Raw genomic sequence first — 144,179 nt, 5'->3', positions numbered from 1 at the left:
GAGGATGGGAACTATCAGGAAAATTTAAGACTTTAAATAAGCTGCAAAAAATTTGTAGGTAAAAGAAAATAAATGAAAAAAAAGACTAATCTGAAAATATATTATTTAATTTGTGTTATTGAAAACCCAATAACTAATATGTCTCTAGACTAAAAATTTTGAAAAGATCCATATATGGTGAAAGAAAGTGGATTAAGTTTTTTAAGCCTGAAATTTCTTACACATCTCAGCAGATAGGTTTCTAACCATGAGCCCAATTTCTCATAAAGCATTATGGTACTAATTTCCACTTATTACAAAACAGCTTTTTTGCCTGTATGACATTGCCTCTTGGACCCCATACATGACTTTAATTAAGATCTAACTTATTCATGACTATAATTCAGATCTAACAACCAGTCTAGTCAGATCAGGGTAATTAGTCCCAGAGGGTATTTTCGGAGAGCTCATTTTTCTTTTCATCTTTATATTTTGGCAAACAACTTGGGGTACTGGCTCATTTGAGGAATTCTATAATTCAGAGAACTCAAAAATCTGGGGAGGAATTAGCTATATAAATTATTTTAAAGAGATTCTTATATAGGGCTTGCGTACTGGTAAATTTGGTTTGTATGCCTTTACTGTGGCCCAGAATAGAAACAATAAGGATGATTAAACAAGATCAAGCTAATAAACTTTTAACAGCCTGTTAACAAGTTTATTAGAAAATTTAAAGATGAGAATTTAACCCTTACATATCACATATCCACTTGAATTTCAGTGGATTGGAAAGCATTTATATCCTACTTATTTCTATTTCTGTTGCTGTTGTAGTTATTACTGAGGATTCTATTAAGAACCTATATATCCAGTCAACTGGATATATATATATATGGACCAGGGTAAGACAAAGCAAAGTTATTTTCTCATTTAGTATTGCTATTACAGTGTTCTTTTTTATACTGTCATTGCTTGATGCTATGGCACAACTGTACTTGAAACCACTTCAACATTATAAAAGTTTCTTCCTTCCCCTTTTGTACCTCCCCAATGTCCTTATTTTGTAATACATTATCATAGTTCATTCTAAATACAATAGCCAAAAACCAGAGCCTCAAGTGGCTTTTAGAATGCCGCTTATCAAATTCCTAGCCTAACATCTAGCTTAGCCTATGTTTAGTTCAATACATTCTGAAAAGGAAAGCATGCAACCAAGAATAATTTTAAAATCCAGAATTACCAAACAATATGCAATATGTGTTTTTTGGTCTATACATGATAATCAAAATTATTTAACCTTTCCAATAATTGTAGAGAAAAAAATAATAGTGTCATGTACCAAACTAATCAGATCGATGGCCATTCAGTCAATGGTTAATGTTAACGGCCACAAGCAAAATGTATAGGACAAAATGTATCCTCCCATCGAAAACACAGTAATTCACGTGGAATAGGGCTGGAACACCAGACTGTAAATCAAGAGACCAAAACTAGCACCTCAGTAACTTCTTACCTGTAATGAGGTATTATACAGAGCTAGTAGTTGATGAAATGGAAAGAGAGGTAAACTAAATCCTAAAAATTTGATTCAAATTCTAGCTCTGATATATTATTAGCTACAAAACCTCCAAAGTATTATTTATTCTTGAGACTCCGATGCTTCAAAGTAAAATGGAATAGTGATTCCAACCTCAAAGGATTGTGAATCCTTTAGGATAAAATAAAATAAAATCATGTATGCTGATTTAGGAAGAAGAGAGTACCTGAACTAAAGTAGATTCTTTTCTCCTTGCTTCTTTTCCCCACTCCTCTTTCCCTCCCTTGCACCTTCCCTCTCTTCCTTCTTCCCTTCCTTCCTTCCTTCCTTCCTTCCTTCCCTCTTTCCTTCCTTCTGCTCAAGTGGATCTCTGTGAAGGATTATTTCTCCTCTAAATTGGTAGGTATGAAAGTGGATTACAGAAGTTATCTGTAAAGAGAAAGTTGGAGAAATATCCTTTCTCAATCCTCACATGTTTTTTCCTTTCTAAAAATTGTTTTTCCTCCACCAATCACACTTCAAAATTAATAATAGCTGTAATCACTGTACCCAAGTGACAGTAAGGAATTGATGCCAAAATTACATAAATTACATCAAAACATTATTATAACAGCCAAAGGTAAAATCTCTACCTGGGCCAGAGCAAGAAAAGATAATGTTCAGTAGCGGGGAGCAGTAGAGTATCTGGAATGACCAGAGAGTGGGACTGTGTGGTGAGAAGGAGTGGCTAGAGATGAATGAGACCAAATTGGTAGCTCAGATCAGGTAGACTGTGTTCTGTGTTGTACAAGTAACGGTTTCCTCTGTATTCACTAGATCTGTTTTAACCAGTGGCCTCCAGCAATGACATCAATTATACTTTTTTTTTTTTGACATCAATTATACTTAATACACAAATCTCTCTTTCATTCTGATCTCACTCAGAGATGAATTTACTTACAAAAGTTCCAAAAAAAACCTTATCATAATGAGTAGACTTATCTATAAGACAGCCCACATCATAAGGAATATGTAGAAGCTATCATATTATAGGAATAGGGTAGCTTGTTTCTATGTAAATAACCATATATTTAGAAATCATAATTGGATTACTTTATTAAGTCCAAATTGGGTACTTCTATCTTTATTTTTTCTGAAAAAGAGGAAGTAAAAAGTAAAAAGACATGAAATCTGATCAGAATGAAGGGAGTTTTATTTTGTGTTTTACTGTTGGAAACTCCGGCTGAAATGGACTGAAATGAATCTGAAATTTGAATCCATGAAGGGAGAGGCAGCCTTAATACCACACTGAACAAACTCCTCTGCCCAGATCCAGCTTGTATATCCAGCCACTTCTCCCTGTGAGCCTCCTTCTTTACCATCCCCCGCACCTACAATCCCATAAATTCAGACACTGTATTACTCACAGATTACTGAATTTACCTCACCTTTTCTTATTTTCAAGCCTTTGCACATGCTGCTTTCTCTGCCCAGAATATTTTCCTCTACCTGATATACCTAGCCAAGGATCAACTGTCAATTTTGTTTGAGTCATTCCTTTATAAAAGTTTTATTAAGGCACTACATGAACAAGACAAATGTAAAATAGCTGGTTGGATGTCCTGGTCACAAATTGGAGAAAGATATTGATGGAAAATGTAGTGGGATCTGAAGTAACATGGAAATCAGTGACTTTCCATGACTGTGAAATCTAGATGCAGAACCCAAGCATTTATGGGGCATCTGCTATATATGTATATATTCTTCTATGCCAGTACTCAAATGTTTAAGAAAAAGCCTCTCATTACAAAATCTCCCTGGTAATACTTTTGTCCTTTCCACTTAAAACTGGACTTAGTCAGGTTTTTCATAGATGTATCTCTATTTTTGCTTCTTCCAAGTACAAACCTGGTTCTTTTTTTTTTTTAAAGTTATGTTTATTTATTATTGAGACAGAGAGAAACAGCATGAGTGGGGGAGGGGCAGAGAGAGAGGGAGACAGAATCGGAAGCAGCTCCAGGCTCTGAGCTGTCAGCACAGAGCCCGACGTGGGGCTCGAACCCACGGACTGTGAGATCATGACCTGAGCCGAAGTTGGACGCTTAACCAACTGGGCCACCCCGGCGCCTGCAAACCTGGTTCTTAAGTGCAGACATCACTCACCATTTCTTCATCAAGTCCAAGACCACTGTTTTCCTAGATCAAGAAATGTAAGCCCAGAAATCTGCAATGACTTGCTCATAGACACATGATCAAATAAGTACCAAATCAGGACCATATTGTGACCCTGAAGTGTGTATACTTTTCTACCCTAGAATTTCAAAAGTATATTCACTGGCTTCTTGAGGTGTTAATAGACAGTGCTTAATATATTAGTTCTGTGAACAACTACACTTGGGAAATTTGGAGTTAAACAGAATTAAGTGGATTTATTTACTGGGAGGTCCCTAGGACACTAATGGATATTGGTTAACTAAATATAACAATGTGTCTAAATTTTACTTATCTGAAAATAATTTAGTGGAGATTTTAGTGAGTATTTAATAAAAAGAATAAAGCATGTTAGTTAGAGCAAAGTGCTAGAATTCAAATGTCAAATATTATTATCAGGCATGACTTTGCCAAGTAATTTCACATCTTTATACTTCAGTTTATCCAGAAAATCAAAATGTAACATATAGTATATAATATATAACATAATAATAATAGCACCTGCCTCAGAAAGTTCTATAAGGATTCTATGTCTTATAGATGTAGAACCCTTAGAACAATGCCTGGCACACAGGAAAAGTCCAATAATGATTAGCTCTTATTAGAGGAGATAGATAATTACATTAATCTAGGCAGTAAATATCTTAATAAACTTTACTTAAAATTTTATTATCTCCTAAAGGCCTTCTTTGGTTTGTCCCCTACAGCTTTTTCCATGATTCTTTCTACACACAATACTCCGATATAGCCCTTGATCTTTTCCCTGCCTTTTTATGTAGACTTGTTTCTTCATTCCACATAAAACATGGGTGCCAGCCAAGCGACCCTCCTACCCTGGGTTTATTTCTTCACAGCTTCTTTTTAAGAAACCAGGATTCCCCTACCTCAGCACCACACAGTAGAATTATCCTACCATTAGGAAGAGAACTCTTTTCTTGGCATACATAACAAATCTTTGCTTTTTCAACATTCTTAAAGGGTCAGTCTTTGGGAAGTAGTACCTTGAAGACACATTATTCATTCTTAAAATTTGTAATTTGCAGTCATATTTCTAGGGCTTATGACTCTTTGAGACTGTTAAAATTCATGTAATGCAGCTTAGATGGCTGTAACAAAGGACTCAAACTGATGTACGCTTAAGTAAGAAAGGAATTGGCTCCCCCCTCATCTAAGGTCTGCTTAGGATTTCATGGCTGTTAGGAAACACCAGTGAGCTGGGAAACCAGGCTGCTTTTATTTTATTGTTCTGCTCCTCTTTAGAACTTAGCTTCCACTTCTTGGCCCATAACGGCTGCTCTTTTCCCACCATCATATCTACATCTCAGCCAGCAGGAAAGGAGAAAAAGACAAGGGGAGAATGGCACACATGTTCTCCATAAAGGCATGACCCAACCTTGACACACATCATAAGTCCAAAGGACACACTTACTTTAGAAAGCAACTAGGACATATTTAGCCATAGAGTTATGTGCTAGCCAAAGGTTCTATACCTTTAAGGAAAAAAGAAAAAATGGCATTTGAGGGACAAATGGCAGGCTCTGAATTGTCTGGTTGCAGTGAAATTGATAATCATATGACTGACAGCCTCTATGCCAAGGCTCCCTCAATAAAAATACCCTCTCCCCTATTTTCTGCTTGAAACTCTTGATTAATTCCTTCAGCCACAATATTCTAAGCAGTGCTTGAAATAAAACGAAGATGTTATTTTGAGGGCCAAAGCTCTAAAGGAAGGAAGGTTTCTAAGAGGAAGGAAGAAAGTACGCAAGAAAGAATGGAGGTGCATTTTCAAGATTTTTTTAAGCACTTGAATTTAATCAATTTTATAATTATTAAAAATTAATATTTTTTTAAAAATATAATCACTTGACATTTTAAAAATAGTTTGTTTCCTGATCTCAGAATATATGACTCCTCCTCTACATCGATTTGTTTCAGTAAAGCATTTTGATCTATTGTGGGTAGTACAGTGAGATTAGTTTCTATTCTTTGTTTCCACCATTTCTTAATCAATTTCCATTGTAGTGCATTTGTTTTGTATTTTTGTTGTTAATAATAATAGCTAACATTTCTAGCATTCTGCTTAACTCATCTCTCCTAAAATTCCAGTGATGTATATATTATTGTCCCCATCTCACAGATTAAAAAAATTGGGACCAGTAAGGGGTGCATATAGCCACATAATCAACTCCCTGTAGCTAAAACCCTATGTAATATTTTTATTAAGCTAGCAATCTCTTTACTAAAAAACAAAACAAAACAAGAAAACAAAGCAGTTGATCAAGCATTCTGTGAAACAACCACTGCAGAAGAAACAAAGAGATTGTTTAAAATAACAGTAAACTCAAGACATGGATTTAAAAAAAAAAAGTAAAGTTATCAGTTTAGTGTTTCTAATTCCAGGATTTGAATGCTTCCTTACAAACACCAAGTCCAGACTACTTCTTTTACTAGACAGAAATGAAAAGTACAAAATGCAAAGTATTTTCAGTAATGAAAAGCCTAAATTTTTTAGAACAGATAAATGATAGTTTTAACTAATCATTTTCCAAGGGTAGATAACAGAGATGGAGAGAAATTCTTGACACATCTTCCTATCTAAAATGTGTACTGCTTTAGGAGGAACTTAACTGAGGACCATGGGGGAGAAGAAGGGTTGAAATGGTGGGGGATAGGGAGAGAGGCAAACCATGGGAGACTCTTGAATGCTGAGAAACAAACTGAGGACTGATGGGTGTGGGGGGGGGGGGGAGATGGGCATGGAGGAGGGCACTTGTGGGGATGAGCACTGGGTGTTATATGGAAACCAATTTGACAATAAACTATTTGTATAAAAAAAAAAGAATGTCCCTAGATGTATGGTAGCAAAATGAAAGAATAAAAAACACAATATGCTCTAGTGAAAAAAAAAATAAATAAATAAAATAAAATGTGTGCTGCTTACTTCTGCATTTCATAGTCCTAGATGACTAAGAGAATGTGAGCTAGGATTGAGCACTGGGGAAGCTAGTAGAGGTCACTTGCTCGATTTTTGTGTACAGACCCTTGGAGAAAGGTGCCCATGGGAATTGTAACCAGAAGCTTAGAGCTCAGCACCCGGCTGCCGCTGCCCTCGACCGTGCATGCATTTCTACGTTGATTTACTAGGTGGCGTTATAATCTTAGAAATAAGCATTCACATGGTGGTGGTGCAAAAATTGCAGCTCTCTATATTTTCACTGATGCTTTTTTTGATTTCCAATGTTACTTTTCTCTTGCTCTCAGTATTGCTGTCTTTCACTGAAATTTTGTGTCATCTGAAAAACTAATAAACGATATGAACTGGCTTGAGGAAGAACAGTTCAAAATTCTTCTATGGTCTGATCTGAGTACAGGATCTTCAGTGATTTGCTATTACCTGTTCCTGAGGGCTGATTAACATTCATATTTATTCCTTATATATCTGTATATCTGGAATTCTCTTTCTTGTTGAGATATTATAGAAGTAAACTCTCTCCCTCATGTATACATTTCTCAACACTTCAAGAGATAAGTCTCTTTATGGCCAATGAAAAAAAGTTATTCACTATCAAATATTTTTGTAAATCCAAATTCCTCACCCTGCTTCCTCTGCTTATCCTATCTTCATGCATCATACCTCCAGCTCCAAAGTGCATAGTAATACTGGAAAAACTTATAAAATTCTCAATAAGTAAATATCAGTGAAAGTACCTGATAAGCAGCTTAAAAACTATAAAAACATTAGTTCCTATTACTTTCTTGTTTTTTTTTTTTAATTGTTAATGTTTATTTATTTTTGACGGGGGTCAGGGGCACAGAGAAAGATACATAGAATCCAAAGTAGGCTCCAGGCTCCAAGCTGTCAGTGCAGAGCCCACCACAGGGCTTGAACTTATGAACCGTGAGATTATGACCTGAGCCAAAATCAGATGCTTAACTGACTGAGCTACCCAGTCACCCCATAGTTCCTATTATTTTGTAATATCCATTTCTGATATTCAGGGCCAAAGTGGGAAATAACTCATTTGGGAACTGGGGACATTGAGAAGCCTCCTCCTTCCTTTGGTACTTTTAGTTATCCTGAGAAAATATCAGCCTCCTGGCCCATGGGTGATATGCCAGATAATGCTACCACTATAAGTTCATATAATTTACCCACTAACATTAGATTTGATAGGGCAGCAAACAGATGGCATTTCCAGAAGTACCAGAGTACCACTGTCAAAGCGTGGTTTGGGGAAGATCAGCCTGGCAATGAGAGTGGTTGGAATTAGGAAGGGAAACAGATAAACCCAGAAACGAGATAGAAGAAGAAGGCAATAATTTTATGTGTGAGAAGACAAAGGTCTGGGCCAACAAAGTGGTGGAGAGAATCCATGAACAAAAATAAGCACCTTATAAGCTAGTTATCACAATCCCTACCTCCTCGATGAGGACCCTGAGGTCTGGAAAATTTAAGAGATTTCCTAGGGAAATTCTCTCCCCATTCATTAGTGCACAGATGAATTTTAATACAGCACAATAACCACACCTCTCTATATCCTGACAGGGAAACCAAAGACAAGAACTGTTATAATTCCCAAGGACTCAGTTCTCTTTATTATATGGCTGCCATATGCAAAAGGGAAAGGGGAAAATAATGCATAGCATTTGATATGGAATGCCACCTGCCTCATCTATCTAAGAATATGCTAAATATTTAATTGGCTATAAAGCGTTTTCTTCCTAAGTTATTAAACTTTAACTGCTTCTAAGCACTAGTGATGTAGGTGTCTACTGTAAGAGGATGGACATGCCTCGCTAGGCAAATCGAGAACTGGACAAGCAAATTTCTTACCCTCATCTTTTTGGTCCAAGCTCTGGCCACTAACTTCAAAGAACTTAGAACATATTGGAATTAATCTTCTTTTTTTTTTTTTTTTTTTAAATATTTTTTATTTATTTCTAGGAGAGAGAGAGACAGCGTGAGCAGGGGAGGGTCAGAGAGAGAGGGAGTCACAGACTGAAACAGGCTCCAGGCTCCGAGCTGGCAGTCAGCACAGAGCCCGACGCGGGGCTCGAACCCACGAACCGCGAGATCATGACCTAAGCGAAAGTCGGACGCTCAACCGACTAAGCCACCCAGGCGCCCCAATTGGAATTAATCTTCTAAGCTGGCCCATGCAATACCCCAGCCATACAGACAGGCCCCTTGAGGCTCTGCTGGTCCACAGTTCTAGAAGCAGATGTAGAAAGCAGATCTTTCCATTCCTTTCCCAGGATTGCTTCCATGGAGGGTCTCATTTCCTGCTGGTGATCGAAGATGTCAGTGACATGTCGGTAGCAAACTAGCATCTGCTCAACAGGGCAATCCCAAAAGAGTTATGCCCTGATAGCAAACATCTTCAAGTAGCTTCTTACACACTCCTAGGCATCTCCCTGCAAACAACATCATTATTTAGCTCATATACTTGAAATAAAATGCTGGATATAATTTTAGTTGGGACCCTCACAGTAACTTAAGAAAATAGGACCTTAAATAGTCTTATTTCCAGATATTTCCTTCCTAGGACATCTGTCATCTCATAAACCATTTCTCTTCAAGCTTCTCCTTCCTTTAAGATGAACATTTCTGTGGATCATGTTCATTTTTCCCCCCTGTGGCAGGCATAAAATGGGTGCCAGGCATATAATGAGAGTTTAGAAAATTTCAATATTTATACACTGGGGAGAATGAAGTCAGTTCAATATGGAGGTTTTAAATGACATGCTAACAAGCAAAGGACTGTGTAATCCCACATTCTCCTATGACAATCATTTGAAAAAGCTCGAGGTCGGCTCTGTGATTTGGTAAGAAGGGTCAGACCTCCAAGGGCAGTTTTCCTTCATTGGCTGCTTAATTTTGGACTGCCAACAAGGATGCTTGGTGAGAGCAAATACGGCATGACGTTTGGGTTATGGCTGCACTGACTAATTGCAGGAGTTTGCTCCCTGATGACAGAGGCGTCGGTCTGCAAGAGGAGGTGGGCGGGGAGGCGCTGTCGGGCTGCAGAGGTCTCACTGACTTCGGTGCCAGCCTCAAGATTAGTGAGGTCGGGAGGCTCGAGTAAAATATGAAGCTGCCTGACAGGAAAGCTGTTTAAAACTGACCTTGCTCACCTTGGAGAATAACCAAGGAGCTGATTGTTCCACAGTGCTCTACCACTGCCAGCCATGAGGAGACACAACGTCAGGTCGGCTGGAGCAGGCCCCACCATGAGCGCTTGTGCAAAGCCTTGCAGGTGGTATCAGGAGGTGCACCCACCCACAACACAGTGCTTCCTCAGTGATTCCTTCACTGAGCACCACGGCATTTGTATAAACTTGCTGGGTTTTCTTTAATTTAAAAAATATATATATATATATATACATATATATATTTCAGGAATATATATATATTTAAAATATATATATATATATATATACACATATATATATTTCAGGAATAGCATTTAGTGATTCATCACTTACATATAACACCCAGTGCTCATCCCAACCAGTGTCCTCCTTAATGCCCCTCACATCTTCAGCCCTTCCCCCGACCAGACACCCTGCCAGCAACCCTCAGTTTGTTCTTTGTATTTTGGAGTCTCTTATGGTTTCTCTCCCTCTCTGTTTTTATATTATTTTTGCTTCCCTTCCCTTATGGTCATCTGTTTTGTAACTTAAATTCCACATATGAGTGAAATCATATGATATTTTTCTTTTTCTGACTGACTTCGCTTAGCATAATACACTCTAGTTCCATCCACGTTAAACTTGCTGTTTTTTCCAGTAGACCTAACATATTGCTAGCGATTCTATTTGCAAGAAAGCCACTCCTTTAGCAAATCAGTTTAGAGAGAGGGTGATTATAGCCAATCGTGTTTCCTTGACTGATAATGTTGTTCTGTCCATAGGGTGGCCGAGATTAGAACAGAACATCAAGAAGGAGGAGACAGGATTTTTTTAAAAAGCCTCTGACAAATGGGGAGGTGAAAAAAAGAAAATGTATCCTGTTTTCTTCCCAGGGATAATGAGGCAAAAATATCTCTTCTGAGGGAGCCTGGAAATGTCATATAAATTACAAATTAAAGAGATGGTTGGAGGCGTGCCTGGGTAGCTCAGTTAGTTAAGCATCCAACATTGGCTCAAGTCATGATCTCACAGTTCGTGAGTTTGAGCACCGCACCGGCCTCTGTGCTGGTAGCTCAGAGCCTGGAGCCTGCTTCAGATTCTGTGTCTCCCTCTCTCTCTGCCCTGCCCAAATTCATTCTCTCTCTCTCTCTCTCTCTCTCTCCCCCTTTCTCTCTCTCTTTCTCTCAAAAATAAATAAACATTAAAAAAAAAAAAGTGTTGATTGGATCTTAGAGTTACAATGGACCTATGCTGGCCAATTCTCTCACTATGCAAACAAAGAAAATGGGTTCAGAAAGCTGTGTGAATTTGATCACAGTTACAGTGTATTATTCAGGGTTTTCCAAGAAAACAGAACCAACAGGATGTACAGATAGATAGACAAATAAATGATAGATAGATAGAAATATGTATTGTTATAGGGGAGATAGAGCTACAGATAGAGATAGAGAGATTTAATATAGGTAATAGGCACATGCAATTCTGGAGACTGATAAGTCCCAAGATCTGTAGTTAGTAAGCTGGAGACACAAGCAGAGCAAATGGTGTATTTCCAGTGTGAATGCTAATTGGCTCAACCAGGAAGAGCTGATGTTTCTGTTCAAGACTGAAGGCAGGGGAAAAACCCTGTTCTAGTTCCTCCTCAGGAGAGGAAATTCCATCTTACTTGAAGGAGGCCCAGCCTTTTTTCTACTCAGGCATTCAACTGATTAGATGGGGCCCACACATTTAACTCAAGTTATTCTTCCAAATACTAATCTTTTTTTAGAAACACCCTCAAAGGCACACCAAGAACAGTGTTTCACAAAATGCCTGGGTGCTCTGCAGCCCAGTCAAGTTGACACATTAGATTAAACATCACACACAGCTCATTGGAAAAGATTCTAGCCTTGATCAGCATTTCTGATTTCTAGTTCAGTTCTCTTTGCACTATGCAACATTGCCAATTCAGAATGTGCAAGGCATTTATATGAGACTGGATGGTTCCTTTCAATCGAGGTCTCTTCAGATGAATTATGTGGGACATTATTCACTATACTGAATTTTGGATTAGAAAAAGAATAATTATTCAATTGTATTTGAAGCTCTCAGGAACCCAAAAAAATTGTGCTTGAAAGAGTCATTCCTGCACAGTTAATCGGTGATCTATCAACAGTGTCAGGGTTGGGTAAAGTGTGTCTTCTGCCTGAATACCCATAACTTCCTCTGGATTTTATAAAACTAGTACTAAGGAGAATAGTCTCTCCCAAATACTCTCTAGTTCCACCACCACACACTCGTAAGATCTGTAAAATTTCCCAAACAGATCACATCATATCTACTTTTTAAAAATGTGTAATTGTTTATTTTGAGAGAGATTGTGTGCAGATGGGGAAGGGGCAGAGAGAGAGAGAGGCAGAGAGAGAGAATCCCAAGCAGGCCCCATGCCACCAGAGTGGAGCCCAGTGTGAGGCTTGAACTCACAAACTCAGAGATAAAGACCTGAGCTGAAACCAAGAGTCAGATGCTTAACTGACTGAGCCACCCTGGCACCCCCATGTCTACTTTTCTAAAGATTCTATCAGTTGGTTTTCATAATACAGAAATGTTCCTGGAAGATGTACTGACGAACTTCATCTCTGGGTTCTCATAATGTATCCTCTGACCATATAACAGCAAGATGTTGTAGATGAAAGATACAAGTCAAGAGATGAATTCATAGCAGGTGTGTCATTGTGCATTTTCCCCACTGAAAGAGAGGAGATGGGCTTAATAACAAGGAAGCCTCACAAAACAATAGTCACAAAAGAGGGTGTATTCTAATTTTTTCCCCTGGAATGATTCAGTAATGACAAAATAAGTATGTTTATTTTCCTAAATTCATGGGAATCATATCCTTTATGTTGGAAGATTTTTGGAATGAGGGCGGAAAAATAAAGGTGATCCCATCAGTGTTCAGAATTTTATGTTATTTGTGTATTGAATGGGGCTCATCTAGTCTCATTTTCTGTGTGCTATGAGAGCTAAGCCTGCATGAGTATTTCTCCAAATGAGAAAGCAAAAACAATTATATCATTTCTATTTTATTTCAGCTTACTTAATAAAGGAGAAACAAGAGAGTTTAAAATTAATTGCAAGAGCAAGACTAGTATTGGGCAAGTTAATGAGGCACTTTTACGAGCTGTAATTTTTATTTATTTATTTGTTCAATTAATTATTTATTATATGCATTGGATATGGCCAGTGTATAATAGCCTTCTGGGTGCATTTAATGCTGTAATTACCCCAAAATGAGCCCTGCCCTTACAACTTGTAACCTAATCAGACTCAGGAAAGCAGAACATTCACATATGGAGCAAATGGAATTTGCTGAGCTCTCTCTTAAAGTGAGATTTCAAAGAACGTTATTTTCACCCAGCAAGAGGCTGTGGTGATTTCTCTGTATATTATTCAAATAAATTATTAATTCTCTACTATGTATAAGACACGGTGGTAGACAAGATGAGAAAATTAAAAGAGCACATGACATGTGGTATATCCTAAAGCAAAACCAGCCGTGACCACCTACAATATTCCAGGCACACTACACATGGCCTCTTTCATAGCTTTACATTAACTCAACAGCAAAGACACTATCATCCCCATTTTCTCATCTTATAGACCAGAAAACTGATGGTAGCTTGAATGATACATATCAGCAATTTCCCTGTTAGCATAGCACTAGCCAGATATAACATGCGCTTCCCATTCTAGGTGATATCTAGAAAACTAATTAACATGCTTATGTGCTGATAAAACAAAATTAATCTTTTTAAAATCTTGTTTGTATTAGGTGAAATTCACATAACACAAAACTAACCACTTTAAAGTGTAAAAGTCAATTGAATTTAGTACGTACACAATGAAGACAAATTTCTATTTTAAATTGCCTAGCTTGCTGATGGTTTAGAAAGAACTCAATGACCTGAGAGTTCAGAGTTCATGTTTTAGTTCCTGCTTGCCCAAACCAGCTGTGTGACTTTGGCTACGTTGTTGAACATCTCTAGAACTGAGATACCTCTCTGTGGAATGCTCAAGGATTTTTACTGTTTGCATCAAACCAAACTTCAGAAGTATTTAAAAGAATATACTTCAGAAGTATAAAAAAGAATGGCATTGTGCCATTCCCAGAGGCTAATTCAGTAGATTTGACATGTACGATTTTTAATAAGTCCAATTTAAGAACTAACAGACTTGATAATTTCTAAGAGTCTTTCATAACTTTGTATCTTGTGATCTTGAGAAGCATGATTTTGGAGTACAAAGCCAGAGTTACCAAAAAACAAAACAAAACAATGAAGCTTCTTTTTTTTTTTTAAAGATTTTTAATGCTTCATTTATTTCTAGGAGATAGAGAGAGAGACAGCGTGAGCAGGGGAGGGTCAGAGAGAGAGGGAGTCACAGACTGAAACAGGATCCAGGCTCTGAGCTGGCAGTCAGCACGGACCCCGATGCGGGGCTCGAACCCACGAACTGCAAGTTCATGACCTAAGCGAAAGTCGGACGCTTAACCGACTAAGCCACCCAGGCGCCCCCAATGAAGCTTCTTTTTAAAGACAGTTCAAATTGAGTAGAGTGGCATTAGGTTTAAGACTTGTGTGAAGTTATCTGACGTATTTTTTCAATGATTAAAATTATTTGTGAGGTTATATACAAAGTAAATGTCTTCAGTCAACCAAAGAACAAAGGGCTTATATTATTTGTGTTTATCAGATATCAATACTAATTCCTTTCTCAACAACTTCCTTCCTAAGATCCCTTATTGGATAACAATATTTCTTTGTATATTACTTTCTCCCAAAGCTCATTTCTGGTCTATGTGATAATGGTTTTTCTGTGCTCCTTCAATGCACTTTCCAGTCTATTTCATAACAGATGTCATAACATTTATATTTCCCCTTAGTCCATCTTCCCCATCAGGAATCACCCAGTGAAGATTGTTGTTCTCAGCTGCTCTTTTAAATACAATGCAATCGTTTTTATTTTTTTTTAATGCTGCACAATGGACCTAAGTATTCTTTGCTGATCATCAGATAATGACCTTTTCTGAGCTTATTAGAAGATGTCAATTCACAATATTTCAATGACAGGTATATTGTTTTATGATGAGTTGCAAAAGAATTAGGACCTTCCTCTCCCACCCTTAACTCACTCCCCCACCGCACACATAAAGCCCTAAAACCTTAACTGTCTTCTTCCTCCTTTGATGAGCTTATGATTGCTTTTAATATTTCATTGGGACAAAGGAGAGACAGAGGGGTGAGAGTTGTACTGAGGGGCTGTGGATCCTAAGATGCTTTGACTCATTCAACTCTGTATTCTCACCCAGCCTGCTCTATAGGATTTTCTGTTTCTGTTTGGTCACCCGGCTCAGCTAATCTCTTCTTACCATCACTGAGACCCTGAGATCAGCGCTGACAAATCCTGATCTCTCACAGAAGTCACCAAGTAATCACTCACTTTGCCCGTCAGATTTATCCCTCTCTATTAAAATCACCTGTTATGTTAACCATCCCCCTTCTATCCCAAACTCCATCTCAAGATGTGCTTTTGCTAAATAAAAGCAAATGTTTGTTTGTTTGTTTGTTTGTTTGTTTTAGAAGGAGTAGAAAAAATGTACACAACACATAGGAAATAGTCACAACTAAACCAAGTTCTTCTGGACAGCTTAAGAGTTTCCAATAGTAAAATAATCTCCAAAATTCAGGCCATCCATGGAAACAGACAGGTGGTAGCCCTATATTAATTTCTGTTACAGTAAATGTGATTAACTCATTGTTTATTTGATAACAGCTAATAATCACATAAAATATGGCAACAGTAACCAGAGATCAGAAATTCAAAGTCCATAATCAGTTACACATACAACATTCATGACATGAGTCAGGAAACGTTCAGGTCTAAGTATCAAAGATAAGCTAAAGACCGAAACTGATATCCACAACCAAAGCAAACCCACTCCCTAGGTAAACTCAACCCTCTCACTTGCCAATGTTTCTGAGGAAAAAAAATAGCTCTCAATTTAATAAAAAGCCTTTAGGAAATGAAATTGCTTACCAAACTAGGTTATCAGATAAGAATTTCTTGTCCTTGGTGAACAGAGATTGTTTGAACTGCCTCCAATCCTGTAATCAGCCGGATGCACAAGCTCTAATCCAAGACTGCATCCACCTTCTGAGGGAGGGTCGGGGAGGACATGCCATACAGAGTGCATGTGAAAAGTCTTCCAGGCTGAAAACCACCTGGTATTTTTAACAACCCAGAAGGTCAAGGTGGCTGGAGTGAAATGAGTAAATGAAGAGTAGCCAGTGCTAAATTTGGAAGGGTAGGTCAGATCTACATTCTTGTCCACCACTGATGAGATTTAAGGGTCCAACCCAATGGGAAATCACTCTAGTGGGTTTGTACTCTAGATGTGATGTATGGAATGAAGACAGAAGACAGAAATAGGAAAAACTAGAAGGCAAGTTGGCATGCTATGACTACCCAGAACTGGGCCAGCACCATCTTCATGTGTCACCAAAATACTCACCTCATGTATGAAAAACATACAGCCATGCCCTCAATCCTCAGTTGGGTAAATCATTCTCCCTATGATATAATCCCTTTTTGCCATTTATACTTCTTTCACTTGGCATAGTATTTTGTATGTATTTCTGCTACTAAATTAAATAAAATAATGTAAATGAGATACTTATCTTTGTGTTTGGCACACAATAATTGCAAATTTTAGTTCCTTCTCTTTCTACTGAGCTACAAATAGTCATTCTTCATTTTCTCTCCCTTCAGGGAAGATTGCTTTACCTAGAAATTACCAATAATGCCATAATCAAAAGAGTTTGCAGAGCATGGTTGATAGGGCAAAAGAGGAAGTTGGAGAATTAGGGTCAACAAAATTTGGGTGGCAGCTATGTATATTAAAAACCAGACAAGGAAGCAGGGCTTTAATGAATCAGATGAGAGTTTGCAAGAGTGTGAAGATAGAACGAAGGAAAGGAAGGTCCTTTGTAAATACCTGGGGCAGATTGACTGTACTGGTGAGAAAAAAGTTAAAGTGATCAGAATAAAGGTAAAAAGTTCCTGCATCTTTCTCACTTATACATCCCCACATCATAACTTAAGGCCAGGCACATAGAAGAGCTCAACAGTGCTACAGACAATTATAAGTAACTATGCTAGAGAGAGAGGGTGTGTGTGTGAGAGAGAAGCTGTTAAATTGAGGTGCATTTGGGGCGCCTGGGTGGCTTAGTCGGTTAAGCATCTGACTTTCACTTAGGTCATGATCTCGCGGTTCGTGGGTTCGAGCCCCTCGTCGGGCTCTGTGCTGACTGCCAGCTCAGAGCCTGGATCCTGTTTCAGTCTGTGACTCCCTCTCTCTCTGACCCTCCCCTGTTCACGCTGTCTCTTTCTCTCTCTCTCCTAGAAATTAAAAAAATAAAAATTAAAAAAAAATAAATTGAGGTGCATTCAAAACCTTTTTGAGGAGAGGGCTGCTGAGCCCACAGAAAATGGCTCTACCTAACCTTGTGTTGTATGAAGAATTAAACTGTGACCTGGTCTCTTAGATAACTCTCAAGTAAACAACATGAACACATGCAGAGAAGAGTGGCCATGGCTTCATTGTTGGAATGCAGATAGGAAGGACATCCAAGGAAGAAGAAAGCATAAATATGTTTTACTAACAAGATCATCATCTGATAATCGATTCAGAGTAAAGAACTATAAGAACAACAGAGGCCTCTTTCTCAAAAGTGCCAATAATATAATTCAGACCTAATGTGGTTTAAATTTTTTGAGCATTTCCCCCTATTTAAGGCTCCTTTCTGTCCTTGTCATGACCTTATACTTAAAGTTTTAACTATTGGCCTAAGCCTGGTGTTCACCTCCTCTTTCTGGCAAAGGTCACAGTCTAGCCATTCGAGCTCAAACTTAATAGCTCACTAAGTCATTTAATGAGTGCTTTGTTTTGTTTTTTCATTTCTTCCAACTCCTGAAAGGATGGAAGTCCATCCAGTACTCATTTATAGGATTACTAAAAAAAAAAAAATTACTTGAAGTTTCAATGCCTCTAAACAGCACAATTTATCAAATATTTGCCCAACTCCCTGTAAACCTCTGAGGGTTATCATAGAAAACTCGGGAAGCCAAATTCTAATAATGGAGAAAAATTGGAGATGAAGAACCTGCCTGCATCTGATTCACACTTTGGGGACCTGAGGTTTAAACTGAAGCCTATTCCCAAAGGAGGTGCCCAAAGAAGGGCAACTGTAGAAGGATTTGTAGGCCCAATGGACCCACACTCAGGTAAGGAGTGACAAGGTTCAGGTAGCAGTGACTATGGTAAATGGTAGGACAGTTTAGGGCTATGTGACTGTGAGACGGAGTATCACAGGAGGAAAGTATCACAGGAGTATCACAGGAGGAAAATTTTCTGGCTTTGGTTAGACGTGACCCTACTGTAGAGGGTGCTGGCAATTATGGAATTACCCTATGATTTGACGTTCTGTAACTCCTCATTATCATCCTGTAACTACCTTCTCTTCAACTTTATCTTCCCCCACACCCCATCATACAAATACACACATACACATACACAAACACACACCAAGATTTGCACAAGGCAACCAAAAACCTAGCACTGATGCTGACGGCAAGCTAAGACAAGATGATCAAAACAAAGTAGAAAAAAATGTCTTAGGAGCAAATAACACGATATGCTTCGATGAACTTGCCTTAGGTAGGCTTCTCTGAAATGTATATTTTCAGACAGATGCTTTTGTTCTCATTGTTCAGGAATAAACGGAAAAATAAGAATGGATAAAAATGTCTTACAAGGCGAAGACACAGCACTGGAAAATATGGGTGGACCAGTTGCATATCTTGCATAACCCCCAAACGTCACCAGAAACCATACTTGCTTTCCACATGACATAGTCTCCAATTCCCTGCATACTCACCAAACCAATACATAAATTAGATGCCAGAATCCTCAATATATACTAATTTTCTGATTAAATTCATGAGTAATAAATAATTTGAATATACATTTGGATTGGCTAGTTTTTCACCAGGATGGATAAAATTATTTATTTTCCTTTGGTGAGTTAAAGGCATACAGTTACTTAACAGCCTTACATGAATCTACTTCCATAAACATTCATTGTAAGTCTTATTTTAAAAGCTCTAGTGTTTTCCTTCCCCTAACCAAGCTATAAAATTTGGTTCTGTCTTGTTTAATGCATCCCCTCATCTCATTACCATATTCTGTTCATATAAACAATATAAACAAAAATTTAAAAAGAAGGGAGCATTACATTCATGGTTCAAACTTGTGTAAGTTTTTTATTTAAACACAGCCAATTAATAAGTATAAAATGAATATGCTATGCCTCTCTTATGTTTGCAAACATAATTCCTTTTATAACTTTGTGCAGTAGGTAAATAGTTTATGTGACAGCTTCTATCTTAAGTTTTAATTATTCGGCGTGAAGATAGGTAATCTAATAATTAACCACCTTCAACTCCTGAACAGGAAATACCAAGTGCTTTGTTCCATTAGTTGTGGTACATTCAGCAATCATTAACCACCTTAACCCTGTTCCATAAGGAGTGATAAAACTAGTATTCTTTTACAAACTATGACATAGACATTTTGCCTAAGATTGAGTGAATCATTTTTAGGATAAGCATTTAAAATATGAGTGTTTCCTCATCAGGGAAATACAAATCAAAACCACACTGAGATACCACCTCACGCCAGTCAGAGTGGCTAAAATGAGCAAATCAGAGACCTCTAGATGCTGGCGAGGATGTGGAGAAACGGGCACCCTCCTACACTATTGGTGGGAATGTAAACTGGTGCAGCCCCTCTGGAACCCTTGTGGAGGTTCCTCAGGAAACTCACAATAGAACTCCCCTATGACCCAGCAATAGCACTGCTAGGAATTTACCCAAGGGATACAGAAATGCTGATGCATCGGAGCACATGTACCCCAATGTTCATAGCAGCACTCTCCACAACAGCTAAAACATGGAAAGAGCCTAAGTGTCCATCAACAGATGAATGGATCAAGAAGATGTGGTTTATCTATATCATGGAATACTACATGGCAATGAGAAACAATGAAATCTGGCCATGTGTAGCAACATGGACGGACCTTGAGGATGTTATGCTGAGCGAAATAAGTCAGGCAGAGAAGGACAAATATCATATGTTTGCACGTATAGGAGGATTAGGAGGAACTTAGCTGAGGAACAAGGGGGAGAAGAAGGGCGGAAATGGTGGGGGAAAGGGAGAGAGGCAAACCATGAGAGACTCTTGAATGCTGACAAAAACTGAGGACTGATGGATGTGGGGGGGGAGGGGGGATGGGCATGGAGGAGGACACTTGTGGGGATGAGCACTGAGTGTTATGTGGAAACTAATTTGATAATAAACTATCTGTGAAAAATAAAAAAAAAACTTGTGGGGAAAAAAAATAAAATATGAGGAGTGTTTGAGATGTTAATCAAGCAAAGCTCTGGACCACAGTGCATAGAAACATTGATGAAATCTTAGTTGATGAACCAGCACACTTAATGATATATTCCATTCCTATTTAGTTGATTAACTAAAATCTGAGAAATTTGAGGTAAACAAAAACAAAAAGATAGGGACTATATTATATAAACTTTCAGATATCATTTCCTTTTTAATGGATATGGGAAAGGATTTAAAAAATGTTTAAAGATATACTTACTCAATCTTTTTATCTTAAGCAAAGCAGCAGGTGCCAGGGCCTAAATTCCTTTAAAAAATTAAACTAACAAAATTTTGGTTTCCCTCTTCATATTGAATAAATTCTCTTAAATCAGTCTTCTCTACTTCCCTCAACCTTTATTCCTTTATTGTCAGTATTTGGCTCTTCTTGTGACAAGTGATAAAACTGGGCTAAACTAACTCTAGGAATATCAGGAGCATTCGTTGGTCAACTCCGGCAATGGCACTTAACCAACACACCACTGACATATACAGACACTGGAACAGTTAAAGTCAGATTGTCCACCACAATAAGGAATTTCTCTCTCTTCCTCTCCCTCTCCCCAAGTTTATGAATGCTGGCTTATTTCTTCTATTTCCTCACTGTGCATAGCAGAAATCATAGATACCAACACTTCCCATGTTTAATATCTTACAAGTACCATTATACAGACTGATTTGTTCTACCCAAGACTAAGAGTTCCTGAGGTTCCCCTATGCCCATACCTTTGTAAATTAACTCCTCTCTGATTGTCCTATTTCAACTGTGCTATATGTTCCTATTGTGTGCTTGACTGATGTAAACATGCAATCAACAATCACCATACATTTCAGAAACAGCAATGCCATAAGAAAAGAAAAAAAATTCAAGAAAGTGAGTAACTTGACCACAGTTAAGAACAGTTAATAGAGCAACGAAAACAAGACTTTTAAATATATCCTTGGAGACATGCAAAAATACTCAATCGAAGTAAAGGGGACTGTTGCTTCCAGATATGATGAAGTAAGTAATACTAATCACTTCCTTCTGTCATAAATAATTATAAAACTGGACTAAATGTATAAGGCCACTACTTTTAGGAATTAGATAACAGGGAGAGCAATACTACAAACCTTGAGGGAAGAGAAAGCTCATGAGATGAACTTGTGATCACCTGAATGTTCAGCCTGGAGATGTTCCCTGATCTTGGCACAGTGAACTGGAAGAAAGTGGCCAATAGAAACAAGCCCTGTGAGAGGCCTAGCAAACCAAGATGTTAAAGGAACTATTGTAAATACATTCTAAACACTCAAAAGAAGGCCCTACAAAAACATTTTTTAAAATATGGTATTAATGAAAAAGCTGAAAATGATCCTTAGCAGAAAAATGGAAATGTGAAATAATAAAAGGACCAAAGGGAAATTCTAAAACTGGAAAGTAGGTGAAATAAAAAGGAAAATCGTTGGGAAGACTTTCAGCAGATTGGAAATCATGGAAGAAGAATTCATTAAATTTGATGATAGGTCAATAGATATTATCCAATCTGAAGAACAGCAAGAAGATTAAAGAAAACCGAAACGAGCAATAGTGACCCATTAGATGACCGGAAAGTGCTCTTCACGTGTGTGTAATTTGAGTCCTAGAAGTAGAAGACATTGTGAAAGTACCAAAGAAGTATTTGAAGAAATTATGGCCAATTTTTTTTCAATTTTGATGAAAAACATTGTCTTATAAACTCATGAGCTCAGCAAATGGCAAATAGGATAAATACAAAGAAACCATCTAAGTACATCAGGGTTGAACTTCTAAAAAGCAAATATAAAAATAAACAGAAAAATAGAGAAAAGAGACACATTACATGCAGGGAGAAAACAATGACACAAATTATAGCCAATTACTCATGAGAAATAATGAAACCCAGAAGATAACAGAAGAACATTTTTAAAGTGCTAAAAAAAAAAAGGTCAACCCAAAATTCCGTATCCAGTGAAAATATGTTTCAGAAACAAGAATGATAAAATTCATTACTAGTGGGACTTCACTACAAACATGTTAAAGGATGTTGCTTGGAGTGAAGGAAAATAATGGCAAGTGGAAACTCAGGTCTATTGGAAGGAATACAGACCACTGGAAATGGGATATAGGGGAAAATATAAATTACCACCCTTTTTGTCATTAATTCCTTAAAAGAAAACTGCTTCTAAGGCAAAAATAATATTTGTAAGGTAGTGTTTAAAACATTTGTTGAAAGAAACAATGTGAAAATAATACTATAAAAAAGAGAGGTGGTTAATGAAATTGTACTCATAAGTTTATGACATTTATCAAGTAGAAAATGGGAAGCAGGAAATGTCAGACATGAGGTAAAAACGGGGAAGTCATGCAATATTAACTCTACATAGACCTTGGTAAGTTAAACTGCATACGGTTAGGCCTAGAGCAAGATAAAAAACAGGGCTAAAGATGTATAGTTAAAAAAAAATAGGACTACATACAATAATACTTAATACTAAAAAATATTGAAATAATCTCAAAGAAAGCAGGAAAGGAATAAAGGAAGGGGGGGAAAGCAAAAGGAACAAATGCAGAAGAAATGGTAAAATGGTAGACATAAGCCCAATATTAATATATTACTATATTAATAGTAAATTGGCTAAACACTCCAATTAAGAGGTGGAGGGGGGCACCTGGATGGCTCAGTTGGTTGAGCATCCAATGCTCGGTTTCTGTTCCGGTCATGATCTCATGGTTCATGGGTTCAAGCCCCCCACATATAGAGCCCTCTATCAATGCAGAGCCTTCTTGTGATTTTTTTCTCTCTCCCTTTCTCTCTCTCTCTCTCTCTCTCTCTGTCTCTCTCTCTCTCTCATTCTCTCTCATAAGTAAATAAATAAACATTAAATAAAAAAGAGGTGGAGGTGCCAGTATGGATAAAGAGCAAGACCCACCTGAACAATGGATCCAAATGATGCACTTTATATAAAAAGACATATAGACTCGAAGTTAGAGGATGAAAATACTAAGCCTAAGAAAGCTGAAATGGCCTTATTAATAATGGTCAACAAGCATTACAAGAAAGAAAGAAGTATATTTGATAGTGATAAAAGAGATAATTTATAAGGAAGACAGAAGTCCTAAATATATATGGCAAAATATCTAGCAAAAGAATTTCAAAGTCAAAATCCACAACATTGTTGGAAATTTTCATACAATCTCTTGGTAATAGATATAAAAAGTAAAGAAAAAAGTTAAATAATGAATTACTTAATCTAAATAAGGTTATCTCCCAACCTGTCCTAATTGACATTTATAGACCGCTACACCTAGTATCTCAAGAGTACATAGTGCTCATGGAACATCCAGCAAGATGGTCTGTATGCTGGGCAGTAAAATGAGTCTCAGTAGATTTCAAAATATATAACTTGTAGAGTGTGTTCTTTGACCATTATAATGAGATACTTAAATCACTGAAATATATAGAAAACTAGAAATCTACCCACAATTTATCTGGATCTTAATTAGTATGCTTCTAAATAACATTTATATAAAAGCAGAAACAAGGGAAATTAAGGACAAATTTAAGTTGAAGGATAATAAAAACATAACATGTCAACTGAAGAAGCATTTAGAAGGAATTTGTAGTTAAAAATTCCTCTATTAGAAAAGAAAGCTTTAAAATAATCTCATAATCACACTAAAAAGCTAGGAAGAAAGCACACTGAAACAAATTAAAAAAGAGGAATGATGTAAATATAAGAACAGAATTAAAATAAATAGAAAACAAATAAAAAAAGAATATGTAATAAGTAAAAAGTTGTCTTTTAGCAAATATTAATAAAACTGATAAACATTTTACAAGATTAGTTATGAAAAAACTCAAAAGTATCAATATAAAGAATAAAAATAGGGATATCACTTTAAGTTTTATAGGTATTAAATAGCTGAGTGAATATGATGAATAATTTTATGACAATAGACTAAAAGTATTTGAATACATAATTTACCAAAATTGAAACAAGAAAAAATAGAGAATCTGAAAAACCCTAGTATTTTTAAAATTTTTTACACATGGAATTTGTAATAAAATAAATCTTCCCTCAAATAAAACTTTAAACCAAGTTGGTTTCACCGATAAATTTTATCAGACACTTAAGGGGAAAAAAATACCAATTGCTCCAAATTTTTGTTTAAAAGCAAGACAGAGAAAAAAAATATCCTAAGATTGGGAAGTCAGCATAATCTTGATACCAAAGCCAGAGAGATATTACAAGAAAAGAAAGCTACTCCCAATATTTTTCATGACATAGACACAAAATCTTCAAAAATATTAGAAAAGCAAATTTAGGGGTGCCTGGGTGGCTCAGTTGGTTAAGCGTCCGACTTTAGCTCAGATCATGATCTCATGGTTCATAGGTTTGATTCCTGCATCGGACTCTGTGCTGACAGCTCAGAGCCTGGAGCCTACTTCGTATTCTGTGCCTCCCTCTCTCTCTGACCCTCTCCTGCTCACGCTGCTTCTGTCTATCTCTCTCTCAGAAATAAATAAAACATTTAAAAAAAAGAAAATTAAACTTAGCAATACATGTAAATGATTAATATTTTTCAAGATTTTGTGTGTATGTCATGAAGGATATTGGGAGTACTTTTCTACTAGTTTTTGTAAGGGCACATGTACCCCAATGTTCATAGCAAGTGCTTTCAACAATAACTAGATTGTGGAAAGAGCCCAAGTGTCCATCAACTGATGAATGGATAAAGATGATGTGGTTTCTATTACAATGGAATACTACTTGGCAATGAGAAGAATGAAATTTTGCCATTTGTAACAATGTGGATGTAACTGAAGGGTATTATGCTAAGTGAAATAAGTCAATCAGAGAAAGACAAATATCATGTTTTCACTCATATGTGGAATTTGAGAAACATAACAGAAGACTATGAGGGAAGGAAAGGGGAAAAAATAGTTTCAAACAGAGAGGGAGGCAAACCATAGGAGACTCTTAAATACAGAGAACAAACTGAGGGTTGATGGAGGGGCACAGGAGAGGGGAAAACAGGTAATGGGCATTGAGGGAGGCGCTTGTTGGGATGAGCACTGGGTGTTGTATGTAAGTAATAAATCATGGGAATACTCTCAAAGCCAAGAGCATACTGTATACACTGTATGTTAGTTAACTTGACAATAAATTATAATTTTAAAATAATAATAAAATCAAAAATATAAATCATCAAAAATGTGAAATACTTGGGATCAGTTTAATGAAAGATACTTAAAACCTCTACAGTGATAACTCCAAAACATTGCTTAGTGAAAGTAAAGAAGCTCTGAATAAGGTAAAAGAAATACATTCATGAATTAGTCAACTCAATATTGTTTGAATGTCCTTTCTCTCTAATTGATCTATAGATTCAGCACAATCCCTAATACAATCTGAACATCCTTTTTTTTTTTTTTTTTTTTGCAGACTCTGACAAAGTTGCTTCTAAACTTTAAAGAGAAGTGCAGAGGTCTAGAATAGGTAAGAAAAATTTTAAAAAGAACAGTGAGATGACTTATTGGATTTCCTTTAAAGCTACAGAAATCAAGACTGGAATTAGCATAAAGGTAAGCATATAGATCAATAGACGAGAGGACAAAGTCCCAAAATAGACCTACACATATAAATTAATTGATTCCAACAAAATTGCCAACCTGATTTAATAAAATTAAGTTATTCTTTTTGGGGGAAAGGACATTCATCATTTTCCAAGCAGCAGCAGCTGGAGACGGCAGGTAGAAACACTTCTCACAGACCCACAGATTCTGCCCTGAGGACCAACATGACTGCCAAGAGGTCACAGATAATTGGTCAAAGCTCAGGTTAGTTCTGCACTTCCCCAGCTTCCTGTACTTGATTTAAAGCGCTGAGTTGCTTTATACCTGTGTTCAACTTAAAGTAGCATATTAAGGCTTTTTTCTAAAAGATAATCAGCAGCTACATTTCAGTTATCTTTTTTTTTTAAAGTACATAAGTGGAATGAGCATCATAAAAGAAGAGGCATTTTTTAAAATCATACGGACTTAGGTTTCACTAGTCAGCTTCCTTGTTTGATGATAGAACTTCTTGGCAGAAAAAAAAAAGTTTCCATTAATTAGATCTAACCTGCTTCAATTATGAATGAAGGACTCTTAACATAAAATTGATTTTTGTTTTACACAATAAATAAGTACAAATAGAACATATTCTTTTGTAAAATAGATTATCTCTAATCTAAACTGTTTTTAATTGCAAAAGCTCTTTTTGGTGGATTCATTTCTTAGTGAGATTTCGCTTGACTTAAGAAAAAAACTGTATAAATGCCTCATTTGTTCCTGCTTATTTGAATAACAGCCAAAGTAATATTATCTCAGGGATCTTTTTTTAAAAAAATGTGGTTTATGTAGTAATAAGTTATTGATGTTGACGCTAACATTTCTAGTCATTATTACTACAAAGCTAAATATCACCAAAATTCATTTATTCCCATTTGACACAGGATATGCTCCAGGTTTGGAGGCCTTACATCGAACAAATTACATATTTCCTTTATTTCCTGACAAAGTCCATGCAATTTAATTTTCATTGCATCACTTTTTGATGGTCTGTCAATTTTTTAAATGTCTTTCTTCTCAAAGAACTGAAATACAAAAATGGGACAGAGAAGGAAAAGTCATGTTATCACTGGCTGCTTTTTAAATACAGGGGCTCTTATTGGTGGCAGATGGATTTTTGTTCTGAAGAGCTTCATCTTCCTCTCCTGTCTCCTGCCAGCAGAAAATTAAGCATTGGTAATTAAATATTTCAGTGAATTTGGATTGTGAAAAAGACCAATTTGGACTTTGGACCATTTAGCATTTACTGTCCATGAGAGATAAAGGTGGATACTTTAGTCTAAACTATGTTAGCTGTCTACAAAACAATTTCAAAGGATGACTGTAAAATCCTCCAATACAACTTATACCCTTTCAATTAGGCAGGTGTTCCCTCTCTATTTATACAATTTCACCAAATATGTAAGAAAAAGCCTTGAACATTTTCATTTTTATCTAAAAAATTGTTTTAATGTTTTATTTATTTCTGAGAGAGAGGCAGCATGAGCAGAGGAGGGTCAGAGAGAGAGGGAGACACAGAATCTGAAGCAGGCTCCAGGCTCTGAGCTAGCTGTCAGCACAGGGCCCGATGCAGGGATCAAACCACTAACCATGAGATAATGACCTGAGCTGAAGTCGGACGCTTAACAGACTGAGCCACCCAGGTGCCCCAAACATTTTCATTTTTATTCTCTACTTTGAGTGATTTAATTTTATAATGGTCAAATTTGAGTCAATATTGACTGTTCCCATTATTTTACTTTTTCATTATAAACAGAAAAACATGGAGTAGGGAGAAAAAAAAGTATAATATATAGTCTATTGTATATAAAATTATTTATATATTGTTGAAATCAATACATCTTTGAATTGTGTCTCCTGATTTCCTCCAATTTTACCACCATCACATAAAGGGGATGAGTCATCACTGATACAATTATTCAAACACTAAAAGTGGCAGTAATGATCTTCAGAGAAAAAGACTCAATTCTTAGAGTCCCTGAATTCTAAGTTTCAAAGAAAACCAACATTCATTGGCATATTAATGAAGATATCACACAGTAGTTTTTACTTCCTATAACTGGATTATACTGGCCGTTACTTCAGAAGAATTTCCTAACTAGAGGGAACATACTGCAAGAGCACATCAGTGGGAATCATGCATGTATTTCAGAAGAAAATTCTGCCCCAGAGCATACTTTTTTAAATGACAAATTACCAGAATCTGAAATCCATCCGTTGCCATGATGATAAAAACCACCACACTGAGTGCTAAAGGGTTGTTCAGTGCTGTTGAGCCAATCTTTTCAGTTGCCAATCTTTATAAATGTCTTCTCCCTTCTAAACTGCCCCTGGTTCTGCTGGCTAGTAAAGCTGGAATTGTATATGGTTTGTGACTGCAGGGGGCTTGCTGGGTGTATGAGAAAGCCCTCTCCATCCCTACTCTTCTCCATTTGAGAGAGTTCCTTACTACTAGACTGAATATAACATTACCGAGTCATAGGTTGCTTATAGTAAAGCTCAGTCTTTTTCCCCCCCAGTATTTAATCACCAAAGTAGCTTAATCAGCAACCAATATAATATGTGGATGTTATATCTTTTAGAGCACAATTGAATGCTTTGGTAATCCATGGATCTTTATGCCGCAAATGTTTTATAAATAGCGCCACCTAGAGACTTAACCAAACTCATCATGTCCTGGCAGAAAAATTCCTTCAGGGCTGCTAATCGGGCCCAGTATTTGGGAATGTGCTTTCCTTAATCGAACCTTTTTTACAATGTGGAATTCCTCCCCTATGGAGAGGCATCTCCTTTCTTATAGGTTAAGAATGAGAAAGTAGCTTTGCCAGAGTGGGATACACAATTGCTTTGTACCAGGAGTTAGTATTTGTATGTCAGCTGCTTACTGAAGCTGTCTGAGAAAGCTATCTATCCAACACCAGGTAACCTCACGGCTACAGGAGGCTGACAGAGTACAGAAACCACTCAGCCTGTGGGAAGCTGAATTTAGATGCACGCTTCCACTAGAAGAAGGGAAAGAAGCCTCCTGGTGTCCCTGATGCCTTACACTCCACATAACCCACACTGAATTCTTGGAGACTCGTTTCCGATATTTCTACTCACCGCACCATAGATTCTGTTCAGAGGAACAGTCCTAAACATTGTATCATGTGGTTTTGAAATACCTCAGCAAAACTCAGGTTAATTTCTTTTCAAGACTTGGCTCCAAGAATTACTCAAGAGGAAGCCTTCAATGATAAAAGTAACATTCTGGTTATCCCAAAAACAAAAACAGGAAAATCCTGAACTACCAGTGTCTTACCATCAAAGTAATACTGACTTACTACCATCAGTAGACAGTCATAAAACACAGAAGAAAAATTCCTTGAAAGATAGCTTTATCCCCAAAATACATTTAGTGAATTCTATCCCATTAGATTCTTTCAGAAGGTTGACTACTTTAGAGAAACATGTGCTCAGTTGGTTTTTATTTGGTTGTGCTTTTGATCCAAGGGACAGAATACTGTTAGCAAATTCTCTGCCAGCACCAGTGACTTAGTCATCTTTCGTGTTATTATGGTCACCTATTTCTATACTAGTACATGGGTGCCTCTTTATCCATGGCAACTTGCTTGAAACAAAGATGAATTATTTTAGATATGCAAGAATTCCAAGTGGGCATACTGCATGCCATTTACTGACACCAGACTGGTTGGAAGATTGCTGGTGTAAATATTTTTATGTTTCTGAACACTCATGAGTCTTTTTTTTTTTAATGTTTTATTTATTTCTAGGAGAGAGAGAGACAGCGTGAGCAGGGGATGGTCAGAGATAGAGGGAGTCACAGACTGAAACAGGCTCCAGGCTCTGAGCTGGCAGTCAGCACAGAGCCCGACGTGGGGCTCGAACCCACGAACCATGAGATCATGACCTAAGCGAAAGTCGGACACTTAACCGACTAAGCCACTCAGACGCCCCACTCATGAATCTTATTTTATAGGAATTGTATTTCCTCTATGACTCCAAGGGAAACTTGAGTCTTACAGGTATTTCCTTCTACATGAAAGTAATCATTCTAGAAAGGAAATAATTACCACTTAGTGAATATGTTTTATAAATTTGAAATTGAATTGATAATGTTTCCTAAAATAAAGCATATCAGGCATTTGGGTGGCTCAGTCAGTTAGGTGCCCGACTCTTGATTTCAGCTCAGGTCAAGGTTCATGGTTGTGAGAATGACTGCTGAAAGCACAGAGCCTGCTTAAGATTTTTCTCTCTCTATCCCTCTCTGCCCCTCCCCTGCTCGTGCTCTCGTGTGCTGCCTCTCTCAAAATAAATAAAAAGTCAAACATTTAAATAAGAATAAAATAAAGCATATCATGTCATAAAGATGACAAATCACCTCTTTCAAAATGGACGTATCTGATTTTGAAGTAGCGTTTACAAGATCTTTGTAACAGGTAAGACTGAAAAAGAGTGCCATCAAATTAGCAGAAATTATGACTGATAGTCACATTACAAATTATAAATACATTACAAATACATACTATGTATTTCTGCTTGAACTGTTCTGCACCTAAACCAGCGTGTTTCTGTGTCAATTTACTGCAGCATGAGGCAGTGCTAAGTTGATGCGACTGTATGTTAATGTTCACAGATTTACTGAGGCATCATATTACTAGAGTGATTAGGTTTGGTATACATAACACCATGGTGTCAGTGATGTTGATGCTGGCTCAGAAGCCATTCAAATTAGCATTGCTCATGGCATTTTTTATATACTAAGATGTTGCTCATAATAGCAATATTCCAGAAAATACTTCTACTGTAGCTGTCACACAACACCCTCAACTGTCAGGGGAAAAGATTAAGCAGTTTAAAGGCAGAGTTTGGAAAACAAAGGATGAAGTATTAGGAATTATGCAATCACTTATAAATGACCATTCCAAAATTCTTGTGTTTATATCTTTATTGCACTTTTCAGCTGTATTTACATTATGAAGACATAACTCTCATGTATGCTGTTGGGTTTTATAGAGGCTTCTTTCAGATATTTACATTAGGAATTCAGTTTTGAAATAAAAGTCATTCCCAAATTAGGCTGATGCTGTTTATTAAAATGAAATTAATGCCCATGCCCCCAAATGGCTCTGATGCTAATTAACCAAAATCAAGTACTAGAATATTGCAATTTTTAAAAACCAAGATGACACTTCATTTTTAAAAGGAGACAATCACCTAGGATGGATCAAATTTTAATTCATTTACTTAGTCTGCCACCATTTCAAGAGTTTCGTCAAACATTTCTGATTTCCCAGTAAAAGTAGAGCAGTAGCACATTAGAGGATACCTCTTTAGAATGATATTTCTTTGCTGAAACATGTCCTCAGTTGAGGTTATTTACATAAGCCCTTCACTTCCAAATGCTCCTTGCATTTTATAGTATATTCTACTTTTAGTAATCACAGTGGAAAATAGCATTCTCATTTTTCAACTGAGTAATTGAAAAAAAAAGGATAAGTCTCTTATCTAAGGTCACTCAAATGAGAAAGAGCAGAAATACCTACACAGAATTTATGGCCAAAACACCTGCAATTTCTTAGTTAACTGGATGACTCCTCTGAATTCTTTTGTTAGCTGTGTCTGAACAAGATCCCACTATTACATAGCATGTCGAGTTTATGGGAAACCTTTACATATATTATTACACATAATACCCACAATCCTTGGAAGGTGGGTATTTTCATCCCATTTTGCTCATCAGGAAAATGGAAATTTAAAAAAACATACAATGACTTTCCAAGGTAACAATTGGGATAGAAGGTCATTTGCAGTTTCAAAACCAGCCTTCTTTCTTCTTCACCGTCATTCCAGTTGACTTTTCCTGAGTCCTTGTAGTCTTTGCCAGTAAAAGCATATTCTATCCTTCAAGATCTATCTCTGTATCACCTGCTACACAAAGTCCCTAATGTCCCAACGTTCCTATAAGGAATGTGTGAATATCTTGCAGGTAATTTATAATATGTGGTTCATTTCTTTCTCTTGAACAAAGTAGTCAAGGGAAAAGACCAGTGAGCCTGCACATAACACTTGTTCAAAGAGTACTAATTGAACAAATGGATGAACTAATGAATGGAATCATTAACTAAGAGAAATAATATTTTTTTAAATGTTTACCTAACAACTGTCATGGGGTAATAGTTGACAGTATGCTTAAAATATTATCTGGCCTCCCCTCCTGGAAAGGAGAATCTGTGGATCTACCCTAGCCTGAATATAGAAAAGGCAGGGTTAATGTTTAGCATTGGCAAAGAGCAAGGTGGAAACTGAGTTTTAATTCCAGGTGAAGTTTCTCCAGGAAGATGGAAAGTTTTGAAAATTCAAGTCTATGGGAGCAGGCAGGGGTGAACGCTGGATCTTACAAAACTGTATATATTTTAGTCATAACAGAACTTGTTAAGGAAGCTTTTTTAATGAATCAAGAGATGTTCCTCCTGCTTTAATTTATCCTCACAGGTTCTGAGAGCATGTATAATACATCTAAATCACCTTCAGTGTTTGCAATCTCATGGAGAATGACAGAAAAGGCATTATTTGCTTATTACCTTATGAGACTCTAAGCCGGGACTGTGTCTTGATTATCTTTAAACCACCAGTACAAAACAAAGTCTACACTTTCCCTTACACTTAAGGGATACTTAATAACTTTAAAAATAAAATCCCAGATTACTGTAGAGGGAAAGGGGTCCTCTGTGATTGGCCAACTTGTTCTCCTCCCAAAATGCTTTGCAGGATGAGATCAACTAGATAACCTTCCCATGGTACAGCATCTGGTCCTTAGTCTTGAAGAAGGTGATGCCCTGTTTGTAAGCACACATAGAATGGTCTCTCTCTCAGATGCAGACTCACATTAACTTAACTCACAAAACTTAGAAATAAAACTAGAATGACAACAGATTTATCTTAGTATAAAATCTACTTGATTTAGTTTCTCAGTTCTAGCTGACACATTATCTCCCTAAAGACAATATATGAAAAGTCCAATCATAACCCAGTTTCCTAAATGAGAATACAGTTTAAAACTTGAACAATCATATAAAGCCAACATCTTGACAAAGGGGCAGGGATGCTCGTGACAAAAGAGAAGGGATAGTCAAATTCATTGACCAGAGGTCTTTGTCCACTCACCAAACTATGCTAGCATTTACCCATTTACCTCCCTAATTCTCCATTTTCTTTCTTCTGGAGGCTGATAGTTGCTCTCCTTTAATGGATTCATTCATATTTGTAATGTGTTTATATGTGTGTGTATGTGTGTGTGTGTGTGTGTGTTAATATATACCCTGAGTTACCATCAAATCTTACAGGTCTGAGAGCTAGTCTGCCTCTACGACAGCTTTGTGCATTACTCAGCTGTGTTGACATTAAAATTTTAATCTTAGAGCAGAGAAGGCAATCAGATTTTTTCATTTCAAAGTTCCTAGAATTTAAGAAACACAGCAGATGAATATAGGGGAAGGGAGGAAAAAGTAAGATAAAAACTGAGAGAGAAGCAAACCATGAGACTCTTAAATACAAAAAATAAACTGAAGATTGCTGGAGGGGCGGTGGGTGGGGGGATGGTCTAAGTGGGTGATGGGCATTAAGGAGGGCCCTTGTTGAGATGAGCAGTGAATGTCATATGTAAGTGATGAATCACTGGGTTCTACTCCTGAAACCAATATTACACTGTATGTTAACTAACTTGAATTTAAATAAATACATTTTTTAAGTTCCTAGAGGAAGACCCACTATATCATGAAGTCCCAACAGAAATTGGATAAAAGAAAATTAATAACAATAACAAAAAATGCTTCCCCAGTGGAATTTACTGAGTAGAGAGTTAGGCTCTCCCAACATCAAGAGAAGCATAATTGCTGTTGAGCCTTGCCTAAATCCTTGGTACTCTCCTGGCCACTCAGATGAAGCCAATTGACTCCACCTGTAGTGTAGATCTCACCCAGGTCTGTAATTAGAGGAAAAGGAGATCTAAGTTCTTGCCCCACATTCTGGGTTTCTGCAACCCTTGTTGTTCAGCTCTCTCTGAACTCTCAACGAGATTATAACAACTGGGCATCTCACATTGCCTACAGACCATGCTCTATCATGTACTTCAGTATTAGATACCCTCTGAGACAAGCAACACAGGCAGACTGACATGACCCTATTGGGAGGGACCTGGGAGAATAAATACTTTGACCTAAATTTCCTCCCTTCTTCTCTCTAGTCTCCCTTTCATCTCCTTCTGTCAGCCTCTTAAAGAGCAAGGTGGAGAAGAATCCAAGAGAATAGGGGATATCTAAAGTAGTAGATAAAAATGCAATCAAGCAGTGGAACTTTGGTCAAGTTCCTTTTCTACCCTTAGTTTCTTATTTTTAGAATAAGAATAATGATAGCTACAGAATTACAGTAATAAGTAAGTCAGTTCATGGAAGAGTGGTTAGCAAAGCACCTGGTATGTAGTAAGAGCTTTAAATATGCCAGCTATCATTGTCGTAGGTTTTATTACTACATTAACCACTACCCTAATCCTCTCTTCAGCCTCCATCCACTTTGAACATTCCTGCCAGCTAAGCCCCGTTATCCTGAGGCTGAATTCCTGTTCTGAACTGTGGCTTGTATGCAATCCCTTCTTACCTATGATTCAAGTGATCAGTGGCAACTCCTTACCTTCCTGCCTTCCAGATTCTCCATAATTGGGGTCTACCTGACCATTATCACATCTTCGACTTTTATGTTGAGAACTGCTTTACTGAGTGAACTACCCACTAATAAACCCTGCTGTATATTAGTCTTCTTACCGTAAGATTAAGAATAGAGGTAGTCCCTAGGTCTGGGACTTTCTAACCTCATGTCTTTGTTCTTAACTGGCTAGATTGGTATCATCATATTCAAGATATGACAAGGACAAGAGTTTTATATTTAAATGCCTGGTGTTATTTAGAACCATATGCATAACTGTAACATTTAAGAGTGACATTTAGAAAATGAAAGGATGCACCATTAGGAACTATGAGTCTGTATATAAATGAATACAAATGCAAGCAAAAAATGCCTTGGTCATTCCCTATTTCCTTCCTGAGTCTATGGCTTATGGGTGAAGGCTTCATTGGCCACAGAAACCATTTTGGAAGGATCATTACCAATTGCATAAAAGTTTGACAGTCAAAACATATTAGATGATTGTTGGCCATAACTGAAAATATGAGCATAAGTGGAGCAAAACTGAGACTGAGGTATTGCTCCAAGACTCAATACCAACCATATACTTGAATCCAGTAATTTACTGTTGCCAACTTAGTATGGCTCTGTGAAGCACTTTAAACTCTATTGCTGGCTGGCTTGGTCATTTGATGGGTGAGAGGTTTCTGTTTTCTTTTCCAACAGGTTTATATGTTTTTCTTTCCTTGGCAACAAGATTCCATTATTGCTTTTCTACCCCTTAAGCCCTGTTTTCCTGTACCCAACTTGAGATGTTAGGAAGTGATATGGAAAAGGATTTTATCTTCTCTCTAGGAATGTGCCCCCAGAATGAAGCAGAAAGTTTGGCTTTGTTTTCTCAAGGACCAAGAATCTAATAAAAAGCTGAGCTGCCATAGGGATGAGGAAAGGTGAACCTGAGAGAGTAAGACATCTATCACTTATGCTGGGCACCTGGAAAGTGTCTAAATGAACACAGTTTATATCCCAGGATTTCTTAAATCAATTAAATTTTATTTAATTTCTTGTTCTCTAAATCACTGACTTAGTATGACATGTTCCCCATGGAAGGTAAAATTACAAGCTTGTAACTAGGGGTATATAAATAACAATGTCATAATAAAAGATAATCAGAAGATGTGAAATCCTCACCCAATGTTGCTGATTCCTGGCCTAAGGCCTTGCATGTATCTTTGTAAAACTTCAAACGTGGCCTGTGATGTAAACCAGAATCAAAGAATAATTATTCAGTGTATTGATGCAGTGATTAACAATATGATCACATCCTTTGAAAAATGAAAAATGGCATTATAATTTAAAGTTTCTTTAGTGTTATATAAACAACATGAGGAATTAAATGAATTTGAATATTCAAATCTGGAGGAAAATAGCTATCTCAACCATTGTCAGTAACTCAAATAAATTCTGTGGTTTTCTTTGGTCTGTTGATTGGGAGTTTTAAGTGATGGAGTAATCACTTGAAACTGGTAGGCTTCCCTTAGATGCATGCAGAAGTGCTGCTCACAGTGGTCTGGCTGCAACACAGAATCTAAGGGGAAATGTTTTCCTAGACCACTGAACTTGTCCTTTATAATGTGATGCAGCACCTAGAAAATAATTAGCTGCAATATCTTGGACTATTCACTTAGACTTACCCTTCAACTGTAAAATAAGAGATTGGTGAAGATGATCTTTTATTCCGTATTACATTAGGGGATTCTAAGGTACTTTCTGACATTCCCTAGAGTGGCAGGACTGCCAAATGGGCTGAAGCTTATTCTCAATCTCATGCAAACACAGCTCTAATTTTAACAGATGATGTTTTTGGTGGACAATTTGGTGACAATTTCTTTAATACGTAAGTTTCTTGGGGCGCCTGGGTGGCTCAGTCGGTTGAGCTTACATTTGCATTTATAGTAAGGAGTTTTAATAAAAGAATAAGAGATGAAGGAGTCTAAAACTAAAAGCTTAAAGTTTATATAAGTATCCATAAGTTGCATTTATCCCTGATATCCCTACTCATCATTTGCAGAGATATTCAAAATTGAGGTGTAATGAAATTATTTTGTAAATAGAGTTGGGTTAATGTTATTATTGCTTTCATGAATCCCTGGTATCAGCAGTATGGCTTATCATTCTTTACCAGAGAATGTCAAAAGAATTGTATAAATTAGACCACAGAATGCTTACTCTGTCTGTGAGTTGTTGAAGTATTTATCAGCGTGCTAATTAGAGTCCTGTTTATGAGGCTGGAAATGCTCAGGGCCAATTTCTCACGTAGCTCCTGTTGGTAGGCATAGTTTCCAGAAAAGCATGGTTACATCTGGTGTGTACCTTGCAGCTCAGCATTGATATTTTATTCATTTTATGGCTAGCAGCAGTTTAGAAGGCAATATCTTTCTGAAACAGTGGATTCAATACAAATAGCAATGTAGCTATGATATGGTTGCTCTGTTCTATGAAGTGGAAAACTTTAAAAGGAAAACCTGTGTGATTTGAATATCCTTGTAAACCGTGTTTAATGCACCTTTAAATGAAAGGAGAGGAGTTGATCACAGAAACAAAAGCACTCAATACATCCCTCACACTGATCTGATGCAAAGTAAAACCCATGGGATGTCAGGAGAATGAAAAGCATTATTGTAGGGCCATTTCAGGAACCAAGGAGCCCACAACAACATTTTGACACATGGGGAAAAAGGCGATGCTTTCTCCAGTCTGATTTAGTTTATTCAGGCAATGGGCCAACAGCAAACTTATTTGTTTTGCCCAACATAATTGCTAATTTGAAGTTGAGTATATTTTCTTTTTAACTTTAGTCTATCTAGTCTTATGTTTAAATTGGCATTCAAAACAGCCGGGATTAAGATCATTCATTCCTCACAGTGGAAGATGATTAGTTTTCATTGACCTGTGGTCTGGGTAATATGCAACTGTACCTGCTGACCAATTTCATTAATTTATTTAGAAAGATGGATGGCTCTGGTTGGACTTGAAAATCTGTAAAGGGACAATGCTATTTATCCAGTTAATTACTCCATCAAAGTTATGGCAAAACTTATAACAGTACCTTGCCCACAGCCATCAATACTGTGGCCCCCAAATAACCCCTCCCATTACATTTACACACAGTTCACAGTAGTGTCCTGTGATTTACATGAGGAATGAAAGAAGCTTTGAGAAGCCTGAAGTCATCCTTGCAAGGTTACCTGATTAATAGACATGGTAAACATTGATAATCTTGCACCTTGCTGGTGGTGAAGGCCAAGAAAGTATTTTCTAACTCTGCCTTTCAATCTTCAACATCTCACCCAGAAAGGCAATTTAGGGCTAAAGAGAACCATAAAATATTGGGACAGGGTAGGATGCAGAAAATGCAGAGAATGCCATTTGATAAAATGTCATTTTTTTCTGTGATGAATTTTCACCTTACTCTGAACACCAGGCTGACCAGGTCAGGTTAATACAAGTTGTCATCAAATGGCAAACAAATTCAGGGAGTTGTGGATGTGCTTTGTGTTGCAGCTGTATGACAGTGGGGTTTTTCATAGGTCTTAGTAAAACACTTCAGAACAAAGACATGAGTCTACAGATGACACTTTTGGTAGTTTCTCCCTCTGTCTTTTATCTATGACCTTCACCTAACATTTTTATCCTAGTGAATTCTGGCTAAAATAAATATCAAGAGAATATACAGCCTAAGAGTAGTACATGAAAAAAAAAAAAAGAAGAAGAAGAAGAGAACATCAAAGCCAACCTCTATCCCCTCTTGAGTTTGGGATTTTTTAAAGCCAGCCACTGCTATATCTTTGGACCCTCTATTCACTTACTACAGCTTAGTATTAACAAAGACACATGTAAATAAAGACTTAATATCTCTTCTTCTGATTTAGCACCTTCCTTGTGATGGATGTCCCCCTGGGAATTATAGAATTGAGGGGGAAATTGTGACTTTCCAGACTTCTCAGACTCTTGTAAATGGCAAACTAAGATAGAAAAAAAGGTGAATATGGATATAGTGTAGAAAATGGAGAGAAGTTAAGGAGAGATTAATTCGTACCTGGGAGATAGAAAAAAGCAAAATTTTACATAGGGATTTGGAGGATAGAAATTTGAACACTTGAAAGAGAAATAGACAATTTGGTACAAAGAGGAAAACATACAAAAAAAATGTTCAATCAGTATTTACCCAATTAAAGAGTTGACTACCATTTTAGTAGTGAAAGTAGGCAAAGTTAGAACAAATTTAGAGGAGGGCATCTTTCTGAAGTGCCAAAGAACACAGTACTGGTGTGATGTGAGGGGAAATATTGGATGATAAAGCTGTAAAGAGAGACAATGGCCCACTTCGATAGAGTGCTGTCCGTCATTCTGAGGGGCCATGGAAAGTATTTGAGGAAGGAAGTAATCTAAAAAGATACACTTCAAAAGGTACATCTGGCAGCACACTTAAGAATGGATTGGAATGTGGAGTGGCAAAGATACCATTGAATTAACTACTAAAGTGTTGGTGAATTTCAATAAAATGTTTAATGTAACTAATAATTCTTCAGTGCGTTAGGATGTACAAAGTTCTCTCACAGGAATTTTCTCATTTTAATACAGCCGTTATAAGGTAAAAGAACAGTACTGAATATAAAGCACAGATGTGAAATACTCTGGAGGCTGAACTAAAGACTCTGACTTGAATGGATTTGAGAAGACAGGCCTAGGACTTCAGTCTGAGCTGCGAGTCAGCCATCACCACCAGCGCAGCAACAACATGGTGAGGACAAACAAGCTGTTAGGGCATGTGCTGACGATTTATACTAGATGATCTCATTTAATCTTTAGAATAACTATAGGTGTTCACCCTAGATCACAGATCAAAAGACCAAGGCTTAGCAGATATTAAAAAATGTGTCCTAAATCAGATAGCTAGCAAGTGACAAAACTTACACTTGTCTGAATCCGAAGATGTCAACTACTTTAGCCTGTAGCAGCTTCCATAATACTGGTCAGTGACAAGTATAAAAGCAAACTCTGTTTATAGCTGCATGTTTTACATTAAGATATGCAGATCTTATACAAAATTTAATTTGACTTTTTTTTATGTCATTCATTATTTGATTCAAGGGTAAATAGTACTTTCCTTTAAAGTATGAGCCAGGAGCCTGTCAGATTTTATTATAATGGCAACAGATCCCATTTAAAGAAATTTGGCAATCTCTTGCCAAAATTGATTTTGATTAAAATCGTGTACAAATAATGAGAAGCTTTTCTGCCAAGATGCTAGAGCATCATGATAGAGTCACCTTTACTCTCAAACACTGGTCACATCAAAAATTCTTAAGCCTTAAGTGAAGAAAATAATTTTCTTTACCACCCAGTCACATCTGACAATATTTGCATTGCCAACGTCACCGTATGCAGTCACAAAGTCATTTCCAACATGCCTGACTTTCAGCAGTCTTGTATAAACTACTACGGGATCCTTCTGGAGCCTAACTTAAATCTTTGTGACCAGTGGGACCACTTAGAAGTTACTGCTTCAGTGCACTAAGTGGACCCCTGGTGGCATGAAACAATTAATGACTTGTCCAAAAATGCTTGGTGATAGCTTAAATCCTGAATAAGAATGAGGCTTTCTATTGCTCCATCTTCTACAATGTATTATGTAAGTGTAAAAGTATAGTTTATGTAAGAATCCCATCAGACAGACTCTCTCTGAGTCCATTTTTATCTATGCTATACTTAAAATCACAGGCTGCTTAGTGAGGGTTTCTTTTTGTGTATGTACTTTATTTAATTAGTCACTCACATTCTCTGGAGAGAGGTTGTATTTGAAATGACCTATGCAAAGAAAGGCTTTAAGGTGCAGAACCATGCTTTTGCCAGCATTTAGAGCTCTAGTTGAAAAGATAAAGCCCCTCAGTCACAAAATAGTAAAGAAGTGATGAGCATCTTTTTCCATAAAGTAAATATTATCATGTTTGTCATCTTGTCTTTCCTTTGTATAGGTGTGTCACTTATTTTATTCATAAGTTTTTCCTGTAGTAAAAGAGGAAATAAAAACTCTATGTTAAAGTACTTTCCAGGGGCGCCTGGGTGGCTCAGTCAGTTGGGCGTCTGACTTGGCTCAGGTCATGATCTCGCAGTTTGTGGGTTTGAGCCCCACATCAGGCTCTGTGCTGACACCTAGCTCAGAGCCTGAAGCCTGTCTTCAGATTCTGTGTCTCTCTGTCTCTCTGACCCTCCCCTGCTCACACTGTCTCTACCTCTTTCTCTCAAAAATAAAGAAAAGGTTTTAAAAAATTTAAAAATTTAAAAAAAAAAACCTTTCCAGAAAAAGCACTGATGGGGTGGGGGTAGTCTATTTAAAGAGTATTGTCTCTTTGGTTAAGCAGGAAATGAATTTGCTACAAAGGGTTGGAACCCGCTCTGATAGAATTGAAGGTAATTAAAATCTAATGGTAGAATCTAACCATTTAAATTGCAATTTAAATTGGTCAAATAGGATTGAAATCAGAACACTTGACAAGCTTAAAATGGGACTATAAGAGATTCACTGTGTGCATGTGAAGTATTTGCTTACTCTGGATTGAAATGAACATTGCATGGATGCAATGAAATAGTTTCTAAATTTATATTACTTTTCATTAGTATAAAAAGATGGTTGTGAGGATTTGCATCTTAAAATATATAATGACAAAGAACAACTGGCATAAAATTAAAGGCTTTCAATAACAAACAAAAGATGATTAGGTATCTAATCTACTTAAGAGATCTTATTATTTTAGTGTGTATGGTTTATTATATAAAGTCTGAAGATGGGAATTTCAAATTGCCAAATTACATTTATTGCTGGTTTAACCTAAGGCTACATGGTTAGGCCTAACAGATATTCTCTCCCCAAGGGTGGAAAACTTAAAGTTATAGTGCATATGTTTCCACATGTAATTATACTACTTTTGTTAAGATGTTAATATATTGAAGTAGTTTGACATATGAAGTAGAAGAAATGTGGTTTTGCATTTCCTACAGCAAATTGATAAAGCACAATAATAAGGAATCCAATGGAAATTTAGAGAGATTTTGATTTACCAAAGTGAACGTAGGTATCCCAAAGTTTCACTCAGTATTTTTTCTAACATATCATGAATTCCTCCCACTTTGCATGCAAACTAACGCCCTCGGTACAACTTACTTTTATTACTGACCACAAATGACTTGTAATCCCACCACTTTCACATCTGTCAGACTTCATCCTGTTCCAGGTAACCAGGTGAAGGGCTTTCAGGCCTCATCGGGCAATAAAATCTAGATCTCTGAACAAGGCTAAGAAGCGAAATACACTGATAGAGGAATAGTTAAAGCACCAACAATAAAAGTACCTAATTGAAATTGTTTTTGAGTTAAGGATTTTGTTGACTGTGATACATTTATACATACAGCCCCCCCTCCATGTATATACACACATGAATGCATTTTTAAAAAGTTTAGTTTCCTGAGAATTTTGTATTTCAAGGAAATGAGTGCTTCATTCATAGTAAAAGACTGGACCACCATATAACATAACCACATAACCTCAAGGGGAATCATTATCCCAAGAGGGAATGTGAAATACAAGGAGGAAAAATGTTTCAATAGAAATAAGAAAACTTGGGTCTCGCTCCATTAGGTTTATTAAAATTATAGACAAGCTGATGTTCATGAAAGGCTATGTATTTATGTATTTTCCCATAGAAACCATATTGAAATTGAGAGCTGTGTTTTTGACAAGAGACTTGGCATAAAAGTAAGCCTAGCTTAGGCCAACGATGTCATAAAAACAAGCATAAAATTCTTCCATATATTTAATAGTAAAATTATGCTCAGAGTCCAATAAAATGAGCATAAATATCCTACACACATTGATTATACAAGAGGGCACTCTATGCTATAAAGTATACATGCTGCCCATAAATAATATTGTGCTATACTATAAATTAAAGCTACTTAAAATTAATATGCTGGTTATAAAAAGGATTAAACATTTAATTAACAATATTTTTTCTTGCCTTCTTAGAAATGTAATGATTTGAATGGCCTGGGTCTCTGAAATTGCTGCTTAGGGAAGTTTGAAATGACTTTTTCTCTTCGAAAGATTCCCCCTCTTGACCCACAGCATCTAGCCTGTGAGAGATTCTGAGACTGCTCAGCTGACTACAGCATAAGAGGAGTAAGCTGAGAATAGGCATTAATAAGATACCACATGAACAAATCCCCTGGGGGTGGCTGCTATTTAAAATTCAAAATGAAACCTCAGAGGACTTAGACATGATCTTGGATCATGTAAATTCCAAGGGGGAGAAGTGATAGAGGAGAACACCTGAAAGAAGAATCTTCTAATAATGGGGCTTGGTTGAGGAGCTCAGTAGCTCATGATTCTAGTAGGATGGGCCCCAGGTAGCAGTTAATAGGAAGAGAGGCAGAGAAAAGTGCTAGGCAGGTTGTCAGAAAAGTATAGAATGAGTCAGAGATTAGAACTGACGTCTAGTTACAAGAGGTGACAAGTGTCAGGAAAGAGTGCAGCCTGATGGACACACAGATGACTGGAGAATCCCAAGAGATTCAATGGCAATGGGTCTTACAAGAAGAAAGACAAACTTAAGACCATCACCCAGGATGGAGAAAGGGCCCCTAACACCACCACATTTCTCTTCCTTGGCTCTATTCTGGATCTACAATAACTTGCATTTCAGCAGCCTGGAGCAAGGAGAGACCTGCACTTCCCCTAACACATAGGCACTCAAGTGTCATTCAGTGACCTCTAACCTGATGCGCATAAATCTAGAGTTTGTTTCCAGAGTCTTGGTGGTAGCTAAACATTTTTTCCAACAAATTACCTTGGTAATAAACAATATATTTAAAGTAATATCTATAGCTTTAGTTTAAGCTTTTGAAAAAAAGCCAAGCCTTGTGAATTTGGTCCTTTTGTTTATTTATTTCTTACCTGTTAAATCATTTTCTCTTCTCCCTTGTCTCACTCTAATAAGAGCTCTGAGGCTGCCAAAGAAAATACAAACAGGAAGCTGGGGGATATATGTGGAATGGAGGAACAATATCTGTACTGCTCTGCCTTGATGCTATGCTATCCAGAGAGGTGTTCATGGTTTGATTATATGTGCATGGGTTTGAAGTTTTTCATTTCAGTTTTTGGAGTTGCATTTCTTACTTTATTTGCAACACTTTAATGTAAATACAGAGGGAATTATTATTATCCCCATTTTACAGATTAGAAAACTAACCTGAAGAAGCAGTAAGTGGTAAATGTAAATGCGCACTTTAAAAATTGAGGCAGGGATTTATCTGTGCTCAAGTCCTTTCAGATAGTAGATCCTCAGAAAGATTTACTAAATTATTAATAGAAGATTTTCTTTCCAACAAAGTACTGTGTTTTGGGGTAGAAGCAGGATAAGGAAGAAAAGTGAAGATACACAGAGAGGAAGTGAGGCTAATGGTAACACCTAACATGAATACATGCTTGCTATATGTCAGTCACTGAATAAGCAACTTAAACTCATATTCCTTAGAACTACTTGTGAATGTAAGTAGACTTATTTTTCACATTGTACACATGAGGAAACTACAAGGTATGTTTCAGGGAAAAGACTCAAACCCAGGTAGGTTGACCCACAACCTATGCTTTTAACCTCCCACCACTATATAGAAACAAACTAAGAAGTTAGAAGTCATAAGGATGCCAAAGAGCAGATGCAATAGTTAGGAGAAATCAGGCAAGGTGGAAGGTTTAATACGTACTGAGTGCCAGGCCTTTACACAGATTATCCCTGGTCCTCAAATTAACCCAATGAAATTAATTAAAGAATGAGGCCATTAGACTGAGGTGACTCTATTGTACTGGAGGCCAACCTGAGAGAACCAAAATCCAAGTCCATAAATGCTTCAAGGTAATAAAATCAAACTGCTGAGGACAACCAATCACAAACAGCCAGCTAGGCTTTAAGCTATAGCCAGTGAAGCATTTCCTTTCTTTGCTTCTGCCTTTTCTCTACAGGAGTGTTTCCCCTGGTCCTGTCGGTGAGTGTTCCAACCACTTCCAGTTTGGTGTTGCCCAATTCAAATGACTCAAGCTGAAATAAACTCTTAACAATTTTAACATGCCTCACTGTATCTTTTAACAGCCCCAAAAGTTGATGTGACTATCTTCTCTTTATAGTTAAGGAAGTTGAAGTTCAAAGAAGCCAAATGACTTCCACAAGGTCATGCAGCTGACAAATGACAGAACTATGATTCAAATCAGGTCTGATTCCCAAGCACCAAGCACATATTTTTTTCTATTACATAATAGTTTCAGAAGCTAAATTTATACAGTCTAGATAATAGAAATTTTTCACGTACAGGAGCAGTCTCTGTCTCCAAGGGATGTGGTATGTACAGCAGAGGAATTCTAGTACATATATGTCTTTGATGAAAGAACCAGTGTTTTTCTCATTGGAAAGTTCATTCCCTTTATCTAAGCATATAAATTACTGCCTCCAGAGAATAAACAAGGAGGTATGAAAGAGAAAGTGCACACCTGCCCAGCCGGGCTATCTGAATCAGCCGTGGTGGTCAGTAAGTGAAAGTGTATCAATTATATTCCCAGTTCTAGACACTTAAGTAGCATGTAGATAATACATAGATGATAACACATATCTCCAGTGATCTCTTTCAGTTTTCTGGAATTGCCTTCAATCTTATTCTAGAGGCATCGTTCCCAAACTTTAGCATGCACCAGAATCAACTGGAGAGCTTCCTAAATAGAAAATATGGGGCTCCACCCCCAGAATTTCTGCCGGAGTAGGTCTGGATTGGGTCCTGAGAAGCTGTATTTACAAGTCCCCCAGTAAGATTGATGGTGCTAATTGGGGACCATACTTTAAGGACTATTAGTTTCTAATTCATTTATCTTTAATCCAGACCAATGGTGGCCATAATACAATACCAGGAACCCTTTAAAAGCAAAGGGTTTAAGGCCCCCAGGAAGCTCTAAGTACTGATTTGTAGAGCTTTTGCATTTCATACTGAGTTTCACAGTTTCCCTGAGCACAGAAAGCACAGACATAGAGGACAATTAAGATCAAAGTTAAAAACAATAATGCTTGTACCTTTTCAGTTTATTTGTCAGGTGCCTGGGTGGCTCAGACACGTAAACGTCCTACTCTTGGTCTCAACTCAGGCCGTGGTCTCAGCTCAGGCCATGATCTCGGGGTCATGAGTTCAAGCTCTGTGCTGGGTATGAAGCCTACTTAAAAAAACAAAACAAAACAAACGAACAAAACTCTATTTTGTCCTACAAGGTTTAAATTCCTTGGGTTAGCTCTGATAATCAATATAATCTGGAAATTTCACCTTAACAATATTTTTGGACTTGTTCATTTTTCTGTCAATAATCAGATAGAAATAAGGTTTTGCTCATGTTTTGCAGATGATTTTTAAAAATAATTTTCATAGCTTCACTATGAGCATTAGACTTTTATAATCAGAACTCAGCTTGGGAAAGCTCTGACTGTTTCATTTTGACAGTTCCTTTGGAACAATTATTTCATGTGAGCATTATTTAAATGCAAGAGTGGAATGAATATATCTTGGTGTGGTTTTTAAAATTTAGTTTCAACATCTTATCTTCCATCTACATTTAAGATAGCACATTATTTTTTACTTCTTGCCTTCCATTTAGAGTTAGCAAGGAGTTTAGATATTGGGAGAAGTAATTTAGACTGAAGAGCAAAATATACACATTTATGTGCTATCCTTGGCTCTGTTATTCCCTTAATATCATCTGAAGAAAGAAAAATGTTGATTTTAAGTTGAGGCAAAATATGATATCTTTTGAACAGTACAGTTGACAATTTAGGAAAAACCACACAGTCTTTAAGGCATTATTTCAAACGCTCTGGGTATGTATAAAGTTAGTTTCACAGCTTGCCATTTGAGGAAAGATTCACTATTCAGAAAAAAATGTGACTTAAAGAGTTAATAAGTTAATGTAGGAAAGTTGCTGCAGTCTTTTTCCTCAGACCTGTAAGAATTTGGACTTCATGTTTATAATGAATTTCTGCCCACCCACTCTCAGGAATACTTAATAGGCAATGGAAGAAATATGAAGTGTCAACAAAACAATTATCACTGTTCTGAAGGGGAGATGGGGTGAGGTGAAAATGCATAGAAAATGGCTATTTGTTTACTTCAAAATATGGGTAGTATTTACCAGAAGGGGGTTATCCAGAGATTTTCTGTATCTTTTTCATATGCCATTTCTCTCAAGAATCAACAGGAAGTGGCTTTATATTCATTCTGGAAATTGCCTCTATGTTCAAATAGCATTCATTACATGCAGCTTTTCTCAGATCTAAAGGGCAAGGGGAAAACAGATTATTTGTAAAATAAAAACATAACACTGGCATGTATATTTTTTTTCCTCAGGGTGAGGGGGAAAATGCCTGGATGTTGTTTTCAAACACTCTGGCCATCAACTCCAGAGAGCATGGACAACCATAATTTTCATTGTTGACATAATGAAGATGATGCTTTTCAACCATTTCCCAGAGCATAAACTCATTTTCAGTGTCAGCCCGGCTAACCATAACGGATGCTAGTGATGTGGGAAAAACAAATGCACAAATGGAAAACAATGAGTCCGATAGCTCATTCATTGCTGTCAGTAGAAGCCAGAGTTCCTCCAATCTGCTTAGTGTCTGCCTTGTATAATCTGAAGTGCACTGCAGACCATTTGCATATTGAGGAAAATGTTAGAATTAACAATTGATTAAAATGTTAGGAATACACAAGGCAGTTAGATTCTCACTATCTCTCAGAAAGTTTTGGGGTTTTTCCTTCATGTGTATGCTCATTAAATTAGGTACAAAGATTTTTTTTTCAGTAGCTGAAACTAAATAAAGTTGAGAATTGATGCAATTATCTCAATAATATACTCAAACACTTTCCTCAACTTTTAAATTATTAGAAAACCAAAATTACTTTTTGGCTTAAACGACTTAGTTGCTCAAAAAAGAAAACATGATAGGGAGTCTCATTAGAAGACTCGTAACAAAATCACTTATTTTTCCTTACTGACCTTAGTTAACATTTCTACCAATTTCCTTCCTGTCTTTTTTCTGTATGAATTCATATTATAGATATGGTCCTGTATTCTGCTTTTTTTACTCATATTATAGCATTTTCTTGTTTGGTAAAGGTTTTTTATAACTCATTTCCAGTGTCTACATATCCTTATATCACAGAAAAGTACTATAATACATCTAAGAATTCTGCATTTGAGAACACTTAAGTAACATGTAATATTTTTTTATTAAAAATAATACAGTGATAAATATCCCTGTACATAAATCAACATGTCTAATATTTTAAGACTGTGAGTAAATGATGACATTATTTGAGTAAATAGGTTTAAGTCAGATCCTCTGATAACTCTAGGCATGTGGAGACCCATGATACATTTCCCAGGCACCCTTGCTGATAGTGTGAGTATGTGACTAAATTCTGGTTGGTGAAATATGAAAGTGTCCTGTGGCAGCTTCCAGGAGACTTCCTTACACTACTGATGTTATATGCTCTTTGCTTCTACTCTTGGACATTTCTCCATTTTGGGTCATAGGATAGGGACTACAGACCAAGGATGGTGGAGAGTGAAATGAGATAAATTCTCATTACATATCCATTGATAAACTGGAAAAAAATTACAGTTTTGATAAATCTTTTGATGAGAGATAATGAATCACCTTTGTTCCATATTGTATTTTGAGAGTGAGGATGATGCTGTCCCCAAAAATATCATGATTTATCTCTATGAGATTTAAGGAAGATTCCTGGGTTCCCCTTCTCTCCCAGTGGGCACTCTGCATTATTCTCTTCATCTCATTTTAGCAACACCAAAAATATATGTTAGCAAAACAATACTTTTTAAAGAGCAAATCATTTCTAATTCCCAAGTGGTAAGTAATTTCTAAAAAGTACTATATTTCATCTTGAGTTATTTTTCATTTTAGTCAATTGTTCACTACTGTAAAAAAAAAAAAGTTACAAACTACATACAAGAGGAAATAGCTTAAGGACCTGTATAACTTTGAGGCAAAGTTGCATGAAATTGTCAAACCACAAGTCTCCCAGGATCTTCCAGTGTTAGTTGATTAGCCAAACCAGCAGGACTATTCAGTAATGGATTCTGCTTTGGGCAATGCTAATAGAGCTATACTCTTGATGAAAACTAACCTCAAAATTTGGGCCACGTTGACTTTCACTAAACATCCGTCTAATGATGGCACTTCACTTTTCAACATAAAAAGGGAAAGGGAAAATTGAGGTAATTATGTTGGCAATTTAAGTAAAACAGAAAATATCCAGATACTTGAGCAAAGGGAATTGGAGCTTTAACACAAAGAAAATAAAGTTTCTTGACCAGAGATTTCCAAATCTTATGTCTAGTAAAAAGTGGCATTAACCAAGGCTATTTTTTTCGTTCTCCTGTGTTAATTCAAGTTTGTAGAGACTGATGCTGTTTACCAATAAGCAAGCAGGCAAGATATTCTCACAAACATTCTCATGAAAATGTAACATGTTGATCCAGTTTCCACTCCCTCTGAGCCTCTGGAGGTGATGGACCACCATCATGAGAAATATGGGTAACATCTACCAAACATTCTCTTTGGGTCTCCTACCAATGAACTCATTCTCACTCAGAAGGTGCCTCTGCTCCCAATATCCAGGGCTTCCCTTTAGCATTTGCTCCCAATATCTCTGCTTTACTAGTTTATGTTCTTCACTGCTTCTGGACTATTGTCACTGCTGATGTCATCGCCCACTCTGCACCAGGGCCAGCCTTGCGTGACGTGGTTCCATCAGTGTTTTGATGCCAAGCCTCCTTCTGCTCTGTTTCTCCTGATTTATATGACAATTTGGCATGAGGAGCTCATCACTGCCCACCTACTCATGGCACTATCTTTTCTCTATTTGATCCATACTGCCCTAGCTAATACAAAAGAGGAGCTCTCTGCTCCCAAGTTTCAACCTCTAGACATTAAGTGTTTCAAAGTCACTTCAATCATAGACTGCCAGATTGTTGTAACATTTTTATTTATTCATTCCCTTGATGTTACTGGATTGGTTAGGACTTTTTTGTTTCCAGCAGTGTGAGACATATTGATGGTGTGTTTACAAGTTTACCAGCTATGATGTTCATTTTATGTCAATGAACTTGACTGGGTGACGGGTTGCCAGACATTAGGTCAAACAGTATTTTGGGTGTGTCTATGATGTGTTTCTGGATGACACTAATGTTTGAATACATGAGTAAAGCAGATTGCCCTCCCTAATATGGGTGAATCCCATGTAGTCATTTGAAAGTCTGGATAGAACTAAAAAGCTCAAAAGACCTCCTGTGACAAGGAGATGATTCCTTCCAACCTAACTGCCTTTCAACCTGAGACACTGGTTTATCCCTGGATTTAGAATTAAACTGAAATAATAGCTCTTTGGGGGTCTTAAGCTTGCTAGCTCTCAGACTGGAAATATACCATCAGCTCTCCTCATTCTCAAGCCTTTGGACCCAGGCTGGACCTACACTGCCAGCTCTACTGGGCCTTGTTGACTGCAGATCTTGAGACTTGGAAGCCTCCCTAATTATGCACACTAATTCCTTAAAATGAACCTCTTCATATACAGTGCATATACCCCAATAGTTCTTTTTCTCTGGAAGGCACTAATACAACAGGTAACCCTAATATTTGTTTTGTGTACTACCCAACTACATTCTTTTCTAAATTACAGATTTGGATTGTTTTATATTAAATGTCTCCCCACTTGTAAGTAATTGAGGAACCTCATCTCAAAAGCAATTGATCTGTGATTGGCTTGCTTTTTTCCTTATGAATACAGAATGAAAGCCAATGTGTGTTAACCTAATAGCCTCCACAGTCATAATAGAAGCCTCTCTATCCTGTTATAATTCTCCCCTGTCAAGTCCTCTAGAAATCCCTCAAATGCCTCATATGTGTTCACAAACAAGTCTCCCAATAACTCCTTCTCCTGCTCTTTTCTCACTTCTAGAAGTTTGCTACCGGGGAGCCTGGGTGGCTCAGTCAGTTAAGCGTTTGACTTCGGCTCAGGTCATGATCTCGCAGTCTGTGGGTTTGGGCCCCACATAGGGCTCTGTGCTGACACCTCAGAGCTGGAGCCTGCTTCAGATTCTGTGTCTCCCTCACTCTCTTCCCCTTCTCTGCTCATGCTCTGCCTCTCTCTGTCTCTCAAAAATAAATAAACATTAAAAATTAAAAAAAAAAAAGTTTACTACATTACATTTTCCACAGCTGACAATGTCCTTTGATGAACCACCATTTCTGTGATGCCCCAAAAGTTAAGTGCCAGCACTTGAGTACCCAGAGTAGCACTCACTTCCATAAGATTAGATGCTCTCTGAGTCAGGAAAAGCTTTTTTCAACTCTCTGTCACTTTCCCAATCAAGGGATGGCAGCCAGACCCTGATGGATCTGTCACGAGAGCCTGTGAACTCTGGCAAGAAGCTGAGTCCTTGTCCTTCCAGTTCTTACTCTTCCCTCAAAGTTTTAAAAAGTATAGGCTCAATTTTAGTCAGTGTTCAAACTCAAGGTAAAGAACTCTTCTTTACCGTCAGCTGATCTCTGGGATGTGTTTCCTGACACAGAGCCGTAACCAGGAGGTTCCATATGGAAAGAACAAACTTCATCTAGCTCCAGAGTTCACAGCCCTTTCCTGTTGCAACAGGTAGCTTATTTTAAGTTCAATCTTTCTTATTGTTTGTGAAAGCAGGAAGAGGATGTTGAGAGTAGGAAGGAGAAATATCTTTAAAAAAAAAAAACAGGTTGACTATTTTAAAGATATTCATTTACAATTATTTTATTAAACAATCACCTTTTACATGTCATCAGACCTTACCCCTGAAGTGCAAAAACACAGTTTGAGGTATTAAAACTGAAGGAACCTTTGCACATATTTCGTAAGGTTTTCACACTATAGTAACCAAAATATTCAGTGTAACGAAATACTACACATAACAGCAGGTTGAGAAGAACAAAGCTGTATAAAACAAACCTGGGTGGGCTCATTGTAGCTCTGAGCCTCCCATTTATGATGAAAGGATGGCAAAAAAAAAAAAAAAAAAGTAATGCAAGACGTAAGTTGCTTGCAAAACGATGTGTCCATTACTCAGTTTTTAAAAAGTGGTATGTACAATGTAAAAGGTCAACACCGAAAACAGCAGCCATCCCTAAAGCACAAAAATCAACCTCATCAACTGGTTTCAATGACAGTATCCTGTGCACAGGATTTAATCTTCACATTAATGGCAATTCAGTTAAAGTATCTGAAATAGATTTACTAGACTATTTTAGCACTATTCCATGTACAAATAAGGTCACATAAGTAGCATGCATGGTCCACACATTTTTTTTCCATAGGAGTTTTCCCTTTAAAGTAGAAAATAAATTTTTAACCACAGATCAAAGTTCAGAATGGTCACTTCAAAGTGATCTTGAAGAAACACAGGGAAGAGGAGATTGCCTTTTTAACTATTAGACTTTTTCATATTGAATAAATTATCTGAAGACTTTCCAGATCTCATTTCACTGTGTGTCTATACCTTGAAAAAGAAAGTTGAGGTAATCAGATAGCTAATTATTATAATATAAAGACTTACTTCTGATCTGTTCAGGCAAATTGGAGACAGTGTTTTTTGATTTGATGATTGATTTAATTATTAATTTCAGAGCATAGGTGCTTCATTGAAACAAATTTAAAATTATATAGTGATTTGCATATAATATAGTAGGTTAAGTCCTAAACAATGGGTCACAAATGTTGAACAGAAATTAGTTTCTACAGCAGTTGTTCTGGTTAATGTAGGAATCGTAATAGCCACACATGCTAGGTTTTGATGTTTGTCACTGAATTTTTCTTTTCAGTTGTGTGAATAGACTAGACAAAGAGAAAGATGATTTCTTGGTAAGAATACAGGCTGCTTAAAACTTGGCTTTTAAACACTTTTTTTGCAAAACTGACAAAGGATCACAACTTCTTGCAGTTTACTCTTACAGGAAAATACTGTTTATTCCATGGCAATCGTGACACTTTCAAGAAGACACCTTAAAAAGTAGGGCTCTTCCAGATTATTTGCTTTGCCAGCATCAGAAATTTGTGGGAAAAGGACATTTTTTTGTAGAGACTCCAACAATGTTCTGCAGAATACATCTACTCTGTTTACCCTTTGTCATGGGGGGGGAAAGGAAACTATGTTGTTAAAAACCCCATGGGAACATTATGCTTATGTGTGGGGGCAATATCCTCTCCCACAACTATGGTTTGCCTTCCCACTCTCTTGAATGAAGAATGATTTTCACAGCTGCCTCACCACTGGAAGCACAGCTGCAAAGGCGGCTGACTTGTTTACCTGGGAGGAGAGTAAACATGTGCTGATGTTCTCACAGGAACCACGAGAAAACTGATCACAGCCATTCCCATGCAAAGGAATAATGACCTAGGGTCACTTGGTTTCCTTTAGAGGTTAACAACTATTTTTACTGTCTGCTACATAAGTAGATGCTCCAGGTTAAGATACATTCCCCAAGAATCTGTTGGTTGTGTTTTGTTTGTTTTACTTTTTTAATGAATGTCATAGACATGGAAATCACCCAAAAACACACAGGTCATAGAAACAGTAACTAAATCTCAGGTGTCCAAATGAACCAGTCCAATTAAAACATATCCCTAAGCTGGAGTTATCTGGAACAAAACAACAACAACAACAGCAAATAACTTTCATTTTAGGACTGTATAAACAATCTAAATGCCATCACACTGGGTTTTAATGATTAAGGGGAAAAATGCAACAAATGTACTTTTTTTTCTATCTCCACCTTTTATCTCTATAACAACCAATAATCAAACGAAAATTGAAATAAAATGAAATATGACTGATCTTATAAGATCTAAGTCCTGAATATTGTTTGCTTGACGTCATTACACCCATTGGTGCCATACAAATAGGGCTGACCACATACTCACGTGACAAGAGTGATAACCGTCAAAATTCTTTCACTGTCATCATGCTGACGAACTACACTGTGAAATCTATCAAACCTACATATATCAAATGCTGGCTGGCATTCAGTTTGGATGAAAACACTGACTGCAGTCACACAGGGTATAGTCAGTGAATCCTTCTCCCGAGAGAAGGGACCTGTTAAAGTCAGTCAAAGACTGGGTTTCTTATGCCATTCAACACCAAACTGGTGGGTGCCTTCCTGTGTAGAAGGGCCAGTGAGCACAGGAGAAGGGAAAAGCTCATGACTCCCAGGATGACCATCCCTGATATCAGTGCACTGGTGATGGCATTCAGCTGGAAGGGAGGTTCACCTGGAGAACCTGCAAGCATAACAACACACACAGTGGGAAGGTCCACTATCAGATTTATCTCACTTCATCCCAATTCATACCTGCAACACATCTGTCATTGCTATCTTGCAAAGTAACAGCATGACATTGATTCATGCTATAATCTATTTGATTATAATTGAATCCAGTAACCAAAGGATTATGTGGGTTAGAAGCCAGGTATCCCTGAGCAGCCAAAAACAAAATTATCTATAAAATGCTATAAAAATTGACCAATAGGTTACATATGAGTTTAGAAATTCTCAGTGAACTATTATTTAAAATATAACAAACCTGTAAAACCAGAACTCATTATATTTAGTTGTCTAGAGTTTTACACGTTATCAAAAAATACTTAAAATTTTGCAAAATCATACTTTTATTTTCCATGTATGTTCGTTATCTTACCAAGCTGTGAATTGTTGGTTGGAGTCTCATCTGGAGGAGAAAAGAAAAAGAAAAGCAATATCGTATCTTTAAATATTTACCTAGGTGTATTATAATTATATGATTACTTTTTACCTACATTTGCCCTTCCCTTCACCAAAAGCCCCATGGTTAAGGCAATAATGAAAATCTTCCGAAACTATTCTGTCTTCACATTTCCTGTTCCATGTGTCTGAGATTTTATTATCTATCCATTCCCCAGGCCCACACCCTGACACTGCCTCAGGCATACAAATAGAATCGCAAAATATACTGTACTATATTTTTTCTTGCCAACTTTGCTCCATCATTATCTCTTTAGTCAGGTTAGTGGGGGCAGTAATTGTTTACAGTTAGTACAATTTTTATAGCCCTATAACCTGCCATTTGTTATTCTGTTTTAGAGAAGTATTCATTATTTAGTGCTCCTCTGTTTTAAGTATTGCCAATTTGCCATCATAATCTGTAAAAACATTTTAAGTTCCAAAAAGATAAATTCACACTTGATAACTAAATGAAAGGAAAACATGACTCCTACTCTTGAGTTGTAGTTTGTTTGTTTGTTTGTTTGTTTGCATCTGTTAAGTAAAAGATTAAACCTGTTGATTTTTTTACTCATCCCTGGCAAACATAATAATACATGGAATGAATGCATTCACCTGGCTTCCCAACTTGTGTTACCCATTTTGTAATCATATAGCCATTAACCCCTGATCCTGTACAATGAGTGGATTTTGTTTCTGTTCTTAAACATTTGGGTGTGTATGTGTCTGTGAGTGTCTGTTACTTGAACCATAAAATGTGTGCAGTTGCCAGATTGATTTTGGAGGATAAATATTATTACAATTAACATGTGTGTAATTCCATACGGTTTACAAAGTGCTGTTTCATATATCATCACATTTTGTCCTCATAACAGACATATGGTTTAGATATTATTGCTGCCCCCATTTTACAGATGAAGAAACTTCCATCTGTCATGGCCTCCATGATAAGGTAAACATATGTTAAAATTTCAAAATGTTCAATTTCAGAATCCTTTTCCTAAAATCATATAAACTAGCCAAGTATGGAAAATGTGTTTAGTTATAAAGATGAATATCTCAAGCCATATGAAACTCCAGTATTAGTTTTTGAAATAATTTTGAAATAATTTATTGGAAGAACCTGATGTGATATTATAAACTATCTGATGCCACTTCTTTTAAGACATATGAGTCTTGGCATAACTGATGATTCTGTTGTTTGAGCCTGAAATGCAATGTCCCAAACTGATAGAATTCTCATTTATAGTATTCTTTAGAATGGTGCAGTGTACCACTATAGGACAAAAAGGGGGTGGGGGGAAGAGCATTAATTTTCATAATAGGGACACCCTTAGGAAAACCCTAACCTCCAACCCACACTATTTTATAAAGACATTGTTTCTCATGGAAATGGATAAAGTGAATGAACTGTGAACAATTCTTCTAAAAGATCTGCATGCCCCCTTTCCAAGACAAGCTGCCTCACTGAAACATGAAAGGAATATATAATGCTCTAAAGTTTCATTTTCAAAGTTATTCTTTGTTTAGAAATCACACTTATTTGCTCTTAATTTTTTTTTTTTTTTTTTTTTGAAGAATAGAATGCCCCATCCTTCTATGTGCCCCAAGTTAGGTGAAAGTCCTGGGACTGGATGCCTCTACTATTTTCTGCATCCTGAAGTTAATGAAAGAGGTCAGGATAGCCTCCTCCTCTCTCACATTACCACCAACACTTCCATGAGAGCAATATCGGAGGTGCTATTCACAAGGACTGGGCAGTGGGCAAAATCTTCACCTGAGACAACATGTCAAATGAGCCCTACTAGCTACTGGTTCCATGATGCTGAAAAACTGAAAGCATTCTGCCTCTGGCAGATGACTAAAATCAAAACACTCAAAACACTATTCAAATAATATTTGATTATTATTGGGTATTGTATTTAATAGTGGATAAAGGTAGAGAGAATCACTTTATCTGGTTGCTGTTTCTGCTATCCGTCAACTTCCAGTCTCCTGCAATTTGATCTAGCTCCAAAGGGGAAGTAGATGTTGTCCAGTAGATTTTTTTCAACGTACGCTCTGTTTTTGGGTTGTTTTTTTTTTCTCACACACACATTTGGTCTTACCATATACATATGTGCTAAAAGAAACCTTCTGGAGTTAGAACAGATTGGAATACTAAACTTGGTGGGCTCTTCCAAAAACATCCCACTAGCTGAGGACCCACAGGAAGAAAGTGAGGGCGGCAATAGCACAGTTGTTTGGAAGCCCAAAGTAGAAGACAAATTGTTTTCCCCCTGCTTTTCTCTCATATAAGTAGTAGAAATAAATGGAAAAAGTAAACGTCAGTGCAAAGATATATACAGAATAAATATTTTTCCTTTCTTAGCACAAGCAAACTATTTTTTTAAATTTTCAATCACCTTTGTGGTAAAATGGACCACATATTTCAAATTTAGAACTTTAAACTTTTTACCTTCCATTGTGTTATGTTCGTTAATAGTCTGTCTCTACCTTTGAACACTAAGATCCCTGAGAGCAGAGACTATGGTTTGTTCTCTGTGGTATTCCCAGTTCCTAGCAGAGTGCCTGTCCTATATGGAAGCTTGAATGAATTATTAACTCCCCATAAAACTCAATGACACAAGTTGAATAGCTTGGCTTGGACTTTTCCATCAGACTTTATGTAATAAAACAATTAGGTGTTATTGTGTTCCAGTGCTTGCACTTGTGAATTTCCAGAATTGCACCCCAAGATAAGAATTTCCCTACCAAATACTTTTAGCATGTGAGGACGTAAAATAAGAACTTCAGGAATTTTGAAGACTTTAAATTTTGAAGACGTGAATATTTTCCTAAATCAACCAACAAAAAGATTAACAATGTTAAGTAAGAATAAGCAGAATGTCTGATTCATTAAAACAAAAGTATTGTGCTTTAACAACTTATTAAACTTGACCCTAAGTCAGTTGTCTAGGGGAAAAGAGTGGTTCAATGAGTAAAGAGAGCAAAAATCCCCAAGTGCCGGAGAGCTTTGAAGAGAGCAAATCAAGCCTGAAATTGGACTTGTCTATATAAAACCGGCCACAGGATCTAGAGAGATAAATTCTAGCTGACCTCAGTTAAACATAAAGTGAAACTGAGAAAAGAAGGTAGCCCTAGTCATTAAGCTAGACATTAAGTTCACATAGAATTTTCCTGTGGATAGATATGGTTTGATTTCTGAGTTCTGTGTTTATATAGAGTTTAATATAATATTTTTTGGTTGGTACTATAAGTATCATAATATGAACACTGTCATATATGGTCCCTTACACAGTGAGGACACCATGATTGCCTCCAAATGCACTTTCCTATTACCATTTATCAAAATTATAAAAAAATCAATCCATAGAGAGTAAAAGAGGAATGAAGGGCATCTGGAAGGTCTGAACATGATCCTTTGGGAGCTTTGCCAGTGAAGAGACGGAGGTGACTAAGATAACACTACTGTGTTGGAAAATGAATGTTATCCATGAGACGGAAATAGGCTGAAATTGGAAAAGAAGACATCCAGACATGACATCAGAGACATTTTTGATCAAGGCATCAGCTCTTTGAGGTTTTAGCATAGATAGTTTGGGCAACTGAATATGGTTGGGGTGAAACTTACCAAACCTGTTTGGCTGTTAGTTATGGTGGAATTAGAAACTTCTCTCTGGTAATCTTTATTGGGGTTTGGGGGTCTTAGAAATGTTGGTCTTTATAAAAACATATCTTACACTAATAAATTATTTAAACTTTGTAATATATAGATTGGTTTTGGCCCAGGTAAGAAGGAAGCAAAGAAGCTAATAAGGAGGAAAAGCCATTTACTCAACACAGGCAGAGAAATGCCACTTTCAAGAAATTTTTTTCTTCTACAAAACTGACACTAGATATGTTCCATAGAAATAAAAATATTTTTTATTGTGCCTACCCAAAAGCATTCCTAATTATTGGCAATAAGAGCTGAATTTCCATGTGGTGTAATTCCAGGAGCTATTTCTGACAGCTAGATAAGAATTGGGCCTTTCACAAGCCACAAACCAGTCATTTTCAAACCATTCAAAACACATACCAAACCTCAGGGAGTGCAGACTAAGTTTGAAATTTCATATTTAATAAATTTCTGTATTATTTTTAAAAGCCTATTAGCTTGTTTTTAAATAATGCTCTGTCTACACAAACACAGAGGAGTAAATAACTAAGGAATTGTCTAAACTTTTTAGGCCAAAACCATTTTTTTCTTAATTACCTATTTCACACAAAACTTTCTTTTCACTGTGGAACAGGACGCATGGGAGAAAAAGTAAAAATAATCTAATTGAAATGCAGTAATAGCCTTATGGCTTATACAATATTGAGAAAAAATTATTAGAATATAATCCAAACCAGAATTCAGCTTTTTTAAAAGACAATTTTAGAGCTATAGAGTTAGAAACTTAAAGGCAACTTTTTCAAACCCCTCATTTTAAAAATTAGGAAATATTTACCCCAAGAGGTGAAATAAAATCTCACATCACATAGCTTGTTTAGACAAAAGCTAGAGCTAGAACCAGTGTTTCTGACTTAAGTTTGTGCTGTCTACACTGCATGTCTGATTTATCCAATTGATTCCGAATGTCCCTGGGTTCACACTGACATAAAGCAGTATGCCTTTGGAGAGTGTGTTTACAAATACTTGTAAATATGAGAATATATGTGTATAAACAGTTGTGGCTATTAGATTCGTGGCCACTGTGGAGTGCACTGGAAGGGGTATGTAGTATTCAGGATCCTGGGAAGAAGCAAATGGTACTCACACTGGGCATTTTAAGAAAAGCTTAATAGGACTACTTATACAGATGTAGGGAATTCACAAGAGAAGGTCAAGTTCTTTGGCCTATGGGTTAAAGAGAGGGTTTCCAGTTCTGTAAAAAAAAAGTTGGCTGGGAGGAGTTATGTGGCTACTTCCATCCTCTGATAGCACCACCTACTGGCCAAGCCCAACCAAAGACTGGATGGCAAAGCAGCAGATGAGTGCAGTTCACACAGGGCAGTCTTCAGGGAAAGGGAGCAGGACAGGGGAGGGGAGAGTGAAAAATGTCCTGCACGGTATATTTGTATACTTGTGTGTTTGTGTGTGTGTGTGCACGCACGCATGCGTGTGCATGTGTTTGTGTAAAAAGGGCAATATTGTAAAGCCAATATTGCCCTTTGTGTGCAAGTTGAGTAAACAGGAAACTACTGTGAAATTAAAGTTGCTTAGCAGTTTATCTTGTTTCACAGTTAATTAGTGCTGTTTAGAAACCACTCTGAGTTCTCCTTAGAAGCCAAGTAATAAGCCATTTTGGAGCAGTCTATTATTACACACAAAAGGAGAAGCATTCTTACCACTCCGAGTAATGATGGGACCAGCAGAGAGGATGGCGTTTCCAGACGTGCTCTGGGGGCTCCAAGTGGTCCTCCTCCCTGCATCCCTCCTTTCTCTGTGGCCGCAAATCTGAGGTGTTAATGAAAACAAATGAAATTCCACACCGGCACAAAATTAGTTCTTTATGGCCATTTGGAAAGCAGATTCTTTTGGAAGAGATACCACATGTTTAATTTTATTCATTTACTTCTGTGCATTTATTTAATTACTTTGCATATAACTGCTACAGTGTTTCTTTTTCTGGCTTGGACCACATTTCTTATTTCCTTCGTTATAACTGTGCTTTGCCTCATTAATTTACATAGCTCAATGGTTCTCCTGAAAAAGGGCTGTGTTTATCAAAGTTCTGTACTTTTATTTCTCGCAAGCCTTTAATAAATCTTTCCCTGAAATGTTGGTCAGCACAGAGACAAGGTAATGTGGACTCACCATTTAACCCCATCTGATATTGCTAGTGAGGACTAAAGCAATTAGTTTTTGTGAAGAAATGCATGAATTTGAGCATAAATAAAAACATACTAAAGCTATTCCAAATAAAAAAACTGTGCTTGCATTTTTTCAGGTTAATATTGATGTGACCTCCGAGGGCCTGCCAGAAATAGACTTTTTTTAATTCACGAGTAAATGGATCTGTATTTTAATGATGGCTGTATGCAATTAAGACCCACACCTTTTAGAACTTCTAACTTGTAATCCAAGGGAATCATGACCATCAGGGCCAAATCTACATTTCCAGAGCTAGCCCTGCACCTTCCCCAGGTTTTTCAATCAGCCTCTACTCTGCTCCACGACCTTGCAGATGGCCAGGTAGTTTCCTGGTTACTCTGTTATATGTGTCTTTGACTTTGGTCAACCTTTGGCATGAAGGGTCTCACACTCTTGAATTTGCCCCTATGTGATTCATCCATCTTCAAAGTCACACCTTGGGTTTTATGTCTTCCTTCAGACTTCCCAATTTCTCCTGTTGTATCTCTCTCACAAAGGTGAATACTGCCTCCTACTACAACCTATATATACATCTGCCTTTGCACCATAACATTTTTGTCTTATTTTCTTCCATGACTGTCTCCTGGTCATGGAGACACACTGGCCTTGCTGGATAATAGTCACAGTGAGGAAATGGCAGCGTTTGCACAGCTCCTGCCACGAGAAACAAAAACTGGTATCTCCTCCTGCTACTACTGGCTCATGTTAGAAATGAGGCTGCTGGTATTGACCAGGCCTCACAATATTCCAGATCAGACTGATATTCCCCACACAGATTCCTCATAAGGAAAAGCATATCCCTGTCTTTTCAAAAGTGATTTCAGATGAAAGCACTGTGGATGATTGTCAAAAGGCTCTTCCTATGGGGCTTGCAGATCCAAGACTTACATAATAAAGGGGGCTAAGAACACAAGAGTTACAATGGAGTCTGGCCCTGAGACAAAGAGCCTAATTTAGAGTTAAGGACAGATATCCACCCCCACCCAATTGTTTTTGCTTGGAGTACCGACCCCCAAGGCATTTGTGATCAGTATTTGGAGTGACTTGTTCTGGCCTTGAATATGCTGATTGCTCCCTGTGAAGGAACCTATTGATGAACTTCTTTTGTGATTATGGGAGCAAAGGTGTTTCCTGAAAGACCTGTTTTTCTTGATACTTCGCCTTAAACAAGCTTTTTACCCTTACTCACAAAAAAGTAACTTCACCCTTTTTATGCTAAGAACATTGTCTTATATGCTAAAGATACCCTCCTTCCCCATAGGATAAGCATCTAAATCCGCTACCTCAATCACTATTGATAAAGGTTATGCAGGAGTCTTCTACAAATCTATGTTCTGGGAAATTCTTACATATCAAAGAAGTTTGTTATCGGAAATTATTGTTTAAGGCAAATGCCACTTCTGTGCTGTCCCCCAAACACTTAATTATAAAATAAAGTTGAGCCCCAGTCAGAGCGGAGATGTCTGCCTGGTGACCAGAAAGACTCTTGGGCCTCTCTCACACCTCCCTTGCCGACACCATCCATCCTTCAGGGACCCTTGGACCTGGGCCAGAGCCGGCCTCTGACATCCTGGCCCTCAAAGATAAGCTAAATGAGTTCAGAAAATCATGCACACATGTCTGTATTCTCAGTATTATGCTTGGCACAAAGTAAGCATTCAATAGATCTTTACTGGATGGATAAATAAATAAATAAATCCTACATCAAACTGTTTGACCCAATGCATATCCATTTTCCACGTAGAAATTAGTTCCTAACACCTGATAACCCTTTAGCTTAGATCAATTTGACAATTTAAAATAAAGTTGCTAAAAACATACTGGCATAAGGAAGGGACAGTCATCAGCTCTGCAGAGCTTGGTAACACAGTGCAGGAAGACGGTGGACATTTTCTGATTCTTGTGCTTCACAAATCGGAACACTTCAAAGGAAAACCGGCCTTGCTGGCTTCTGCCATTTTCAATGACAGTGGTCTGAGGATCTTTGTCACAGCTACATTTTAGAGAATATGAAAACAGGATATTACTGGAAATTACCAGCCCACTGGAAATCATAAATTAATTTCTGCAGTATTAAGAGCTAACAAAATCATGCCATGTTACAGATATTTAATAAGAGCATAAGCTAACTCAACAAATATGACAAGAGTGACCTAGATCAGAAAATTTAAACAGATCAATCTCTGATTATAATAGTACCATCAAATTTTAGAGGGATTATACTTTCATAATATTCAAAAATTCAAACAGAATAAAATATATGTAGTGAAAAGTCTCCTTCCCATGATTGCCCTTATCCACACCAATCCCCATCTACATTAAAATCTGCCAGAGGTGATCTCACTCGTTACTGCACCCTCCCAGGGCATATACATACCAAAGCTGAAGTAATGAGCTCTCACGGTTTCCTTTTTCTTAAAAAAAAAAAGTAGCACACTATCTACATTGTTTTGTACCTTTACTTTTTAAAACTTTAACACTGTATTTTTTAGATTCATACATTATGAATCTAAAAAATGTAAATACACATTTATAAATATGAATATTTAGCAAGCCACCTCATTCTTTTGGCACACTGTGTAGCATTCCATCACACAAATGTACCAGCATTTATTTAATCAGGTTCCTATTTATGTACCTTTGCATTGTTTTGAATCTTTTGCTTTTTACAAAGTAATAATATATAGCCTTATAATACAGTATTTTGAACACAAGCAGGGTTATCTGTACAATGCATCTATAAGGCCATTTAATAGATGTTGCCATATTCCCCTCTATAAATATTGCTGTATTTTGTACTTCCCAAGTAATGTATGAAGAGAATCCTTATTTCCCCAAAGCTACATCAACAAAATATATGCAAAAGTTTCTGGATTATTTGCTCTTGCGTAAGAAAAATAAACTGTCACCTTATAATTTTAATTTGCATTTTTGTCAGTGGAAATGACTATGTGCAACTTTTCATATACATTAGAGCCAATTGTATTTCTTTATCTGAAAATTGTTTATGTCCTTTGCCCAAATTTCTATTTTATTTTTGGCCTTTTCTTTCTGACTCTTCTAAATTCTTTATGTCTGCTAGAAGACTAGCTCCCTGCTTGTTATCTAAGTTGCAATTGTTTTACTTTGTTGCTTAGCTCCTGTGTGTGTGTGTGTGTGTGTGTGTGTGTTCATACACACACAGAAGCTTTGTTTTTAGGTTAAATTTTCAATATTTTATTGTATGGCTTTTAATAAGGCATATCTTGTCTTATTGTGCTAACTTTATTGCACTTGCAGAGACCGTGGTTCTTACAGGCTGAAGATTGGTGCCAAATCTGCACTTAGCAGGTCTATCAGTGCCATTTTTGCAACAGCATTTGCTTGCTTCATGTCTCTGTGTCACATTTTGCTAATTCTCACATTATTTCAAAATTTTTGTTGTTATTATATTTGTTATGCTGATCTGTGAAGTTACTATTGTAATTATTTTGAGTCCCCCACCACCACACTGTGTCCCTATAAGATGGTGAATTTACCTGTTAAGTGTGTGTTCTGACTATTCATTCACCCACCGGCTGTTCCCCGGCCATCTCTCTCCCTCTCCTCAGGCCTTCCTATTCCCTGAGACACGATAATGTTGAAATTAGGCCACTTAATAACCCTACAATAACTTATAGGTGTTCAAGTGAAGAGTCACATATCTCTCACTTTAAATCAAAAGCTAGAAACGGTTAAGCTTAGTGAGGAAGTCATGAAAGCCTAGACAGGCTGAAAGCTAGGCTTCTGTGCCAAACAGTCAGTTGTGAATGCAAAGGAACAGTTCTTGAAGGTAATTAAAAGTGCTAACCCAGTGAACACATGAATAACAAGAAAGTGAAGCAGGCTTATTGCTGATATGAAGAAAGTTTTAGTGGTCTGGAAAGAAGATCTAGCCAGCCACAACATTCCTTTAAGCCAAAAGCTAATCCAGAACAAGACCCTCTCCACAATTCCGTGAAGGCTGAAAGAGGTGAAGAAACTGGAAAAAAGTTTGAAATTTGCAAAGGTTGGTTCATGAGGTTTAAAGAAAGAAGCTGACTCCATAACAAAAAAAGGTAAAGCAGCAACTGCTGACATAGAAGCTGCAGCAAATTATCCAGATGTTAACACAACATCCATTCTGCAGCTCATGAATCAAGGAATAATTTTGACTTTCAAATCTTATTATTTAAGAAATACATTTCACAAGGCTGGAGGTACCATAGATCATAATTCCTCCGATGGATCTGGCCAAAGTAAATTGAAATCCTGGAAAGGGTTCACCATTCTAGATGACATTAAGAAGAGGTCAAAGTATCAACATGACAGAATTTGGAAGAATTTGATTCCAGCCCTCATGGATGACTTTGAGAGGTTCAAGACCTCCACAGAGGAAGTGACTGAAGATGTGGTAGAAATAGCAAGAGAAACAGAATTAGAAGTGGAGCCTCAAGATGTGACTGAATTGCTGTAAGCTCATGATAAAACTGGAATGGATGAGGAGTTGCTTCTTACAGATGAGCAAAGAAAGTGGTTACTTGAGGTGGAAACTAGTCCTGATGAAGATGCTGTGAAGATTGTTGAAATGACAACAAATGATCTTATATAAATTCAGTTGATAAAACTAGCACCAGGGTTTGAGAGGATTGATTCCAATTGTTAAAGAAATTCTACTGTGGGTAAAATGTGGATAAAATCAAATAGTACAGCATGTTACAGAGAAATAGTTTATGAAAGGAACACTCAATCGCTGTGGCAAACTTCATTGTTGTCATATTTTAAGAAATCACCACAGCCACTCCACCCTTCAGCAACCACCACCCTGGTCACACAGCAGCCATCAACATGGACGTAAGGCCTTCCACTAGCAAAAAGATTACAACTCACTGAAAGCTCAGATGATGATTGGCCTTTTTTAGTGATAAAGTGTATGTTAACTAAGGTATGAACATTGGGGGGGGGGTATAATGATTGATATTGCATACTTAATAGACTGCAGTATAGTACAAATATAACTTTATATCTACTGGGAAATAAAAAAATTCATTTCCAATATTCATTTTATTGGTGTAGTCTGGAACCAATTCCTCAATATCTCCAAGTAAATAACTGTATTTCAGCAACAAATAGATTTTCCTTATACCAAAGTTTGTTTGTTCAAATTTTATTTAGTAACATACAGTGCTATATTGGTTTCAGGAGTAGACAGTGACTCATCACTTACATACAACACCCAGTGCCCATCACAAGAGCCCTCCTTAATACCCATCACCCGTCTAAGCCCATCCCCCATGCATCTCTCTCTCAAAGTTTTAAAAATATTTCTTATGTTAATATGGTTTCTTCTACCACTTTTAAAGCTGCATCTTTTACATTCAAATTAATTATCTATTTTTAAAAAAGATTTTATGTTTATTTTAGTTTTGAGAGAGAGACAGACAGAACATGAGCAGGGAAGGGGCAGAGAGAGAGGGAGACACAGGATCCAAAGCAGGCTCCACGCTCTGAGCTGTCAGCACAGAGCCTGATGTGGGGCTTGAACTCACCAACCATGAGATCACAGACTGTGAGATCATGACCTGAGCCAATGTCTGCGCTTAACCAACTAAGCCACCCAAGGGCCTCGGTCAAATTAATAATCTATTTAAAATTTATTGTGGTGTATTGAGTGAACTATAGATCCAATGCTATATTTTCTTCATGGTTATCTACTTCCCAGCTCTAATTTTAAAAGCTGTTTATCTTACTGATTTGTGATATCACAGTCTATCATATTGTAAATTCTCATATGTTTTATATCTATTTCTGAACTCAATAAAATATTCTAATTTTTGTCTATGTGACTAATCTTGCATAATATGACATTCATATAATAATTTTAGAGCTATCATTAAGTATAATGACTGTTAGGGCCACGCCCTTCTCATTTTCATATTTTTTTGGTATTTTGTAGATTCATTAATCCCCTTTTCTTGATTAGGTTAGCTTGGGCTTCTCTATTTTGTTTTTTCAAAGAACTTACTCTTTCTTTCTGTATTGCAAAATTTTGGTTCGTATTTCCAATTCTGATCCAAGTGTTATTGAAGTGCTTTAAACTGCCAAGGAATGCTGACTTTCTGTTTTCTTATTGTTAAGTATCATCAGCTATTAATATATAGCTAATTGATTATGTCATTCAGATCTTCTATATCTTTACTTGTTGGCCACCAGAGCTGTTTCCTGAGAGACGCCTCTCTGAGTCTCCTCTCTCGTTTATTAAGATTGTAACAATGACTTTTTATGGTTCCCCTCATTTCTACTTGGTGAAACCCTTGATTTCATCCAGGGAATCCTTTCATTATGTTGATGTAAGTCTTCTTTTAGTTAGGTAAGTATTCCTGGAATATACTTTTAGATGTTTGTTCTATTCTATTTTCTTGGTTTCTTTTGGATGGAGGAATTCCATTTATGCATATTATACATGTATTGTATTCCCTTGATCTACCTTTTCTTTCTATCTTTCCTACTGTAAACGCTTTTGTCTTTTTGTTTCTTTTTATCTCTATGTCCTAATTTTATTTTCTCTGTCCCATACTGTGCTTTCAACTGTGTCTATTGTCCCTGGAATACCTACTTATGTCCTCCTTCTGTTTATAGAAATTTCAGTAAAACATTTCTTTTTTTTACTCCATCTTAAATTCTTCCAGTTACTTTTTCTCATTCTTGTAGCCTTCTCTCTTACTGTAGTGAGTTCTTATAATTCTATTGCCATCACTACAATTTTTTTACAGAATTTATTTAGCCATTAGACTATCCTGACTAATAAAATTTTGTCTTTTCAAAGTGTTGTATAAATGGAATCATGCACTATGTAACCTTTGAGGGTTTGGTTTTTACTCACTGTAATTATCTAGAGATACATCTATGTTATGTGTACCCATAATTCATTTTTTATTTTTTTTTCCATAATTCACTTTTTATTTAGGACGAGCATTTCATGACATTGATGCACCACAATTACTTTAATTATTTACTCATTGAAGACTATCATTTTTTCCTGTTTTTGGCTAATGCAAATAAAGCTGTTATTAATACTTGTGTACACATTTTTTGTGTGGGTCTCTTACATAAACTTCATTGTCACTGAGAAAAATGTCCAGAAATGCAATTGCTATATTATAGGGTAGTTGCATATTTAGTTTTCTGGTTGCATATTTAGTTTAATTTTCTGGTTCTGGTTATGTTCTAAATTTTCCATTTGTCTCTTCTTTATGTCTCTCATTTCCATTCAGAGACTTCCTACTTCATTGTTATTTTTCCATTTGTTATAACCATGTTTGCTGTTGTCTGTTAAAAGTTTTTATAATGACTACTTTAAGATCTTTGGTAGATAATTCTAAACTCTCCATCACATTTATTTTTGTTCTTTTTCCATTCATTTTGAGATCTTCCTGACTGTTGCTGTGACAAGCAATATTTACTGAACCAAGGATGTTTGGGCCATTATGTTATAAGACTCAGGATCTTAGTAAACCTTATAATTTAGCTGACTTCCTTTGCCAACACTTCATCAAGGAAGAAGGGATGCTGTGTCATTACTGCCAAATAGGAGTAGAATTCCAGACGCCCTCTTGACCTTTCTTGACATGCAAGGAGCAAGGATCTTGTTAATGCTGGATAGGTAGGAGTTTCTACTCCCCACTGGGCCTCCACTGACATCTTGTTGCTTATGTAGGGTAGGAGTGGCCAACACAAGGACTAGGGCCTTGTTAATGTGGCATTGTAATAAATGGCCTGAGTTTCTGCTTGGACTCCTCTGACATCAACCCAAAAGGGCATGTAAGGGTATCTCATTATTGCCAGGTGGGAGGAGAAGTACAGAATCTCCACTCTGCCTTCTCTGAAATCATCCCATATGGGATATTGGGACACCATGTTACATACAGTTAAGGGTAGAAATTTGGTTCTTCACTCAGTCTTTGCTAGCATGTGGTATTAGACTAGAATAGAACAATTATTGTGTAAAACCTTTCTGTCTTACTAGGTTGCTCCCTTCCTAGTCTTTTGTCTTGAGAGGACAGGTTTCATCATTCATTCATTCAAACAGGTTTATCACCCATTCATTTATTTATATCTGTGGCCATTGATATTTCTGAGTTCCTGACTTCTTCAGCTCTAAGTCTAGAATATATAAGGCAAAAAGAAGCCATCATTCATCAGGTCTCAAAATCCCTAGCTGGTCTAACCTTATCTCCATATTTTTAAAATCATTCTTATACTTGTTTTGTATATAATATTCATAGGGTTTTTTTTATATACTTAAGAGGAATAGACAAAACTATATCTACTCAGTCTTCCCAGGAACTTTCTCAGGTCATTTATTTTTATTACAAAGAGGGATATCAATTTTTCTTTTTTCTTGCTTGTTTACTTTCCTTCTCTTTCCTTCCCTTTTCTTCCATTCCTTTCTTTGCCCTTGTCTCTACTGCTCTACTCTTTTTGTCTTTCCTTTGTTCTTTCTCTCCTTCTCTTCTTGTCTGCTGGGAGCCGCACTGGCCTCTCTGATGGTAGTCACAGCAAGGAAATGGCAGTGTTTGCAGCTCCTGCTGTGAGAAACAAAAACTGGTATCTCCTTCTGCTACTACTGGCTCATATTAGAAATGAGCCTGCTGGTATTGACCAGGCCTCACAATATTCCATATCAGACCCATATTCCGAACACAGATACCACATAAGGAAAAGCATATTCCTGCCTTTACAAAAGAGATTTTAGATGAGAGCTCTGTGGGTGATTGTCAAAAGCCTCTTCCTATGGGCCTGGCATATCAAAGACAATTGAGCCTGGCCCCAAGACAAAGGCCTAATTTAGAGTTTAGGAACAAACAGGGGTAAAACTTAACATGTACAGCTTCTTCTAACTGATGATGTATGGCAGTCCCTTCCCAAAGGCATACCATCTGCAAACATCCTCCCTTACAGGTGGCTGGGATGAGGATAGAAAAGAGTAGCTAACACATAACCCAAAAACAAAAAGCTAACACCTTTAGGGCCCCCGTGGTGTTCACTCATTTAGCATCAAATAGGTTTCCACAAACTAACCAGTTCAAAAACATTCATCCTCTTGAGAGCCAAACAGAATAATTCCTAGCCTAACTATTTACGACTTAACATATATATGTCATCCTATTTTTTCATTAAGAACATCCTGTTATTTCCTTAGTTGTACAATTCAACTTCACTATGATTGAGGTAATTCACAAAAGGCTTCCCATTGTAAAAATTCCTTTTTCTGATCTCATGTTGTTCTTGAACCTTTAAATAAAGACACCAAAACCGACAGGTCAGAGATGCCTGCCTGGTGATCAGAAAGGATCTCGGGGCTCTCTCACTCTCTCTCTCGCCGACACTGTCCATCCTTCAGGGACCCCTGGACCTGTCGGAGCAGGCCTCCGACACTTGTCCTTCTTTATTTTCCCATTTCAGTTATTCTTTTTTTTTTTTTTTTAACTTTTGACTTCCTTTACCCATTTCTCCCACCCCCAAGTCCCCACATCTGGCAACGCCTAATCTGTTCTCTGTATCTATGAGGATTTTCTCCCATATGATATTCATTCATATTTTCTTTATCCATTCATCCATCATTGGACACTTAGGTTTCCATGTTTTGGATATTGTAAATAATGCTGCAATGAACATGGAGGTGCATATAACTTTTTGAGTTAGTGTTTTCATTTTCTTGAATAAGTGCTCAGTGGTAGAATTGCTAGATCAAATGTTGATTCTATTTTCAATTTTTTGAGGAACCCCCATAGTGTTTTACATAGTGGCAGTACCAATTTACATTCCCACCAACAGTGCACTAATGTTCCCTTTTCTCCACATCCTCATCAACACTTGCTATTTCTTATATTTTTGATATAGCCATTCTAACAGCTGTGAGGTGATATCTCTATTATAGTATTGATTTGCATTTCCTTGATGATTGGTGGTGTTGAAGATATTTTCAGGTACCTGTTGACAATCTCTATGCCTTCTTTGGAAAACATCTATTCATATCTTCAGCCCTTTTTTAAATAAGAATGTTATTTTTCTATTGAGTTATATGAATTCTTTATCTATTTTAGATATTAGCCCCTCATCAGATATATGTTTTGCAAATATTTTCTCCTACTCAGTAGATTGCCTTTTCATTTTATTGATTATTTTCTTTGCTGTGCAAAAGCTTCTTAGTTTGATGTAATCCCACTTCAATTCTGCTTTTGTTGCTTTATGGTAACTTTAAAATTTAAAAAATAATGTTGCAGTGTTTCATTGCAAATCTTATTTGTTTATCTGTTTCACAGCAACCTCTTTCCAGTGAGTTTAATTTGTCTTTAAATATTTTTTCTCAGCTATTTTTTTACATTTTTCTGATAGTACACTGGAACACTGCAAGCAGTATCTTCATTTGCTTACCATTCATAGTTGAAGGTGTTAGATTGCCCTAGATTTGTCATTTTCCAGGGACTCTTTGGGCAATGTAGAATGGTAATAAACTTCCTCAAGGATTTCCTCAACTCAAGGTTCTCCCACTGTTGCTTTATAATGACAGACAAGTTTCCACTGAATGTGGCATAACTTGTGGTGGAATTTTCTCTGCCTCTCTGAACTTAGAGATATTCAAGAGTTCTATTATCACCTCCATGTTCTTCAGGTTCATTCACGATTCTATTACACCAAGGCCCTTATCTTCCAAGGTGAATCCTCCACTTTTTAGAAGATGTACTTTTCCTGGTGCTTTCTGAAATCTGCCACTTCTGAGACTCCAGTCATTCTCTATCCCTTCGCCCTCCATATTCCCCAGAGCTGTTGCTTCTTGGACCTCAGCCCTGTTTCTAGCAACTCCTCCTCTCAGAGGTACCCTCTCCTTCTGTTGCACATTTCTCCTGGCTGTTTCTGAAATCTACCACCAGCAGGACCCCTCAATATTCACTTTTCTTCTCCACTCCTCCCACCACCTCTCCCCACAGAGCTTCCTGCAGGCCTCCCTCTGCACCATTTGCTCTTGATCTTAATTGTTTTCATCATCACTAACACCTATCTGGGGATTTCTCAGTTTTCTTTTCCACCTAGTTTCACTGCAACTGACATTTGAGAGATTCATTTAGTTACTATTTCACTCTCTATAGTTTCTAATAAGAGCACTGAAAAGATTCAGCATGAAGCCACAGTCATACTAGAAGTCTGATGATCATATTCCAGATTATCAGTATGTGATCATTACAGAAATTTTGGAAAATAAGAAAAACATCAAAACAAAATGGTTCACAATCCTCCCATGCATAAATAACCACTGGGAGCCTGTTGATGTATTCTCTTACAGTCATTTCCATGATAAATGATACAAATGAAGTCCATTCTACATACAACTGTACACGCTGATTATTTCACTTCGTATTTCAATTCATTTGAATTTTAAAGAACCACATCTTTCGAAGCATAAAAATATGAAGACAGAAAGGGAGGAGATGGGATAGAACCAATCTTTTTTTTTCCTGTTTTATAAGTAACTTTATATGATTTAGTGTCTAGGTGAGTTCCCAAATGTGAGTTCCCAAATTACAAGTGCTCCACAATCCACCCACTCATGTCCTTTCCTTATTGCTGAATATCCTTCATTGCTCCCGAGTTTTACTATGTTCAATATCAATGAAAGACAAGAAAATCATAAATATTTTAGAATATGTTTTCAAATCTGTAGATGTAGAATCAAAGAATATGAAATCTTTTAAGGTTTTTGATACATACGACATTTTTTCCCCAAAAATGTTGCCCAAATTAACAGTCCCAGCAATAAGATATAAGAGTATCAGTTTGACCTAGTCTCTGGACATCATCTTAACCTTGCTTAGCCAATAAAACATATTCTTTTGGTTTTCCATCATATTACTCCCATCATGTGTCAATAAGCAGCAATGATCTGAGCCAACTGCATTTTATAAGCATGATTAGAAGCCATTGCTTGACTCTCGAGTCTGTTTGGCTGTCAGATAAAAATGCTGAAAGGAAACTGGGATGATTGAATGTATTTATGATCAATGTCTCCTTTCCCCAAATGTAGATTACATTCACTCTATCATTGTCTAGTGGAGAATGAAGTTGAAGTTATTGGCTCTGTTAAAAAAGAAGTAGTAGGCTATATCATACTTTCATATTAAATACTGATAAATGAAGAAAAGCATTTTGGGGTCTAAATTATCTAGACCATTACTTTAATTTTACTTTCCTTTGACATATGATAAGACAGTCTAGCTGTGGATAAATAGTACCTCCCACTGCCTTTCTCTTATTGTCAATAATATCCTAACCATGCGTTTTCTAAGACAGTGAAATATCCCCATATGTCCTAAACATTAATAAAACATCTTTGATGGACCGAACTTACTTGCAATTCTCATTCAACAATAGCTTTATCAGCATTTTGTGTTGAAAACTCTTCTCAACTTTTATACTTCCCGCTTTATAAGGACTAGAGCTCAAAGTGTAAAACTTTGCATTTAAAAGCTATAGAAATACCCTACAAATTGTTTATATAACTTGGAGTTTTCATTTCAATTATCTACAATTGGGTCTTTACTCTTGATACATGACTTACCTAAGGAAGAGATCATATCGAATATCATCATTTGGGTTCCCTGATGGGGTTGTGTAGCAATAATCCATTAAGACATTCCATCTGCAGAAAGATATAAGCATAAGAATCTCCTTTTGGATATTGTACTGATCCAAGGGAAGTAAATATTGATGAATGTCTCATCCCACAGGATAGAACTATATATACATATTTAGTTTTTTTTAACATTTATTTATTTTTGAGAGAGAGAGAGAGAGCACAAGCAGGGGATGGGCTGAAAGAGTGCAGCAGGCTGCAGGCTCTGAGCTGTCTGCACAGAGCCCAACACAGGGCTTGAGCCCATGAACCACGAGATCATGACCCGAGCTGAAGTTGGACAACTGAGCCACCCAGGCACCCCTAGAATTATATTTTTATTGGTTATTTCAGAAGTTTCTTATTTATTAGAACATTCTCCTAAGCTCAAGGTGTTTAAAAATCTATAGCAATTTGCCATCCTGCATCAAGTGGGGCTATTATCATACATACATACCACATACACACACAGTGTACAAAACAACTGGTCCAAGTCTGAAGAAACAAAACCCAAAACTGAGCTACATAGATGCTTCTATGTTCACTGTGAACAGCAGCGCTTTGTTTCTGGAGGTTACTATCTCTAACAAATGATGGGGATATTATAATACCACATACAGCAAGGAGGTTTGTGCATAAATTATACACTGAAAATTATGCTAGAATCAGTGAGGATGAGAGTAGGACTCCCTGACAGACACTGTGGTAGGTAAAAGAAAAAATCATGAGGCAAATACACAACCTTCCTCTATAAGGCTACACTGTGCCTAGATTTATACATTACTTCATTCCAGCTTTGGAAATGAATAAAAATTATTAGCCTATGGGAAGTAATAAAAATTACTAGCCCATGGGAAGTAAATGCCAATAATTTTTTAAATCATGCATTTGATAAGATGATATTTAAGGTATATGAATAACAATACTAAGAAGACAGAAAGGGAGAAAGTAAAGTAGAACAGAATTTCCAGAGTATACTATTCTCCTCAGGATGCAAATTTTACATAATGTGTGAGAAACCCAAAATAAACCACGTATACATTACAATGTTATTATAGGGTAGGCCAGGATTTTCAGCTTTTGAATTCCCTTTCAATTTTGATCATTCTGGATTATCTAAAACTTGATCATATGAAACTTGATCGATTTAGGGTTTCTTATACTGATGTTTCTGAGGATCATTTTCTATAATTTTGACCCAGATCATTATGGAGAGAGTTGGAACCTGTTTCAGATTCTGTGTCTCCCTCTCTCTCTGACCCTCCCCTGCTCATGCTGTTCAATCTCTCTCTCCTTCTCTCTCAGAAATAAATAAAACATTAAAAAAAGAGAGAGAGAGAAATGCACAAATCATCAGTGTTCATGAAATGACTACATCTGACTCATCATCTTTCAGATGAAAGAAAGGAACATTGTGATATCTCAGAAGATCTGCCCATTCCCTCTTCCAGTAACTCCCCCCTCCTTCTTTTTTGGGAAGACTTGTTATTTTCCAATTAGTGACACAAAATAAGTGTCCCTCTTAATCTTTGTAATTTGCTATTTCTATTTATTAGCATTCCTAAATGGTGTGGCAATGACAGTACTTTTTAAATTAAAAATGAATGAGCTAACTTTATGATTCACAAGGCTTTGTGTGGACAACACAAAACACCAACAACAAAAGATAAGAGTTTGAGAATACCTGCCGTCCAGGTTAGTGGCTTGTACAGCTGCAAACACTTTGGTTTTCAAAGGTAATCCTATACTTGGGATAATTAACTGCTGACTGTAGGTTGAATCCTAATGATGAAAAAAATAAGCAATTAATTCATCATTGTCTTCCCAACAACAGCACATTTACCACTGAAAACAATACTATCATATAAAAAGGGGGCAAATCACCATAAATTTACAGAATCAACCCCAAAAAGGATCCAGTTAATCCTATAGATTAGATCCTCTAGATGGAATAACTATTCTTAAACCATATCCAAGTAACAAATTCATGTCCATGCATAAATCTTTTTCTTTCCATAGCTTATTATATATGATGGTTAGTGTTCTGTGTATTTAAACTGCATTCAATGATTAATAGTGTTTAATATTTAATTTGTTTAATAATCAAGTGTCAAGATTTAGTTTATTAAAATTAATACTTCATTTATTTAAGTTACATTAGTGGCTATCATGCAGTTTCTCATCTACTTCACTTTAAGCCCTTTCCCATTGGGATTGTAAGTCTTTATGCTCTTGATAATTTGCCCCAAATCACTTATCTGGCAATTTGAAATTATCAAAACTTAATTGAAAACCAAAGATGTGACCAATGAGTCCTCCAAGTTGCCAAACTGCATGCCACAAGACTTCCTTCACCAAATTCCTTGGCAGTTCCGTAAAGAAGGGTGTCTCAGGACTTCACTTCTACCTTTTTACTCTTATTTTATAACAATTCTAGAGAGCTTATTTGTATCACTCCCCAAGTTACAGTATTTTTAATATAGTTTATTGTCAAGTTGGTTTCCATATAACACCACGTGCTCATTCCAACAAGTGCCCTCCTCCCAATTTACACTATGAAAGCAATAGGTCAGAAATTGAGATGTGACAGCTTTAATTTGACAACAAAGAAAAACAAAAAATTGTAGAATGAAAAAAAAGAAAAAGAAAAGAATAGAACTTCTACAAGTGTAAACTGTCAAATCAATTGGCGTTGAAGCAAATTGCTTCTCCCAAATTTGGTAACCTTGAAGCCATTTTTCAGCAAAGAAAAAATGTTAATGTTCATCATGAAATTTCACAGTCACCAAGCAAAGGTGAAATACAGAGCATACTCTATTTAAGAAGCCTGGGAAAAAAGCAACAGATTTTGAATTTTTTAAGTTATAAATTTTTAAAATTATAGTTTGAATGCTTTACTTTTGAAAAAGTTGCACTCATGTGAAGTCTTTCATTCCCAAATATGGCCAGATAAGTGAGGGAATATATGCTGTACTCCTTTCTATGAGAAATGATGAGAGCTCCTCTAACCATTCCTAATAAGTAGTAGTTTTATTTATCTTTCCTGCTCCATTTCCAAAATTCTCCAAGTATTATGTTAAAATATACAGAGCTTTATTTTTTTAAGGTTTTATTTTTAAGTACTCTACACCCACATTGGGGCTGGAATTCACAACTCCAAGAGCAAGAGTCATATGCTCTACCGAGTGAGCCCTCCAGGGGCCGCCATAGATTATATACCTGCCTCAGTAGTGTGCGGAAGAATGTTTACTTTCTTACAATTATTGTACTGCTAAGTCATTTGCAAATGAATCAACAAATTTTTCCTTCTAAAATTGCTTCTAAAAGGTAATGTTTTTACTTTTTTTAAAACTTTTTTGGTAGAGTTGCTTTTTTTACTTTTGTTATATTGTTCCTAAAATTAATTATATTTATTTTAGATTTTTTCTTCAACTTTGAAAAACATTCATAATTACTATAACACTATTTCAGGTTTGTTCTTTCTTTATCTGCTCAAAAGATACCAATATTTAGATACAATTCACAAAATCATCTTTGCTTTCCATTTCCAGAGAGGACAAAACCAATACATTTATATTACACAAAAATAAGGCCACAGTTCAACTGGACACAATCCACATGTATGGAAATTGCATAGTCAATAAAAGTAAAAGTAATTATTATTTTTTATAAATAAAATTTCCCTAAGTACATTTACTGAGTGCCAGAATACATGGATTTAAACAATTGCACTGAATTAAATACAAGTTTTCCTTTCCAAATAACTAATCAGAGAATAAGAGTAGTAGATATGGAATGTAACTTTTCATCATTCAAAAACTGCATGTGAAATAGAAAGACTTGGCCACAAATAATTGTAAAATGATACTTAATTTGAAATGCTGCAATAAAATTACATTTGGACAGCTAAATGTTAGCGTTTCAAACAAATAATAAATATGATTTCAGATCAATTAGTGAAAGTAAACCAAAATGTTTTTCTCATGTAAATTACTAGGGCTTTTTTTCCCCATTATTACAATATAATTGACTATATTACCTATGCTGTAATTTTCATCTTTGTGACTTATTTATTTAATTTATACATGGGAACATGTATAAATTACTAGTTTGGTAGTGCTCTGTAACATGGCAAAATACTATGACCATGTCATGTTAAAAAAGTAGTTCGGGGAGTGAAACTCTTCTATATGATAGAGTAATGATGAGTGCAAGTCATCATGAATTTGTCAAAACCCAAAAAATATACATGAAGAGTGAAACTCAATGTAAACACTTCAGTTAATGCATCAATATGGATATTATAACAAATATACCTCCAAATTCAAGGTGTAAATAATAAAGGAAATTGTGTACAGGCACATGAAGTCTGTGGGAACTCTGTACTTTCAGATCAGTTTTTCTGTAAACCAAAAACCTCTCTAAAAATGGTCTATTAATTAAAAAGCATACTTTATGGAGAAATGGTTCAATTTTATTAAATCAAAATTCAGTTTAACTTTTTAATTCCACCATTAATGATGTCTTTATTGCAAACTGGCTAAAAATGAGATGTGTCTATTGTTTTCTGAAATATTTTTCTTCATCCTGTTCTCATCAGAGATCTTAAGATGTTAAGTCTTGTCAAATAGTCAAATAAAAAGCGTGAGACATCAAAACAAATGAGATGTGTTTTGACATTACCTATTTCATTTATAGTCTGATATCAAACAATTGGTTACCTTTTTATCATAGAATTAAAATCTTAAGGTTATCACCAAATTATAGGCTTTTATTTAGCATTAAGATGCCAGAAAGTTTTTGGAGTGTCTGGGTGGCTCAGTTAGTTAAGCATCTGACTTTGACTCAGGTCATGTTCTCACAGTTTGTGAATTCGAGCCTCCTGTCAGGCTCAGAGCTGCCTGCTTCAGATTCCATGTCTCCCTCTCTTTCTGCCCCTTCTCTCTCTCTCTCAAAAATAAATAAATGTTAAAAAAAATTTTTTAAAGATGCTAGAAAGTTTTTGAAGGATTATGTCTTATTAACAATAAGAGAAAACTATTTCCAATGATAAAGGAAAGACCCTTAGAGCAAAGCTCTCAACAAATCCATGCTTCTAATTTTTATTTGCTGCTTTTCCAGTAAGGGAATGGTTTAATTTCACAAACAATAATGGTGTTATTAAATACCATTTGGGTATATATTTTTTTTACTTTTTTAAAATTAGCCGTTTTCATCTTTGTTTCACTCAAAAATCATCAATAATGCTGAACCCAAACCAGTCACCTCAATTCTACCTCAGGATATATAAATTCATGTATAAATCAGCAGATAGAAACTTCCCAATTCAAAAATACTGCTCAAAACAATAATAAATATCTGACCATATTGATAATGAATACTGGCACGTATTTGCTGAGTGCTATAGAATCAAGTAAGTTGGCAGTTTCTCCCTGCAGAGGAAAGTTTAGAAATGACAGAAAGGCCATCTTCATTCCAACACATTTTAATTTGTTGTTTAGAACTCAGTGGTGTCAGACTACAAACTTATAAACACGATTTTTTTAAATGCCTTTGGAAAATGTCCTACTACAATATTTATAGCTCATTATATTCAAAGTATAAAGCACTGACTTTTAAATCAGTTGCATGAATTATAACTCAGTGCCATGATGACATGAATAATAATGTAAAAATCAGATTCATAATTTACAAAAATGTTGGTTGATAGATTGAAAAATTGATATTTAAATCAGGCATTTAAAATGTATGAATAAAAATTTTAATCAACATGAAAATATCATTTGGGGGATTAATGTTAGAGTTATAAATAGAAATCCATGTATTTTTCATGTTTTGCTGCCGCTGCCGATATTTACATGACAAGAGTTTAGACAATCCTATGTAGTCAACCCAAACTATTTCAAATTTGACAGAATTGTCATCAGCCGAAATCCATTTTAAAAATGTTAACACATTCATCACCAAGCATGCCCTCAAGGGAAGTATCATTTGGACTTTTCCTATCTTTTTATCACAAAAATATTACTTCTAACATCTTGACCCTGACTATGGCTACACACACACACACACACACACATACAAATATATACGTATAAATGTAGATAGACTTAGAATAACTATGTAGAATCACATTTACAAAATAAAATCTAAGTCATTTATCAACTTTTAGAAAACAATGGAGTTTTTAGTATACCTTTATCACTAGGATATATAAAAATGGTAGTAAAGATGGATAAATGTTACCAAAGTATAACGAGGTTAATGTGGCTTTTGGTAGATCTTGATATAAAATCTATCCACAGAAATGGCTCCTCAGAACAGTGAGAGAGAACATAACATCCGTCACCCATCAACTTACATTATAAAGGAGCAGGTTCAAAGTGCTGACAAATGTACCATTGTTCTCTCTCACAGAAATAGCAGCTGAGGACCTAAAACAGATTTAGAAACAGGAAAGCATTGATAGATTTTAAATTAAAAGTTTCAGTTATGCCTTAATGTTAGATTTAAGGCACTAAAAGTCTTAAGTAAGCTTGACATACTTTTACCTGGGTCTGGAGTAGGCACATGATTTAAATCACTGAATATATCAAAAAGCAAGAGAGACCAAATAAAGACAAACTGTTCTTTATGATCTTTTTACTTATAAAGGCATCTTTCCATTTTGCAATTCATATATGAGACTTTAAAGAAAAAATGTCATTCCAATATAATTTGAATCTGATACAAATACATTTTCATCAATCCCATTAGAAGTTTCATGATATCAGGGATTTTGTTTTACTTTGTTCACTGCTAGAACATTGCTTGGTACATAGGAGAAGTATAATAAATATTTATTGAATAAATGAATGCTTTTCTGTGTACACTCCAGCTCAGGGATTTGTTTACTGGGAAAGTGAAGTAGAGCAGAGTGAGATTGTGACACCCTCATGGCCCACTTCCCTCCACACCTGTATCCTTTAGACTCAAAGCCTTTCTTTTCTTGTTCTCCAAGTCTTGTTTTTCACCAAGATATTTATCATCATTGTGCCATTAAAACCAGCTGTGACCATTTTTTATCTGAAACAGAATGTGGCCTCCACGTTCCCTCATGACTAAGATTAAACAATAACGACACCTTTGTGATAGCAAGCCCTAGAACTGGAAAAATAAAATTTTCACTCAGTCACCCCACTTCATCAAAAATATTTGACAAATCCAGATGACCACTGTAACGTGGATATAACCTTGTCTTGGAGTATGTCCTTTGGGAAAAATGAATGAATACATGATTATAAACAGTCCATATCTGAAGCTCCTTAGCTCTGGGTGAGGCCACCTTGTGGGACCATGAGTACTTGTGCAGTTGACATCTCAGCAAGAGGCATGGAGTCCCCAGATTCTGAGGCATCAGAGAGACTGAAGCCAAGAAGGACCCAAAAAATCAGTGACTGTTCTATACAATGAAAAGAGGACACCTTCTGGACTGCATAAGCACTTAGAGTTCTCAGTGTTCAGCAATTCTCAGAGGAGTGAGAAGAACCCCCAGGCAGAAATCTGACTAGTTTGAACTAGTTTTAATTCGGGGTAAATATATACACCTGATCTGTTGATAGGGGTCATAACAACATTAAATAGACAGACAGACAGAAAGACAGATAGATAAGACTTAATATGGTTTCCAATACTTTGAGTTTGGCTATTCTCAACAAATCCTGCTATCTTTCTAAGTCCCTTCAGGGAGAAAAAAATGACTCAAACATAAAGACAGAATGTGAAACTAAGAATAGTTACTTACGAGGCAAGCTGGGTATTATTAACCAGGTATTCCAACGGATAACTGCAACTAAATTTGTAAATCAGTCCAGGTAGATAGCTGATGATTGTTGGTGGGTCTGGAGTATCAATGTATCCAGAAATATTTCCTATTTGTACTGAAGTTGCATTCCCATAAGCACTGACTCCAGGAATTGTGGATACCTGTTGGAATGGTAGATCAAGTTCAATGATTAAATAGCTGTATATAAATCTAGGCATTTCCCATATGCAAAATAAAACATTGGACCAGATCATTTCTTTCTTTTTAAAAAAAAATTAATGTTTATTTATTTTTGAGATAGAGAAAGAGACAGAATGTGAGTGGGGGAGGGGCAGAAAGAGAGGAAGACACAGAATCTGAAGCAGGTTCCAGGCTCTGAGCTGTTAGCACAGATCCCAACACAGGACTCGAACTCAAGAACCATGAGATCACGACCTGAGCCAAAATGGGACACTTAACCGACTGAGCCACCCAGGTGCTCCTAGACCAGGTCATTTCTAGAGTTTGTTTCAACTACAACATTGCATGGATTTGACATTATATGTATATAATGCTACTTATAAGTGATTAATATGTCTTTTAACTAAATACAACTTCATATTCACCAAAGATACTATTCATATTTCATAAATAAGAAAGGAGAGAGAGTACATGTTGAGAGTACTACAATGAGTCATTTAAAAATGTTTACCAGTAAAGCCCAAATTCTGTGACATGGCTTAAAATATCTCTGTTTCCCACTTTAGCTTCATATCCCTGTAATCACACACTTGGTTAACAATTTGAAGCAGGGGCGCCTAGGTGGCTCAGTCTCCTAAACGTCATACTCTTAATTTTAGCTCAGGTGGCGATCTCACTGTGAGTTTGAGTCCTGTCGGGGTAGCCAGCTTGGGATTCTCTCTCTGCCCCTCCCCCCTGCATCTCTCTCTCTCTCTCTCTCAAAATAAATTAAAACATTTAAAATTTTTTAAAAAATGCCCCAGCCAGCCACAAGGCCCTCTATAAGGTTTTGTGCATGCTCTCTCTGCCTCCTTTCTCCCCCACTTCACCTGACATCTCCTGCTCCTTCCCTGGATCTCATCAGCTTCCCTAGGCAAGTTCCTGACTGTCCTACAACAATGTTCGTCTCCATCATAGGAGGAGTCACAGTGCGTTGAGTGGTCTCATAAACTGGCAGTCCCCTTCACCATAATCAGAGCTCTTTGTGGGTAGGGAGTTCCCTTAGCCTTTGCCTTTGCATGGTCAGCATCACACAGTGACATCAGCAGCTTGGGACTCCTGAGATAAATTTTGACCAAATGCATTAAGGTCACAGTTTTTTTCTGATGGTCCATCTGAGGGTCTCCCTCTCTGGTATATACATGGAGATTCTCATCCCTTTCCAGGGTAATAGTTCATAGATGAGTTTCAAGAGGATGAACTCCCAGACTTTATATTAAAATATTGTCCATATGTGTATTTTCCTGACACCGATTAGCTCTCATTGTATTATTCAATCCCATTAAAATTTAAGAACCACCACTTTAGGAATAATCAATAATGCTCTTGACTTTCATAATAATGTTCTTGACTTTTCATAGAGGAATACAGCTCCTCCCATTACATAAACTACAATATGATGCTCAATAAATACTTGTAGCAGGTATTATGGAAATCTATAACACTTTTCAACAATAGAATAAACTTTAAGCAGGAACCTAGGAGTACACAGGCAAAGCTGAGGCAATTATCTAGCTAATTCATGAACAGAGCCAGAATCATTATAATTGAAAACACTTTTTTATTCCAATCCAGTGACGTAATAGTCTACTTAATTTTTCCCATGTAGGATTGTCCCTGGAGCAAATTCCAAAGCTGGTGACATCTATGCAAAACTGAAAGTGTAAGCAAATCTTCGCCTCCTCTCACATTTGCCTGACTGACTAGCTAAACATACCAACTCTGTGAAAACAGAGCAAATAAAACACACATACACATATGTAGCAATTTTTATACCTAAATTATTCAGCTTAAAAAAAAGTAAACAGCAAGTGTGTGCACACACGCACAGACATGTGCACACACACACAGATGCTTTGCCTGGCACTTCTCCTGAACTGTTTTCTTGGCAATAGGGCAAAACTTAACTCTAGAGAAGAAACTGCCATGAAGGAAGGACCCTAGAGTACAGTGGGAGGAGGGAAAGTCTGGCTCTCCACGTGGGTTTCTCCTTCCACAAGGAAACACAGACATGTAATAATCAGCCTGCATCACACTCCCTCAGGCCCACCTCATAACCTCTCTGTGCACAACTCAGAGAGATGAATAAATGTATTTAATAAAAAGAGTCAACAATGCTCAAGCTGCAGGCTTGGAAATGGTCATGGGCACAATATTCTAACTACCCCCTGGGAAAAGATAAAGAAGGAAATCAGAGAAATCTTTTTCCTGTCTCCCATCTCCCATCAAGTCTTAGAAACCCTGTCCTTAGAGGAATTAAGCCTTCCCCTTTAATCCCAAATAAAAATTTATGAAGAAGAAAAGCTAGCATCTCCTCGTTCACTGGGCTAAGTGGTCACACTCACTGTATCTCCTTTTTGTCTGTGCTAGGATTTACCAATAAGATTACATTCAAAGAAGCAAAATGAAAAATAGTGTTCAATGAATCTCAGTGCAATACCCCTCAAATCACAATATTTATATTTCAAATTTTAATTCTTGGGAAAATCAATTCCTTATTCAATTCCTGTGTGTGTGTGTGTCTGTGTGTGTGTGTGTTCAGTGCAAGCATAAATAAACGAATAGAGTAGACTAGTGGCTCTGTTTGGGGATGGAAATATTTGATTTTCACAATGACTAGAGAGATTTCCTTTTCTGAACAATCTACTGGGATTTCATGAGTAAGACTGAGTATGAAAAACATTTTGAAACTCAAAGGACAGTCCCACACAATGGAGAATATTACACCAGAAATGCTGACAGTCCTCTTTCACACAACACTGGTTTGGATCATTCCACGGTAAACACGAACCCTAGGAGAGTGTAGGCTTCCCGCTCTATATTTTATCTTTCTTTCTGAATGAGGTCACTAAGAGGCAATAGGTCTAGGGATCCATTGTCCAACTCGTTGGAACAAACAATTTCTGTGTGATAAGACAGTTCCATAAAAAGCATGAGAAACATAGGTAATGATAAAACATAGATAAATATTCATCAATGTCACTCGTCGCTGTGACATCTTGAGCCCCTCCACTGCTCAGCTACAATAAGCAGAACCATTACTGGAAAATAAAACTGTATGTTTGAAGCCTCACACAGGAAAAGGAAGTGATTTGTTCAGTTTTATTGGAATTTTTTCCTCAAAGATAGATTGGGCTTCTGATGACTTCATGAAATGGGGAGAGATTTTTGTTGTGACCCCAAACCTAGCACAGGAGTTTACACTCATCTTACCACTAAGCTGTTTCCACAGCCCTCCAAGGTGCTGAGATTGATGATGAAAATGACCACCGCGGGAAAGGTGTTGTTATTGATGAACCCCCTGCAGTGGGAGTCCCCATGCCTTCCGTTCAGTGCCAGATCCGTTTCAGAATAACCCGAGAAAAGTACTGTGCAAAAATTAATCTTCATTGTAATGGCCTGCACCCCACAGTAGACATTGATGTCTCTTTCGGCTGAAATAAAATATATAGAAAACAAATATTAGTCACAAAAGCACAGTGCAGCATATAAGGATAACTATAACATTCCCTGATGTAGTTACTCATCACCTCAGTCTGTTTAACTCATTCCTATGTTTGAATATGCCATAATCCAATGCAAAAGCTGTTAAGACAGGTCGCTAGGGAAAATATAGTCTTAAATTTAGTTATTTAGGAGTTATAAAACATTCTGTTTCTTTGTGTTTGGTATATAGTAGATTTGCATTAAATGTCAGTTGAGTGTTACAGAATGATTAGAGAACTGAGGGAGGGAAATCAGGTTTGCAGAGAAAATTCAGAACTAGAGTAATTATCTGAATTATTCAGATAACCTGTCTAGAGTAGACAGAATCACTGCAAGTGATAAGTTTTCCCAAGTGTAAGGAAGACGCAGTTAAAAATCCCTCACAAGCCATATTGCTGAGCATTTTGGTGTTTTGTAACCCATCTTTCCCAGGATGGAGAAACATAAGCCATCCATCAGAATTCCATTTTATTTTGCCTATATTAAAGTACTCTAGGGAGAAAGGAATGAAAACAAATGTGCTGATACTACCAACAAAAATGCATAAGAAAATTTTGCCAATGACGATGCCAAAATAAAAGGAATGAACTACGCATGGAAATTTAAAACAACATTTTCCCAGTTTCCATGACTACTCCATGAGTTATCAGTGATGGGATCCACCAGGTCTGTACAGGTGACTGTGCACACACACACAAGCTTTTCATATCTCTATGTAGTTATTTTTCTACATGTAATGAAAATATATGTAGCCAATGGAGAGGTTGGCTGCTAGGCAATTCCCCAGAGGAAGAAACTTATTTTAATTGTTTTTGGTAACTGTTACAAGTTTAATCATGTGCCAAAAGATGCATGAAGTCCTAACCCGTAGTCTTTCAGAATGTGACCTTATTTGGAAATAGGGTCACTGTAGATGTAATTAGCTTAGATAAGGTTACACTGGAATAAGGTGGATCTCTAATCCAAAATGACTTGTCTTTATAAAAGGAATGCCATGTGAAGAGACAGAGACATAAGAAAGATGCTATGTGAAGACACAGAATTGGAGTTACACATCAACAGTCGAAGAATGTCACCAAAGATTGCCAGCAAACCACCAGAAGCTAGGAGAGGCAAGGAAGGATTCTACCCAGAGCATCAGAGGGAACATTGCCCTGCTGATACCTTGATTTTGAACTTCTAGTCTCCAGAACTCTGAGGCGATAAGTTTCTGTTTGAAGTCACCCTGTTTGTATCACTTTGTTATGGCAGCCTTAGGAAATTAACGCAGCAAGCTTGCCACTTTTTAACACTCCATTTTACCACTTAGATAAAGAATCAAGGGGTGCCTGGGTAGCTCAGTAAGATGAGTGTCCAACTTCAGCTCAGGTCATGATCTCACAGTTCGTGGGTTCAGGCCCCACATCAGGATTTGTGCTGAGAGCTTGCTCAGAGCCTGGAGCTTCAGATTCTGAGTCTCCTTCTCTCTCTGCCCCTCCTTCAATCATGCATTGTCTTATTCTGTCTCTCAAATATAAATAAATGCAAAAAAAATTTTAAAGAGTCAAAAACAAGCATCAGATTTTCTAAATGTGAATATAAACAAAATAAAAACCGACTAAGCTATTTGGAAAAATAAATCCAATTGTTCAAAAAAGGAAAAACAAGCAAACTAAAAGATAATTTTAGTGAGATGATGTTCACCTAAGTAATCTGCAAATATCATTCAATTTATGGCATAGAATTAATTCACTTAAATACCACAATTATAATCTAAGTGTAAATATAACCCAGCATATTTCTTTGGAGTATTCATTCTCCATTGTGGTTTTTGATGGCTAAGTGAGTCATATTTTGAGAATGTGAATAAGTAAAAATGAAAATTTCTATGTTCGGCTATGATTTTAAACTCATCACAAAAAGAAAGAAAATCTTTTTCATGGTTAAAGTTAGAGAGAAAGATGGAAGATCTTTTTCATGGCCAAAAAGCAAATATTAGTCTAGTTGTTATAGAAAACTCCAAGCAATATTCCCTTTGTAGGTGAATTCATTATGAAGTACATAGGAAATAATAAGTACTACTTATAATTGGGAGAATCTCTTTGTTAGCTTTCAGCAACATTAGCTGTTTAAATGCAACCATAACTTTTAATGATGTTCTTTACTAAAATAATAGAGTTCATTTTAGTAAATGAATGTCTACAATCTTCAAATATATACATAATATATACATTTAAGTTTATTTATTTTGAGAGAGAGTGCATGCACACACATGCAAGCTGGGAAGGGGCAGAGGGAGAGAGAATCCCAATCAGACTCTGTGCGGTCCACACAGAGCTCAATGTGGGGCTCAGTCTTACGAACCATGACCTGAACCAGAATCAGAAATTGGTCGCTTAATCGACTGAGCCACCCAGGCTTCCACATCTTATATCAATTGATTGCACTCCATCTACATGCTATTCCTTCGCTCATGCCACCATTATCTCTTGGCCTAGAATATTACATTAGCTTCCTAACTGGCTCCTTTATTTCCACTCTTAACCCTCTCTAATTAGTACAGCTGTTAATATATGAATCCAATCATATATTAACGTCAAATCTTGCCTCTACTCAGATCTTCAAAGCTATTCGTTTCACTCAGACCAAAATTCTAGATCTTGAACCACATCCTCAAGACTCCCCTTGATCTGCCATCTTCTTATCTCTGCATTCATATCTCTCTCCCTACCAGCCCCTTGCTCCCCATGTTTGTTTCACTGAACTCTTTTGCAGTTTTCTAAATGCATCACCTTGAGTGATGAAAGCCAGAGTAGTTGTTACCTCCTGGGATGGAATTGTCTAGAATAGGAGAAACAAGGACATTTTGTGGAGTGATAAAAATGTCCTCTATCTTGATCTGGGTAGTAGTTACATGAGTGTATTCATATGTTAAAGAAAAACAAGGTGCACCCTTAAAATTGGTGCATCTTATTTTATATAAATTATTCCTCCACAAAACGCTGTGAGCATTTTAAAAAGCCTAGTACAGATTTGCACAAGGCCCTTAATCAATGCTCTTTTCTCTGCTTAGGATGCTCTTCATACCCCCAGTCTTTGTCTAATTAACTCCTATTTATTCTTCAGGTCTTAAATTTCATTGTTCTTTCCCCCAAAGAGTTTCCAGATCCCAAATCTAAATTATGCCACTCCATTATCCTGTCATATAGCCTTAAAATCATGTAGACATTTGTGTACTTGTATATTTGTCTTCTCTATAAGCTGAGAGTCCTGGATTGCAGAAAGCTATAATACTCATTGATGTGAGTAATTAATTAATTAATCACATGTAATATTGGAACAACAGACAGCACTAAGGATTTACAAAGAAGTCGTTCTTGTTCTCAGATCATAGTCCATAAGAGGAGATAGCTGTGGCCCAGTGTGACAGAAAGATTGGGTAGAGAACTTTGGGGCAGTACAGAAAGTGAACCTCACCTACACCCGCTGGTTAGGAGCAGCCTCCTGGAGAAGATGCCATTGACCTGAGTTTTGAAGTATCAATAGGGGTTAGCAATATAAAGGAGTGGAAATTTTATAACACAGAGGGGGCAGTGTGAATAACAATACAAGTGTGAAATATACTGAGGCTTGGTTGAGAGCTGGACAGCTCTGTTTTCATTAGAATTTAAAATACGAAGGAGGAAATGGCAGAAAATGAGGTCAAGTGGCAAACACATAGGCAAAACCACAGGTAACCTTTTCATACAAAATGGTCTCTGTAAGATAACAAAACATCTACCTCAATGTCAGATCAAATCTTAGCTTCCAGGGAGTTTACTAAGAACTCTCTTGATGTCCAGTGGATAGAGAATTAGTATCACTGCATTACTTGGAATATCACAAATGTATTGAAGTGAATACATATCATTAAATATGTTACAGAGAGGTAGTATCATTCCCTGTAGTTTAAACCAACTGAAGACTTCAGTTTCTTCACCTTTGTTTGAGAGGAATTAACTGATACTTAGAATAGTTTTATAAATAGCAAAGATTACTTTGTCCAGATGTAGAGCTCTCTTCAGCTTTCTGTGTTTAACTGAAGGCTTGTAACTCCCGAAATGGAACTGAATTTGCTACAAACTGATCCCACTAGGAGATATTATAACAAGAGAAAGGTTTTTCATAGTGTAAGAAAAGAGATCTGTTCAAATCCATCCTAACCCAGTTTTCTAAAGACTTCTCACCGTCCCTTCAGAGAAACACATTTTTTCCTAGTTGTAGATACTAAAGACATCCATTCAGCACAACTTTTCCATTTGTGAAGCTTTGTGGAGGGAGAAAGGATACTTTAAGTTGCCGAAGGGCAATTTCTGCCAAAAGAAGAGAATTTTTTTTCTCAGAGTTCATGAATAACAGTTGTTCTTGACAACTAAAATTTTTTGGAGCCTTTTTATTGTCTAATCTCTGGACTGAGTTGTTATATCCTTTTGAACAACACTTGAGTATGAAACAACTCAGTAAGTACAAGTTAAAAACAAAAATATCAAGGAATAGATACCTTTAGATTTTTGACTTTTAGTGCTTTATGTTTAAAGACTCAAAGCATTATTAAAATGGCAGGCCAGCTTCGAGCTTATGTGCAATTACACTGCCAAAATGGCAATTTTCCCCCTGATGTTTTAACTAAGTTAAGCTTTTCATAAGACTAAAAACAAAAAATGCAGCATTAAATTGAATTCAGGGAAAAAGAAAGAAATGCTCTGCAGTTATCTTACCTATCAATCAGGCAATGATTTTATCTCACAATTTTGAAAAATATTCAAATTTTTAATATACTGTCACACTGTCAACCATCTATCTTACCACATATAAAAATGTGTCTAGATTTGGAGTTGAGAGAGTATTGTTACCATATAAATGGGAATAAAGAGAGGATGAATCCACTTATACATATGAATAAAAATCTCGTTCTACTTCTCCATTCCCAATAAAGTTCCATTCCTGGAATATCTAACTACACGTTTCCCTTTAGACACAATCATTGACAATATATTTGTAGCATATCATTCATATATCTAACAAGTATATCTAACTTTGTTCTTTTCTTCAATGGTTCTATACTTGACTAGCTTAATTTCAATGGCACCCAGATGAAGCTAAAGATCCCTAGCTTTTGATAGACTGAAGGATTTTCATATCATCTCAATACTGTTGAGACCTACATTTCTTTCACTAGTATCAGAATATTTATTTTAACATTTTCTAATTGTTCCCTGGAATAATCAGAGCACAGATCAATACAGTTGTTCAAATAATTTACACACACATATTCCATAATAAAAACATGGCAACATCCCTCAAAATTGGGCTGTCGGTTGGTACTCAGCCCCACAAAGCAGTGGCTCAAAATATTCTTTCACCACTGGTCTGAAAATGTAAAATTCTGCATGAAAATCAGCAACTCTGAGGTCAGTACATAATATTTTTAAAAAAGGTGAGGTACACAGGAGTTTAAAACACAAAATCAGAGCCGTCAGTTTTACATAAGCTAGAGGCTATTGTTCCTATTTAGTTTCCAGACCTAAACTACATGCCAATTCATGTCAACAAAGTATTTTTTAAAACCATTTATTGTATACACATTACATGTCAGTTTCTGTACTAGAATCTGAAGATAAAGGCATTAGTAGACTCCTTTACTTCATGATGCTCATGTTTAATTAGAGGAGACAGAAAAATGAGATGATTATAACACAGCTTGATAAAGATGTTATACCATGTTATATACAACCAAGTCTCCATAAAGGAGGAGCGCTTGGAAGGGATTGTTGAGAAGAAATAAAATTATTCCAATGGGCTACATTCCATAAGAAAATGATTAGGTGATGGCATGAAGTGAAAGGGATCTCAAACTGAAACTCAGATTTCTAGCTTTAGTGGGTGTCTAGATTATTTCCTGAGATAAAGAATGCAGGAAGGAAAAAGGAAAAACTCAGTTTTTGAGGGGCTGAGGTATATGTGGGACACTCAAATAGAAATGTACAACAGGTAGTCAGAAATATGAATCTATTATTTGGAGAATAGAAAAGACTGAAAAATATAAATTTAAGAATCACTAAATACTCAATGTATTACTAATACATAATGATAATAGATGAAATACCCAATGACAGTATTCAAGAGGAGAAATAAGCTGAAAACAGAAAAATAATATCTATGCTGTCCAGTAATGACACTGTCCCTCATTTCCCAATGGAAAGTGATTGTTCTCCTGCACTGTATCTTGCAAACCTTTAACTGTGACTCTAGTGTTCTGCTTATATTATATCTGAGAATGGATATTCACTTTCTCAGTAGATTATGAACTCATTGAAAGCTATGGATTTCCCCAGAGTGCCTAACAAGCACTCAGCAAATGTATATTAAAATATTATTAATTCAATTCCTTCACAAACAGCACACATGGTTTCTAACTTTTAATAATGAGTTGTAAGATTCACAAATATGTATGCAATTAATACAGTTTCATCTTGAATGTTCATCCAGAACACATATTTCCTATCAGTACTCTGCCACGTGCCTGAGATGATTCTTGTTTTTTGAGTTTCAGACAAACATCGATATCTTTAATGTCAGATGTTTTCTGACTTCCAATTGAGAAAATTCAACCCATTAAGTATTATGAAATTAATAGATCTTTTTCTATTTTGGGGGGTATTTAACCTTTTAAAATAAATTAGTCTTGGTAACTAATTACCTTGCCTTATTATTAATAATGATTTTTTAAAATTATTTTCCCTTAACAGTGATAGATTTACTGATTCCTATTGTCATTAATAGCAAATAAATGCATGACAGCCACCTGGCATTGACATACACAGGAACAACACAAAGCAAGCAAGATGACATGAGTACCATGCTCTAACCAGCACTTCTTCTACTGTGCATGTATATACTACCAGCACATCTTATTAAAATGCAGATTCTGATTCAGTAGACCTGGGTTGGGGCCTGATCTGTGTGTTTCTCACAAGCCCCCTGGTGACACCAATGCCACAAGTCTCTTAATCAGTTGAACTGCTTAGTCACTTTGGGCAGAAGCTAACCCTTGGGGTGGATTCTATCTAGTAGACTTAAGCACTGCCACCAAATACTGATTTGTATGATTTACATGCTGACAAAAGGGAAAAGGTTGGTTGAAAAGGGATGAGAGAAAGGGAGAGAGAGGGGGGAGGAGGAATCATGAAGGAGAAGATGCCTTTCCTTGTCTGAGGAACTGTATTTTTTTTTAAATTTATTTATTTCTGAAAGAGAGAGAGAGAGAGACAGAGAGAGAGGGAGAAGGCAGGAGAGGGGCAGAGAGAGAGGGAGAGAGAATCCCAAGCAGGCTCCGTGCTGTCAGCACAGAGCCAGACATGGGGATCGATCTCATGGACAGTGAGATCATGACCTAAACTGAAATCAAGAGGTGCCCTGAACTGGTTTTGAATCTCAGTGAAAGAGGGTTCATAAAAACCTTCATGAGCCTGAGTCAAATAAATCTATTTGAGTGCTCAGGTGGCTGTGTGTGAAACAGTTGGGAATAGAATCAGTCTTCTACCCCCACTTCTACTCCATTCCGTAAACCACAGCAGTTTAATAATAACAGGAGGGGCACCTCAATGGCAACTATGCCGTGAGCACTCTCCAGAACAACTGAAAGATCACAGGGTGGGGGTCGGTGTCTGTTGTGAGCAAGTGGGGCTCTGTGCAGGTCGGACGCATGTGCTCCTGTGAATAGGATTATACCTCTATTCATGCGCTGGCTTAGATGCACTTAGAAGTAGCATTGGGTTGAAACTGATAGTATCAACCAAAACCTGTTCAATATAACAGGAGGAACCTATTCCGTATGCTGGAGTGCATTGCTTTGTAGTGCCATAGAAAGCTAACCTGCAAATAATCGACTTCCTGAACTCCAACAGACATTCTAAAACTAATTTATACTATCTTCACAGATTATAAGAGTAACTTATATATCATTTCCATTTCTATCTCTGTAAAATGAGAGGAGTAATATTTGGCACTATATAAACTTAAAATTGCTGAGAGAACAGATACTATGTCCATTGTTTTAACTCATTTTTTAAAGATACTTTTCCTCTTAACAAGATTTTATAGGGGCGCCTGGGTGGCTCAGTCAGTTAAGCGTCCGACTTTGGCTCAGGTCATGATCTCACGATACATAGGTTTGAGCCCCACGTCAGGCTCTGTGCCTGGAGCTGCTTCAGATTCTGTGTCTCCCTCTCTCTCTGCCCCTCCATGCTCTCTCTCTGTCTCTGTCTCTCAAAATAAAATAAAGACATAAAAAAATTTTTTTAAAGATTTTATACAATATCAAGGTTTTGGTGCTAAAAGAGCAAGAACTCCTAAAGGGGTATTGATTTTCATCTACACAAAATACCAGCAGCTGATGAAGAATTTAAGGTGGATTAGGAATTCAAGTTTCCTCTGTACACCGAACGGGGTTTCTTGCCACCTTGGTTTTTCACATCTGTTTCTAATTAGCAAATACAAGCTGTTGTTTCTAGTGCCTCAGGAAATTCATATGCAGTCTAAGGCAAATTTTGCAGACTTATATTCACACTAGCTGCCCTATGTTCTCTGGAACCAGAAGAGATTGGTCATTTTTTTCTGGCAGGAAAAAGCATATGGGTTTTACTTATACAAGCAGAGGAAGTGAAAAACTCATGTAATAAAGAACTTCATTATTGAAATAAAGAAGGGGGTGGACTCTGAAATATTCAGTCACTGAACTTGCTTGCCACTGCATTTTATCACTTAGATTAATCAGGAAGTGATCGCTGCCTGGATCACTTCTTCTGCCTCATCTGGTCTAGTAATTGTAGTCACAGGTGCAAGGTAGAAGGCAGGCATCGCCTGGGCAACTTGGAGACCAAAACACTACTACTATGTAGAAAGGCAGGAGAATTGGTCTTTCTTAACATAGAAAGGCCAAAACATGTTCCCTTGAATAATTAGTCCATTATCCACTCTTTGTCTTTGGGCACAGAGAAATGCAATGGTTAAGCAAAGCCTAACACAATATCGGAGTTCATTTTCTTTGACCAACCTCTAAATTCTGGTAAATTTGTGATGTTTAATTTTATTTCCTATGAAACATTGCTGTTTATTGAAATATTAATTGGTATTGTAGGAAAAAAGATTTCCTTAGTCAAGTAGGTACTAAAAAGACTAAACAACTTCTCCTATTATATGATTTTTCAGATTCCTTAATGTGTAATTCCATCGTGATTCTGTTAAATTTGTATTCAGAATTCACTTTAGGGCATCATGGTTTGATGGAAAGAGTCTTGGTTTTATATCTCTGTCAATTTCTAGCTTTGCATCATTAAACAAACGCTAATCCTCAATTTCCCATTATAAAATGATTTTAAAAGATTTTATAGGTTTGTCTAAGGAATACAAGAAAGAATCAGTAATGTGTGTATCATTCAATAAATGGATTGATTAGTGTTTACATAGAATACAAATAGTTTAAATAGAATACAAAATGACAATTTATGTAACACTGACTTATATTTAGTTTCCCATGAGTGGTTAGTTCACCATAAGACAGTGTCAGGCCACCAAATTTCTGGTACCAGAAGCTTAATCTTTCCTTGATTGTCATTAAAGACTTCTTAGAAGTTAAGGCTAAGCCTTATATGCTGCCATCTTCAAAAAAAAAAAGGAGACAGTTCCAGAAGGTGTTTGTCAGTCATAGAGGCCAAATGCATTTATCCACATATTTAATTTAGGGCAAATAATTCTATGGTACTCTAAAAGTCAACTGTGGTTTGAATTTTATTCTGGGAAGAGCACTACCATAATGCCAGTGGAGTATAAGTCTGTTCCCTGCTATTAGCTTGGATAGTCAAGAGTTAACTACCTTTAAAATTAAATGGTATCCCTTTAAATTTAAAATGAATTAGACCATGGCAGTTCCCTAGGTCCAAGGATAAATGCCATGGAAATTAAGGAAAATAGTTCTAATGTCATGAAACAGCAAAGGTCAGATAGGGTGAGATGATTACTTTCATCATTATTAACATTACTTTGCATTTAGATAGCCCCTCTCCTTTGCCAGACTCATTCTCATTCTATCCCATGGCTTACTATCTGAGAAGCTCGTGGAGGTCCTGATGACATGAAGGGTGATCCTGATGTGGAAGAGAAGCCAAAAGTCAAGAGGGGAGTGAGCAATTAACCTTTATGCTTTATTTGCTCACTCTGGTCTTCTGCAAACAACCTGCAAAAATGGGCTCACTTGAAAATAACACCTCTATAGACTTAAAGCCTCTCCTGGGACTTTGGAGTTATTGGATCTCAGATTTTTTTAATATAGATTTTACATTGTAATAAATAAATTGCGTGTGTGTGTGTGTGTGTGTGCGTGCATGTACATTTGGAAAGTCTGGGTATTTGCTGTCTAAGTGGGACAATACTAAAAGTGCTAACATGTATAAGGTCAAATACAAATTAAAAATAAGAGGTTTAATTCTCCCTGTTTAGAATAAGCAAAGAAACTTCTCCCTTCCTTTTCTTAAACCATTTACACCAGAAAACCTGTAATTATAAATACTTTCTCTTTTCTTTGAAATGTATAAGTCCTTTGAAGACTAGATAGGCCTCTGCCTGCTGTATGACCTGGGAATCTTATTCAAAGATCTGGGAACCATCTCTTGAAAGTATAAACATCAAGGAAAATAACACTCCAACCTCACAGTTTCTGTGGGAGAACAGGATCCTAACCCGGGAGGAAGCATGGCTCCAAATTACAAAAGTACTTCCTTTTGTAAAGGTATGAGTTTACTTTTCCTCTAGATAAAGCCAATGTGCTAACACAGATGGTCATCCCAATCACCAGGTATATTTAGAATGAACTATATGTGACAAATGATGCTGTCAAGTCCTCTTATTTGAGGACTAGTTATGGTATCTTGAAAATATATGTAATGGGTTGTATCTGCTTGGCTATATGAAAGAGCAAGATTTCTCTCTGCAATCTCTTGATAGATTGCTTACAATGAACATCACATTCTAGTTAATGCTTGCTCAATGATAAGTGTTTTCATCTCTACTATCTTACAGAGAGCATTTCTGGATTGGGGGAAGATTTTATTTTTAATTTTATTTCCTAACATAGGACTATGCTTTTAATTGGAATAATGGGCTAAGGAAAATAATAGTATATTTTGTGTCAGTTGTTCTTACCTTAAATGCATGGTAGACTCTTCTGCAGGGTTTAAAATACAGATTCCCAGCACCACAATCAGAGATTTGGACAATACATATTTGGTATAAAACAGTAAACAGTTTTGGGCTAAAACACTTTTAATAACCATCCCAGGTAATTTTGATGTAGGTGGTCAGTGGGCACCATTGTAACTGAATGTTTTAACATCATTTTTTAAATGTACCATATTTCCCTATGCTGTCCTTCTCACTTCCTGGCTCATTTACTTCTTTTATTTACCTTTTCAAGTATATACGTACAACATCAGCTAGATCTCTGCCCAGTAATCTTTTTAAATTTTGGTCTCCTCTTTATGCATAACAGAATAAGGCTTGGCCACTTTTCCTAGGTCCCAGCCAGACCTCTGGGCCCTCACTCTCCTGAGGGCCTTTGCCTCCCATGTCACAATTAGTATCCTTCAACTTCGCTGTCCATGTCTTTTATTTTTCCTTCTCTCCTAAATCAAGGTAACAACTACCGTTTCCCAACTTCAACTTCTCCACCTGTACCTTTGCTCTTTTCCATATTTTTTTTCCTCATTACATCAATTATTTCCTTATTGGTATTCCCCATACTTTTCCTTTATTTGTGTATACTCAATTGCTTCTAGTTCTCTAATCCCTAAATCTTACTAAATTGTTGGCTCAGTTTACTTGTCTCCTTCCCTCACTACCAAAGTTATCTAAAGAGTAGTCTATTTTCCTACTTTTAAGTTTCCTATACCCCCACTCATTACTCACTCACTGCACGGGGACACAGATCCCACACAGTTATCTTCGGTATCAACCTCTCTATATTTTCTACTATTGGATAGAGGCTGCCGTTATAAATTCTAGAAGCTCCTCAAACTCATTATTTCCCAGACCAAACTTTCTTTCTAAAACATCCATGTGCCCTAAACTTTTGGTGTCAGTAGTATCAACATGCAGTTATCCAAGTTCATAACATCATCTAAGACATCATTATCATCTTCTCTCTCACCTCCCCAATGGAACCAATTCTCAAACGCTGTTGAGTCCACCACAAAAATATCTCTTAAGATTTGTCTCCTGCCCCTGTTCCCACTGACACTGCCTTTGTGACATTTCTCTCTGCCTCCAGTTTCTTCCAACTTCATTCTATCTTTTGCTTTTCCCAGTGTTGGCTTTCTAAAACAAAATATGGCCATGTCAGATGCTTAGAAGAATACCTTTAAAAAGGACTTAATGGCTCTTCAAATTTTGTTTGCTGACAAAATAGACAAAATACTTCACACAAATAACATACAAAGTCTTTTTGCCCAGACAACTGAACCTGAATGTGCTCAAACCTTTAGCTCTAATCGGTTTATAGACTATATAGGAAAAGAGGAGTGTGTTAAATGACACATTGAAGCTGCATCAACCAGATCAAAAGTCAGAATTCCACAAAACAAATGACCATATTACTTGAAGAGATAAGCAGCATTTTAGAAAAGCAAGGGACAGTGAGAAACCATTATAAATTAAAATAGGCTAAAGACACATGTCAACAAGTGCACTGTATGGATGTTTTAGAGACAATTTAGCTGAGTATTAGATAATATATTAAGGGATTATTGTTAGCTTTATTAGGCATGTACATGAAGGGTGAAGATTTTGTTTGAGTTCTTTTCCATCAGATATACCTTCTGAAGATGAATAATGAATTCACCTTAAAATATTCAAGAAACGGCAGTGGTAAGAGGCAGAGAGAGATGAAGCAAAATTTATGTGTTGATAACTGATGAAATTAGATGATCAGTACAATTGCTTGTTTTACTAATCTCTACTTTTGTGTATGTTTGAATTTTCCATCCCCCCAAAAAATTTTTAAAGGCCCTCCTGGATAGTACTCAAAATCATTAACAACCCTTCTTAGAATACCTTGCTAGACTTACCTTTAGATATTCCCTACCCTGAACTGAAGGTTGTTCTCACCATGCCAAGCACCTGCATACCAAGTCTGGGCTCCTGAAGACATTCCTACACACTCTGGCCCTTATTCAGGAGAAATCCAAATTACCTGTCTTCATATAAATTAGAAATCCCACACCAACTACACAACTACCTACTGATTGCTCTTTACAAGTATGCTGTTCCTCAGGCATGCTCTGAACACAGGAGTACCGGCAGGCTTGAGAAATATAAAACATGACAGAAAGCATTTCCATTTGCATGGCAAACTTGGAAAAGTGATTTCAGACTCTCTATTTTTATTTTGTAAATGTTTAACTGTGATTCTATAACTTTAGCTGATATAAAAATGATGAATGCTTAAATGGAAAGCTGATAATTCAGTAAGTAATCTTCTCATTGAATACAGATTTTAGAAACCTGTGGGATATGTCCATCAATACAGTCAAAATCTCATATCTGTCACAATACTGATGGTGGCTGAACCATGCATTCTGAAGTTGGCCTGTGTGCTTTGGTAATGACCAATATTGCATTGAAATAATTTTTTTTTGAGTAATGTCCTATATTTCACATTTTCTTAAATATTATTCCTAAGTATATCTATTAGCATATAGTGGCAATTTGGAAAGTCTGAATTAACTTATGGGGAAGAAAAAGGCATCAATTAGGCAAATTTTGATGAAATTAGCCTCTCCTTATTCTATCACCCAATAGCCAATAATTTTCACATTTGTGAGCAGCCATTATAATAATATTAACTATGATGAACACTTTGTATGTTAATGTGGATATAAATTACAATTCCAGAAAAATGTCTTTTGTCATTTGCCACTTGTTAATATCCACTTAACGTAGATGGATATCCACCCCCCTCCATTTTCCATATGTATTTAAGCGCCTTACTATTCAAACATGGTCACTCTTTCATGATACAATTAAAGAAAAGATTAGGTTCATACTTACCAGGAAATCTACTGTGGAGGTTGGCATCACAGTTGTAGCCATTAAACTGAGCAGATCCCAGAAGCACTCTACTTGTTAGAAGCAACAGCAACCATACTTGTTCCATTGCAAAACCTGGAAAAGAGTTACTAATCATGTGGACATCACGAGCCTTCACTCTTACTTGCTGAAAAGATTGAGGCTGATCTGAGCTCACTGTTAGATAGGCTGGCAGTCTATATCCTTAAAGACAAACCTCATTTAATGCCTAAGAATGATGAAAAACAATTATCAGCAACAAGGTAGAAATTTTGGTTACAATATTTGAAAATTATTTCCACTCTTTGCTGTCAGTTTGCTAAGAGTGACAAATCCAGGCTTTTGTAGTGGAAGAACTAACATATAAGTAATAAAGTTTGCAAAAGAAAATGTGTTATATGTAGGAAGAACTCAAACCAAATATTTAACAGATTAGAACAGTATAGTTGGACAATCGACCAATGTAGAAACAACTCTATACTTTAAAATACCAATATGCATAAAGTAAAAGGGATTCAACACTCAATACTTGATTCTCAGAGAATTCTTGATACTCTTAACGATTAAATAATGTCAGGAAAATTTTCCCCTCAACAAAGGAATTCCAGACTAGTGCTACTTCCCAAAATCAGTGGTTTACGTATCATTTTTTCCCCCAGAAACACATGACTAAAGCAAAAGGGAGAACAGAAAAATACTATGTGTAGGCTGACATCATGAATCCAATGAGTCTTCATTGGTTGGTAAGTAGGACCAATACATATAAGTGAACACCTTGAATTCTTAGATGAAAGTAATAGAAAGTGATTTTTTTAAGTTGTCATTGTGTGTTGAACAAATAAACATAAATTGACTTTGATAATTAAACTCCAATCAGTCTGGTGTTTAATACTTTACCCCCTGGATGCCCTTTTTTTTGATCAGATAAAGTGAAACCATCTTACAAAAGCACCCAACTAATTCTCAGAGCATAGTTTGTGCATTGAAAAAAAAAATCTTTTGGGTTCGTGGTTTTGGTCTGTGTGTGAAAAGCAAAAAGAAAATAAAATTGTAAATGGTTTACTCAAATAATTTAGTGCATTTTAAAAGCTTGGGGTTTGGGGGATGGTGGTATTTTAGCTGCCCTTAAAGATCTTCTTCCCTTAGATGATTAATCAAGTCTTTAGCAAAAGGAAGGAAATACATCTTGCTTTTGAACTATCATTTTAGTATAACAAGTTTATGGTGAACAAAGTCACTTTCATAAGGATGTGGGAAAGGAAGGCATGAGTGTACTCTTAAAAATAGACTGAAAAAATATTAATTTATCAGGAGCTTCCTTCCTTCAGCCTTATAACATGCTACTCCATCATGAACCTCATGACTTTTGGGGGAATAGCCACACGTCTAGTCACTTCTGATTTCCCTAGGACTTTCAGTAAACGAAAAGTTCACACAAATCTCTGATCCAGACCCTGGGCTTTCTTGGCCACATCTATACTGCCAACATCTAGCTCCTCAAGACCTTCAAATAACAAGAAAGCCTTGCTCTCTTGGAGTTTTTGGAACACTGATAGGGAAGAGAGCAGCTTGTTTCTGAGCATCACTCCCCACCACACACACACCTTGTATATGCTCTGCCACACCCTTCTCATGATGGGCCCCACTGATACCCGTGAGGCACTGGAGACTCTGGACTCACACTGTTGTCTTCCAAGATAGAAATGCCTTCCATGCCTAGGGATTCACAGAGTTGGGAATTTTCATTGATGAATTATTTTTATTCTGAAACACTTTCTAACTTTTATATTCTTTCACAAGAAAAAAAGAACACTTACTGAGTGGACACTATGCACAAAGAAGGCACTGTGTGCCAGGTCACTTGCCTATTATCTCTCATTCATGTTGGATGAGACTGGAATTATTATTCCATATACATAGAAAGACAAATAAGTCTCGGGGAGGTTAAATAGCATGGAAAGCAACTGGGGAAACCAGAATTCAACAGGCATTTCTGCTAACATTTTCTGCACACACTATCTAAATATCATCTGCTATTAAAAACATTGGGTGTTATTTTGGTTGCTATTTATGATCAGTTGCTTTTCTTTAAAGTCATGAAGCCATAGCTCTTTAATAGATCTTTTCATCTGAAAATGGATAAACAAATTCTATGTAGTGAATGCAACCTGCATAAAACATGTATTTTTGTAGTATGGGGATTAAGAGGGAGAAAATAATTTCTTTTTAAAAAATGGAGAAAAAGCCCTAGCTGTTAAAACTTTGAGAATTATTATTATAAACTAAATTGGACACATCTATGTTTACCAAAAATAGGTCAGAAACTTGTGCTTTTTGAAGCAGCCTACCAACAATGGTGGCAAAGTCTTAGCTTTACAAAGTAGATCAGATTTGAGGTTGTCCAAAAATGCCATGCTTCTCTCCCTTACACTTTGTGCAGGACCCACAGAAGTGTCATGAAGATTAAAACCCTTGGTACATATATTTTGATGAAAGGAATACAGAAGTAGAAGACATCTTATATAAACAGAATATACACTGATTTTGATACTGGCAGTTATAGATTCAATCCTCCCTCAGTCATTGTCTAGATTTCTCATCAGAAACGCAAGATGATGACTATAAAGTGTAAGCTCTATAAAGTGTAAGCACATAAAGAACATAGCATAGTCTGGACATAAAGAAGCTTCAGTGTTGCCATGTATTGATGTGCAAGTTGTCCCCTGCACAAGTACATCCAGTAAGAGGGATAGTGACAGGGCCTGTGCTCCCTTGGCTAAGACACATGCTCTGGACTAGATTGCTCAGCACAAAGGTGTCCCATGGGCTAATATCATCTCTGATTAGTTGAATCACATTATTATAATATCCTTTGTACTGATCAGTGTGTTAACATTAAGGACCATTAAGCAGGAGATTTTTAAAGGACACCCACATCTCTTGTGTAGGCAATACCCACATTTTGATCCCTGTAACAGTGACAGAGATTATGGCATTTTCAAAACTTTGTATTTATATTCCACCTGGAAGTTAAAACAAAATAATGAACTATTAACTTGTGCATTTCCCACCCTCAAACCTATCTCATCATTTCCCCTGTACATGGAAACTATGAACATCAGTGCACAGAGGCAAGCTTCAAAATGCTATCTTGCAATAGCTTCTAAAGTTCTTTTCTGAAATGGCATTGCCTGGGATTTGGACTATTTTTTAACTTATTTTTTTTAACATTTATTCATTTTTGAAAGACAGAGACAGAGTGTGAGTGGGGGAGGCTCAGAGAGAGAGAGAGGGAGACACAGAACTTGAATCAGGCTCCAGTCTCTGAGCTGTCAGCACAGAGCCCGACGCCGGGCTCAAACTCATGAGCTGTGAGATCATGACCTGAGCCAAAATCGGACACTTAACTGATTGAGCCACCCAGGTGCCCCTGAACTATTTTGAGACTCTTTACAATAATTAAAGCACAAAGTCCTGTTTGCTCAGTCTCCCTAGCTCCTAGATGAGTATAATTCTAGACATCTGTATCCAGTCCTGGTCTGGCTAAAAAAGTTCAGTTGAGCTTCATGTCACATAGTAGAACCTAACTTCCATCGTCTACTCTGGTGTGATGTGCAGTGGTTGCTGTCTCATTGTGGCTTCAGCAAACTGCTTGAGCAAAGGCATCTCCCATCTTCTCCACCATAACTAAGTGAAGCAACCAGCACCCGAGTGACTTTGGTGCTAACTGTGGTGTATAAGACTGCCTAACATGGCCAATATTACAAAACATTAATAGCAAGTTCTTAGATAAGAAAAACCTTGATGATTAGTGAGCACAAGTTTTGTGCATGTGTTTCTTAGCTTTGTATCTTTATGAATTTAAATTGATGGAGAGAGAGGAGAGAGAAGACAACTATATGCACAACATTGAATTTTAAGGAATTCAGATGTGTTAATTTTAAAAAGAAACCCTTGCATCTCTTAAAGTAGTACTAATAGGCTACATGTTTCATATTTAGCAATACAAAGGAAATCATGGGCTAAGTGATTTTCTGTTAAATATGTCACTATTTCTCATGTTAAATTTTCTTTTTAAAATGACCACTTCTTCTAAAGTATAAATTCTGATGTAAGATTGAGCATGAGTCAGAAAAATGTAATTTCATTTCAATTTTCACTTAATTTTGTATAATTGATACAGTTCTGTCATAAACACTGTTTTCTAATTTTGCATATCCAATTATCTTTTTTTGACCTTCCTTTTATTGAGATCTGCTATGTACCAGGCATTGGGCTTTGCTTAATATTCAACTACTAACATAGATTTATTTTTTTACCCATGTCCCAAATGTGGGAACTGAAGCCTAAAGTTTTTTATTAACTTGATCAGGGTCACAGATCTAGTAAATGACAGAGTAGAATTCAAAACCAACTTGACCTTTGGAATTATTACACTACTCTGTTTGACTTAATTGGAGTTTGTCAAATAAATACAATTAATATGCTGATAATGTTCAGAAAGTAAATTATATTAATAATGTATACTTAACATATGCCTCAAACTGAATCTATGATTGAGGCAAAATATTTTTAATATCTACATAATTGTCATGACTATTTCACTTAGGCAATGAGTGCATAAAGAATATTATTCTTTTCACAGATTGTCTTAATGATAGTACTAGTGACTTTTAAGGACATACAGTGTACTAGATTGGGTTTTTTAAAGTACTTTATACAATTATCTAACTATGAGATAGGTAATTTATTCATCTTATGCTGAGGATGAGAAATGTGAAGTAATTTGCCCAAGGTTAAACAGATAACCAGTGTTAAAATCAAGATTCAATGCACAATAACTCCAGAAACCACCCTCAACTATCATGTGGCATTTCCTTCTAGAAAGTAATCCTACACTACCCAAATGAGAAAATGGCAATTACTTAGTAAATTTGATCAAAATATATTTACTCATACATTCATTTATTAAACACTATTGAATGCTTACATATACCTGGTACTATCCATGGGGAAGAGGGAGATCTGAAAATTTTTGTCTTCCTAGAACTTACATTTAGTAATGGAAATCAGAAGAAAACAAAATCTATAGGTAAAATACAGAGTATATTTGTGATAAGCACTATAGAGAAAGATAAAGCAAAAAGAATGATAGGAAACTCTGGGGTGGCAGGATGAGAGTATTGAAATTTTAAATGGGGTGGTCAGGGATATATAATCAATACACATAAATTTTAAAAACTACTTTAGTTATGAAATGCCAAATCTACTTGTTTTTAATTTGTACTTCGCCCTTTTTTTACACTATTTAGGCATTTCAAAAAAAACGGACTTTCGGTGCATAAATTATTCTCTGGGAAAAACTTGGACATTTTCAGCAGCTACATTAACCTTTTCAAATGAATAAAGGTGGCCCTTAGTGCCTGAGAAAAGTAATTTATTAAAAAGCACCCCTGTGACCTGAGAAAAAGTGAACATGTTCAAAGTGCTTTTATCTACTCTCAAGAAGTAACTTTTGTAGAAACAAATGGGTTCAATGATTTATCACTTTCATATTTCCTTAATTTTACTGCCTTCATATAGACCACCTGTATGAGACTGTTTTAGTTGGGAAGAAAAATAAAAATTCAAACCAAACATCTCTTCAACTGTTTAATCATCATGCTAAAATTTATGCATTTTATCACTAAACTAAAGCTGATTGTTTTATCATACAGATTTACAATAATACAAAATGGGCCTTTGGCATCAATGATTGCCCTAATTCTCTTGTTGTCAGCCCTCTTCTGAATTTATTGGCCACTGGCTCTGCACAGGCTTGCTGACTTCTACAGGGGGCATAACCTCATTCCTGGGGCTGCTGTGTCACCCACCCAAGCCTGCCCCTCAGAAAAGATCCGAAAGAGTTCATTATATTTAAATCACTGGAAATAGCTTAGAGTTCCCAGGAAAGGGGAGGAAAAGAAATACATGTATTTTAACAGAGATCAAAGTTTAAGTTAAAGGAATAAAGCCCTGGCAAGCAACCCCCAAGACCCAGGTGAGAGCTGGGGCAAAAAGGCACTCAATTTGGACAGGCAGGCAACTATCCTGCTGAATGAAGTCTCAAAATGTTACAGTCTTGCCTCTAAAAAAGGACATATTAAGTCCACTCTCCACAATCATTAGTTTTATTATTTTTTAAAGTTTATTTATTTCTTTTGAAAGAGAGAGTACACGTGCACGACTCGGGGAGGGGCAGAGAGAGAGAGAGGCAGAGAGAGAATCCCAAGCAGGTTCCATCCTGTCAATGCAGAGCCTGACCTGGGGCTCAAACTCACAAAACATGAGATCATGACCTGAGCAGAAATCAAGAGTCAGATGCTTAACCAACTGAGCCACCCAGTTGCCCCCACAACCCTCAGTTTTAAACTGCTGGAAACCATGTGTGTTTAATGAAGAAAGGTGTTTTCTATTGGGGTGTCTAGACCAAAACTTGATACTCTTTACTTCCATGTTCCACTTGGAGATTAAAGGCAAAATATATATTAAAAGGAAAATGAAAATATAAAGCTTGCATCAGAAATATCCATTATTATATATGGATATATATTCTTTAACATAGAATGTCCTTGTCTTGCCAAAGAATAAAATTCACAGGTACTTTCAAAATAATTCCTCAGACAAAGATCGAAATATTTTTAACCATCAAGAAAACACTCAGAAATTTTATGACTAAAGATACTGATGTATACCATGAGAAAATATGAATGCTGAAAGCTGTTCCTAAGAGAAAAACCCACTCCAATTTTCTCTGACACAAAGTGAGTGTTCATTTATTTCCCTTTGCCCGCCTTTCCCATCTGTCTTTCTACGGAGGGTTTTCTTGAGTAATCTATAGAATTTAAATGATCTACAATGTTTAGCTTAAACATTTATTCTAACACCTTCGTTTTGGGGGCACTGACAGATTGAACTAAGTCATTCTAAAAGCCTTTTTTAAATAATTCACCAGTTTCATTTTCAAGATATGTGTACATTTCATACTCCTGAAGCAGCTTTGAAGATATGTTATTATATTAACTTCTCTCACTTTTCATGAAGTATAATAACAAATTAATAATAAAATGATAATTTCGCTATTTATTTTAAATGTCCATTTCCCTGTAAATAATTTACAATTAGTATGATTATTTCCAAATGAAAATGTTTCTTTCTTAATAGAGAAAATATACAAAATATTGATGAAAAGCCACAACACAAAACAGCCAATCAGAAGAGACACCATGCTGACATATTCTGGCTGAATATCAACACATATTCCAAAAAATCAAAAGTATTTGCATAGGAACCAATAATGATAATGGAAAGGTAACTTCATACTCTGGTCAACTCTTGCTCAAGAATAAAAGAGCACCTTTTTAGTACCCCACTATTTGAAATTCCTCTGTTAATTAATTCATTTATTTTTTTTTTAACTCATTCAACAAATTTTTATTGAGCAGTTTCTAAGGTGCTGAGCAGACTCAGGGCCTTTGGGATGCAGTGGTGAGCAAAACAAACATGGTCCTTATTCTCACAGAGTTTACAGACTAGAGAGTGAGGTCATTAAAGTAATAATTGCATACAAAAAAATATACTTACAAAATATATTTTATAAGTATTATGAAGGAAAAGTAAAGGGTGCCTCCTAGAGCCTAAATGAGATGGGAGGTGCTGAGACTTCCTGCAATGTGCCACAGTTGATAAGAATTGAAGGACTGAGGGGAGCCTCGGTGGCTCAGTCCATTGGGTATCTGACTTCGGCTCAGGTCATGATCTCACAATGAGTTTGAGCCCCACGTCAGGCTCTGTGCTGACAGCTCAGAGCCTGGAGCCTGCTTGGGATTCTGTGTCTCTCTCTCTGCCCCTCCCTCACCAGCACTCTGCCAGTCTCTCTCAAAAATAAATGAACATAAATAAAAAAGAACTGAAGAACTGATTTGACTTACACAGATGAAGTCTGAAAAGATCTCCCTGTAGAGCTCATTGCACAACCACAAGTCCCAAAATGTAAAAACAGTTAACATTTGTGAAATTTGAAAGAAAGTCCATGGTACCAGCAAGGAGGAAAGCGTCAGGAGGTAAGTCTGAAGGTAAGGCCAGGAGACCATGGTACACCATTTTCCCTAAATGGAATGGGAAGCCATTGAAGGCCTTTGAGGTGAGGACAAGGATTATAATACCAGGAGTAGAGTAAATTAAGCAAATTTAAAATATTATTTTGAACAGGAAGTAATAGGACTTGATGTTAAATTCTAGGTGCAGAGTAAGTGAGAGAAATTAGGGATGACTCTTAAGTGTGTGTCTTGGTCAACCAGATAAATGGTAGTTCTGTATATTGAGATAAAAACAATTTGGAAGAGGTACTAATTGGCATGGGAGCAGGATGGAGAAGGGACCAAGATATCAGTGAATTAGGCCAAATACATTGCAACCAAATCTTAGGTATCAAGATAAAACACATAGTAAACGGCAGGATAGCAATCTTGTTTTAAGTTGCAAGACCAAACGTCTGTTGGTTATCACAGAAGGTCTTATATAAACATAATATATACTTACAGGAGAATGTTACTAACACATTCAGAGGATAACATATTCAGCACCTGGGAACCACAGCCTCCTCATAGAGTCAAAAATATCCCAGAAATTCCTAAAATTGCCCACTTTTAAGTGGGATTCATGAATAATAGAATATTTTCCATGAGTTTCCTCCTGATGATTTCTGTTGTCCTCCCATTTGAGGAAGATGAAGATAGAACCTCTGTGAAAAGGAAAGTATCACCTAATTCTGATTGACAAACACCCTATTTTAAACTCAAAGTAGAGGTGTGCCTGAGTGGCTCAGTCGGTTAAGCTTCCGACTTCCGCTCAGGTCATGATCTCACAGTTCGTGGGTTCGAGCCCTGCGTCGGGCTCTGTGCTGACAGCTAGCTCAGAGCCTGGAGCCTGCTTCTGATTCTGTGTCTCCCTCTCTCTCTCTGACCCTCCTCTGCTCATGTTCACGTGTGCGCTCTCTCTCAGAAATAAATTTAAAAAACATTGAGAAATATAAACTCAAAGTAGAGAAACTATCCATTACAATCCATGGGTCTTTGCTGCTAGAGACAAAGAAGATTTTGGCTCTCCAACATCTGAGCTTTAACTTTAAGAGCCAGGCATGGAAAACTGAGCAGAGTTTGTACTACTTACTGAGAAGGTGTGAGATAAGATATACCATCAATGAAATGTTCTTATTCACATGAAGTAGAGGAGTGTTTAGAATCTCGTGTAGGATTTTCTCTCTGCTCCTTTCTTTAGATAAAGATATCCAGGCAGATTCATGGACTCTAGAAGCAAGAGGGAGGCATGTCTGGCTTTTCATCTAAAATCTAGTGTGAAATGTGTGTCAGAGTGCCCATGACAGCATGGGGAAGTCAGAACTGAGTGGCAATGGTGAGGGGACAGATCTAGACAAAGGGAACTTCGAGAGAGCACCCATACAGTCTCCCACCAGCATGGGGATATCTTTAACAAGCTTCTATAGCCTCTCAAGAGAGACAGAGAAGATAAGTGAAAATTGAGATGTGTTGTATCTTGCTAGGAAGCCAGTAGGTGGTAGATAGCAACAAGATGGATGACCTAAAGCCAGGAGACAGCTGGGGAATATGTTAGAAGCTCTGAATTCCAATAGATGGAGTAGGAGATTATGTGTGTGTGGTGGGGGGGTGGGGGAGGGATGCAAGAAAGAAGATAAATCACTGTGCTTTCACCATTTTGAGAAAAGAGATCATACATTATAGTGGATACAGGAAGAGCACTGGTGATACCTACAAATGAAATAGATGAGAATTCTTCACGGACTTACTGGCTAGGACCACAAGATGATAAATGGACTAAATACCTTCACCATTGTGAGAACATTAAAAAAAATTTTAAGTAGTTAATGCATATAATAAGTACTACTATTTATTTTATTTAAATTATTAAAATAAATTATTATTTATATAGTTGCATAAAATAATAATTAATAGTTTTAAATTTAATAGTTATTAAATATTATTTATCAATATTACCTTTTAATTCTCCCTGCAGCCCTATGAGATTGTGCCTATTATACAGATGAGGACATTGAAACACACAGAGGCTAAGTTATGTAGCTTGATTTTGGTCCCTCACTAGGAAGTGATAGAGATAGCATCTGAACCCAGGTAATCTGGCTCCAGAATCCATACTCTTAAACCTAAACTATACTGTCTCCATAGCCTCCCTTCTCACACATGAAACATGAGGAGGTAAGGAGAAGTGGATAAGGAGAATTTTGACTATGACTAAATAGTTAACACCAAAATAACTAAATTTTAAACAAGCCGTGACTAAATTTTAAACCAGGGTTATCTTGAAATGGAAAGATTTGATGTTTTCTGGCATAGGTAATAGTGGTCTCTTATGTAACTTAAGTTCACTTAAAGATAAATAACAAAAAATTCACTTGGATGTATCTAAGACGCAAACTAATTGTATGTACAAGACCCTGTACAGAGATACACAATATCCATGAGCTCTTCATGGCTAGTTTTTCTTCTCACAATTGAATAGATTACTACTTTGGAGATGATATCTATGTAATCAGTCTTACAATCTCAGAAGCTGAGGACACCACAGAATCTAACATAGCCTTGAGATTCCAATCAAATCTTGATTCCAATCACATTATTTTTCTCATATTTTTGGTTTATTTTCTTCATCCATCCATCCACTGTTGTGGTGATTGTGATTTTTGTATCATTTGGTGTTAAGTTTTAGACATTTTGGTTCTTAATATTACAACCCACATTTCTTAAGGAAAAAAAGGACTTTTTCTACATAACCACAACACCATTACTAAATAATATAATTATAATTAATTTATAATAGCATCTAATATCAATTCCATATTCAGATTTCCCCAATTCACTGAAAATGTATTTTACATCTGTTTTTCCCCCAATGTAGGATCCAAGAAAAGAAACCAAAGAGATAATATAACTAAATGCAAAAGTTTATGCATTGTATTTGGGTTGTTACATCCCTTTAGATTCTTGTAATATAGAAATCCCACAGCTCTGACATCATTTTATATCTATAAGAATTCTATGGTCCTGCTAGACTAAAATTATGTCAGAAAATGCAAGATTCTGTAAAAATCAGAAATATTTAAAGCTGGACAAATGTGTTCAAATATGTTTAGAGTCAATGAAGACAAAAGTTAATCAAAAATTAAAACTATATGGTAGATGTGGCAGGGACAAAAATTGCATAATGGATAACATGAATATCAAGAATATTAGAAATGTGAGATATGAGCTAGATGAGTTATGTGGGTTATAACAACAATAAGACCAATCTCTAATTTAACAATTCCTTGTATAGGCAATAAATAAGACTATGTTGCATGATGGTTACAAATAAGAATCTATCCATTGTTCCAGTCAAAACCTCTGACCAATAAGCAATTGCTGTTAGTTTAAAAGATAATTGCTTTCCAAGTGGATTAACATCTCTTAAATCCAGGAACTTTTAGGCATAGAAATATTTAAGATAATCAAAAATTAGAAAATTATTTCCTGTGTTAAAAGAATTGATGTACATTGGTATTCTTTGTAATTAATGTGTTAGAGAATTTGACCTATTTAATTAACTAAGGTTAGTCCTTTTATTCTGATTTAAGGTGTGTAACTGAGTAAATTCAGACATTTTATGTAAAACTAACATGCTACCAAGATCATACATATTATTGATCTATTTAAGAAAATATAAAATTGTACACATTTTAAAATCTATTTTCTTATCTTTGAGCATTAGTTGAATACTTCAGATCTTTTTATAGTAGATAATTTAACTCCTACAAACATACTAAACTTCCTCTGACAAAAATTTAATATATTTTATTTCCTTTTCAATATATCATTTAACTACTTTCACATATAAAATCAAATATGCCTCAAAGTCTTGTTAAAAATGATTAAATCTATTAGAATTTACAGATAAAAAGGCAGAATTTGATCTTTAAAATCTTCAAGAATAGCTAGGTTTGGTCATTTGTAATTCTAACTGAATGTTAATCTTTAAACACCTCAGAATATATTTTTCAATTATTCAATACATAAAGAAACAGCCTCACACTAAACACAGACTAAGTAGCTGTTTTGCTTCAGAAGCCATGTTAGACATAGAATTCACATCTTTAAACAGTAAATTCATACACCACATATTGCAATGCTTACACTCAGACAGTTACAGGAGAACTAAGATTGACTGAAAGGTATCAGTTTGATGTAGACTATCTCACATTTACACACTCATAAATCAATTCATTGACTGGAATAACAGGAAGACTGAATATACTATTTAAATTAATTGCACTTTTCTCTTTTTCCCCCCAAGATTATATAGTGGAATTTGTTGATGATAAACTCAAGTTTGATGTGACTTTACTAAATGCACAGAATATACACCTCTTCATATATGTTTCTGCCCTCAAAATGTTTTTAGTTAACAGAAAAACACATTGGCTTCATAATAATAACATCAACAACATTAAAACTTCTAGAAGTTAATTTAGAATATCTTTATGACCTTGGGATAATGAAAGATTTTTTAGAAAAAAAAAAAGTTTTACTATCATAAATTATAGGCTGGTCCTACCCACAACTTCCTTCTAAAGGCTCACTGAGATATTTTTATTTTCATGCTGCCTATTAATTCATATAAGGCAACACTTATGTAGCATACACTAGCATACTTCTGATTAAATATAACCATAGTCTGGGCTCTAGTTCTCATTCCATCATTGTCTGTGGTCTTGGGGAAGTCACATAATGTGCCTTACTCTCCGTTATCTCATGTGGCCAATGAAAGTTTTAACTAGAAGATGACTAAGATGATTCCCCACTATCAAGAGCCAATAAAACCATGATGTTTTAAGTATTGGAGGAGAAAATTATAATAAATTCCTCAAGGCCTTCTTTCCAAAATCTCCCTTATCAGAATTTAGGCTTTACAATATCAGGAGGTGTTAGAGGCCTACTGCCTTCTTGCTCTCTCCACGACAATTGATGAGGTGGCAAACATTGAATCTAGAACACCCTCATATGCTCAAACACTTGTTGTTTTATAAGAAATAAGAATCTGCAAGGGGCGTCACAGATTAATCTCAATGGTATTAAGGGAAAGTATTAATCCTTCCAGTTTTGGGCAGCTCTGTCCTACAAACAAATGGTAAAATTAAAATTACATTAAAAAATAAATAAGTTTTATACTTTTATTTATTTCTCCTTACATCTATATTTTTGTTTGTTTCCCAAAGATCTCAAAGGCCTTTAGGAAGCAATAGTCACAGAATACAATAGGCTGCTGGTAATTTATAATAGTACTTTGTTCTGCCTCAAATACATTTTCAACTCTGTTCTCATTAATGTTCATGATATTTATTTATTATTTGTTGAGCTCTTTGGGGGAATGTGATATTAACCTTCATGACATCACTCTGAGGAGAACCTTGGAGTAACAGAGCTGCCTTTGTTTTTTGATGTGGGAACTGATGCTAAGTGGCTAAATGGTTTTCCTAGGTAATGCATGCTTGTTATAGATCATATACAAGAAGATAACTAAAAGCAGCTCTTGAAATAATAATTTCTAATATCCCTAAGTTAGATGTTTGATAACAACAAAATTACATACACAAAACATGATACCTTTGGTCGTGATAAAATCAGATCCACAAAAGTTTTAGCCAGTCAGATCAAGTAGTATGTATATACAAAAGCTTTACGTAAAAATCAATGTCGAAATCAGGGAAAACATAAAGTTTAAATCCTCATATAACATTTCAGTTGGCTCCATGTTAATTGTTTCTATTTCACAAATTAAAAAGACCATTCATAAATCACTGGAGGTGATCATTATTTCAAATCCTTCCTCTGGAAATCAGTAATTAAAAGGAAAGAATTAAGCATTAATCCTGATTTCCAAGTAACAGCAGTATTTCTGTCTTAAAATGACTTATTAATGGGGTGCCTGGGTGGCTCATTCAGTTAAGCATCTGACTTTGGCTCATGGTTTGTAAGTTCAAGCCCCACATGAGGCTCTGTGCTGACAGCTTCAGATTCTGTGTCTCCCTTTCTCTCTGCCCATCCCCTGCTCACACTCTCTCTCTCTCTATCTCTCAAAAATAAACATTAAAATAAATTTTTAATGACATCAAAAAAAAGTGTATGCGTGTGTGTGTGTGGAAACTATGGTAAAATATTAAAGTTTATACTATTATTTTGATCTCTTGTATATTTGAAATTTACAATAGAAACAAAATCAAGTGATCTACAGCTCACTTATTCTAACTGTGGTATCTTAGGTAACCCACTTTACCTCTCTTGGACCCTTTTGTTATCTATAAAATAAGGACGATCTAAGTGACTAAATAATTATAATTAGGTTACAGAAAACTTTGAAAAGTATTTCATTCTTTTTCTAGTAGCATACAGGAAAAAAGCAGAAGTCAGCCTATTTATAGGATCAAAGTCAATGATGTCAAGACATTGGAGAATTGAAGTTCTAAAGGGAGAATAGTTATCACTTCTTAAGAAGAGAACTTATGAGCTTTTGTATCTTCAATGAGATTAAAATAATTCTAACAAAATCATAGCCCTTGCAATAGCCAGTTCTAGGAATATAAGCTATAACTCTAGTTACCACATTTCAGCTTCTGTCTCATAAAACCAAAATTTGTGTCTGGGATCTGAAGTCCCATGAGAGCTGTAGAGATAGCTGCGGGCCACAGTAGGTAAGGTCCTTAAAGTGGATCTTTGTCAATAAGTGAGAGGGAAGCAGGTGAACAGAAAGAAGAAGGTAAGCAATTGGATATACTATGGTGAATGAGATTACGGATAATGTTGTACCATAACTGTAAGTCAGGGCCTTTGGCAAATTTAAACCTAAATCCTTAAGGCATGGAGATCCCACTTCTTTAGGAGATTTTATTTCATACTACTGTGGTAAGGGTTCCATGAAGAACAGTTTGAAACTGAGGCTCATCATGACAAAAATGTCTCTGACCTGAAGATTTACACAAAAGATGTTACCCAGCAATACACAATTAATTGCCAAATGAATGCCAATGAGTATTTAGTTTGGTCTATTCTTGGATGACTCAGAAAAAAGTGGATAAAATATAAATGAAAAGAATAGAAATGACGTCTTTGAAACACTTAATCTCATTTTCTCCTACGTGTGGCATTTGAAAATCTAAATAAAATAATCCTCTTCTCTAAATACAAGTCTTTACTGAACAACAACAACAACAAAAACCCAGCTTTGTTTTCAAACTATCTGTACACATCCAGAGAGGTTTCAAACTATCTGTACACCTCTCAGACCTTGTTGAAAATCATGGGTTTAGATTAGAAGAATCTTTTTAAATAAATATTGTGCGAGGATGTTAGTTTAGTGGGTCAAGAACAGCATTTTTTGTGAAATAGGATAGTTTGGATGAAAGATAGTGGAATAGGGTAAAATGGACTATTTTTATAAAATGTATATGTACTAACTCTGTATGTGTGTTTGAGTGTGTGTATACTAGATTTCAATGTAAAATACCTGACTGTGAGTCATACTGGAAAGTTTGAAACCCATTGGTCTAGAACAAGGTACCAACATGGGCTGAGTGTCCCTACCTACAAACATTGATTGGCCTCACAGAAGAAGCAAGCTAAAGGAAAATGACATTCCCAGATTGAGCTCCCCACAAAAACAATGTTGAGAAAAAATGTTTTTCCCATGCTCTAAGTAAGGACTTGAAGTAAGATTATAGAGTGTGATTGATTATTTATTGGTTTATGTCTTAGGAGGACGTTTGTTATATATATTAATGAAGCAGAGGCAATAGATACTTGCTTAACAAAGTTAGTGAATTGAAGGAGAAAATTAGGAAGGAAACTAGAAGACAATGAGTATATAGAAGAAATTTTTCTACAGAGGGAATGCTTTGATAGCAGAGAAGAGAAATGCAAAGGAAAATATTCCAGGAGCTATAATGACAGTGTTTTTCTCCTTTGCTCATTGGTACAATGTTATAAATAATCCGAGCAGGGAATTAATAGCTTTTATTGAGTTAACAAAGGATGAGGACTGGCATTTTTAGTTACTATTTTGCAGGGATGAATTCTGCCGGTACAATCACAGGAACGCAGTACAATCTCCTTTAGCACTTTAGCAAGAAAACACCACATTTTTAAGGCAGCTGTCTAGGATGAGGGGTATGAAATATAGCTAGGAAAATCAAACTCCCAGCCTTGCTTTCACTGCACCATGCTTATTAGCCACCTTGATCAAGCAATCAGAGATCTGAGCAGTACAAAATAAGACCATTGGAAAGCATAAATACCATTGTTCAAAATTCCATGTTCAAATCTCTAGTTGTCTCTAGATAACTAGCTACCTGAGTGAGACTCATCCAACCTGTGAATTTTGTGTAAGAAATCATAGACTAATTTCTTCTTGTTCTGTATCACTGTCAGAAAGCCACTTTTTCAAAGTTGTGGTAGGCCCAAAACAATTAAAATTCATTTTAATCTTTAATAGAAATAAGAAAATACATTTATTGGAGAAAAACTAAAAAGAAATTTAAAACCCAAATAAAAATGTGAAGTTAATATTTTGTATCCATAGAAGAGTTACCTGAGTTAACTTGAGGAGTTTTAAGAACTACAGATACCCAAATCTCTCACCCCAGTTATTCTACGGGCCATCCAGGGTTGAGTACCACTGATATAAAAGAATGAGGTTTTGCCATATTTGAGGTTTCATTTATAATTATCTTTTTTTTATTAGTTAGCAGATTCTTTTTTTAATTCATCATGGCTCCACAACAGAAATCTGAAAATAGAACCTGTAAGAAAGGACAGTGTTACTTAATGTCACAACATGGTAGCTTAGGCCTGTGGGACTCAGCCAGTCAGCAACATAATACAATTACAAAACTACAGAAACTAACATAAGGCTGAGTTTTTATTGCTTTGATACAGTTCTGGCCAATAAAGTGAAAGGTATAGAATCAGAAGCAGAACATTTATAGGAAAAGAAGTAGGGCTCTTTTATCCCCCACTGGGAGCTTTTCTCCTGTTATGGCTCTTTTCTGATCAAATGATGTAGTATTACGTGTTTCCTTAAATAATCATGACACTTGACACCATGGCTGATGAAACCTACAACTAGACTGCCTGATCATGTCATGTACTTGCTTAAAACCCTTCATCATCTTCAACACCTTTCAGGAGAAAACCCAACTCTATGATGTAGCAAAAAAAAAAGAAAAACTCCTGAAATAAGATTGCGATGCACCTGCCCAACTTCAGATCTCTATTCCAATACCCGTTCTACCCACTCTCTACTAACCATTCCCAAAGATGAGAAGTTATTTCACACACACATTCATTCCTTTGCTCATGTTGCTGCCTCAGTCTAGAAAGCTCCTCCTCCCAAATCCACCCCTTCTTATCAGGAACATCTCTGCATTCAGCCCTTGGACAGTTAGCTCACATATAGCTCTTCTTTCAGATATTCCTCTATCAAGACAGCATTTCCTGCTTGTAGAATTGACCATTTCCTATTCTGCTTCCACCGGAGTCACTGTGCCATTCTATAATAGCAGTTCTAAAATGTACTACATTGAAGTCAAGGCTTATCAGCATCAACACTATTGACATTTTAGACTATATACTTGTTTTTTATAGGATGTTCTAACAACATTGTACAATGTGTAACAGTATCCTTGGCTTCCCAAGGATAACAGTATCCTTGGCTTCCCTTGACTCCCACTCAAGTCATGACACCCAGAAATATCTCCAGATACTGCCAAATGTTTCTGTGGGAGAATGGGATCAAAATCGCCCCAGATGACTTAGATGTACATCTTTGTTTTCCCCAAATAAACCTGTAAGCTTCATAAAAGCAGGAGTATTATGCTCACTTTTGTATTTAGGATCTAACAAAGTGCCACGTCCACTGTAGATTCTCAGGAAATGTTTGTTAAATACATTACTATTGTATTTATGTTATAAAAGAGACAGCACCGTTCTACCGAAATGTAGAAAATCAAGTATATCACCATCTAGTCCTGATCAAGATAATCCTTTACTTTTTAAAGATTATGTCATTACACATTGGACCAGATGGATCTGACGGATATATTTAGAACTTTACATCCTGAGGCCAGGGAATTTACTTTCTTCTCAAGTGTGCATGGCACATTCTCCAAGATAGATCACATACTGGGACATAAAGCAGCCCTCAATAAATATAAAAGAATAGAGATCATACCATGCACACTGTCAGATCACAATGCTTTGAAACTTGAAATCAATTACAGGAAGAAGTCTGGAAAACCGCCAAAAACATGGAGGTTAAAGAACACCCTTCTAAAGAATGAATGGGCCAATCAGGCAATTAGAGAGGAAATTAAAAAATATATGGAAACAAATGAAAATGAAAACACAACAATTCAAAATCTATGGGATGCGGCCAAGGCAGTCCTAAGAGGAAAGTACATTGCTCTCCAGGCCTATTTCAAGAGATTAGAAAAAGCACAAGTCCAAAATCTAACAGCTCACCTAAAGGAGCTAGAGGCAGAGCAACAAGAACGCCCTAAACCCAGTAGAAGAAGAGAAATAGTAAAAATTAGAGCAGAAATAAACAACATAGAGACCAAAGAAACAATTGAACAGATCAATGAAACCAAGAGTTGGTTTTTTGAAAAAGTAAACAAAATTGACAAACCTCTAGCCAGGCTTATCAAAAAGAAAAGAGAGAGCACCCAAATAGACAAAATTATGAATGAAAATGGACTTATTACAACCAACCCCTCAGAAATACAAGCAATTATCAGGGAATACTATGAAAAATTATATGCCAACAAATTGGACAACTTAGAAGAAATGGACAAATTCCTAAACACACACTCACTACCAAAATTCACACGGGAAGAAATAGAAAACCTGAACAGACCCATAACGAGTGAAGAAATCGAATCAGTGATCAAAAATCTCCCAACAAATAAGAGCCCTGGACCTGATGGTTTCCCTGGGGAATTCTACCAGACATTTAAAACAGAATTAATCCCAATTCTTCTCAAGCTATTCCAAAAAATAGAAGTCGAAGGAAAACTCCCGGACTCATTTTATGAAGCCAGCATCACTCTGATTCCCAAGCCAGACAGAGATCCAACAAAAAAAGAGAACTATAGGCCAATATCCTTGATGAATACGGATGCAAAAATTCTCAACAAGATCCTTGCAAATCGAATCCAGCAGCATATCAAAAGAATCATCCACCAAGATCAAGTGGGATTCATTCCTGGGTTACAGGGCTGGTTCAACATTCGCAAATCAATCAATGTGATCCATCATATCAATAAAAGAAAAGATAAAAACCATATGATCCTGTCAATAGATGCAGAAAAAGCATTTGACAAAATACAGCATCCCTTCTTAATAAAGACTCTCGAGAAAGTTGGGATAGAAGGAACCTACTTAAACATCATCAAAGCCATCTATGAGAAGCCTTCAGCTAACATCATCCTCAACGGGGAAAAACTGAGAGCTTTCCCCCTGAGATCAGGAACACGACAGGGATGTCCACTCTCACCACTGTTGTTTAACATAGTGCTGGAAGTCCTAGCATCAGCCATCAGACAACAAAAGGAAATCAAAGGCATCAGAATTGGCAAAGAGGAAGTCAAACTTTCACTCTTCGCAGATGACATGATACTCTACATAGAAAACCCGACAGACTCCACCAGAAGCCTACTAGAACTGATCCAAGAATTCAGCCAAGTTGCAGGGTACAAAATCAACGTACAGAAATCGGTTGCATTTTTATACACCAATAATGAAGCAACAGAAAGAGAAATCAAGAAACTGATCCCATTCACAATTGCACAAAAAACCATAAAATACCTCGGAATAAACCTAACCAAGGATACAAGAGATCTGTATGATGAAAACTATAGAAAACTTATGAAGGAAATTGAAGAAGACACAAAGAAATGGAAAAACATTCCATGCTCATGGATAGGAAGAATAAATATAGTTAAGATGTCATTACTACCTAAAGCACTCTACACATTCAATGCAATTCCAATCAAAATTGCACCAGCATACTTCTCAAAACTAGAACAAACTATCCAAAAATTTGTATGGAACCACAAAAGACCCCGAATAGCCAAAGTAATACTGAAAAATAAAACCAAAACGGGAGGTATCACCATCCCAGACTTCAGCCTCTACTACAAAGCTGTCATCCTCAAGACAGTATGGTATTGGCACAAAAACAGACCCATAGACCAATGGAACAGAATTGAGAACTCAGAAGTGGACCCAAAAGTATACAGCCAACTGATCTTTGACAAAGCAGGAAAGAATATCCAATGGAAAAAAGACAGCCTTTTTAACAGATGGTGTTGGGAGAACTGGACAGCAACATGCAGAAGAATGAAACTAGATCATTTTCTCACACCATGCACAAAAATCAACTCAAAATGGATAAAGGACCTGAACGTGAGACAGGAAACTATCAACACCCTAGAGGAGAAAGCAGGAAACAACCTCCTTGACCTCCACCGCAGCAACTTCTTACTTGACACATCCCCAAAAGCAAGGGAATCAAGAGCAAAAATAAACTGTTGGGACCTCATCAAGATTAAAAGCTTCTGCACAGCCAAGGAAACAACCCAGAAAATTAATAGGCAACCAACGGAATGGGAAAAGATAGTTGCAAATGACATATCAGATAAAGGGTTAATATCCAGAATCTATAAGGAACTCACCAAACTACACGCCCGAAAAACAAACAACCCAGTGAAGAAATGGGCAGAAGACATGAACAGACACTTCTCCAAAGAGGACATCCAGATGGCCAACAGACACATGAAACGATGCTCAGCATCCCTCCTCATCAGGGAAATACAAATCAAAACCACACTGAGATACCACCTCACGCCAGTCAGAGTGGCTAAAATGAGCAAATCAGAGAACTCTAGATGCTGGCGAGGATGTGGAGAAACGGGCACCCTCCTACACTGTTGGTGGGAATGTAAACTGGTACAGCCCCTCTGGAAAACAGTGTGGAGGTTCCTCAGGAAACTAACAATAGAACTCCCTTATGACCCAGCAATAGCACTGCTAGGAATTTACCCAAGGGATACAGAAATGCTGAGGCATAGGAGCACATGTACCCCAATGTTCATAGCAGCACTCTCCACAATAGCTAAAACATGGAAAGAGCCTAAGTGTCCATCAACAGATGAATGGATCAAGAAGATGTGGTTTATCTATACCATGGAATACTACATGGCAATGAGAAACAATGAAATCTGGCCATGTGTAGCAACATGGATGGACCTTGAGGGTGTTATGCTGAGCGAGATAAGTCAGGCAGAGAAGGACAAATATCATATGTTTGCGCGTATAGGAGGATTAGGAGGAACTTGACGGAGGAACAAGGGGGAGAAGAAGGGCGGAAATGGTGGGGGAAAGGGAGAGAGGCAAACCATGAGAGACTCTTGAATGCTGACAAAAACTGAGGACTGATGGATGTGGGGGGGAGGGAGGATGGGCATGGAGGAGGGCACTTTGGGGATGAGCACTGAGTGTTATATAGAAACTAATTTGACAATAAACTATTTGTAAAAAAAAAAATAAAAATAAAAATAAAGATTATGTCATTAATGAAACTAAAACTTTCAATTTCAACACATTAGTTAAATTAAAATCTTTAAATCAACACTCCGACCACTAGAAGTAATTTATATTTATTTATATGATTTTAATACATAAGAAAATGAGATTGGGGTTTAAGAATACATCTACGTATATAAAACTCTTGGATTAAAATTGCTTGAATTAGTTAATTGATTCAGTTTTTTAAAAAAAATTTCATACTTTAATGTTCTCTAAGTAGCTTTAAGTAATTGCTTCACTTTTTAAAAAATATATTCAGCTTGCACTTTTTATGCCCTGTAAATTTTTTTTCAGCTTTTATAAACTAAAAAGCATCAAACTTAATACAATCCCTTGCTGTCTCCTTTTTATTCCATTAACATTGAAGGCACATGTTCTTATGATAGAATTGACAAAACAAGGGATTTTTAGAAACCAGAAATATATTACTTTAATTTTAAATACTTATTCAAAATAAGTTTCAAAATAGAATTGCTGTGCCAGAATTCACATGTATGAGCACAAATGAGCATTATCCACAAATACACATGTTTTTAAAATGTATATATTCTATGGTAATGATTTTAAGTCTCTAAAATATTAGTAGTTTTTCATTATTCAATAATTTTAACTTCTTATATCCAAATTATGATAAATTACATTTGAAATAGAAAGAAAGTTAGTCATAGTTCTTTCCAATTTCAAATTATAAGTTATCTAAAAAACAGTTTAATCTGAAAGTACTAGTCATGTAATTTACAGAAGGTTTATATTCAGTGGTTTAATGACGGTATGTTCAACTGAGAGATAGTGTAGTTATATGAGCTCTGGTTACTTATTTGTTGAGCATCTTGGACCGAATATACTTTAAATTCTAACATATGACACTAACCAGTCTTCATTTTTTTCTTACTCTTTCTAATGACTTAGTTCATATTAAATGAGTAAGGTCTTAGTGAAAATTTCAAGTTAACATCATTTTACAGGGAATTTGAACTTTATAAACAAATAAAGCCATTGACATTTTCATTTAACCTCAACCACCTTTTAACAACAGACAAAAATGCCCTTTGTATTTAGCTTCTGGATCTTTCTATGCATAGCAACAGAAATAACAAAATCGCCATAATAATCTAACTTAATTTTTCGGTTCTTAAGGCTTGGCAGCTTTTTATTTTTCTTCAGACTTTGGCATCACAATATTTTCTAAACGTTGTTGTTATGTTTTAAAAATCCACAGAAATCCAGGCATATAATTTTATTTTTTTATATTTCTTAATGTACAATTATGGCTTATTGTGAATTCTAGAAAATTAACCCTTTAAACTAGGAGTCAGTGACCTATGCCCTGCAGGCTTAATTTTGCCCAACACATACTTTTGTATGGACCATGAACAAAGGCAGATTTCACATTTTTTAATGCTTTAAAAGGAGTAAAAAGTAGAATAATATTTCATGAAAAGGGAACATTACATGACATCCTTATTTCAGTGTCTATAAATAAAATGTTATTGGAGCACAGCTACACTCATTTGTGTACATATTTTCTGTAGCTACTTTTGAGCTACAATGGCAGCTTTAAGTGGTCCTGATGAGGACCCACAAAGGCTAAAAATTTTTACTCTGTGGACCTTGCCAACCCCAGTTTAAACGTTACTATGTGACTCTGTATAACATAATACATATGTTGGGGAAACAAGACACAATACATTTCTCAGGACATTCTTTTCAACCAATATCATTTTATTATTTTTTTCATTAATACCTTTTTCTGTAAGCCCTGATAAAACCCACTGGTCATTAGTAATAAAATATTTCCCATAACATTCATTCCATATTTGGAAAAGTATTATCGAACTGGTCAAATCGATCATTTTCTTTTTTGACGTATACCTTTCTTTACCACATCACTGAAGTCTCGAGAGCTTGGAATTTCGATGATTCCCCACTCAAAATAAACTTAGCTACTTAGTAACAACCAGGAATGACTCTGAATCTATGAAGCTCAGTCTAATGTTTACTTTATCATGTCTTGGTAAAGCTCTTATGCCTGGTTTCTAGTTACAACATTTTGTAATGAAGACAAAATGCAGCAAACCAGACCAAGCTTAATTTATAATCTTGACCCAGTTTAAATTCCAGCTTAAATACAAAATAAAAAAAACAGCACAGATTTGGTAAATTAACCAAAAATTTGAATTCCTTGCAAGCAAACATGGCTAATAGGTGTTTAAATGATACAAAAGATTATCATCCTCCACTAATGATCTTAATCCTATTCAAGCTATTGAAAAGACTACAAAAACATAAATCTTCAGTAATTCACTGTTTGATACCATAACTAAATAGATTACAGTCTGAGCATCTGCTCATGGTTCAAAAGTTATCTTTGAAATAAGATTTCCTAGCAGAAAAATCTAATTTTTCATTATCCTCTGGATCATTATCATAGGCCTTCTTAAAAGGGGGTAGGGGAAAGTTTTAAATGTCTTGAAAGGAATGTAGAATTTGTCACGCTATCTAACATGACCTGGTTTTTATATTATGTGGCTGTTAACAATAACCATTACTATATTTTATTTTGAGGACGTTACTGAAAATGCCTAAAATGAAAAAAAAAAAAAAAAAAAAAAGAAAATGCCTAAAATGAAAGTACATGCAGCATATTTATAGATTTTTATATTTAGCCGAGTATTATAATAGTCTGTAAAGAAAAATAAATAAAAATCACTTAGGAACATTAAAAAAAGTAGAACTAACAACAGTGTTCAAATAATAGCTCTGATATGTGTCTCATAAGATAAAGCTGGTGACTAAAAAGTGAAATAACAAAGGAAATATTCTATAATATATTAAAAGAAATATTAGGCTTTTAACTAAATACAACCTCTTTGCTGTTGCTACCAAAGTTATTTAAATTGACAGTTTAGATTGTTCTTCTTTGGACCCTAAAATGAATTATAAGAATTCAATTCACAGTAGCAAAACAAATAATGTCATAATCCTGAGAACCAAAAAGATTATTATCTCAAACACATGAACTTAAGAAGTGAGAACCTTAACATCACAAACAACTGGTTTTACCAAAGGTCATCTTAAAATGGAAGGAGACTTAGAGGTCACCCAAGAAATGGGAATCACCATGATTGCTCCCAGGTTACATGAGATTCCATGTCAATTCTAATGATATGAGGCTCATTTTTAAAATTATTTTCATTTAACAGAAAATCAAACCATAATTATTTTCAATTATCATGTCATCTTTGTAATTAGATATGATTCCACTCATATTCAATCAGATTTTCTGGTAGGATGGAATCTTGATAAGATACCTCACTAATGGAACATCTGTGGGCTGGGGCTGACTGACAGCAGACAGTGGATGGAACTCCAGCCTGAAATACAATGGTGTAGCAAATAGTGTACAACTTTTCACCTCAGATGAAGCTGCCAAAAGATTAAGTCCATTCTCCAAATCCAACCCAAATGTTTGGGATGACACTGCAATTCACAACATAAAATTTTTTTTATAGCTTTCTGCCCTCAAATATGGGAAGCTGTTTTTCGTTTCCTTTTGCAATATTTAAGATACTCCCCAGCCCAACCCCAACCATCAATGGAACCACACTATCAGAAGAGTTTTACCAGAGATCACCTTACATCATAAAAGATTATTAAATTAAAATGAATTTTCTGTGCCTACTAAAAAGCCAGCATTTGTGGTCACTTTAGGTGGCTCAGCGCCGGGCACTTACCCAAGCCCTTGGTTCTGCAGAATCAGCTGTTCTCCATGTGCCTGGTTCTGCTGCATGTGACTGAGTGTTCAAATGCCTGGTGTTATCAAACTCTTTCAAAAAAGATTCAACCCTTCGAATGAGAGTAGAGTTGCTCATTATGAAAAGCCTTTAAAAAAAGAGAGAGAGAGAGAGAGAAAACCTGGATTTTCGACAAGCAAATGCTTCCACGGTCTCAGAAGGTTTTGCAAGACTAATCATCACCAACATGAAACTTGAGCTCATCTTTTATAAACCTTTGTTTCCTTCCAACTACTTCTCTTTCAATTTTCATTTCAATCCTTTATTCCTCTTCTCCTACCTGCTTTTGATCTTCTATTTTATTCTGCACAGAAGTCTTGAGTGGTATGTGTGAAGTGAGCCATCATCAGCCTGATGAGGGAAAGCCCGCTGGTCCAGAAAAGAAAAAAAGAAAAAAGATCATAAAGTAAGAAACAAGGCCTGAGATTGCATTGGGAGTCAATCTGCACAGTTATCAATGTCCTGTTATGCTTTGTGAAAGATGCCTGGTCCTTTCAATACTGCATTTCATGTAGTGAGGAAAATGGGATATGGAATATCATCGTGAAAACTGGTTTGATTGGGATAATAATGACTAAGAGGCTGTCAATGCAAAAAACCCAACAGGACCCAATTGTAAAGGAGTTAGACACTGAACCTGCTTCATAATCCATGCTTTTGTTTAGGGGCCTCCTAACAACACAGCCCACCAGCCTTTGGAGCCCTTGGACCCAGTTGGATGTCATCTAAGCCTTCCACCCCACTAACTATTCTGATTTCTCATTGGGAAGAAAATTGGGAAGCTGGGATTCAGGCATCATGGAAAGCTTTTCAAGATATTTTGACCAAAGGAAAGTTTTACTTTATGTACTACTGTGTTTAGGGATGACCATGTGGCAGATTGTGAAGCCCATTGTGTGGATTTATATTACTCTGCCAGCTGTTTCATAATAATGGCTATCCTGAAAAAGCACACTGCTTTATCAGTAATACCCTGGCATATATCTTTATAAAATTTTATCTTATTCAGTTGGCTCAAGATACTTTAACAACATTTACGTTCTCAATTGCTTCTGTGACAGAGGCAAGTTGCCTATGGCTACTGTGAACTGAGATTAAAATCTAAGAGTTCAGCCTTTTAAGATTTCTAGTCCATTCCCTGAACCACATTCTTTCCCTAAGTGGTAAGTGAACTTAAAGCTAATGTAACTACTAAAAAATAATAGCTGGAGGCCCTCACATCGCCTTCTACGTCCTGTTTAGTGTTGAGAGAAAGTTGGTCTTTTTATACCAAACAAATCCAAGTTCATGTTTTTCAGAGAAGTGTCAGCTCCATAAACTTATAATTCTACTCTACTCATGAGTAAATATGAGATACATGAATCTACCAACCTTTTTGAATACCATTAATATGGATTTCCTTACATATTCTTTTAGTTAAGAACTCTTATTAAAAAGATAAAAATGATTCTAGGAAATCTCTTTTAGGGCTTCCTAATTATGCTGACAGGAACTGCTGCTTTTCTTCACTATCCAGGGGCTGGTTTTCTCTATAATGAAGCTTTTGAGCTAGACGTTTTCAAGCGATGTTTCAGGTTTTGCTTTGAATATGTGTCTGCCATGTTCTTTACCCTTTTGAAAGTTAAAATGAAAACGCAACAGGTTCAAGCATCAATTAATAAATTCTGTCATTTATAGAAAAAAGTCAGTAGCCTCTATCCTATGAGAAAATGAGCATTTCATAAATATTGAAACCACTACCCACATTCTCTATAAGTTGGTTAGCTAAAAAGACAGTAATTCCATTAGAGGCTTTCAGCAAGGAAAAGATAAAACAGTTGAGATAAAGTAACTGACATTATTTGTTATTATTTTGCCATTAAAATGTAGTGAACAGTAATCTCATACATTCCACTAGCTTCTAAGGGAGAATTTTACCAGTTTTCTGAAAACTCGGAGCCCTTTATTAGGGGATTTCTTGTCGTACAAGCTATGTGACTTAGCTGAATATTTGATTAGTTGTACATGCAGCATATGCTTATATCAGAGAATAATTTTAGCTATATAAAATATTCATCAGTATTTGATAGCACCAGAAATGGAAATCTGAGCAGTTATCCTGTCAAAAAAAAAAAAAGGATTTACTTAATATTTCATAATCAGACGAAAGGCAACCAATGCCCTTTAGTTCCTAGAGAAGGTTGAATTCAGACTGCAAAGGCACCCTGACCAGTAGTTGTTCCCTCAAACTAGATGGCTCACTCCCAACTTCCTCTAAAAATCATATTACTAAACCCTCAATGACTAGACGGCTCCAGCTAAAAGTGAAAGTAAAAGAGCCTCCTTGTCTCATGGAGCTATAATAAACATAGTTAGTAAGTCAGTATGCCTGGATCTTGCTTACAGGAGAGTTCCAGCTTTTCTATCACTCAGTATAAATATCTTTTCACTATATACTGGTGAGATTTTATCTTTTTGTTATTAGAGTCAAACATGGAATGACGAAATTGACCAGAAGTTTGTGTCATGGGCAAGGGATAAAGGTTGATTTCCACTGTCCCTCACAAAGTTCTCTCTCCATGATGGAACTGCTCCTAGGGCTCAGTCTTTGCCCTCTTCACCTTGATATGTACACTTGCTTCCCAGATGATGCCACCTCATCCAGTTGTAAAGCACTTACAATTTTCTAGCATACTACATAATTTACTTACTTATAGATCTTCTCCCTCCTGATGCATGCCTGAATGTAATCCCTCCTGTGTATTCTTATTCCCTAAAGCTTGCTTATTACTCAGGGGAATGTGTATATCAGTGTAGTATATCAGTGGCACTCAATAATAGATTTTGAATTAATGAATGAACAAAGAAAGTAAAGGATTACAGAAAATGTCTGTAATTCTTTCTTCAACTTGTAAGTGGAGAAATATGCTTCTTCCATAGTTACAGGAAAAGGTAAAGACCAGCTTTACCATAGTATTCTATTAAAGCAAAGTTTTAGCTTCACACTAAAGAACTGTATTATAAAATAAACATAAGAACTTTGTACCTCTATGCTTGGAGGAGTTTTTACCATCTGAATGTTTAGCCTCAGATTTTTTTTTTCAGGATTCCTTTTTGTTTTAAAATGGACCCAAACTCAATGATATAAAGGAACTCATAAATGTCTGTATGTTGAGTTTTTACTTTGATTGATATAACCAATTAATGCAGCAGCCAGAAAATAGTTTTTGGTATCATAGATTCTCCCAACCAATTTACTGTTCATTTTCTACTGTCAGGTGGGCATCTCATAGCTGTACCCCCACAGGCTACTCACAAGAGAGCTGAGTTGTAGGTGCTATCGGTTTTTCAGATACTTATAAAATCAATTGTAACCCATATACTCTTATACACAAATAAATTACCCCTATGTCCTAGTGGGATTTCAGTCCACACAGAATTGTAGACAAATTATAAATACAGATTTAGCCACACTTGAAAGACCGTCCATGTAAGCTTTATACATAGGTGCAATCGATTTCCCAGCACAACAAGTAATTTCACCAAATATTTCTAATCTCAAGAGTCTAAACCCTGAATAAATTAGCCTTACTTCTTGATCATAAACTGTTAGTTGTTAAGTTAGCAAGCAGCAATAGACTCAAGTGTTATTTTATGGTAGGAATTGTTGCACCACAAAAGGGGAAAATGTTATTAAAGGAATGTTGAATTTATTACTTTAAGACCATCAGTGGAAATACTGATAGATTGTTGTTCTTATATCACATGATACTTAAAACCTCTGTTTTCAGGTATTTCTAGAAACTCCCCTTACATAAAAGATTTACTGATATATTCTAGATGCTTTCACTGAAGAATTCATGGTGATTAGAGTATTTATAGTACTATAATTTCTTGCTAGTTATTTATTTACAGATGATCAATTCCAGGAACTAGCTTTACTAGGTATCTGATATTGAATAACTTCAAGAAAGCTTTTAAATCATCCCTACATTTATAAGGCATTTCCTTGTTTCTTGGATTACTTAAGCACTCTCATTTCTGGAAATACCTAATCAAAAGCATTAAATTTAAAATAATTGTAAATTAGAGTACTGAGGGCTACAGAAGCGCAATTACTGTATGAGTTCACCAATATGGTCCTATTTGCCAATAAAAGCACTGAAATTGTGGTTTATATTTCCAGAAAATCTTTGTTGAAAGCCACAAACTGGATAATGGTAGGAAAAATTGTTCTAATCATATTTCTATTGTCATAATAATGCAGGCCTATCCTTTTCAAAAAATAAAATTGTAAGAAATTTCTAAGCCAGAAACATAGGATTCCATAGTAGTTTCAATACACATTCCAGAAAGGTGGGAGTTTGTCCTGTACTCTTTGGTTAAATTGGGCATCATCTTTTTTAAAGAACAGGAAACAAAACTTCAAGGACTACAAAGACTGGAAGGTAATTTAAGTAAGAATATGAGCCCCCTGGTGAATGGGCATAGGGCACATAGTGTCAGGAAGGAATCAATTGGAGAGCACAAAGCTTGCCTAAAGGCAAAAATGGTTACCCATTTTCAGGAGATTGTTGCCATCCAGGAATACATTATATATCATTGTGAGAAATTCAAGTTTTTCAAGATAAGAGCAGATAAAGGATTTTATTTGCAACTGCCTGACTTTTATATGCTGCCTCATGTTTCTAAATCATTTTCACATATTTGGACTGGATTACACTTTCGGGCTACCAGTTTGCCACCTTGTCTAGAAATATGAAACATCAATGGTATTTTCTTATTAGAAAAAAATGAGATCGTTTCCTGCTAAGATTTTGTTCTTTTCATTTTTTGTTTGTTTTCATTCTTCTTCTTCTTCTTTTTTTTTTTTTTTGAGGGACAGTGAGAGAGGGAGAGAGAGAATCTTAAGCGGGCTCCAAGTCCAGCACAGAGCCCAGCACAGAGCCCGATGCTGGGCTTGATCTCACAGCCATGGGATCATGACCTGAGCTGAAATCAAGAGTAGGACATGTAACTGACTGTACCCAGGCACTCTGATCTTGCTCTTTTTAGACAGTACTGCCCAATTAGCTGGCAGTCACATTTGTCTGAGTCACAGAGTGAATTTTGTGCACCCATTTATACATTCATTATACTAAATACATTCATATATACTAAAAAATATATGATATATTTTTATCATATATAATAAAGTACCACATCTGGAAGAGGAATATACTAAGTTCAAATGTACCATCTTGATATTAGTTTTACTATAATCACATCAAGGTGGATAGGTCATACCTTTTTGACATCGTCAGGAAGGTATTCAGTAGCATTATTCTAACAAAAGCGAGAATAGAGATGAAGAACAAAATATTTTCTAGATTTTCAAACCTATTGCTTTGACCCATAGAAACATATGCTATGGGGGCATGTGAGTGGCTCAGTCAGTTGAGCATCTGAATCTTTTTTTCAGCTCAGGTCATGATCCTAGGGTCTTGGGATCAAGCCCTGTATCAGGCTTTGTGTTGAGCATGGAGCCTGCTTAAGATTATCTTTCTCACTCTGCCCCTCCCTAACTTGTGTGTGCTCTCTCTCTCTCTCACACTCTCTCTCTCTCAAATAAAATTAAAATAAAATAAAATAAAATTTAAATAGATGAAAATGCAATGCCTGTGGGAAATTATTCACTCTCTGAGTTTCTTCCTAAATGGCACAATATTAATCAATTTTTCTTCATCATCATCATCATCATTTTTTAAAAATGCATCTAACTCCTCTCCATGTAGCCAACATTAAATATAGCCATAAGAGTATGTAGAGAGATAGAGATGACAGAGAGAAATGAGGTGATAGAGATGATAGAGATAGAGGGAGAGGCAGAGGGAGAGAGCTATATGTTATTGGTTCTGTTTCTTTGCAGAACCCTGACTAATACAGCAAGCTAATGTCATACCTGTTTCTGCTAGATTCCATATCCCCTACTTAACAACTTTACAGATGCTTTTCTTTTCAGTTTTTATTTGTCTGTACCCAAAATGAGGAAACTTATATGTATTCACAATGAGCTTTATCTTCTTACAGTCAACTCATTATTCCTGGCTGAATGATTCTTTTGAAGGCCTGATTCTGGTGTGCCATGTATTCACTGTCTGCTCATCTTTGCCTCAAATACAGAAGATAGAATCATATTTGCTTCATCAAGGTTAGCTTCTGAAGTCAGATCCATGTAAAAGTTAGTTGATTTTCTAAGGAAATGGTCTACAGCAGCCATAGTCACTGTGCATGTTGGAATATTGTTACTATTTTTTCCCCAAGCATAAAAGCTACCTTACCTTATTACAGTCTCAGAAGAGACCAAACCCTTTGAATGAATAATCCCAAATCAGTGTTGAATTGAGCCCATGTACTCCAAGAGGATTTAGACCATCTGCAAATTTTGCTGGACAAAGTCTTTCTTTTACATATGCTCAGGTTTGGAGAGGCAGAATCCAATTTGCCTCCAGCTCCCATCTTTTCATCCCACAGTTAAATACTTTGTTTATGTAAAATAAGCTTCTGCAACCATTTTGTATTATTTGAAAGCCAATTTATTGCTTCCCCACAATAAACATAGATGGATGTATTAAAAACACTAAAACAGTATTTTGAAAACACACAATTCTTTCTTAGGATCTGGTGTCCGTTAAAATTCTTTCCTGAAACATTTGTTAACCTTTATATAAACAATTATTAGGTCAAATATTTTTTCCCATTTTGCCCAATAAATGTTTTGGAAGTGATTGTCATTACATTTTTAAGTATGACGGAAATAGATTGGTAAACTTATCTGACCACCCTTCCCCACCCCCGCTTACCCTTTTTCTGAACACAGACATGTGTAGTCAGCCTGTCACAAACAAGGAATCCATTCAGGACTCAGGTGCTCGGGCCAATTCCTACTCAACAGGTTTCCTATGCACCTGTAGGTGCCAAACAGCCACTCCTGTGTTCCTCCAAAAGAATTCTTAACAGAGAGGGGATTAAACTCTAAGTGGCTTCCTGATTTCACCATTTCTGCAGTCCAGTGTTAGGTTGCTGAAAGATTACTTCATTTGTACCATCAGGAGCCTAACAGGCTTTAGAAACTGAGTGAATGATATAATGATTTGTGTGTGTGTGTGTGTGTGTGTGTGTGTGTGAAGTATTGGAGTAGCTAGCAATCTGTTGCATTAAAAGCATATAAACATTTTTGTGCATCTCTTCATTTTTTGAAAAAACTTTTCTGTGATGTTCTAAATTTCAAATTAAAATGCAAAATGTGAGATAAAAATTACTGTAATTGCAATAGTCTGAATAGTAAAAGAGAGAAGATTGGATGAATGCATGTATTTGCCCATACTAATTCTCAACTCTACTCTAGGCAAATATTTACTCATTATTTGAATATAAAAAGTAAAATGTCCTGAGGGTGGTAATGAACCTATAAATGTCCAGTCTATAAATGCCAAAGCCTTGCAACAATGGTTCCACATGCTCATGTCCAATCAGATCAATATATAATCAAGAAGAAAAAGGAAACAGTGCTTATGTTGAATGAAAGACTCTCCAAATTATCAAACCTGAAATTATCAAACAGGAGCAAAAGCATTAAAACTATTGCTTTTATAAATATAATCAGTCATCTGGAAAATGGCTTTTATACAGATATAATAATTTCTCAAAAATAATTTGTGCAAAGTCCAATCAATGCTTCAGGATTGTGCAAACCATGCCTAGTGCCTTGTTGGTAGTGATTTCTGGTCCTAGGTACCATCCAGCATATTCTGTGTTCTCTGAGGCATGGGGCTGCTGAATATCCACATTTGAACCACATGATCATGCAAGGTTTTGTAAAAATGTATTTGACTCGGACCCACAGTTGAGCTCTCACCTTAAAATCAAGAAGGTGAATTGCTGGAATAAACAACTTCAATAGATTCCAGTTTTAAGTGCTACTTCAGCAAGACATAAAAATTTCATAGGAAAGGGTTGTTTACTGATATTTATTCTAAGAAATTTTCCTTCTTCTCAAAGGATTTGTGCATTCCTCACGTTTTCAGAAATGCAGGCTAGAGAGATTAAGAAGGATCAGGAACCAAATACTCCATGTAATCTGGAATTGAGGAATAAAATTAATATCTCTAAAAGTTTAGCCTATTTTTAAATTAATTTTATTGTATGTAACTCCTCTATTAAAAGAGTAGTATTCTGGTCAAGATACATGTGGGTCTGTTTTATCAATAGCCATGTATTCTGTTTAATGAGGACTGACCACAAGGTCCATTGTGCTAGATACTTCATTTAGAAAAATCTTTTAAAGATCAAACACATTTTTTTCCTGAAGCTCACTATATTATTACATTTGTTTATTTTCAGTCATGGCTACAATAGGTGGTTTCCACCTACCTCTAAACTGATTTCATTGATATTATAAGTAAGAGGAGTAGATATAATAAAGCTATTATGAAAAATTCAAAGGATAAGATTCAAACAGTGAAAGTGGAATGTAGTTTAAGTATCTAAAGGAGCCCTGACTAAAATATGAATAGTATCTTCAATAGCAACTTTGTAGAAAATGAAGAACATATTCTTTTTTATACTGTCTCTTATCACTGCTTTCTAAGAAAGAGTTGAGAAGAAAAAGTGATAGGATTTTTTTTCTTTCCTGTAAGTCTCTCAATGGCCTTCTGAGAATTTTCCTTTCTTGCAAGTCTTAGCTCTCACTTTCTACAGAAATCATTCCTGTGCCAGTCATTTTTAATTGCCTTCCTAATATCTATTCACTCCATCTCCTCTTCTAATAGAACACAAATTAATTTAGTGGGTAATGTTTCCACTTAAAAATACTTAGCTTTCCACAGTCCCACAAATCAGAAGATGAGCTTGAGACATGATTCTGGGCAAAGACTATATTGTATAAACAGCAGTTAGGTATTGGGCTTTTCAGAGTGTTACTGTCTTCCTGGAAAAAAAAAATGGGCAAACCTACTCAACATATCATTTGCTCTTAACCTTTTCCCTTTCTTCCTTCCTAGAAATGAAAAGTGATGTCTAGAAGGGCAATATCTTTGTTGTAAATATGATAATAGCCTTGCATTAAGGATGATAATGCTGAAAGCTGGGGGGAGTCTGGACCTCAGTCTCCTGCTGTTACCATAACAGATAAGATAAGATAAGATAAGATAAGATAAGATAAGATAAGATAAGATTTTTGACTGCGTTTCTGTGACACACAGTTGAATACAACCTTCTGTCTCAGACTTCCTTTATGTACTTGAGCCCCATGTGGCTTAGCTGCTCCTCCTTGTTTCCATGGCATCCTCTACAATCCCAAACACAATCTTTTCTCTCCCTCACTGCATCATAAATTTCAAGATGGAGATAATGTCAAACTTTCAAGCACGTGTCCCCAGAAACTCGCTCATGTCTATATTGCACAGAGTAGGCACCCAATACATTTATTAAATGAGGGAATAATAAATTATTGAACAACTACAATACTCACTTCTCTCTACATTTACTTCTATTACATCTATACAGCTAGGTTTTTTTTTTTAACCTAGACTACTGCAGCCACATCCTCCTTACTTAAAAACCCTTTCATAGCTCCCCATTACCAATAGAATAAAACCCAAATAACTTCCACGTTCTGGGAAACCTGGCACTGCTCTGATTATATCTCCTTTCATTTTTCTCCTTACATTCTTAGCAAAACTGGCTTTCCTTTGGTTAATGAAATAGTCTAAGCTCATTCTAACCTTTATATCTTTATACCAGATGTTACCTTTTCACAGATTTTCACACACTGACTCCTCTTGCCTTTCATATCGCAGCTTAGATCACCTCCTCAGAGAGGTCACAGCTGACAACTCAATCTAGAGGAACTCCTCAGGCACCCCATCCCATAATCCTCTTGTGCAGCTGTGGAGAAAATTATTTTGTTGCTGCAAAGTTAGGGCCTTCTGAGAACATTTTACTGGAACTTGGCAGCTAGATTAAAACTCTTATCTTTACAAGGTAATTTAGGACTGAAAAAAACAACAAGAACTCCAGAGAGCTTTATGTCTCCAGAGGTAATGTGTTTACATTTCAAGGGAAGATGAGACCCAGGAACATGGACACATTCCAGAAGGAGAACCCAGGATCCTTCCCATTATTTTTCCAAGGAAACTCTCTCAAAAGAGGAGGAAAGACAGCTGCCTCTCCCTCATGTATAAATGTCCAGATTCATTTCCACGGAGGTGGGAAGGGGGATACTCACCTACAAAACTGTATGTTGAGTGACAGCTGGCTCTCACTGCATTGCCCCAGAAGGAAGACACTATAGCACATGGGATCCAGGACATTATTATTTGCTGTAAATAAAAAATGATAAATCTGTCTGCTCCAGAAACCTCATGTTGGCATTCAAGATAATATTAATAAATATAGCATTATAAGTCAAATGTTTCCTATCCATGGTGGTTCACAAGTTCAGAGTCTTTCCTATGTTTATAACTAGTGCCTAAAAGATCCCCTAGTAGGGGGAATCAATAAACACCAATTGGGTGAATCAATGAATTCATCATTTCATTTTTTTCAAGAACTGGATTGTGTAGCTTTTTAGTGATTATAAATTTGAGAAAAATTGTCATTCATTTCACATTAACTCTTAAAGAATAGCGTATATAGCATATATTTGAAAACTGAAGTTTTAATAAATGCCTGGAATGGACACATTTTGGGGTTTTTTTGTTTTTTTTTTAGAAAGATTTCCTTTTTTTCAATGTTTTATTTATTTCTGAGAGAGAGAGAGAGAGACAGCGTGAAAAGGGGAGGGTCAGAGAGATAGAGACATAAAATCCGAAGCAGGCTCCAGGCTCTGAGCTAGCTGTCAGCACAGAACCCGACGCGGGGCTCGAACCTACGAACCGTGAATTCATGACCTGAGCCAAAGTCGGATGCTTAACCGACTGAGCCACCCAAGCACCCCACATTTTGATTTTTTTAATGAAATGATTTCTTATATTAGCTGCTCCCTGTGTAGTTGACAAGATTTTTATTTTTATATAAACATTGAATAATTTATCCATATCCCTGCCCAGCTGCAGAACAATTGTACCGGGCAAGACCAAGACTTCTCTCAAAAAAGCAGCTTCAGTTCTTCCCAGAGGTCTGAACAAGAGCACAATTAAATCCTCAAAGTTCTAAATACATTAACGGGAAAACTTTACAGTGTACTTCAGTAATTCTCCATCTCTGTCATACAAATATCGACGATAATTTGAGGATGATTATACCTTAATGGCATTTCAGGATTAGTTCCTGTCAAAATACACTCTACAGAGGCTGCAGATTAGACCTGTGAGGCATCATATCTACTTAGATATTGAAACATGTCTTCAAAAAATAATCATGTTCATTTTGATAGAGTTGATATTGAACTTTTACTTCTGATAATATTTGTACTATTTGTGTAAGCTGATCATCTCATTGTAGAAATAAAACAAGCATACTGAGATCATAAATATTGGGTAAATGGGGCACCTGGGTGGTTCAGTCAGTTAAGCATGCAGTTTAGGCTTGGGTCATGATCTCACAGCTTGTGAGTTCAAGTCCTCTGCTGACAGCTGGGAACCTAGATCCTGCTTCAGATTCTGTGTCCCTTTCTCTCTCTGCCCCTCTCCTACTCATGCTCTATGTCTCTCTCTTTCTCAAAAATAAGTAAACATTAAAAATTTTTTAAATAAATAAATATTGGATAAATATAATTCTTAAATCTCCTCCCAATGGGATTGGACATTGTAACACCAATGCCTTCAGAAGGGTAAAGTCTGGGTAAACAAGAGTTGAGAATTTAATATTATGTACTTGTGTCCCTAGCATAATGCATAGAACAGAATGCCCTGATTGGCAGGTATGAGCCTCTAGCCTTCTCAGTACATATATTCCTATGGTAAAGAAAGGTACATATCAATCTATTAACATTAATTCTAAAGATATCTAAATACTTTTTGTCTGGGTTTTCTTGAAATCATCTGATTTCCCAAATAACATTTCACTTGAGAAGAAAATAGGTTGATGCCCCAATATCAGTATTTCCAACCATTTATTAATTCAAAATAAATTAACTTACGAGGTTCTTATAGATTGTTAGACATAAAATTGTCCTCCAGAAGCTAATACTTACAGAGAAATAAAAACTCAAATTCCTGAGTGTACAAAAATGAGAAATAAGATTTGGAGCAATATGGGCATGGAGGAGGGCACTTGTGGAGATGAGCACTGGGTGTTATATGGAAAGCAACTTGACAATAAACTATTTGTAAAAAAAAAAAAAAGATTTGGAGCAATAATGACACTATAAATATCACTACATTATACGTAAACATTATATACTTTTTCTATTAAGCTGTATTCAAAATAATGTTGAAAGGGTGATCCTCTTTCTAATTCATAATCCTTGCAAATAAAATGTTTATGAAGGATTGAGGTGAGGGCCAGCTGCACAATTTGCAGGGCTCAGTGCAAAAAGAATATATGGATCCCTTGTTCAAAAGCAAGGGAAAAGATTTTTCTGTTCTTCTATAGTGTCTCAAACCCTCCTGGTAATTTTTATTTGCATTGAAGGTACTGCTTCCTTGGGAATGAAGATACTTGTAGGGCAAGTGCAGACCTTCACAAGTGTCCTCTCCATCCATACCCATGCCTAAGCCCATGCCATGGACAAAAGGCCTCAGAAGTCACTAGGTGGAGGCAAGGAAGTAGGTGGTTGGGCACCCAATCAGGAGAAATAAGGAGGTGACAGGAGGCAGAATCCTATGTGAGTAGAAGATCTAAGATATTAGTGCATACTCCATTGTACCATCAGGATGATTTCTGACTGCAGAATACAAATTTAAAGATAAAACTATTAAGAATTTCAGGATGACCTTAAGTATGGGACCCTTTACGAATGCCGTGTCCACACATTCATGAACCTGGCCCTTCCTAAAGCAGTAAACAGCCTCCTGTTCTGGGCCTGGCTCTGGCTTAATTTGTCTCAACTATTTATTTTTTCTTTTTGTTTTTTTTTCCTTTTTTAGTTTTTATTTAACATATAGTGTAATATTAATTTCAGATATATACAATTTAGCGATTTAACAATTCCATACAGCACCTGGTGCTCATCACAACAACTGCACTCCTTAATCCCCATCACCTATGTAACCTCTTCCCGCCCCCACCACCTCCCCTCTGTAAACATCAGCTTGTCCTTTATAGTTAAGAGACAGACTTACATTTCTTGGACTCCGTTCTAGTATTTTCAAGGTGAGAGTACAGTAGATCATCATTAGTGTGTATTATATAATCAATAGGATTAAAATATTTTAAATATGTAGAAAGAAGGATTTTAAAGATGGAAAGAATCTTAAATTATGTAGCCAAACCCTCTCATCTGACATAGAGAAAACCAAGGCCCCAAGGGGCTAAATACTCAATGTTACCACCAGCTGGTTAGCACCAGGGCAAGGAATAGAGCCCACCCCGTCTCTCTCCTGACCTGGACCTCTTTTTGAAGAGTTGAGCAAGACAAAGAGACATTTCATGTCACCAGTAGTTTATACTTTTAAGGAATATATTTAGAATGGGGTCTAGTGAAAGCTGACCTGATGGGGCATGTCCGTAAAAGTTTAGAATACTATTTAGCACCACACATCCATATAGGGTGAATCATATTGCTTGTTCTCCAATGAATAAGGAGGTGACATACTGATGAAAATTTCTTCAGGCTTTATCTGACATATTTTGCCTTTATTGATTTTAATCTATAAACCCCTGGAAGATGTGCACTTGTTCGTCCAAAATTTTAGGTTCCTGCTCCTTTTACCACATGACCCTAAGTCTTCTGTGGTCAACATGAATATCTTATTTAACTTAACTTTTAAGGAACTAAAATTTCTGCTTCCAAGATGCAGGGACTTGGAACAATGAAAATTAAGAAACCATCTTTCTCCTTAGATAAGTATGAATAAAACAAGGTAAGCCAAAAATGAACCTCAGAGAGCTAGATAAAAGAAAGGGAGATACTCCATCCTCTCCCTGTAAATCAGAGAATGAAAGTAGTGAATAAGTCTCAATAAGTTATTTTTTCGAGAAATATACAAACTATAAAATGCACTCAGTATGATTCCTATTCTGGAATCAACATAAAGTCAAATGCTTTTCTTATGAGTCCACTCAAGTTTACAGTATTTACAACACAGTAATAATGTCTAGTAATAAATAGTAATCTATAATCATTACCACTGTCAGGTGAAGAAATATTACAGCAAGTGTTACTGGTTTGAAAGACACTTCCTAAAAATATTCCCTTACTTTAAGAACTAGGAAAAGCATATACTACTAAGCTATGTGGCCTTGGAAGGAGGGCCCGGAGGATATTGTAGCTTTGCTATGGTATTTTCTGTTATATAAAATATGACCTCATGTCACAGAAGCACTTAGCTGACAGCGTCCTTCCCACTGGCATGCTACTGTACTGGATACTATCTCTAGGCAGAAAAGAAGGAGACAGCAGAAACTTTCTTATATCAAAAAGTACTTAGAGTTGAACTAGAAATACATACCATATATAGGAGATAGCTGAAGGGTTAGTATATCCTGTTCTGTCTTGGCTCTGGTCTCTACTTAGAGCTGTGTCACTGCTTAGATCTAGATCAATTGAGTTTTGTTTATACTGGCAGGGAAAATTCTCCATCATATGTTTTATCAAATCCTAACAGAAATACCTGGAGCACAAAAGCAAAAGCAGATTTACTACTAACTCACACTGACCTGAAACGTTGTTATCAATTCCAGCTTCAGTTAACACATAGTCCCTGGTATTGTTCTCTGGGACAGTTCCCACGCCCTCTAGAATTTAGTATTTTTTACATGAATGCCTAGGTGAGGGCAGAGTACCCAGGCAGCCTGTGCTTCAAAAGGCTCAGAATGAAAAAGGCATAGTAAAATAAATCAGTTGGACCACTTAGCGGTAAATGCCTCATTTTCTTGTTGTGTTTACCCTTCTGACCCAATAGAACAGTAATGTATATTCTCTCCCTGCATTCTTAATAAGGTTATTTACACTGCATATCCAATAAGTTTGTGCCCTGTGCAATAAATTCTCAGTTCTGAAATGTGTGTAAGAGCGTAGACATCATTATTGGAGGAATTAACCTTGTAAATTAGGAGCACCCTTATTGAAGCTCTGAATTTTGATTATTCAGGAGTGACACCAGAATACAGGCAGTTTTCTGCAGAATTATGATCAGCCTTGCAAATAGCCACTGACTGTGAATAAGCAACAATATCTTGGCAAGAAGTGAAAAAAGCTGACTTCATTTAAAAACTACCTCCGTGTTGGTTTGTGACTTTCAATGCCAACAGGGAAAAAGAAATATTGTGAGTATCTTTGAGCCATAGACTTAAAGGCTTATTTATCAGTAGTGATCTGTATTTTGAACTGGTTGGACTGAGCAATGCTAGAAAGAAGAAATGTAGGCAGAATAGAACCAACCTTTTCAAGCCACACTGTCTGTGGCTCAAAGCCCCTAGAACACCCCAGATGTTCTACTATGTCCCAGCCTCCACTCAATCATACTGTGCAACTTCAACAGCCACAGTTAAGACATACTTGGATATACTAACATTTTATCAATATCCTGGTTCTTTAAGAGGTTATAGAAATCTAAGTGCATGATGAAGTTACTTAGTTATAACTCAAAAACAAGTAATTGTGGATCAGGAAAAAACAAATATTGTCTCACTTCCATAAAGAAAGATCATTTAACTTGAATTCATTCCAGTTTTCTAACCAAGGAAAGATGTTGAGGATTAACATGAGACTTGGAGATTCTTCTTCTTCTCTCTCCTCTAATCCATGATAGCTATCTCCTCTTCCTTACATTTTGAAGAGGTATCAGAGGAGGATATTTCAGAGTCTTTAATTGAAAATAATGTTAAAGAGGGGCGCCTGGGTGGCTTAGTCGGTTAAGCGTCCGACTTTCGCTTAGGTCATGATCTCGCGGTTGGTGGGTTCGAGCCCCGTGTCGGGCTCTGTGCTGACTGCCAGCTCAGAGCCTGGAGCCTGTTTCAGTCTGTGACTCCCTCTCTCTCTGACCCTCCCCTGCTCACACTGTCTCTCTCTTTCTCCTAGAAATAAATTAAAAAAAAACATTTAAAAAAAGAAAAAGAAAATAATGTTAAAGAGCTATTAGATTAAAAGCAAAAGCTCATCCATCTAATGTCATTTCAGCACATGCATAAGACCCAACTACCAGGTCTAAGTGTCACGTTGTAGATGGAGAATTTCCCTCTCTTCTATGTAAATACCTACTGACTTTATAGCATCCGCAATAATAATTATTAAATCCACTGCCAATCATGATATAGGTGGAGTAACATGGATGTACTTATTTGTGAAAATGTACAGCGAAGATCTGTGCATTTCTGTATGTTTAACTTCTCTCTTTCTTTCTTTCTCTGTCTTTCTTCTCTCTCTCTCTCTCTCTCTCTCTCTCTCTCTCACACACACACACACACACACACACACACACACACACACGCACGCACACCTGTAAATAATAATGATTGAGTGAGCTTTGGGAGTGGGTGAAAGCAAAGATAAATAAGAAAGGCTGAATACTGATGATTTTTAAAACTGGGATATGGGTTCATAGGAGTTCATTATACAATTCTATTTTATTTGCGTATGTTTTGAAGCATCTCATAATAAAACCTTAAAAATGCTAATTATTTCAGTTTTATCACCAAACCACAGCCACCTTTATCACTATGAGGATCATGATCAAAATTCACTCACGTGTTTGACATTTAACAAGGCAGGTGGAAGACATCACATCACTGAAGGAAATAGCTTGATATTTTTTAAAATTCTGGATCTTTGCTTAAGTAAAGATGAGGAATTAAAGAAGCTTGCTCATAATCACTAAATATTATTATATTGCCTCAGGAAGCCAGGGACACCAACTGAACAAGTCTCCATAGCTAGGGTTTCAGAGGTCTGCAGGTTGTATGCATTTCCTTACACCACCTTCCATGGACTGAGCACATTTAGATTTTCAAAGTCCCCTCGCCCACGACTTAGTCTTTACTTACTCTACTATTTCCAACATTCCCAGATTTAAAATACTCAGGTTTTGTAGCATCACACAGTGTCTCATTTAAAGTACCAATACACACAGATATTGAAGTCTTTCTAAAAATGTATACCTGATGGTCAAACATGGGTATCATTGCAAACAAAGATAAAACTGCTTTAATGCAGGCGTCTTTTCATATTACACAGGAAAGGATTAGTGTTCAATAAATGAGTAAAAGAATTTTATAATGTGCTTCAAACATAGAACTAAAGAAAAGCACTAAATACTTAAACAACAGAAAAAGAACATTTGTAAAGATTTTAAAAATTAAGGTCACTAGAAAACATTTTTGGAGTTATTGTGGGCCAAGAAATGCCACAATATATTGAGGTTTTAAAGAGTTATATATAATACTTTCTACATTTAAAAAGGACAATTGGTTTAAGAGCTGCTAGGAGAAGCAATCAAATATCTAGGGGAAAAAATGCCTTTGTCTATAACACATTTATTACAGGGATGACTTTTGTTTGTTAAGTTTGACTGGTTAAAATTGGCTTCAAAAGCTCTAAACTTCAAAACCTAAAATGAGACAAAAAGATTTATGGAGCCTAAATTACCTAAGTAATTACTTCTTATTACTTTTACCTTCACTTTTGGTCACCCCTTTATTATAGCTCGTGTATCAAATTTTGAATAGTAATAGCCTGAGAACTCAAATAATCCCAACTGCTCATAAACAAGGGACGACATCAAATCTGTACTAAGCATGTACACAGTGGTTTTCCTTTCATAACAAAGAGTAGCAGCCCATTAGGTATCAGCATCAAAGGACAAACTTAGTAAGTAAAAATTTAGGCAAAAACACCTGGCTTTGGTCCTGTCGTGACTCATGGCACCTAGGTTCCCAATCCCTCATTTCAAAGCTCTATAGACACAGTCAATGCTCTCTTCCTAGGAACAAGACAACAGGCTCTACAGCCTTTTCAGTTCATCATGTGAAGATAACCTGCCAATCAAATAGAACGACTGCCCATAATATGCAAAATATTCAGAAAAAATCAAAACATAAGCTTTCTCACATCACAGAGACACTTAGCTTTGCCCCAGCAAAATTGTAAAATTGTGCAGGCCTGTCAAATGTTACTATGCAGGGACATGAAAACATCAATAATAACTGCATCAAAAATTTGATTTCAGCAGTCTTTTGAGATCTATATATATAGATCATATATATATGGATCACTGCATAGCTCATTACAGAGGAAGTGTACCATGGCTGACATGGCATTCAGACTGACCATATAACCCCAATTTTCTCTCACTGGCAACTTTCTGGTGCTTTTTTCCTCCAGGGCTATATTTTGTTTTCTTCTTAGAGTCAGCTTAACAATGAAATGTAATGGAAATTTTGCCCTAAATATGTTTAGTCATGGGTTCGGTTGGTTAGAAAACAGCTAACGATGCCAAGGTCACAGACTCTTCCTGGAATGAGATTTATGTGGAAGAAAAGTATCCCACACCTGAGATCAGCTCCCACTCGGGATCAGTCATCTCCTGCTGGACTATCATAGGCAAAAGAGGGACTAGTTCAAAGAGTGGAGAGGATCCACATCCTACCAGCAGAGAGGACAATCAGTCTCATCATTCTTATGTGGTTTTTTAAAAAATGTTTATTTATTTTGAGAGAGAGAATATACATGAGCCAGGGAGGATCAGAGAGAGGGAGAGAGAATCCCATGCAGGCCCCATGCTGTCAGTACAGAGCCCAATGTGAGGCTCGATCTCAAGAAATGTGAAATCATGACCTGAGCCGAAATCAAGAGATACTTAACCAGCTGAATACACTAAGCACCACTTATGTTTATATTAATAGGTATGAGCTGCTAAACTAGGTTGAGAGATAAGAACAGGGGTGTTGCAACATGTCTGCTATTGAGTTCCACACACCCCAAGAAAGACATATAAAACAATAAATAATAAATGATAAACTACAGCATTTTTAGGAACAAGTAAATAGTGTAGCCAGTAAATGTGGACACAGTGAAGTAATGGGAAAGATTGCATCTTGTTGTACCGTCAGGGAAAACTTCTAGAGGAGGTGACTCTGGTGCTAGCCTTTCCGAGCATGGAGAAATAGCAGTAGATGGGTTTTCAGTAGAAGGGGGTCCCCTGATTCATCTTCATAGAGAAGCTAGCTAGATCTGGGGGGAAAAGGAACACATCTCAGCGTTTTCAGGGTACATAGCAGGAAGTCAGCTCCTGTTCTTATTCCAGTATTATAAGCCTGTGGCTCATCCCCTGGTTAACAACAGGGAATACAGGAGGCTGTGTTCAGGAAAAAAAAAATTCATATCTAAAAACCTGCTGAGAAAAGTGCACATCAAGGAAAATCATTTAATACATCTATTCCTGAAGGCTTTCTAAGCTCTATCCTTGGATCAAGCTAGAGCTTTATAAGGCTACATGTCATGACTACCTTCACTGAGTTATGCTTTAATATTAAACTCTCTGAGTAAAACAGTGATTACCAAGGGGCTGAAGGGTGAAAAAACTGGGGAGTTGTTGGTCAAAGGGTATATACCTTAAGTTATAAGATGAATAAGTTCTGGAGATCTAATGTACAGCATGGTGACTATAGTTAATAATACTATATTGTACAATTGAACTTTGTTATAAGAATAGATCTTAAGTGT

The 144,179-nt window shown here is 36.4% G+C and overlaps 1 protein-coding gene across 2 annotated transcripts; it reads right to left on the bottom strand.

Annotated features, from left to right (window-relative positions):
* Positions 1 to 51,830: 51,830 nt before the first annotated feature.
* On the bottom strand, positions 51,831 to 134,712 carry ZPLD1 (zona pellucida like domain containing 1). 2 transcript variants are annotated; one of them, XM_039216590.1, is made up of 13 exons: positions 134,643 to 134,712; positions 124,677 to 124,765; positions 124,337 to 124,484; positions 98,818 to 98,931; positions 84,427 to 84,647; positions 80,974 to 81,155; positions 79,552 to 79,624; positions 74,875 to 74,972; positions 73,137 to 73,217; positions 62,345 to 62,516; positions 59,998 to 60,106; positions 54,560 to 54,589; positions 51,831 to 54,142 (listed from the first exon to the last, which is right to left on the bottom strand). In XM_039216590.1, the coding sequence occupies exons 4-13, from the start codon at positions 98,921 to 98,923 to the stop codon at positions 53,967 to 53,969; spliced, it is 1,248 nt and encodes a 415-aa protein (XP_039072521.1). In that variant the 5' UTR covers positions 98,924 to 98,931; positions 124,337 to 124,484; positions 124,677 to 124,765; positions 134,643 to 134,712; the 3' UTR covers positions 51,831 to 53,966. The 2 variants fall into 2 exon arrangements, with proteins under 2 accessions (XP_039072521.1, XP_039072522.1); XM_039216591.1 differs by having other exon boundaries at positions 124,337 to 124,448.
* Positions 134,713 to 144,179: the final 9,467 nt, after the last annotated feature.

The sequence above is a fragment of the Hyaena hyaena genome, unplaced genomic scaffold (assembly GCF_003009895.1).
Source record: "Hyaena hyaena isolate Hyena2069 unplaced genomic scaffold, ASM300989v1 scaffold_644, whole genome shotgun sequence".
Taxonomy (NCBI): Eukaryota; Metazoa; Chordata; class Mammalia; order Carnivora; family Hyaenidae; genus Hyaena; species Hyaena hyaena.
This window is presented reverse-complemented; position numbering and strand designations above follow the sequence as displayed.

Excerpts from the sequence above, each read along its gene's own strand:
- ZPLD1 (XM_039216590.1), bottom strand. The coding sequence starts at position 98,923 with ATGGAACAAGTATGGTTGCTGTTGCTTCTAACAAGTAGAGTGCTTCTG. Across the intron at positions 62,517-73,136 it reads CGATATGATCTCTTCCTTAG|CTGTGACAAAGATCCTCAGA; the intron begins GTAAGTCATGTA and ends TCTAAAATGTAG. Across the intron at positions 54,590-59,997 it reads TCCCATCATTACTCGGAGTG|ATGAGACTCCAACCAACAAT; the intron begins GTAAGAATGCTT and ends TTTCTCCTCCAG.